Consider the following 133659-nt stretch of genomic DNA (forward strand, 5'->3'; position numbering starts at 1 on the left):
AAGATGAACCTGGGCATGTGCCCTCATCAAAAAGAAAAAAAAAACGCATATTACAATTTTGGTTGTCAATTATACAATAAAGCTGAAATAAATAAATACACACTCACAGTGAGAGAAAAAAAGATGTATGAGCAATTTGGTTTTCTTTTTTAATATTTTTTTTCTTTATTTATTTATGATAGTCACACAGAGAGAGAGAGAGAGGCAGAGACACAGGCAGAGGGAGAAGCAGGCTCCATGCACCAGGAGCCCGACATGGGATTCGATCCCGGGACTCCAGGATTGCGCCCCGGGCCAAAGGCAGGCGCCAAACCACTGCGCCACCCAGGGATCCCCAGCAATTTGGTTTTCTGAGTTCTCTTATTCCTCTTCTCCCCCACTCATGCTGCACTGACTGCAATGCCATGAAGAAAAAGTCCATTTCATTATATGTATTATTAGAGCTAAGTAAGACTGGCATGAACAATAAGCCATCAAGTATTTGCGTGTCATCCTTGCACAGGGGCCATGATAATCTTCTCTGTATCATTCCAATTTTACTATATGTGCTGCTGAAGCAAGCACAAGCCATCAAATATTTGATTAGGACCACGTTAGTTTTATTAAAGATACTGTGCCACACAGATTTAAGTAATTATATGTTTATGTGATCTGTGATCCTTTCGCCTCTCTCCATAATTCTCTCTGGTTGGGTATTATTGGCTATTGTAGACTATGGCTAAATATTATAATCTTTCCCCATCCTATTTTCCCTTAAACTGTCTGATTTTTAATGTCTGATTCATAGAATGTAAAGTATTTTAAGAACATGTTATATTATGGCAGAAATACCATTATTTGGGTTTAATTCTAGCCTGTTATTTTGTGCTTTCTATTCTATGCTATTTCTAGACTTTCTTCAATTGTAATATTTGCCTGAAGAATAAAACAAAACTTATTTACACTGGGTTTGGTCAAAACAATATTTCTCTGCATTTAAAATAGCTTTGCATGTAAAATATAGACTGGATTTCAAAGATTTAATATAAGAAAAATGTAAAACATCTTATTAATATTTTGTGTTCATTAAAAGTTGAAATAACCATTTGGACATATCAGGTTAAATAAGGGAATGTCAAGAGTAGATATTGGGTTGTACATTTAGTCAAGTATATGAGAAACGGGCAATCTGAAAAATTTATTAAGCTATCACATTAATCTGGTACAACTATAACTTGAGTTCTTCTAGTTATTTTAACTCTATATATAATGTTTAAAAATTAGCTTTTTGGAGGTACCTGGATGACTCAGTTGGTGGAGCTTGCAGCTCTTGATGTCATGGTTTTGAGTGTGAGCCCCATGTTGGGTATAGCAATTACTTAAAAGTAAAATCTTAAATGGGGTGCCTGGGTGGCTCAGGTCATGATCTCAGGGTTGTGGGATCAAGCCCAGCATTCAGGCTCCTTGCTCAGCTGGGAGTCTGCTTAAGATTCTTTCCTTCCCTCTCTCTCTAAAATAAATAAAATCTAAAAATAAACAAAATCTTTTTAAAATGTAGCTTTTTAACACTCAAATATTAATGTAACTATGTTTAAAAAATAACACAAACTTTATTGCTGAGCACTTTTTATATAGTACAACTGCCAAACTACTGTTTCTCCTGGATAATAAGTTTGCAGTGACTTCTATTTGTTCCTCATCTACAATTAACAGGCCAAACAATATCTCAGAAATGGAGTACCTTGTTGTAAACATTGACCATACATTTATTAAGTTCCTGGCATTGTATTCATGCATATGATATAGAGATCAGGAAAACTAAATAGCCTCTGCCTCCAAGAAGACAGATAGGTAATAATAACATAAGGAGAAATATCAATCGCTCAAAGGAAACACCAACCCTTTTTATACAATGAGCTACAAACTATTTTGCTGCAATATTATTCCTACCCATATACATATAAAGGGTATTGAATTACTGAATTTGGGGAACATTTCTACTGCCTTCGCATAAGATTTGAAGTTTCATGGTTTCAGAGAACAGTGACAGACTCAAATGATATTCAAACACTTAGGATTCTTTTTCCTTCTCTAAAAATATCAAGAATACTTTTTAATAGCTACCATCTGTCGGCAAATATTATGTGACAGGTATAATGCTAAAGATGCGTTGCTTCACACAATTCTATGCTTATTTTTCCCTTTACACAGTAAGGAAAGAGAATGTGAAAGGTTAATTAATTTGTCCAATCACTATGGTGCTTTAGGTTTGTTGGACTGTTCTGCTATGTGTGTGTGTGTGCCTTCTCCCTATTTAGACATCTGATACAAATGCCAAAAGGAACAAAGGTTGAAATTTGACCTTGATGAGGACACCAGAAAAAAAGATTCAAGCCTTGTTCTCAAAATGAAGATTTCCTTGCAAATAAAAACTCTCACTCACATAATATTCATTTTGTGCCAGACCTTCTTCTAGGAGCTGATTATTAAATTAAAATTAAAATGGATGCAGGGATGCCTGCGTGGCTCAGCAGTTGAGCATCTGCCTTTGGCTCAGGTCGTGATACCAGGGTCCGGATTGAGTCCAGCATCAGGCTCCTTGCAGGGGGCCTGTTTCTCCCTCTGCCTGTGTCTCTGCCTGTCTGTGTCTCTCATGAATAAATAAAACCTTAAAAAAAACAAAAAAAAAAGAAATGGATGCTACTCACTGGGTAACTTACCACTATATTAAAGAGGACAAAACTGAGGAGAAAATGTTATTTAGAATATTCTCCTTAAGTATAGCAGGTAACTCAGCTTCAATCTAAATTTTGTTCACCACAGATATCAGGTTAACTTAGGGGCTTAGACAGCAGAATAGAAAATCCTTGACCATTTATGGAAACATATTTTTCAAAGAAACTCATTCTAAGGGAAGAGAATCACAAGGAATAATTTGGGCACCAGAAGAGTGGACAAGATCAAAGAAAGAGACAGGTCTTCAGATCGTCTGGATTGATGATAGAGCCTCAGAATCTGGGGTCTGAAGCAAAAAAGCCAACAAAATTCTTAAGAACTGAACCACCAGGTGTCAACTGCGGCAGTTCCATTCATGGGCAACAGAACCCACTACCCATGGTTCTTGCAGCAAAAGGGACACTGTGCTTTGCAAGCAGACATCAGTGCCTTCAGCATGGGCCTTGCACACCTTCAGGACAACCATTAGCTCTGGCCTCATCTCTGGAAACCACCAATAGAGAACTAGCTGCCATCTTGGGCATTAGCAGTTTAAACAGATTTTCCTATAAAGGTCTGGAGCAGGGGAGAACATAAACATGGATGCCACATGGGGTGCCTGACTGGCTCAGTCAGTAGAGCATGTAACTCCTGATCTCAGGGTCATGAGTTCAAGCCCCATGTTGGGCACAGAAATTATATATATAAATAACTAACATGGGTGCCACAGGGCAACCAATGGAATTACTTTTTGGAATCTTCATGAGACTTCTTTGAGACTACCAAGACCATCTGGAAGGAATCTGAAAGACCAGAGTTCCAAAAGAGTGCTGGAGGTGGAAGCAGAGCCTAGGACCATAAATGTGTGCTCATTTTCTGCAAATTTGTATTACGTAGATTTGTAATGTTGCAGTGTGAAAAGATTAATGAGGACTAACTTTATGTATGAAATCTGAATAATTCGTCCATGATTTTAAGAATCTCATCATTCCAGGGCACGTGGGTGGCTCAGTGGTTGAGCGTCTGCCTTTGGCTCAGGTCGTGATCCCAGGGTTCTGGGATCAAGTCCTGCATCAGGCTCCCCACAGGGAGCCTGCTTCTCCCTCTGCCTATGTCTCTGCCTCTCTCTCTCTGTGGCTCTCATGAATAAATAACATCTTTTTTTTTTAATAACATCTTTAAAAAAAACAAAACAAAACCAATCTCATCATGCCAAAGCTACAGGACCAAGTAAATTTCATATTGAGTTGATCCTATTTGCACATGGCACAACCCCATTAGCTATTAAACAGAAATAATGTACCTATTTGAATATTCATCTGAATTACATGGGTTTTGAATTATACAAGGTGTATGAATTTTGTCACCGTTGCTTTGACCTACTCAAACTCCAGGCTTGTGTGGCTGGGATGCTTGGGTTATATAAACAGCAGAGACAAAGAGGCTGGCGAATCATACAGCCATTCTAATAGAAAATAGCACTTTTTCCTTTCATTCCAATAAATTAATACCTCCTTTCTTACAACATGGCATTTTCTCAGAAGACTCCTGAAAATGAATTAAGTAGGAGGTGCATTCTTAAGCTAGCTCCTGCAGAGACTTATCTCCTAAGTAACCATTATACTGATGTGGCTGTAATATTTTTATTTTTAAATTCATTTGTGATTACATCAATCTATTTCTCATCTCTGGGCTTAAATCTGTCTGCCCACTCAGAAGTCACCCATGGCCATAAGCAGTTCATAAGCTTTTTGTAAAGACAGTCTTCTGAAATAAAGAGACTGTGTTGGCTGTAATAGATTTTTGTTTTCGTTTTTATGGCAAAGGTAAATACAGTCGCCAAGATAAGCAGGCTCTTACAGCGAGTTTTTTTTTTTTTAAACAGCTTTGAAATTACTTTAATAATCATAAAGTATAAAGAATAGAACTGTACTGTCCACTATGGTGGCCATTAACCACATTAGGCTATTAAGCACTTTAAATAGGGTTAGTCTGGGTTGAGGTGTGCTTTAAATGTAAAATATAGACTGGATTTCAAAGATTTACTATAAGAAAAATGTAAAATGTCATTAATATTTTGTGTTCATTAAAAGTAGAAATAATTGTGTGGATATATCAGGTTAAATAAAATATAGTAAAAATGTTATTTCATCTGTTTCTTGTTACTTTTTCAAATGGGGCTAATAGAAGATGTAAAAATACATACGTAACTCACATGATATTTCTTTTTGACAGCACTGAGCTAGATGCTGCCATGATTCCTCCATCACCATATTCTTCCTCCATCTTTATATAGATGGTATGCTGGTGCTGGAGAATTTAGCACTCTTCCATCAGTAGAGGCCCAGATATTTCCAGAATATTTTTTTTTAAGATTTTATTTATTTATTCATGGGAGACACAGAGAGAGAGGCAGAGACACAGGCAGAGGGAGAAGCAGGCTCCATGCAGGGACCCTGACGTGGAACTCGACCCTGGGTCTCCAGGATCAGGCCCTGGGCTGAAGGCGGCGCCAAACCGCTGAGCCACTCGGGCTGCCCTTCCAGAATATTTCTGAATATTCTCAGGGAATGTGTGTATGTCCTGGCTATCACTCAGAACTACCTTCATACTTCTACCCCTCAGAACATAACATCTTTTCCCATCTCTCCTCACCCCTAGTTTCAGCCCCGTAAGGACTCATGTTTCACAAAAAAATTTTTAGACCAAAAAAAAAAAAAAATTGTTTTTCATGGACACATGTCTTTCCTTAATGAGACAGACTTCTAAGCAGTAATCTAGTTCCCCATTTCCACAACCTCTCTCACCAGATCCACCTCTAGGTCTTTGGTTTGCATAACCAAAAAGCCCCTCAAGATGTTTTCCCAAACAAGAATAGTCGTTCCCCAAGACAAGTCCTGCACCCCAGAGCACAGAATATGAATAAGGCTGCCTGCCAATGCTAACCCAGTTCCCATCATTCCTTGCATCTCTCACTATATAGACTTGGTAACACCTCACTGGGCAGGCTCTGCAGCCAGAGAGAAGTGTTACAGGAGCTGTGTGTGTACCATGATCGCTGACTGGGGTCTGTTCGTTCAAGCCTCTTTGTTCACTTAAATGCATTCATCCTCAAGCTTCACTCTGCAACATCTGGGTATTTTTGAATTGCTGGTCGTAAACTGTTAGCTTTGATTAGATACCTGTGCATTTAGCCCTATCTGTGGGCCAAGCACTGTGCTGGGTCAGAGGGATGCTGGGAACCTGGGGACAGGCTTCGTCCCTGTCTCCCATCCTGGGTACTCCTGCCCAACTGTGCCTTCGCTGAGCCTCACAGAGTATGCGTGCACCTGGGGGGAGGAGGACTGTTGAGGGAAAAACGCCAGAACTCCCTCAGCTGGTACCTAAATAGAGGGAGGGAGGGGTTTCCAAGCAGGTGGGTGATGGAGCACATTGCCCTGTGGCTAAAAGGAAGAGAGAACCAGGACTGTGCTGGGCTTCAATGATGGTTTCTTAAGAATTCAGTAACACATTGTAATGTATACTTTTTTCACTCGTTTAAACTTCATCAGAGAAATGGCTGTTCCAGGTCTGAACAAGGAAAGGGATAAGACATCATGTTAACTCAGAAAGTAGGGAAGTTCTCAAAGATTCATAGGTGGGGTCCACAGGACATGGAAGTTAGCTCCTACCGTCCAAAGTCATAACATTTTGAAAAATAAGAATGGACTCTGGTTCCACTCAAGATGAAGTAAGGACAGTCCCACACCATCTCTCCCTTTGATTATGACAGAAAAAACTTAGACATGATATATAAAGCAACTCCCAGAAGTCTCTGCAAGGTGGATATATTAGTTTGCCTTTGCTGCTGAAACAAATCATCACAAATTTAGTGGTTCAAAACAACACAAATACATTACCATATAGTCCTGGAAGTCAGAAACCTAAAATGGGTGGGCAAGGCTGTGTTCCTTCTAGAAGCTCTGGAGGGGAACCTTTTTCCTTCCCTTTCCAGCTTCTAGATGCTGCCCCAACTCCTTGGCTCCTGGTCCCTTCCTCCTCTATCAATCACTCTTTTACTTCTGTCCTCACATCTTCTCTGACTCTGACTCTCCTGCCTCCTTCTTACAAGGGCCTTGGTGATTAGATTACACCCACCCAGATAATCCAGAACAGTCTTCCCCATTGCAAGATCATTAACATAATCAGGTCGGCAAAATCCTTTTAGCCACGTGAGGTACCATATTCACAGGTTCCAGATCTTTGAACGTGGACCTCGGGGGGGGGGGGGGGGGGGGGGGGGGGGGGGGGGGGGGGGGGGGGGGGGGGGGGGGGGGGGGGGGGGGGGGGGAAGCAGAGGGCATTATTCCACCTAGCACAGTGGATAAAGAGCAAGAGGACTGAGTAAGGAACCCAGGTCTTAATGGATGACCTGGAAGTGAGTTCTCAGGTTTTTTTCTTTTTTTTCTCCTTCCATACATCCCAGCTCAAGCTCTGAGGACGGAGAGCACACAGATGGAGGGTGCTCCGAGGCAAGCCTGCTCTCTCCAGCCCTGGGGAGCGGAGGGGCGCACGGTCTGCGGGACGGAGCACGTAGGACAGAAAGGCTGTTTGTAGGAGTCCAGAATCGAATCAAACAGAGAGAATACAGCCGTCGCTCTTTATTCGCGGGGTATACGTGCCAAGGGGGTGCCCAACCCTAGGTGTACTATGTTTTGTCCTATGCATACATACCTATGACAGAGTCTAACGTCTCAGTGGGGCGCAATGAGGGCAGCCCGGGTGGCGCAGCGGTCAGCCCAGGGCGTGACCCCGGGGTCACGGGATCGAGTCCCGACGCGGGACTCCCCCATTTTTGTTTTAATATAACGTTTTCAAGGTTGAAGAGCTTGCAGGAAGATGTCATACATAACAGGGCAAGGACCTCTCCCGTGTCCCCACTCTCTTCCTCTCTCCCCTGTACACCCATGTGATTGTCTCTGCATCCTGAATGGATGACCTCCCCACTCCCCGAACCCAAATCTCAATGTATTCATGTAAGAGTCTCTCCCTCTCTCTTTCTGTCTCTCTCATATGTAGTAATCAAGAATACCTCAAAAAAAAAAAAAGAAGAAAAGAGAAAGAAAGAAAGAAAGAAAGAAGAAAGAAAGAAAGAAAGAAAGAAAGAGAAAGAAAGAAGAAAGAAAGAAAGAAAGAAAGAAAGAAGAAAGAAAGAAAGAAGAAAGAAAGAAAGAAAGAAAGAAAAGAATCGAGTCCCACGTCGGGCTCCCTGCATGGAGCCTGCTTCTCCCTCTGCCTGTGTCTCTGCCTCTCTCTGTGTCTCTCATGAATAAATAAATCTTTAAAAAAAAAAAAAAAAAAGTCCCAGCGACTACTACAAGCAAGCAAGACTTCCCAACAAGTATGGTGCTCTTGTGAAGAACTTTGGAGCCTCAAATTATCTCTCAGTCTATCCATCTAAGCAGGATCATTTCTGAACTTAGAGTAAATATTTCCTGCTACTGTTCTCACAATCTTCACTGAAATTTCTGAGACGGAATAAGTTACATAAAGCACCACCTGGTTTCTATATACTGAAGTCCAGTTTCTACCATGGATAGCTTTATGTCTTCTTCAGCTCTCTATTACTTTTCTTGCCTATGCCTCAGGTGGAGATCCCCCAGAAGCAAGCACTGAGACAGGAATTTGAATGCCCGTAGCTGATCTGGGAGGTGATCCTAGGAAGCTCTGGTAGGGGAGTGGGAAGATAAAAGAGAAAAGGGATGGAAGCCAATACAGAATGCGTTCATGAGCAGCTTGTTACTATGAGCAAAAGGGGCTTAATCCTACTGGGCATCTCAGGGAGATGATGTTGAACAGGCCTCTCAAGAGCTGGGGAAGCGGAGACATTTATCCATCAACCCTATTCATCCCTGGTTGAGGGTAGCTCCCAGGGGCCTTCGGTCCCCGCCACTTCTGGCCTGGCCTGCCCTGCAAAGGGCTAAAGCACAAACCCACTACTGCTAAGAAGCCATTGGCACTGATGAGTACCAGAATAGCAAGTGCCTGGAGGTGTAGGTGGCGCACCAACTTCATCTGCTATGATGAGTAACCAAGACCCCTTCGGCCTACGCTGTTCTGCACTAGCCCCTGGTGGCACTATTCCTATATAATAACCAACTGGCATAGGATAACTAACTTGCTCTCAAGTCACCCAACATGGTTGACTTGGCTTCTTCTGTTCTCTGGGAACGGTTTCAGAAGGATCCTTATAACCTAGTGAACATAAGCAAAGAAGGCAAAGAGTAAACATGTCCGTGAAATGCAAGTGTTACCGTCACTATTTACTGACATGGTGGATGACATTTAGTTCCAGTGCTTCTTCTCATCATTTTGACAGCTTACTTATCCCAGTGAACTGTATTGGTTTCAGTCTGAGCTAACAAATTCCCATTGATCAGCAGAAGCAAAGGAAAAATCCACTATCGGGAAAGGAAATGTCTGTGAAAGTGATGTTGGATTCAGATACCTTGGCTTCAAGCAAAATGATAGCCTCCAGTAATGCAGTATGATTTTTTTTTTTCCTCACAATATCTTGGTCTCAAAACATGATTTACTCTTATTTAAGTGTATATGCATGTTAGATTATGAAATGATGATTTCCTCCAAGTAAAACTAAGTGTGCAAATGTCTCTTTCAACGGGAGCCTGAAGTAGTGATATTTGTCTTTTTGCTCTTCCATCTCTTCCAATCCTCTTTGACATTCCCACCAGTGTCCTTATATTTCAGTAGAAACCAATGGTCTACACTGGAGTGGGGGGATGCTTAGGAGATATGGGTGAGTCTTTGTGGCCTCACCCAGGTCTTCCTGTCATGTTCCTAATTTATATCTCCCTTTCATCTCACCTCTCAAAATTCCTATTCCAGCTGGATCTCATGTATATAATGAACTAATTCATATTAAGGTATAAATAGCTAAAAAGAGCTCAATTCTTTATAATTCCCCCAAAATACTTTGTATTTTAGAAAGCAATGTGTTATTAATGGTGTGATCTTAGGTAATGTGTTGGAAAATCTGTGAGATTTTTTTTTTTTTTTGTAGAAAGGCTTTTAGTGACATTTCTCAGATCCCTCCATTTCAGTTACTACCTTTTCCATCTTGTGGTAGCAGTCCTAGAAAGATTCCAATAAAAATACTGTAAGGCAATGGAATAAATTGTCTTTGAGAAGAAGGAGCAGGTTAGAATGAAAACGTACACTTCTCTGCAATATGGTCCCTTTTTAAGTTTGATTTCTATGAGAAAAAAAAAAAGGTTGATTTCTATGGAGTTCTATTTGTTTATCCCACGGTGGTCCCACCGAAAAGCAGAGAGAGAAGAACTCCCGAAAAGTAATTGAATAGTAATGGTGTGTACAGAGGAGTCTCTGATAGAAAATAAAAGTTTGTGGAGAATTCAACCTCAGAAAATAATTTCCCAGAGACTATCCAATCCAACATATGCCACCAAAGGCACAGATTGTTGGTTCACCCCTAATGTCTCTGTATCCCTCTCATAACTCCTTATTTTCAGCTGGACACCTCATACCAGGTAAAGTCTACATTTCCCAGACTGCTGTTCAGTTAGGTTGGCCATATGACTAAGTTCTAGCTGATGAGCTATAAATGTGATCTCATCATGTAATCTTATCGGAAGATCTTTCCTAAGAGCAAGAGCTCAACTTTGTTCCTTCTTTGCCCTGCCCTGCCTCCTATGGCCTCTGCTTTCGTCCTGCTGCTAAACATGTTGATGGATGGGATGGCTCTAATTCCATCTTGAACTGTTAGGACAAGGGCCATACCCTGGGAAAGCAGAGAGGAGAGCTGGAGGTAGCCAGGGCCTCTGAAGACAGCCAGGGCTTCAAAGTGAGAAGCACAAAGCTCTATTGCTTCTGTTACAGTCAAACTAATCCCAACTGATGCATCATCCTTTTTTTTTCTTAAGATTTTATTTTTGGGATGCCTGGGTGGCTCAGCTGTTGAGCGTCTGCCTTCAGCTCAGGGCATGATCCCAGGATCTGGGATTGAGTCCCACATTGGGCTCCCTGCATGAAGCCTGCTTCTCCCTCTGCCTATGTCTCTGCCTCTCTCTCTCAATCTGTGTTTCTTATGAATAAATAAATAAAATCTTAAAAAAATATATTTTATGTTTAAGTAATCTCTACACCCAACATGGGGCTCAAATTTACAACCCCAAAATCAAGAGTTGCACCCCCCCATCCTTTTTTTTTTTACTCAACTTCTCATAGAAAAGAAGGATCTGTGACTCATGCAGACTCATTCCCAGGTTGGAAAGCTAGTTTTAACACATGTGTCAACAGCCTAGTGTTGTACAGATGATTTTTTAACATTCTCCTTTCTTGTTATTTCATTATGATCTTTGATGCCTAGATAATTGGAGCGTCAGAGGAAAGTGACAAGAATAAAGCCAATGTAATAACTTGTCAGTTAAAAAACAATAATAAAGAATAATCAGAAGCATGAGTTTAATCCTGGCTCTATCTGCACATTATTAAGCAGAACTGTTTGGAAGCTGGGGAAAATGAGAGGCCTAGCAGGCACTGAAAAACTCTGTAATCCTTGCACCCTAGGAATGAACAACTGAATAAATCCCAAGAGGTTTAATGACCTTTGTTTTCCAAAATGAATTATAACTTTAAGGCTGAAATAAGATCCAAAGATTTTTTCATGAAGCATGTTGCAGAAATCACCTTGTAACAGTAACAGGCATGTATGTATAGCTCCACAATCAAAAAGTTAATCATGCTATGTTGGGTCTTTCTAAACAGTTATATATTGGAAGGTCAAGATATTACTTCAAATAGTAACACATGTGAGATAATGGCACTCTTCTTCATTTAATGGAAATATTATTTAGGTATGAAAAGATCAATTTGAAAAAATAACCTCACAAACTTAACTTATTGGACACTGGTTGTTCCCTAACAAGATGAATTAAAATAAATGTCTCCTGGGACACCTGGGTGGCTCAGCAGTTAAAGTGCCTGCCTTCAGCCCAGGGCGTGATCCTGGAGTCCCGGGATCGAATCCCACATCGGGCTCCCTGCATGGAGCCTGCTTCTCCCTCTGCCTGTGTCTCTGCCTCTCTCTCTCTCTCTCTGTTCTCTCATGAATAAATAAATAAAATCTTCTTAAAAAAATAAAATAAATAAATGTCTCCTACTTTTTGTTGGCACATCATTTTGCAATCCCTTGGCAAATCTTGCGATTTTGTTTCCTGCATTGTTTAAAAAAACCTGATGCTCCTAGGCCCTTGGTAATTTCCCCAAACAGTGTTCACAGCTTTGGCCACACATTAGAATCACTAGGGAGCTTTTTAAAAGACCCAGGCCCAGGCCCAATCCCAGACCAATTGAGTAAGAACTTCTTGAAGTTTGGGCTGAAGCACTAGCATTTTCCTTATTACCCCAGGTGATTTTTTTTTTTTTTAAGATTTTATTTATTTATTCATGAGAGACACAAGCAGAGGGAGAAGCAGGCTCCATGCTGGGAGCCTGATGTGGGACTCGATCCCAGGACTCCAGGATCACACCCTGGGCCAAAGGCAGGAGCTAAACCGCTGAGCCACCCAGGGATCCCCTTACCTCAGGTGATTTTATTTTTTTATTTTTTTATTTTTTTTTAATTTTTATTTATTTATGATAGTCACAGAGAGAGAGAGAGAGGCAGAGACATAGGCAGAGGGAGAAGCAGGCTCCACGCACCGGGAGCCCGATGTGGGATTCGATCCCGGGTCTCCAGGATCGTGCCCTGGGCCAAAGGCAGGCGCCAAACCGCTGCGCCACCCAGGGATCCCCTCAGGTGATTTTAATATGTAGCTCGGGTTGACATGCATGGCCACAAAGGAGCCCCACTCTACCTGAGTGACTAGAGCCAACTCCCATCTTGTTTACATTAAAATATACTGAAAATTAATCCTGTCATCCCTTCCCCCAAACATACCACATTTAAACTTTCCCCTCACATTCTCATATCTGCTTCATTTTAGATAAAGGTATTGAGAAAAATAATTCCCCCAAATACTTACCTTTCACAGTTATGCAGTTTCTGGTTTGGCTGCTGTCTTCTCTAAATAAAACCAGATTCATCCCTGGCAAGAGAGAGGAGAGGTTAAAACAGAGGAGTAGTTGGTTGTTGACCCAGACTGGAGACAGAAAACCAATCAATCTCTCTTTCCCTGTCTCTCACCGGCAAGATTCATCTCCAAACATCTGTCTCAGGTAAGGGTGCAAACCTGTTGGTGTTTCCAGAACCATTTCTGGGGCAAACCCAAGTAATAAATAAGAGCTACATCTGTCATCTTACTCCACTAGACTATAATTTGAGTAAAACATAAAAAAAAATAATAATGTCAACATTTTTTGATCATTCTTACTCATTAGGAGTCTTACTATTTAAAAGTAGTCTTTTTCTGGGGATCCCTGGGTGGCGCAGCGGTTTGGCGCCTGCCTTTGGCCCAGGGCGCGATCCTGGAGACCCGGGATCGAATCCCACATCGGGCTCCCGGTGCATGGAGCCTGCTTCTCCCTCTGCCTGTGTCTCTGCCTCTCTCTCTCTCACTGTGTGCCTATCATAAATTAAAAAAAAAAAAATTTAATTAAAAAAAAAAAGTAGTCTTTTTCCTCTCTAAGCATTGAGGTAGTGTTTGTGGCGAGGGTGTGGGGGGTGTTGGAAGATATTAGATACCCAAGCAGCTTCATTACGAACTGAACATCTAATCCTGACTCACCCAGAAATTATGAAGATAATTTGATTCAAATCCCAAACCTGTCCCCCCATGTCTTTGCTACATGATGAAATCAAACTTTGGAAGGGAGCATCTGTAAAAGAGATAATGGTGCATAACAAATTCAAATGTTACACAAGTGTCTGTTATATGTTATATATGAAATTGATTAGTCTAATTTTAATACTTTTCCTTCTTTTCAACCTAATCATGAATAAGAGGTTTTCAGTAATTTTCAGAGCAGAAGAATTTCCATAGTCAAAATGACACACTTGAAATGTTGGAAATATTTAGCCTACTAAGTGATTAACTAAATGAGCACTATTTGCTTCTTAAATTACATAATATAATGAATATTACTTTCAGATATTCAAATAAAAGGCATAAAATACTAAACATAACTGCAATCAACTTTTCATTATCTATACTTATGGAAAAGAAAAGGTGTCTTGAATAAATGGAAAGTTAGGATATGTTTCCAGAATGGAAGACAAGTGTGAATTTTTCTAAAAATAATATTCCAATCAGCATGAAACGCTTTTAAAGTTCATATAGAAGAATACATGTAAGAAAATAAAGCTAGAAAAAATTTAAAATAGTGAGGGGAGTAATTTACCTTTCTAGGTATTAAAACTTACTACAAAAGCTATTATATAGTATTTGCATAGAAAGAGACAAATAGATGGTAGAACAAAGAATGGAAAACTCAGAAATAGACTCAAGTAAATATGGAAACCTAATATGCAAGGGTATTTCACAAACCTATTTTTGAGTGAGTTGTATTAATATAAATAGTTCTCCCTCAGGGATCCCTGGGTGGCGCAGCGGTTTAGCGCCTGCCTTTGGCCTAGGGTGTGATCCTGGAGACCGGAGATCGAATCCCACGTCTGGCTCCCGGTGCATGGAGCCTGCTTCTCCCTCTGCCTGTGTCTCTGCCTCTCTCTCTCTCTCTCTCTCTCTCTCTCTCTCTGTGTGTGACTATCATAAATAAATAAAAATTAAAAAAAAATAGTTCTCCCTCTGAGAAAAAAGACATAGCATTACTTCATGCTATATTTTTTAAAGATTCCAGGGCTTTTTGTTTTTTCTTTTTAAGATTTTATTTATTTATTCATGAAAGACACAGAGAGAGAGAGGCAGAGACACCGGCAGAGGGAGAAGCAGGCTCCGTGCAGGGAGCCCGATGCAGGACTCCATCCCAGGACCCCGGGATCACGCGCTGGGCGGAAGGGAGATGCTTAACCACTGAGCCACATAGGCGTCCCAAGATTACAGTTTCAAGGGGTGCCTGGGTGGCTTAGTTGGTTAAGTGTGGTCTGCCTTCAGCTCAGGTCATGATCCCAGGGTCCTGGGATCAAAGCCCCTACTCAGCAGGGAGCCTGTTTCTCCCTCTGCCTCTGCTCCTGCTCATGCTTTCTCTCTCTCTCTCTCAAATAAATAAAATCTGTTTTAAAATTACAGTTTTGAGAATAAAAATCAAACAATAAAAATATTGTAAGAAAAGTTAAGAGAGTAAATAGGTAACTTCACAATGCAAGCATCCTGGGCAGCCCCGGTGGTGCAGCAGTTTAGCACCGCCTGCAGCCCGGGGTATGATCCTGGGGAACTGGGATCGAGTCCCGCATTGGGCTCCCTGTGTGGAGCCTGCTTCTCCCTCTGCCTGTGTCTCTATGAATAAATAAATAAAATCTTAAAAAAAATTATAAAACAAACAAAAAAACAATGCAAGCATCCTATCTGAGAAGACACTATTCCCAATAAAAGCTACCATTATTTCTCATCTGGATTACAGTGATGACCTCTTTTTTTTTTTTTTTTTTTTTTTTTTTGAGAGAAAGAGGAGAGGCAGAAGGACAAGCAGGCTCCCCGCTGAGCAGGAACCTGATGCAGGGCTTGATCCCAGAACCCAGGATCATGACCTGAAGGCAGAGGCTTAACTGACTGAGCCACTCCACAGCAGTGATCTCTTAACTAGTCTGCTTGCATCCACTCGAGTTCCTCTGTAATACATTCCCCAAGTAGGGCCATCTTTAGATCTTTAAAAAACAAAAACCAGGGGCATCTAACTGGCTCAGTTGGTAGAGCCTGCAACTCTTGATATTGGGGTTGTGGGTTCAGGCCCTACACTGGGCATAGAGATTAAAATATTTAAAAAGAAAAAAAAATATTTAAAAAGAAAGAAAAGAACCAAAACTGTACTACTGGATATGGTCGGACTCCCTGTAGTTATGGAACTACAATTCCTTTTTCACCCTTAAAAGTTGTTTGTGCCTTTCTCTCTCTCTCCCTTTTGCTTTCCCTGAACCAACTTTTAGACTTTGTTGATTTTTTAAATTGTATATTTTCTATTTCATTTCTTTTTATTGTTGCTTTTTTATGCTTTAAAAAGTTTTAGTGCTATACTTGGACACTTGGCTCATTTTCATTTATTTATTCATGAGAGACACAGAGAGAGAGGCAGAGACATAAGTAGAGGGAGAAGCAGGCTCCCCATGGGGAGCCCAATGCAGAACTCGATTCCAGGACCCCGGGATCACACCCTGAGCCAAAGGTGGATGCTTAACCACTGAGCCACCCAGGTGCCCCATATTTTTAAGCTTCTCTTCTTTTCCAATGTAAACATTTAAGACTATAAATTTCCCTTACAGTACCACTTAACTTGTTTTAATATGCAGTATTGTTCTTAAGTTACATTTCCATCATGATTTCTTTTTTACTCGTGATTATTTATTTAGATGCGTTTTTGTTGATTTCCAAACACATGGCATTTTCAAGATAGCTCTTACTGAAGTGTTACATAAATACCAAAAAGTACAGAAATCATAAGGACACACCTCAATGAATTTCCACAAATGAATTTACCCATGTACTCACTCTCAGAAAAAGATAAAGAATGTTTTTAGTCCCAGATGCTCCCAGTATATTCACTCCAAGTCATTAGCTTCCTTGAAGGTATCTATTCTTACTTCTATTACCATCAATTAGTTTTGTCAGTTTTGGGGGTTTATATAAACAGAATCATATAGCATGCTTTCATTTGTATATAGTATCTTTCATTCTTTCCTATAGTTGTAAGATTCATCCAATTTTTTGCATAGATAAACAATTCTTCATGAACGTTTAGACCTTTTTCAGTGTTTGATTCTGATGAATATTGCTATTATTAACATATGTAGGAATTTCTGTTGGGTATATATGTAGGAATGGAGCTGTATATTATAGTTATGCCTAGGTCCAACTTTAGTATATAGTATCAGACTACTAGAAACTAGATACTGTTTTCCAATGCAATTGAACCAAGATACATGACCACCATAGAATAAAAGTTTTTGATACTCCACATTATTGCATTATTGCACTAGTGCTAAGATTTGAAGAGTACAGAGGGGCTTCTCATTGTGTCTTAAATTTACATTTCACTGAAGAACTAATGAGCTGAGCACCTTCTCCTACGTTTATGGGCAACTCAGAAGTCATCTTTTATGAAGTACCTGTTCAAAGCTTTGTCCATGTTTAAAAATCAAGATGTCTGTATTTCTCTCACTGACCTAAAGGAGTTTTCAGTAAACTGAATATCAGTCCTTTGTTCAATATATGTATTGAAATTTTTTCTCATATTATATGTCTTGACTTTTCACTCTCTTAATGTTATGTTTTCATGATCACAAGTGTTTAGTATTGGGACGCCTGGGTGGCTCAGCGGTTGAGCGTCTGCCTTTGGCTCGGGGCGTGATCCTGGAGTCTTGGGATCGAGTCCTGCATCGGGCTTCCTGTAGGGAGCCTGCTTCTCCCTCTGCCTGTGTCTCTGCCTCTCTCATGAATAAATTTTTTAAAAAGTGTTTAGTATTGATGAAGTCTAATTTGCAGTGTTTGCAATGTTACTGACAAAAGATGGATGTTTGGAATATACAAAGAACTTATACAAATCAACAAGGAAGAAATAGATGACTTAAATATGAGCAAAAGACATGAACAGTTACTTCCATTTTACACCTGTCAGATTGGCAAAAATGGTTTGGGGAGTATATGAAGCCATAAAATTAATACATTAGCAGTGGGGGGTGAAAATTGGAAGAAAATTTTTGGACGAAAATGTTGTATTACCTTGTAAACTTGAAGATAATCTCCACCCAGATTTTTTTCTCCTAGGTATTGATCCTGGAGAATTCATACACATATGTGCCCAGAAATCCTATAGCAATACCATATAAAAGGTAGAAATAGGGGTGCCTGGGTGGCTCAGTTGGTTAAATGTCTGCCTTTGGCTCAAGTCTTGATCTCAGGCTCCTGGGATCAAGCCCCACATTAGGCTTCTCACTTCAGTGAGAAGTCTGCTTCTCACTCTCCCCCTGCTTGTGCTCTCTCTGTCTCTCTCTCAAATGAATAAATAAAATATATTTTTTTAAAAAAAGGTAGAAATAACTAATGCCTGTTGATGGTAACACAAATTATAGCACACACACACAATGGAACAATATATAGCAGAAAAAATTAAAATAATGTGCATCAACTTGGATGAATCTCAAAATTACATCAAGGATAAAAACTGATTCTCAGAGATCTACATGCAGGTTGAAACTACATAAATATCAAAACCATACAAAGTTTGACAATATATTGTTTGAGGATACACATATATTCAGAAATATGATAATGCAATTATTTTCACAAATTATCCATCGTGGGAAGGAATATAATTGGGATGGTGCCCACAGTGGTCTTGAGAAGTTTTGGTAGAATTCTAGTTCTTTTTTTTTTTTTTTTTTATTTATGATAGTCACACAGAGAGAGAGAGAGAGGCAGAGACACAGGCAGAGGGAGAAGCAGGCTCCATGCACCGGGAGCCCGACGTGGGATTCGTTCCTGGGTCTCCAAGATCGCGCCCTGGGCCAAAGGCAGGCGCCAAACCGCTGTGCCACCCAGGGATCCAGAATTCTAGTTCTTAAGCAACATCAAGGATACACTGGAATTTCATTCATTATATATATTGTATAAATGTTATATCTAGTCTATGTAACACTATTTCGTAATAAAAGGCTTGCTAATACCATGTAGCCATCGAAATGATATTTTTGGAAGAATTTGAAATATCAGGAAAATTACCAAGATCCCATATATGCTTTTGTATGCATAGCACATCTCCGGGAGGATATCAAGAATATGGTAACAATAGTTGTAATAGAAACTTATCTGGAAAAGCTCCACCTGCCCCTATAGACTCACTATTCACCCTCCATCCTGCTCTCTATCTCAGACTTGTTGAAGACTGAATCAATGGTTCCCTTGCTCTATAACAACCAGGTGAGTTCAACCAATTGGAGGCACCAGGGAGAAAGGCGAGATTTTAGGTATTTATTTCCCCAGCTCCCACCACCACCTGGTGGTTAGGATTATCTATGTGTCCAAGAAAGGCCACAGCACCTATTGCCTTGCCCTCTGTATTAGTCAGGGTTTTCCAGAGTGTGTGTGTGTGTGTGTGTGTGTGTGTGTGTGTGTGTGTGTGTATAAGAGAGAGAGGACACTTTATTATTGGTTCATATGACTATGGAGAATAAGCCCCAAGATTTGCAGGATGAGTCAGCAAGCCGGAGAAGCTGGAGACCCAGAAAAGTTAATGTATAGTTCTAGGCTGAGTCTGAAGACCTGAGAACCAGGAGAGCTGATGAGGTAAGTTCCAGTACAAAAGCCAATAGGCACAAAAAAAAAAAAAAAAAAAAAAAAAAGCCAATAGGCTCTTGACCCAAGAAGAGCCAATGTTCTAGTCTGAAGTTGAGACCAGAACAGACTGTTGTTACTTCACTGTACCTTGTTTTCCTTAACCCATACTATTGTAAAGAGTCCCTTAAGTAACCATTCTTCAATGATCCCATTTGAGTATATCATCTGTTTCCTGCTAGGTCCCTGACTTGTATTCTTATTTTAAAATATTAGTTGCTATACTTAAAATTCCTAACATAATAAATTTTGTGAGCTTATTGGTAAAAAGCCTTTTCAAACACAATGCAATTATGGGGCAGCAGAGTGATTCAGAAGGCCTTTGATACGGTCTCTCTCTCCCCCTTGGCCTTCCAGTCTGAATTTCCAAGGGCAGAGGAGCCAGAGGAAACCTCAAATGCTAATACCTTAGCAGCACTTACTGTCCCTGGTATCTGGCCTGGGATCTTTGGACTATGGTTTGGCCTCATATCTCCTCCAGGACACAGCTGGCCACTGACAGGCAGTTTGACACAACATTTAAAATTCAAAATGTGAAACACAGAATAATGAAGCCATCTGGTCCATATTATGTTGTCCAACAATTATAAGTAATGTGAGCTATAAATACAACAAGCAAAAGGAAGCAAACAAGAGACCATTAATCAATACAGACAATTTGCACAAGATATGATGACTCAAGTGTATTTACACAAGCACAGAAAATTCTTTTTTTTTTTTTTTTTTTTTTTTTTTTTTTTTTTTTGAAAATTCTTTTTCAGAAGAATCTTTACAAATAGTGGACTAAAGTAATTCTAGATTGAAAAACATTACTCGTTAATGCCCTTAAGTCATAAAATTTCTCTGAAGTAGGGCAGCCCTGGTGGCGCAGCGGTTTGGCGCCGCCTGCAGCCTGGGGTGTGATCCTGGAGATCCAGGATCGAGTCCCGCGTCGGGCTCCCTGTGTTGAACCTGCTTCTCCCTCTGCCTGTGTCTCTGCCTCTCTCTCTCTGTGTCTATGAATAAATAAATAAGATCTTTAAAAAAAAAATTCTCGGGATCCCTGGGTGACGCAGCGTTTTGGCGCCTGCCTTTGGCCCAGGGCGCGATCCTGGAGACCCGGGAACGAATCCCACGTCGGGCTCGCGGTGCATGGAGCCTGCTTCTCCCTCTGCCTGTGTCTCTGCCTCTCTCTCTCTCTCTCTCTCTCTCTGTGACTATCATAAATAAATAAAAAAAATTTTTTTAAAAATTCTCTGTAGTAATAAAAATCTGGGGATCCCTGGGTGGCGCAGTGGTTTGGCGCCTGCCTTTGGCCCAGGGCGCGATCCTGGAGACCCGGGATCGAATCCCACATCGGGCTCCCGGTGCATGGAGCCTGCTTCTCCTTCTGCCTGTGTCTCTGCCTCTCTCTCTCTCTCTGTGTGACTATCATAAATAAATAAAAAATTAAAAAATAATAAAAATCTGCATGGGAACCTTGATGTTGACATTTAGTAATTCACAGAGTTATATATGAGAGGCAACAGGACCAGTCTTGCTGCAAAATCCAGAATAACTTCATGAGAGTTACATTATAAGGACACCTTAGTGGAGAGGACTCTAAGAAACTAGTACCACTCATCAGTAGCCCCACTTCTAATATCTGTAGGAGCTTGAGTAGGAACATAAACAACCAGAATGGTTTGGCTCTGGATCTATATCCAACCGTCTTGTCATCTCTCTGTCCCATAGTCACCTTAAACTCATACTTAAACAAATACTCCTCCCTTCCCAATCTGGACCCTCTCTTATAGGCTTCTAACATGAGCAAATGAGGGATAATACTGTAATCGGCTGAGAGAAAGCACATTTAAACCACAGGGTTGATTTCTTAGAAGAAGAGGGAGTGTGATAGAATGAATTATTTATTCTCAACTCTTCCTTCCTTCCCCTCCTCTACTGGGATTTATTGTGGGCAGAGAATAAATCTCAATCCTCAATGATTTAGCTGATGGAATTGAAGCAGAGGCTTTATTTGTGCTCACAGAGTTTGGTTTGGCCTCTTTTGTACTTCTGCCATTTGCAATGAGAAGAACGAGCCTTGAGTAGCCACTAGTCATAGATAGAGCAGACCGGAAACCAACCTGCAGCTAGAAGCCGAGTACTGCAAAGCCACAACCACTTGTAGACCCATGAGTAAGAAATAAGTGCCTGTATTTGTAAGCCATTAAGATGGCAGGGGGCAGGGGTGGGGGAGTTAGTTGTTATGTAGCATTATCACAGCAGAAACCTGACTAATACAGTCTTCTTCTCTGCTCTGAGAAGACAAAATAATAAATGTATATCACGGTCTATCTTTGGTAGTTTAGGTGCATACACACACACGTGTGCACGTGCACCTTTATTCCTACACACACATTTTTTAAATATTACCACCTAACAATACAGTTACTCCCCATACAACCAAAAATGGGCTGAACCCCTCCACCCCTCCCCCATTAGGAGACAATTAAAAATTACAGCTAGTCTCCCCATTGCGCTACCAAGTCAAGTAGCTCTTGGTGATGCCCATGACTCAGGCAGGGTGAGATGTGGCATCTCATAGTCTTGCAATCTGTGGCCTAAATGATACCTGATATACTTACTGCATGAGGAGAGAGAGACCAAAAATGTTTAATAAGAAGGAAAAAAAGGAAAGCAACATCTCAAATATGAACATGATCCTCTTGGACCATCTTTTGCAAATGTCCACTTGTCAATCACTTCTCTGGCAGTGAAAGGACGTCCTTGATTAACTGAATTGTGTCCATTGGATTTCCTTCACCCAGTGTCATCCAAAGTCCCACCTGAGAAAGGTGGTAAGAGGATTCCCCTGCTGAGCATCGTACTATCCTAGCAGCCCACTTCCTAAGGGTGGCGTGACAAACAGAGCTTTGATAGATCACTGGCCCGGGTGTATGCTTTCTTAATGAAGCTGTGCACCAGGCTTGTTCTCTTCTTTCAGCTGGATCATCTTGAACTAAAGCTTAGCTCTCTCTCTGTCTCTTTCAAAGCTCCTCAAGAAAGTCAGAAAAGTAGCTCACCCTGGGAAACATCCATATATTTTATAGGTAGGTACATGGTCCCAGGAGGAAACGAACCATAATCTGATCAACAGTTTTGCTGCCCTTTATTATAGAAGAGATGGAGGGCTCTGCTATCCACTACGGCTCCATGAACTCCACACTCTGGGGTCTGTTGCTTGCAAAATCCTCCATCTAGTTAAAAAATTCTTAGTTTAGATTCTTTTGATTGGAAGCAAACAGAAACCAGTGCTGGCAACAAGCACTAAGTGAGGACATGTGCTGTGGAAGAACTTGTGGGAAGGACATTGAGGACGCTCACACACTCCAAGGGAAGCCAAAGCATGCTGTGGAAAGCAGAAGCCAGGGCGACAGCAACCGGAGTTCACAGACCTTTTGTCCAGGCCTATGCAACCAGCAAGGTCACAGGCAGTGTCCAGCCTAAATATGTTTCCTTGAGCTAAAGGCACGGTCACTTTTTGGGCTGATGAAAAAGTTCCAAAATAGGTGGCCCCTGGGTGGCTCAGGGGTTGAGCGTCTGCCTTTGGCTCAGGTCACGATCCAGGAGTCCTGGGATCGAGTCCCACATCGGGCTCCCTGCGTGGAGCCTGCTTCTCCCTCTGCCTGTGTCTCTGCCTCTCTCTCTCTCTCATGAATGAATAAATAAAATCTTTGAAAAAGAAAAAGTTCTAAAATGGATTGTGGTGAATATACTAAAAACCAATGAATGCTTTTTAAGTGGCTAAATCCTATGGCATACAAATAAAGCTATTATATATGTATATAATATATAATATATTTTTAAAGATTTTTATTTATTTATTCATGAGAGACACACACAGAGAGAGAGAGAGAGAGGCAGAGACACAGGCAGAGGGAGAAGCAGGCTCCAGGCAGGGAGCCTGACGTGGGACTCGATCCCAGGTCTCCAGGATCACACCCTGGGCTGAAGGTGGCGCTAAACCACTGAGCCACTGGGCTGCCCAATGTATAATATTTTAAGTCAGTAATTCAAAGAGAAAAAAACCCCACAGATTAAAAAGAGGCAATCCACAAAAAAGGAAACCAGAATGGTTACCATCACCAGCAACCAGAGAAACATCAAAACAACATTGGGATACCACTTTGCACCCATCGGATGGGCAAAAATTAAAAAGGTGAATAAGGCTTGACAAGTACGATGGGAACTGGTACATTCCTCACCTACTGATGGAAATGTGGACAGGCCGCTAGGGCCACTGTCCAGAAGAGCAACCCAGTCAATCTTGGCTACATTAAGTGTGCCTATTTCCTATGGCCCAGCAATTCCACTCCCGGATATGTGTGTTCCAGAAAAACTCACATATGGTTCCATTAGGGTGCATGTTCAAGGTTATTCTGTGCAGCATTGTTGGCAGCAGTAGGAAGGTGGGTGCAACTCAAGAAATACCTAAGTAAATGTAATGGATGCAGATGGAAGATTACTACCCAACAGCCCAAAGCAATGAACTAAATGTACATACAGCAGTGGGGATAGACTTTCAAAACATGGTGTTGATGGGCGCCTGGGTGGCTCAGTGGTTGAGCATCTGCCTTCAGCTCTGGGAGTGATCCCGGGGTCCTGGGATCGAGTCCTGCATCAGGCTGTCTCCAGGGAGCCTGCTTCTCCCTCTGTCTGTGTCTCTGCCTCTCTCTGTGTGTCTCTCATGAATAAATAAAGAAAAAAAATTAAAGTAATAAATAAAATTAAAATAAAAACATGGTGTTGAACAATAGCAGTATAGAATAAGAATTGTAGCACAATGCCATTTGTATAAATTTGACACAAACACATGCACAAAACAGTACTGCCAATGTTTCAGGGATTTATTATACCTTTTTAAGAACATATTTGGGGCAGCCCGGGTGGCTCAGCGGTTTAGCGCTGCCTTCAGCCCAGGGTGTGATCCTGGAGACCTGGGATCGAGTCCCACGTCAGGCTCCCTGCCTGGAGCCTGCTTCTCCCTCTGATGTGTCTCTGCCTCTCTCTCTCTCTCTCTCTCTCTGTCTTTCATGAATAAATAAGTAAATAATCTTTAAAAAAAAAAAAAAAAGAACATATTTGGGGTGTGATGAAAAAAAATCAGGCACCTTGGACTGACCGTGGGAGGTACTGAGCCATGAATGGAGACACATGGTGAACTGAGATCTGTGTGTCAGAAACTTTTTTTAATTAAATAAGTAATGAAAGTTAAATGTTTCACGGACTCTTTCTGGATGACTCCTAAAAAAGAAATTAGAACAAGAAAAAAATATTCACCCATATTCCCCACCACCTGAAGAGAACCATTTTTTAAAAATTTTATTTATTAATGAGAGACACAGGCAGAGGGAGAAGCAGGCTCCATGCAGGGAGCCCAACGTGGGACTCGATCCCAGGTCTCCAGGATCAGGCCCTGGGCTGAAGGTGGCGCTAAACCGCTGAGCCACCCGGGTTGCCCTGAAGGGAACCATTTCTGTTCCCAATGTTTCCTCAAGGAATTACTTTTTTTTTAAACGAGGCTCCACACCCAACATTGGCCTTGAACTCACGACCCCAAGATCAAGAGTCACATGCATGACTGACTGAGCCAGCCAGGCGCCCCTTGCTAAGTTACTTTTTAATGTAATTTCATACAGCTATTTTGCACATAAATGATTTATACTTTTACTGGTTTTCAGATAGCTATATCACAGGTAAGTGATTTATAATTTTACCACTTTGTCTTTGATTGCTATAATAAAATAGGATTTCTTAAGTTTAAGATTTTATTTATTTGAGAGAGAGAGAAAGCAAGAGATAGAGCACGAGCAGAGGGGGAGCGAGCGACAGAGGAAAAGGGAGAAGCAGGCTCCCCACGGAGCAGGGAGCCTACCTGGGGCTTGATCCTGGCACCCAGGATCATAACCTGAGCTAAAGGGCAGATGCTTAACCAACTGAGCCACCTAGGTGCCCCTAGGATTTCTTAAGCTAAATAAAGTATGGCAAAAGGGCTTAAAAAGCTTTTGGCAACACATCTGCTCCCTTGCATAATAAGGTCACTGCCAGGTGTGTCTCTGGGTGAAAAAAAGAGATGCCTTATTTTTACAAAGACATTTTCAGTTATGTGATGAGTATATGCCACCTTATTTACCTGCTTCTTTGCTGAAGAAAACCTCCAGTGTGGGCAAAAAAATGCATTACCTTAATTGGGTCGCCTGCATTTTCTCACAGCTGTGGAATCCCACCAAAGGCAGGCCTCCACAATAAGTTTTACTTGGAAGATGTAAATTCTAAGTAGCTTAATCCCTGAAGCACTATCATGGTTGTCTTCCTGAGTTTCTATGAGTGGCCTAAGAATGAAGTTGCAATTGAGAAATCAAAGAAAACAAGATAAAACAAAAACAAAAACAAAACAACAAAAAAAACAAAATAAAAATACCGCAAGCATTTACCTGAGCTGTGCTGGATATCTATGTGATATTCTAGGTTATATGTTATTTTTCCTCTGATGCTCTTTCTGAAGTTGGTTTTTGTTTTTTGTTTTTTTTTCTTTTTTTGCCTGAGTTGAATTAGGTTAAACTGGCCTGTTTCTACAAGCCCTGAAAGCAAATAACTGCTATTCCAAAACTAGCCGATCCATATTGTCTGGCTCCAGATTAAATACAGAGAAAATGGATGCAGAAAAACACTACCATACTGTGATCAAGAGGATGCTGTTATATCCGAGGCTGCCTTCTATCTAATTCCATTCACTAGTTTTCCAGGGAGGCCACACCTGACCAGGCAGTTTGCTCTGAGAATTCAGCCCCATTTTCTCCATGAAGAGGGCTTGGCTTTGGTGAGTCCCAGCTTTGCAAGATACAAACCGTAAGTTAATGTTAGTCTTGCCCTCGTATTTCCCTAATCACTAAGGACATCAGTAACATTTTTTAAAGGATTTTATTTATTTATTTGAGAGAAAGAGAGAGAAAGCATGAGCAGGGCGAGGGGCAGAGGGTGAAGCAGACTCCACTGAGCTGGGAGTCAATGCGGGGCTCGATCCTAGGACCCTGGGATCATGACCTGAGCTGAAGTCAGACGTTCAAGTGACTGAGCCACCCACGTGCCCCCAGAAGTAACAGTATATATAAACTTTTACTAAGGATGTATTCTGGACACCAAGCATCCTATTTCTGTGCCCCTAGCCACAGAGTCTGATATGCCAGAGAGAACCACGATTGAGCACTTAAAAATGGGGTTAGTCCAAATCAAAATATGCTGTTGAGATCAACAGGCTAGACGACATGCTAAATTTAAAACAAATGTCCAATAAACATTAAACCTCACTTCTAAATTAAGGAAAATATCATTTACATAGTCATGATATCATTACATAGTCATTAGAAAGGCATCCTTTACTAGCTACTTAAAGGATTTTCTGCTCCAACATTACATAACAAAGGCATAACATTTGCCTTTGTTAACTGACATTTTTTTTTAAAGATTTTATTTATTTGTTCATGAGAGATACACAGAGAGAGAGGCAGAGACAGAAGCAGAGGGAGAAGCAGAGGGAGAAGCAGGCTCCAGGCAAGGAGCCTGATGTGGGACTCATTCCCATTCCTCGGTCTCCAGGATCACGCCCTGGGCCAAAGGCAGGAGCTAAACCGCTGAGCCACCCAGGGATCTGTGCTAACTGACATTTTAAAGCAGCTTTGATTGGGTCATTACCATTAGGGGCTCCCCACCTGCTACAGGCCATTATTCTCTTTTAGATTAGAAAAGAACTATACTAATCTACAATTATTTATCATCAAGCCGGAAATGGCCAGGAATCAGGAGAGCTGTGGAAAGGGAGTCTAGTGCAATTTACGAATTTAATAAATTCCCATTTGCATAGCATTTCCTATGGTTCACGCAACAGCTGAAAATCCCATTATTACTATTATAGAATCCCTTCATAAAACATGTCACAATTCCAGAACTCAACCCAACTCTATTCTAGGTTGGAGCAAATCGTTCTTGTGCACATCCACATGTGTGGGCAGCTTCTCTTGGTAACATAGAAAGCATCGCATCCATGTCACCACCTCCCCAGTAATATGTCATGACATTATTTTATCTGGTCTCTGAAACACTCCAAAGAATCAGATGTTACTTGGCTATGAATCTCTTCCTTAACTGCCCCTAACATCAGACTGAATTCTCTGAATACAGGACTCCAAGTCACTGTCTAGCACCCCACTGGCAAAGTTGACTCAAAAAAATGTTTGATGAATGGAATTCTCCCTATGTCTCAACATTTCTCTAAAAGTCCCATCTTCTTTCATCCTACTGATAAGGGCCAAATTTGCTGATTACCAGTAGCTTCCACCTGGAGTTTGCCAGGGGATCTGCTATTTCATAAGCTATATCCCTATCAAGAACAGCGTGTTTGAATCACTGTGTTGAACATGGGAAACTAACGTAACACTGTGTGACATCTATACTCAGATAACTTTTTAAAAAGACAGAATGTAGAACTACAACCCTGGCAATTAGTAGACTTTAACTGTCAATGTTATTCTCCTTTGAATGCAAAAAATGCTCATTACTTGCAAATGTTCTTAAGGAGAATCTGAAAGGACTTGACAAGTAAATTTCCCCTACAAATGGTCCTGGGTAGAGAGTGATAAATGCTAGAAAGGCAACTAATTCACGTCTTTTCTCTCTTTGAGAATGCTATGTGGCATCTGGAGAATTCTAAGGAAGAGAATAGGAAGTACTTTCTCAAAATCCAGAGGCAAAGGTAGGGCTAGAGCACCTGGGGAGCCACCAGAAAACAAAAACAAAAACAAAAAAAACAGCAAGAAGGCCGACTACCAAATCCAATAGCAAGCCTCATATGTGACTGCACTATACTAGTTTCTCCTTGTCAAGGAGCCAGAACTCCTGTCCCCTCAAAAGTCCTTTTAGCTGGAATAAGAATCATATTGACATGAGGCAGGTTAACAGGAGAAAATCAAATTTAGCAGGCGTGCATACGGGGAATCCACATCCACATGGAAATTTCAAAGGCAGTCAGGCAAAGTGAGGTCTGTATGTCACTCTGAACTATGGAGAGGGGGGTAGGTGTCTGGGACTTCTCAGGAGAGAAATGCACTTCACAGGGTGATAAGAAGAGCAGATGTGTGGTATTTAGATGCTTGCCCTACTATACACATGGGTCACTTGGATAAAATTATTGTAAAATTATCTGTTAATAATCCTTATTCTGGGAAAGGCCCCCAATTTAGATTCTTCTGTGTGGTTAAGGGAGGGACAAAAGTTTTTCTTGAGCCTACAGGGTCTCAAGTGCCTCCAGCACAAAATAACCCACATGCCAGAGTGGCACATTCTGAGGAGGTTTGTCCTGAACCCCCTCACACCTCAAACACAAAAATATGCATAACCCAATATGAGATTACTTGAGATATTAATATATATACTTAATATATATACCCAGGGATACATATATATACCCAGGGATTTTGCCATGAGCAAGTGGTAGGTCTGTACATCCTCTTTTTCCCAGGATCCCAGGATCATGACCCAAGCCGAAGGCAGACGCTCAACCACTCAGCCACCCAGGCGCCCCTGTACGTCCTCTTTATACAGAATCTAGAGCTGTGCTGTATAATTAATATGATATTTAGTAGTGTAATGTAACATCATACTACTAAAGGTAATATATATACTATTATAGTACTACAATTGATTTCACCTGTTTCTTTCTACTTTTTAACATGCTACCAGAAAATTTCAAATAATACATGTGGCTCACATTTTGTTTTATTTTACATTTTATTTTTTGGCTAGCACTAGTGTAGAGAGCAGCTGGGGTAGAGAAAGGAAAAGAAAAAAGATAGTGGAATTCTTCTAAAGTCTGGAGTGGGAAGCTGGGTTTCTCACCACCAAAATCTCTCTGCTTGTTAGTGAGAATGCAGATAGCCCTTATAATGACTCCTCATTTTCAGGATGCTCCAAATCTGGGCAGTGTCATTTGAGAAAGCAGGCTCATTATGTCTCAGGAGCATCCTTGGGAAATGTTCGTGCACAATATCTATCAAAAGCTGAACTAAGGGGACATCTGGGTGGCTCAGGGGTTGAGCATCTGCCTTCGGCCCAGGACGTGATCCTGGAGTCCCGGGATCGAGTCCCACATCGGGCTCCCTGCGTGGAGCCTGCTTCTCCCTCTGCCTGTGTCTCTGCCTCTCTATCTGTGTCTCTTGTGAATAAGTAAATAAAAATCTTAAAAAAAAAAAAAAGCTGAACTAAGAACTCACCTTTCCTCTGTACATTTTTTACAAAAAGATTTTATTTACTTATTTGAGAGAGACAGAGAGCAAGCATGAGCAAGGGGGAGAGGCAGAGGGAGAATCAGACTCCACTGAGCCGGGAGCCTGACATGGGGCTCAATCCCAGGACCCTGAGCCGAAGGCAGGTGCTTAACTGGCTGAGCCACTGGGGCACCCAGGTACCGTTCCCTGTACATTTTTTTCTCAGTATTTCATAATTATTCTTTTCTCACTAAAAAGAGAAATATAATTTCACCTGAAATAAGAATGCTGCTCAAACATTATGGTGAAACAATCACCTTTGCATGGTATGAAGCAGGAAGGATCCAGAACAATCTGATAAAACAGCCACCAGGAAAGGGAACAAGGTGGCTGAAGAGAGAGATTTCTGTGGTCTTTCAATGTGGAACCTCATGTAAGGAATCCCTTTAAAACCTTTTAAAGAGCATAGCTTCACTCTATAGAAAAAAAGATTTTGAAAATTAAGATCCCATCAGAGACCTGTAAAGTTTCCTTGCAGCTCCTTTAGCTAACCGTCAACAAACTTACTCTGTGAAGCACCAGATAGTAAATGTTTTAGACTTTGTGGGTCTCCAAGAACTACTCACCTCTGCCCTTATAGCAGGAAAGCAGCTGCAGACAACAGTAAAAAATAAAAATAAAAAGTGTGCAGCTGAGTGCAATTGAAACTGCTGACAAGGGGATCCCTGGGTGGCTCAGCGGTTTGGTGCCTGCCTTTGGCCCGGGGCGTGATCCTGGGGACCCGGGATCGAGTCCCACGTCGGGCTCCCTGCATGGAGCCTGCTTCTCCCTCTGCCTGTGTCTCTGCCTCTGTGTGTGTGTGTGTGTGTGTGTGTGTGTGTGTCTCATGAGTAAATAAATAAAATATTAAAAAAAAAAAACTGCTGACAAAAATAGGTGGGATCTAGCCAATGGCTATAGTTTGCCAGCCCCCTCTTTCTTTCTTTCTTTTTCTTTCTTTCTTTCAGATTTATTTACTTATTTATGAGACAGAGAGAGGTAGAGACACAAGCAGGCTCCCCCCAAGGAGCCCAATGTGGGACTCGATCCCAGATCCTGGGATCATGTTCTGAACCAAAGGCAGACATCCAACCGCTGAGCCACCGAGGTGCCCCAGCCTCCTGCTTCAGATAGTGCCTCCTCCAACCAGTAAAGAAAATGCAATCATGCTTTTAACTTCTTCATTCTGACACAGGTTAACACAGATCTCCCTTCAACCCAAGTTAGAGTTAAGCTTGGGAAGGTTGGAATAAAGGAAAGATAACAGAGAACAGAAGAAAAACATCGAGTTTATGGGATAAAACCATGGAGTTGTGATATTCACTCAGAAAAGCAAAAGTGTTGGGGTGCCCGGGTGGTTCAGTAGGTTAAGGGTCCCACTCTTGGTTTCAGGTCAGGTCATGGTCTCAAGGTCTTGGGATCAATCCCTAGTTGGACTCTGTGCTCGGCAGGGAGTCGGCTTCTCTCCCTCTCCCTCTGCCCCTCCCTCGGCTTGTGCTCAAGTGCATGCTCACTCTCTCTCTCTAATAAATTAGTAAATCTAAAAAAAAAAAAAAAAAGGAAAAGAGAAAGTGTATCAAAAGCCAGGAAAAACTCTTATCCTATCAGAAATCTCCCTGGCTCAAATCAATGGTGGCAAAAAAGAAGTCACATTCTAGGTGGTAAATTACTTCTGAGGTGTCATACTTCTCAAATTTGACATTTAAATAATATAGTCTTGTGCAGGGGCACCTGGGTGGCACAGTTGGTAAAGTATCTGACTCTTGGTTTCAGCCCAGGTCATGATCTCAGGGTCCTGAGATCCAGCCCCACGTCGGTCTCCGCTCAGCATGGAGTCTGCTTGAGATTCTCTCTCCCTCTCCCTCTGCCCCTCCTGCTCATGCTCTTGAAAAATAAAAAATAAATCTTAAATAAATTCAGAAGTTGCTACTCCAGAAATTTAGATAGCTTGAAATAATATTCATCTCTTGCCATTAAATTCTCTACAGAGGTGACCTAAATTACAACAAGTAGTCTCATCATCCTGGCCTGTGGCAAGCGATGAGGTTTCTCTACTTCACAGAAACCCCTTGAGAGGGTAATTCAGCATAGAAAAGTGTAGTTTCCTGGCTTTTATCTTACTATCAATCTCAAATACTCCCAGCATATTAACTGAACACACAGTCTCCCCCAGGAAAAAACCAATCAAAGCAATACATCTATTTTCAAAACAATTTCTTGTTCAAGAGAAAGATGAAACGTTTAAAATCTGACAGTGAGGCTTCAAAATGAACTATGTAATCCCATGGGACGACCTGGATTCCCCAGCTTTTCACCGGTATCCTTCTCAGAAGAGAAAGTGGTACCAAGGAAAGTGCTACGATGGAAAATGAGCCCCATTTCAGAGAGAAAACTGAATGGCATCTATACATTTGCCACCGTGTTTTAGAGATCTCCCTGGACATGAACCTTAAAGACTAAAGCTGCATGGCAAAAAGCAGCTCACAAGTTCAAGTTCTATCTCCATCAAAGCCTGGGATGGAAGACACCCCCTGGTATAAAAGACAGAATAATGGGAGAAAACCAAATGGCAGTTAATAACATGTCCACGATGGTAACTTCGACTCAGTTTTCAGAGTTTTTCCTCCGTCTGCTATTTCCTTAAAATCAGTCTAAAATAATTCTTATACCAAAGCGACTTATTTTGAGGGTGTTGGGGAGGAAGACCTTCCTTTCTGCCCTCCAGGGTCTTTCTAGCCGGACTAAGAATCGAATTGACCTGAAACAGAGGAACGAGAGAACATCACATTTAATAGCACACTTAAGAGGAACGCACGCAGACGTGGAAATTCCAAAGACGATGAAGCAAGATCCAAGCTTATATGGACTCAGGAGAGGGGCGAGGACGGAAAGGGGAAAAAGCTCATCAGCAGGAAGGTGAAGGTTGTTTGGAAAAACAAGGTTGCCCTGTTAGGCAGAGAAGGTTCTTGGGTAAAGAGGAGCTTCTGGAATGGCCAGGCTCTCTGCTCCAACGTAAGTGTAGGTGGCCCAGGGCCGGAAGAGAGCTTCTCCTGGGGCTGTCAGGTTTTGATTACTTTGAACTCCTCTTTATGCCCAGAGGCCCATATGGGGACAGCCTGCCCTGGGCCCTATAAGGGCAAATTCTGCTCCCGTCTTTGCCCCAGCGCCTTATACCATGCGTGGCTCCTGCTGAGAGCTCAAGATACATTTCTTTTTTTAAAAAAAAGATTTTATTTATTTATTCATTAGACACACACACACACACACACAGAGGCAGAGACACAGGCAGAGGGAGAAGCAGGCTCCATGCAGGGAGCCCGACGTGGGACTCGATCCTGGGTCTCCAGGATCAGGCCCTGGGCCGAAGGCAGGCACCAACCGCTGAGCCACCCAGGGATCCCCTCAAGATACATTTCTGGAATGAATGATTTATACTGACTTTCTCCGTAGTCATGTGCGACGCCGCTGCACTATTCTGAGCAGCCGTGCTCCTACCATTGTGCTCCTACCATTAAGCCTTTGGTGGATTCCAAGTTCAAGGGTGTCTCCAAAAGAGGAAAACCTCCCCTAGTAACAACAAAAGGGCTGGTTTATAGTTTTTAAGAGCCCTTCTTCTAGTCCTATTTACATGCATCATTACCCCACAGTGAAAGCACTTTGGTACAAGTGATTAGAAATCATAATAATCACCATTGAAAACTGCCATTTAAGCCGGAGTACCCACGCGTGTTGTTTCCGCCTACATCCCTCTCTCCCTGAGGCCTATTCCAGCTTTCAACCACCTTGTGGGCTTTTCATTCCGAGCCTCTTGTGATCTTCAAGTTGTAATTTTCACAAGTGGAGCCTGAAAGCTCTTTAATATTTTTGTGTCGGGTAGATGAATTTTCTGTAGCGTCTTACAAAATAATGCTGTAACACCTGACAGCACTAAGTGAGAAAAGTTAAAAGGCCAAAGACAATCACACACACACAAAATTAACTGAGCAGTTAAAATATTTGAGTGTCGGGAAGCACAGGTGTGAGCCACAACTGCCTCTCAAGCTCATTCAACAGGGGCATTGGGAAGCCTACTGGACACCGTCCTGGTCGCACAATGTTGCAAATGTACCTGATGCTCCTTAGCTGTTCACTTTATTATTTTTTTATTTTTTAGATTTTATTTATTCATGAGAGATACAGAGAGAGGCAGAGACACAGGCAGAGGGAGAAGCAGGCTCCACGCAGGAAGCCCGATGTGGGACTCGATCCCGGGACCCCAGGATCACGCCCTGAGCCAAAGGCAGGCGATAAACCGCTGAGCCACCCAGGGATCCCCTAGCTGTTCACTTTAAAATGGTCAATCCTAGGGTCACCTAGACCCAGGGTTGAGAGTCAGCCTTTGGCCCAGGGCGTGATTCCCGGGTCCCGGGATCGAGTCCCACATGGGGCTCCCTGCATGGAGCCTGCTTCTCCCTCTGCCTGTGTCTCTGCCCCTCTCTGTGTGTCTCTCCTGAATAAGAAATAAAATCTTTTTAAAAAGGAAAAAATAAAAATAAAACGATCAATTCTAAAACAAAATAAAATAGGGGTGCCCGGGTGGCTCCGTCTGTTAAGAGCCTGCCTTGGGCTCAGGTCATGATCCTGCTCTGGGATTGAGCACTGTGTCAGGCTCCCTGCTGAGGGAATTCTGCTTCGCCCTCTCCTCCTCTCCTCGTTGTGCTCTCTCACACTCTCACTCTCTCAAATCAATCAAAATTAAAAAAAATAAATAAAATGCTTATTAATTCCATGTTATGTGAATTCTGCCCCAATTAATATACATATATAATATATATTTTTATCCCCCCTTACATTCTGCCCGCCTGCGGCGAGGGCCTTACTTGCCACCCCCCACTCTTGGACTTGTTTAATTTTAACTAAAAATAAAGAGAGTGACAAACTGAAAGAAGCTTGGGCCACACAAAAATCTGGGATTGAGTTCCAGGTCACAGAATAACTCTTTTGACTCAAAATTCCCTATCATGTGTGCACAGGGAAGGTTCTGGAACCCGGATCCTCGCTCACCACCTGGACATCACCACACACCGGACAAAACACAAATACACTTTCTCCCCCACGAGGTTGTTGGGAAAAGTTTAATTGGCTACAGAAATTTGTGAGAACCAAAGGCCACCTCTAGAGTAAAAAGGGTGGTGGCCTTTTGGTTCTGGTTTCTCTATTATTAGATCTCCTTCGAAGGTCTACATCCATGTTTAGTGGAAAATAAAGGGATTCTTTAAGAGTGTGATTTCCTCAGTTCCTTCATCCTGGCTTCAATTACTTCAGAGCCTTAAAAAAAGAAGAAGAAAAAGAATGTAAGTATTAGCAACATTGGAAACTAAGACTGTAAAGTGCCTCCAGCTAGCCTTTGCACCATCTTGGTTTGCTCCTAAAGGACTTTATGTTTGAGGCAAACATAAATAGAGAGATGCTTTCTCTGGTGAACATGAATATCCTATCCCTAAGTGATATGAAGAGAGCTCATAATGGAGCGATTAACTCTTTACAGTTTCCAGAAGCTGCTGTCTATGAAAGAGAGCTGCTCATCCATTTCACGGCAGCCGTAACGCTGGAGTTATCCCAGGCACTATCAGCCTCAGAACTTGAATCTAATAAAGCTCTCCAGGCTGCTATCCTCCCTCATAAAGCCTAAAAGAGCCGTGGGAAAAATAAGCGGCCCTCAGAAGCCAAGCCAGTCTCAGGCATCTCCCTTCAAAGAAATAAAAGACCATTTTATTTCATACAAACCCAAGGAAATCTGTTTTTCCATGAATGACCTAAACCGGGGGTCACCAAACTGCTTTTGTAAATAAAGTTTTATTGGGACACAGCCATGCCCATTCATTCTTTTTTTATTGGTGTTCAATTTGCCAACATATAGCATAACACCCAGTGCTCATCCCATCAAGTGCCCCCCTCAGTGCCCGCCACCCAGTCACCCCCACCCCCCACCCGCCATGCCCATTCCTTTATGCTTTTCCCCTGTAATGGCAAAGCAGAATAGTTGCAACGGAGACCGCACGGCCCACAAATCCTAAAATATTTACTCTCCAGCCCTTTATGGAACACATTTGCTGACTTATTACAACTCTAACCACTATAGCCTCCATTTACAGGTGCTCTTACATATTTCTCCCCAGCCTCAGGTGCATTCCAGTTTCTCAAAAGTATGACTGGCCGTCAGGTCTGTCCTAACTATGACCTGGGATACTCCTATTTGACCGCTACCTATGCTGATCAAATAGGAGCATCCCGAGAGAGCAAAATCCTGCAAGGCAAGTCATAAGATGCTCCCTTCTCCACCAGGACAACAGCTTGTCTCTAAGACAGATAGAGAATACTTGAAGATTCCATCTTACCCTCTCAGGCAGTCCTGATTATTCCGAGTCATTAGTTTCAGCTTATTTCCAACTCAGCTATTCTTGGCTCTGAAAAGCTGTCATCACTGGCATCGCTGTATCTATCACTAGATCAAAAGAGGAGCTAATTTAGCAAGTTGTAAAAAACCCTGGACACTTACTGCATTTACAATTCCAAACACTTTTCATACTTAATATCCACTCAGAGAAAATGCCAAGGGATAGTCTACTAGCACTGTCTAGTCACTACAGAAAGAGGTGAGTCCAAACACACACCATGGTCTTTTTTCAGAGGAGCTGATTATTCGCTTGCATCTTAAGTTGGAAGTAAAATTTATAAAATCAGAAAATTTATAAAATCATTTCAATTTACATTAAAATTTATAATCTTCTGAAGACCACTAGTAGAGACCAGCAGCATTAAATTTTCCATTCCAACAAACATTCTCATACATCCAAAGCTTTGAGAACTAATTTGGGGGATTCCCTGGGTGCTCAGTGGTTGAGAGCCTGCCTTCGGCCCAGGGTGTGATCCTGGAGACCCGGGATCGAGTCTGGCGACAGGCTCCCTTGCATGGAGTCTGCTTCTCCCTCTGCCTGGGTCTCTGCCTTTCTCTGTGTGTCTCTCATGAATAAATAAATAAAAATCTTTTAAAATAAAAAAAATTTCAAAAAAGAAATAATTTGTATGCTATTTTCACATTAGAAGCTCTATAAGGGGCACCTGGGTGGCTCAGCAGTTGAGCGTCTGCCTTTGGCTCAGGTCGTGATCCCTGGGTCCTGGGATCGAGTCCCACGTTGGGCTCCCTGCATGGAGCCTGCTTCTCCCTCTGCCTGAGTCTCTGCCTCTCTCTCTGTCTCTCATGAATAAATAAGTAAAATATTTTTGAAAAGAAGCAGCAGCTTTATGGGATGCTCTGACTACGTCGAGCCACATATAGTATTCAATACGGGACCAATTACTGATATAGATACTGCCACGTTGGGTTCTGTCAGAGGTACACCTTCTCCATGACATAACCTTGCAATTATAGTTTTGCTTCGAGCCATAGGCTTAGGCTGGGGTTCCTCTTGCTCAGTTCCAAATAAATCAGCTAGTAGATCAACTCTACAGGAGTGCTACCAATCTGTAGAGGCGACGTTGCCAAGAAGTGTTTTCTGCCTGAACCATTCCTAGCCTTGACCAACTTTTTGCTGACCTATAGCAAATAAGTCTGAATTCCATAACATGTGAAAATCCATTTTTTAAAAAGATTTTATTTATTTATTCATGAGAGACACACAGGCAGAGGGAGAAGTAGGCTCCCTGAGGGGAGCTCAACATGGGACTCAATCCCCAGGCCCCAGGATCATGCTGAGCCAAAGGTAGACGCCCAACCATTGAGCCACCCAGACACCTCCCCATTCTTTTTTTTTTTTTTTTTTTTTCCTTTTTTTAAAGGAGGAAAGGGAACAACTGAAGAAATCCTATGCTGACAGGTTAGGAGACGAAGATTTACTCTACACATATGGAGCGAGTATCAATAAATACATAAACAGCAATGTAAAAGACAACCTCACTCTCCTCCCTGACTTTTGAACAAAATACTGGAAAGGCTGTGGGGGTGGGGCTGAAGTATGGAGAGGAGATAGAAGATTAAGGATTGGCAGAAAAGTCAAGATATGTTAGATAAACATAGAAATCAACAGAGTCTCAAAACAAGCAGAAGATACCTCTTACTTAGATTTTAGAGCAGGAAAATCACTTCTACTGTTACAAAAGGGTTTCCAATAAAGAAAACACAGGAATAACTAAAGAATGCTTTTTTAAAAAACTGCCCCCAAAAGTTGATTATGTCCTTCCTTATCCATGCACTCTCATTACACAAATGTCGAGTCCTTCCTGGTTCTGTGCAACAAAGAGGGAACTGGAAGTTGCGCTCAACTTCCTCTGGGAGAAGAAATGAAGGTTAGGGTGTTCAGTTGATTAACCCAGCACACAGCTCATTCGAGGTGGGACCAGAAGGCCCATCACACCAACCAAGGCCACAAGCTCAAGTCTTAGCTGTGCTGCAATGTACCCGCAGCACCTCGGGCCATGTCCACTGACTCCACAAGCAAGAAGGCCAAAGAGCCAAGGAAATTCCATTTTCTCAGGCATCAGATTTTATACTTGCTTTCTTCCCTACTTCTGAGCCCAGGGAAGAGTAAGGTGGACGCACATCTTCCCCCTCACACTCCTGGTTGTACTATTTATGAACCATGTACATTTGGACTGGTCACTTGACTCCTGAGAGTCTATCTAGAAAAAAAGAAGTAACAATACCCACAACCACATAAGGGCCAAAAGAGAATGTATATAAATGTGCTCTGAAGACTATATACAATTATAGGCTGTTGCTGTTTTTGAGAATTATGTATTTATAACATGAGGGCAGCCTGGGTGGCTCAGCGGTTTAGCACCACCTTCAGCCCAGGGCCTGATCCTGGAGACCAGGGATGGAGTCCCGCGTCAGGCTCCCTGCAGGGAGCCTGCTTCTCCCTCTGCCTGTGTCTCTGCCTTTCTCTCTCTCTCTCTGTGTCTCTCATGAATAAATAAATAAAATCTTTAAAAAATATATTTATAACATGGTATCTCTCAAAAAGTCATGGAAATAGAAAGAAGTCATAAAAACTGCCAATTGCGTGATTTTCAGAATTGTTTCTTGTACCAAATACTTCCCTGCCCACATTAGCCAGCAGACTTGGGTGGGTCTGTTTCCAACCTAACAGCTCTCATTTCTGTCTGATGGCTGGCTGCCCCAAACTCTGACAACACATCAAAATGACATAGGGAGACTCTGCTTGAGTTTACTCATTTCTAAGGCAAATGAGTGGGTTCACTGATTTTCTTTCATATGTGTCAGGAACCAGAAGTAGGACAATGAAATAAATCACGGCACTCAAGAACAGAATCATCAAAATAGGCCTTGCTGCTCAACGTGCTCATTTTAGGGCACCCAGGTGCCAACAAAAAACAAGTGCTAGAAATAAAATCTGGATCATCACCACACACAGAATAGCAGTGGCTCCCGCACGTTCAATAAAATGTGAGTACTCTGTGCTGCATATGACTTAGGGGTTCATTTTTGTTTCACACAGAACAAACTTAAAGAAGTCATAAGATATACTTGTCTGGGTATATTTTCACTTAATTCGCAACATCTCAGCTCTATCTTAAGACTAACCCATCTTTTTAAATAATCTTCTCTGTACACACACATGGGCACACACGCATTTCTCAGTAGAGAAAATTATTCGATATGAAGGTCTTACATGTTAAACTTTATGAAATGCCACAGAATACAGATCCACATGTGTGTGTCTTGATATATTTGAGGAGGGGAAGTTTTTTTTTTTTTTTTTTTTTATAAAGATTTTCTTTATTTATTCATGACAGACATAGAGAGAGAGAGGCAGAGACACAGGCAGAGGGGGAAGCAGGCTCCATGCACTGGGAGCCCGACGTGGGATTCGATCCAGGGTCTCCAGGATCGCGCCCTGGGCCAAAGGCAGGCGCCAAACCGCTGCGCCACCCAGGGATCCCGAGGAGGGGAAGTTTTAAACCTGCACTACCCAATATGGGAGCCACAAGCCACATGATGCTATCTGCAAATTTAATCCATTAAAAAATGGATTACAAATATCTACAAATTTAAATCCATTAAAACCGAATTGAATTGAAAATCTCACTCCTCACTCACACATATTAAGCTGCACTTCGAGTGCTCAGTATGTTACCAGGTCGCTCGGTTCTTGTCCCAGATACACCAAAGCATTGGAGACCCAAGACCAGAATGGGAACATAGGGTTGATTAAGTGGAGAAGTAGAGTACACTTTTTTTTTTAATGTTTATTTATTTATGATAGTCACAGAGAGAGAGAAATAGGCAGAGACACAGGCAGAAGGAGGAGCAGGCTCCATGCAGGGAGCCCGATGTGGGATTCGATCCCGGGTCTCCAGGGTCGCGCCCTGGGCCAAAGGCAGGCGCTAAACCGCTGCGCCACCCAGAGTACACTTTCAAGAGAGAAAGCAGGCCACTGCTAGAGCAAGAGGGGCAAGGGCCCCAAGAAGCTCTAGCTGCAACCTCTTAAACCTGCTTTCTGCATATGTAAATTTGGCTTTGATTGACATGTTTGATTGACAGCTGATGGTTACATAACATTTTTGTCTTCTGCGCATGCACCTACCCATGATGCATTCTGTTATGATCGTATTTGTTTATGTATTGTATATTTATGAGTTTCTAATGAGCTTTTGCTGTGACCTTAAGGACAAATTGTGCCTTTTGGGCGCATGCTCAGCTCTCAGAAGTCCCTTTGTGGCTTCTGAGCTGGCTCTGTGGCTAGGCCTTTCTGCTTCCGTTAGCCCTTAGAGGTGGCTCTGAAGGTGTGTGGCTGTTAACTCTCAGGGGTGGCTCTGAGGGTATTGGTAGCATCTGTTTTATCCCTCCTCCCTCATACCTAACTGCCCAACAAATAGTCATGTTGGGCTGGTGACTGTCACCTTGGGCAGTGTAGCTTATAGAACATTTCCATCATTGCAGAAAGTTCTATTGGATAGCACCAATTTTAAAACAAATGAATAGGGGGATCCCTGGGTGGCTCAGCAGTTTAGCACCTGCCTTCGACCCAGGGCGTGATCCTGGGGTCCCGGGATCGAGTCCCACGTTGGGCTCCCTGCATGGGGCCTGCTTCTCCCTCTGCCTGTGACTCTGCCTCTCTCTCTGTGTCTCTCATGAATGAATAAATAAAATCTTTTTAAAAATGTTAAAAAAAATGAATAATGATTTAAAAAACAACAAACTATAATCACCATCCAATGATTCTCCTTGTCACTCCTTAAAAAAATTTTTTTTAAGGTCTGGCTATCCACAGTTAATTAAAATCATGGCAAATGTCTCTCATGCATGCATGCACTCCCCAAATAATGGAAGTACTCTTTCCAAAAAGGTTTATATAATCTTTTTAAGCAGGCTCCAAGCCCAATATGGGGCCGGAACCCACAACCCAGAGGACAAGAATCACATGCTTTACCAACTGAGCCAGCCAGATGCCCCCTATATTATTTTTTACAAGATAAAATCAAAATCACCAACAGTGACTCATGGGAATCTCTATCCTTACAAAACCAGCTTGATTTATGAGACTTGTCTGCAACAATTTACATGCGGTTCTTTGACAAAAAAAAAAAAAGGTTTATCATAGTCATTTGTTTGTCAAAGATTCCTGGTTCCTAATAAATTCCCAATATAAGAAAACATATATATTCCAAGGCGCTAGGACAAGATATGGTAATGCCTCATATAGCCCACCTTTTATGCCACCCCAGGGGCAGCCATTAAACCACTTCTACTCCATTAACAGAAAGAGGTGATTGGAATTTTTAAAAATTTTGATGGCATACTTCGGATTCCCAGCATGCATGAGTTCCTGCAATACTTTGTATCAAAATCCATTTCATGTAGAAAAAGCATGTTTTAAAACAGGTTGCCATGCACACAGTTTTCTCCAAAGCATTGTTACTGCTACACTTACTTCCTTTTCAAAGAGCCCCTGGAAGCCATAAAATGTAAGAGCATTGGAATAAAAACTTACTATGCTTTGATGAGTTTTGCATTGAATAATAAATGGTAGACTACAACCCCAGCAGGGCATTAAAAGCACAGTAGTCTCTATCACTATTAACTCCATTCCTGGCTGGCACCATATCATCAGCACTGCAGTGGACCACCATCAATAAAGAGCACCTTTTAATCAACATTTAATCCCTAATGGAAAATGTACTTAAATGTGGTTTATTAGCAGCACTTTACCAAAAAAAAGTCTCAAGGTATGGAGTTGGTGACAAACAACAGTGCTGGTTTTGTTTTGTTTTTTTTTTTGTTTTTTGTTTTTTGTTTTTTTTTTAAATGGTGCTGTTTTAAAGGGTGTTTAAAAAACTGGTAAAAAAGAATCATTTTTTTCCAGTTCACTTTTGCTGGAAATGTAACAAAGGGGAAAATGTCATATTTTTATGTGAATTTAAAATTTACTAAGCACCAGGACGCCTGGGTGGCTCAGTGGTTGAGGATCTGCCTTCAGCTCAGGGCATAATCACTGGGTCCAGGGATTGAGTAACATATTGGGCTCCCCCATGGGGAACCTGCTTCTCCCTCTGTCTGTGTCTCTGCCTCTCTCTGTCTCTCACAAATAAAAAACTAAAAATATTTTTTAAAAATTTACAAAGCACCATCTCAACTATTCTTTATAGCAGCCCACAAGGATGAAGATCCTGAGGTTTAGAAGTAGAGACTTAGAAAAAAGTGCCTAGTAAGTAGCAAATCCAGAAATCAAATCCATAGCACCTGCTCTACTCATCCACCCTGTCCCCAAAGAAACAAACTATTTGCACCTGTTGGGGAGCAAGAATTTCCTGTTCTCTTTAAGATACTCCACCCTGGACTAGGCATAAAGGGAATGCGACAGATGAACAGAAGAAACCTGGAGGGACAGAAGTTTCTCTTAAGCCTTCAGGGTCTTTTTTTTTTTTTTTTTTTAAAGATTTTATTTATTCATAGAGACACAGAGAGAGAATGAGAGGCAGAGACACAGGCAGAAGGAGAAGCAGGCTCCATGCAGAGAGCCTGACGTGGGACTTGATCCAGGGTCTCCAGGATCACGCCCTGGGCTGCAGGCGGCGCTAAACCGCTGTGCCACCGGGGCTGCCCGCCTTCAGGGTCTTGATTGCCTTCAGCTCCAAACAGTCCACGTGCCAAAGCGGCATATTTTGACATCTGTCCCAAACCCCTTCAAACCTGGAATAATCTTTATGCCAAAGTGGCCCATCTTGGGGCTGCTTGCCTTTGGCCCCTGCACACCACACATTGCAAGAATGGTCCTTGACAACATCAACCATGCACCCTAAAGTTTAAGAAAAAAACAGGCAAGGTGATTCCAAGTTTAAAATAGCGCTGGGAAATACACATCAGATTCTTGCAGGGGGAAAGAGTATCTTACCCTCCTAGTCAAAGGAAAGAGGTACCCAAGGGGGAGATAAGTATGCCTTAGAGGGAGAAAGGCAGATGCTACAATCAATAGAGAGGCCTCCCCATGCCCAGGGTCAGGAATGATTCGGGGAACTAGCATCCTAACAAGAGATTGGTGTTCGCCTCTCACTAAGTAGTTCAGGAATGTATGTATATACACTGATAAATCAAGGGCCACAAAAGCAGTGTTAGCTGAGGCAAAGGCATTAAAAGCTTCTAGGGAGATCAAGGGACTGCAAGCTGTTCCCTATGGATTGGTGTGCATTTTGTTCTCTAAGTCAAGGGAAGCCACTGAGAGTTTTAAATTCCAAAATAATGTAGGAAGATGGATTGAGAAGAGGAAAGCTGAAGGGATAGAGACCAGATAGGAAGCTTTGTGGAAGGCAAGAGATGAAGAAGACCAGAACTAAGGTAAAATTAATGACAATCATTCCTACTCAGGGGCACCTCACTGGCTCAGTCAGTAGAGTGTGACTCTTGATCTCAGGGTTGTGAGTTCAGTCCCCATGTTACTGGCAGAGCTTACTTAAAAAATAATAATAATAATTTCCATTTAATTTCGCACCATAGACCAGACACTGTGCTAAGTGCTTTATACTTAGTATGAAACTTCATCTTCATTAAGTGGGTACCATGTCAAGTGGGTACCATTACCATGCCCTTTTTATAAAGAAACTGATGCAGAGAAGAGTGAAGTCACAGAACAGTGATTATAATCATGGAATGAACCATGTATGGATATAGAATAAAGATTGGAAGGAAATCCTAAAAATGAACACAGTGTGTTAGGCTGGTGGGTTTACAGGTCCTTTCTTTCTATTTTCAAAATCTTCTGCAATGCTACATCTAGAAGTCAACCAGAAAATATTTCCAAGCTGGAAGCCAGCATGTCACTTAGATGGAAAATCCAAAGAGAGTCACAGAAGAGAAACTAGAGACAATGGTGAATGAAAATGGTCACCTTCTCTCCCTGATTGCTGCCAGGACCCAAAGATAAAAACGGAGAGATAAGGATAAGCATGAAGGAGAGAATGGACTCAAATCCTAGGAGTACACAAGGTATCGGGAAATGGAAAGATCTGGCTCTGGGTATGTAGTTCCTTTAAGGGCCTTTTGATTATAAAGTAGTTTCAACTTTTGAGTTCGGCCTGAAAAAAGTCAAGCAAATATAGAGAATCACTGAGTAATTTCCCTTCTCGTTTCTGTACCAGACTGCTTCCTGTTTTGCCACAAAAAGTCGATTTCTCTGTACAAAAGGTAGTATATGTCAGGTGGAGGCATGGAATCCAGGGTCCTAAAACCTAGGATAAAATGCTGCTCAAATGTCTTGAAATCCTGGCTTTATACTTTAAAAATACATTACCTCAAAGAGCTGCATGTCTGTGAACTGCTGACTGCGCCCCATCTAAGTTCTTGCTTTCCAACATGGAACAAGCACTCTGCAAGCAGGAGAGTTTTACTCTGACCTGACATGTGGGCATGACAAATGGGCATGAGAAATGATAGCATCATCCAAACTGAAAGGTGTTTCTCAACTTGGTATGTAGGTGAGTGAGCCTAAGAGCCCTGCAGGGCAGCCCCAGAGAACCACGTGCTGGAAAAAAACCTCGGAATAACTTTGGACTCTGATCCCTCTTCTGTTTCCAGTTGCTTAAAAATGGAATTCTGAACAGAGATGATATATTCTGTTTCTAGATACTAAAGAACTCAAAATTACAAGCACCTTTGTATAGTCTATTTAGTATAAGCCTCTAATAATAGTCTTCTTATAATCACATGAAACAGTCTCATTCTATTAGATGATATGCCAGCAAAACCATGCAAATGTGCGGTCACCTTTTGTACGTGGGACAGATTATGTTTACATACCAGAGGAGAGAGCTCAGCAAAGAATTACAACAATCTCCCACTGGATTTGTTTTTTCTAAAACTGGCTTATTAGACTTGTGCATAAAAAGAGTTAACACAGCGGGCCTGAGGCTGCTATGTTTAGAAGGTCCTGCTTAAGGAGGGACTCAGGAACTTGACTTTCAGATTGTGTTCTCCATTAGCAACTGATAAGGTCATTTCACTGGGTGTAGGCTGATGTGATTTATGGTGAATGCTTGCTTTCCTTCTGAGAGTCTGGAATCTGAGTGGTTACTAGGTAGAGAATGCCTATGAAACCAGCCCCAATAAAAACCCTAAACTCTGAGTCTCAGATGGGCTTCTCTGGCCATAAACATCAAGCACATGTTGCTGCATGTTCACTGCTGAAGGGGAGGTGAGCTCTGCAGGACCTCTCATGGGAGGGAGGGAGCATAGGAAACCTGCAAATAGGTTTCTCCAGACCCCACTTACACCTTTTTTTCTTACTGAGCCAGCTGGGTATGCTTACTCTGTCACCGAAGTGAATTTTAACCATGAGTACAACTATATTCTGATTTCCTTCTAGTGAATCATCAAATGTGTGGGTCGTCTCGGGGAACCCCCAAAACAAAGCCTTTCAATTTGATTTGGCATGTACTTTTGAGTAGCTTATAAAAACCTAAAAAATACTATCCTAAAACTGTCATGCCTCTTGAACAGAAAACTACAAGTTGAAAACCGGGTGGAACTGGTCCTCATAACTGCTGCCACTCTATGGACAGCAGAGTAGCCAAGACTTCAGCTCTAGATCCCAAGACAATCATCTTACCGCAACTTCCCAGGCACTAAAAGAGAACTGTTCTCCACAGGCAGACCGCAGAGGTTATAGTTCAGGTGGACCTGCTCAAAGCCAAAGATTTTTGCATTCTGGGCTTTAAAGATGTCAGCTGCACATGTGCCATATAATTACATACCGTCAGCCAATTTCTGGGAAAGGAAGTCATTATGCTAGTGTTCATATTCCTTAGTACATTTGTTTATGGTTGATTACAGACAGTCATCTTGTTTGACAGAAATACAGTACCAAGCCCGCTCACATTAGAGACCGGCCATCAAAGCAGTTGTTTGCTTTTTTGACGTTTACTAATGCCACAGAGCTGGGCAGAGAGGGGTTGCAGTGCAAGCTTCCTCCAGAACCTGGGTATCTGTCACTGGGTTAACTCACGGTCACCATTCTTAGCTGGAAAACTCTCTTCGAGGTGTCAAAATTAGACTAGACCATATCCATCCTCCCCTGCTACCTACAGTTATTACTTTAACGGGTACTAAACAACCTCGAGTGCTGGGGAGCCAGGGACACCAAGATATATAAGGTGCTGGCTGCCCTCAAGAAATGCACCGGATCATAGCGGATATGTAGGAATTCTCTACCACGGAAGCCTGCTATTCTGCTATAATTCCAATAGCAGTAGCTGAGTTATATTAAGAAGTCTTTCCTTCTCCTCGAGACACACTGAGTCTTGCTCAGGAGTTGCTAGCAAGCAACAATTTTTCTCTGCAACTGCTGGTAAGCTGCACCCAGAGACCACCATCCCCCCTCCACGGGAATCAAGGGGCCATCTAACACACAGGTGGCCAGTCCACACAGACTAGGTAACACTTGTTCTTAGCTGTTGCTTGCAAACAACCAACCAGTCTGGTGTGACTTATTTCTCCCAGCCATCTAACTTCCTCCACTGTCACTCTCCTTTTACATGCCAGCACCTGAAATGATGGAGACTACGAAGTGGCTGAGCAGGGTCACAGCACACATGCGACATGAGACCACACTGGTATTCCCAATCTGCTGCATAGGCCACGCAGTGTCAGAGCACAGGGAGCTCTCTCTTCGCATGCAATCTCATGCACAACCATGCCACACGAGCCTGATAAAGTGCAGCTGCTCGGCTGAAGCAGGGAAGAGCCCGGGGTCCCCTCACCTGCTCCTCCTCACGGCAGCCCAGACTGCAGCTCCGCTGGGCACCGTTTGAAAACCAAAGCCCTGGTTCAAGGGTGCAAGGAGTGAGCATTCATTCAGTAAGACACCCAACACGGAAGTATGTAAAGCTGTTCCCATTTGAAAACATGGGTAGGGGCAGCCCCAGTAGCTCAGTGGTTTAGTACCTGCCTTCGGCCCAGGGCATGATCCTGGAGACCCGGGATCAAGTCCCACATCGGGCTCCCTGCACGGAGCCTGCTTCTCTCTCTCCCTCTGCCTGTGTCTCTGCCTCTCTCTCTCTCTGTGTCTCTCATGAATAAATAAATAAAATCTTAAAAAAAAAGAAAGAAAGAAAAAAAGAAAACATGTGTAAAAGAAATGAGAGACAGCTGTGAGCTTCTCCTAGCAAAGTAATGTCACAAAGAAGCGAGCTTGTGTAACACAAGCACACGCATACACACCAGACACCTCTCCTGGAAGCTCTCTACTGCAACATCACAAGGGTTATTTGCTAGGATGAGTGTCAGCAAAGGTAATCTTCTAAACGATATATATCCAGTTACTGTGGTAATAACCCTTCCTAACCCTTCTCTGATTCTGGCTAGCTCCACCCACTTTGCAAGTTATTGCATCCAATATTCTCGAATGAGAAGTAAAGATACACATTCTCCCCAAACTAATATTTAAATGTAAGGAAATTTTAACGAAAATCCCTAAGGGATTTTTAAAATTTGAACCTAATTTTAAAAATCATTGTATAATTCATCTGGAAAAATAGCAAAATATATATTTTTAAAAGTTTAATAATGGGGGATCCCTGGGTGGTGCCTGCCTTTGGCCCAGGGCACGATCCTGGAGACCCGGGATCGAGTCCCATGTCAGGCTCCCTGCATGGAACCTGCTTCTCCCTCTGCCTGTGTCTCTGCCTCTCTCTCTCTCTCTATGTCTATCATAAATAAATAAATCTTTAAAATAAATAAATAAAAATAAAAAGTTTAATAATGGGCGTAGGGTAGATAAAGTCTTGATTTACAGTAATGCTATGATAATGAAAAGGGTGATAAGGGTTCGAAATAAGAGAAAAATCATCAGTGGAACAAAACAGAAATCCTTCCAACTTATTAACCATGGGGATAGCGGGCGGGAGTGTGTGTGTGTACAGATCGTACCTTACACACTATGCCAATTATCAAGTACATATAGATTACAGATTTTTTTTTTTAAGATTTTATTTATTTGAGGGATGCCTGGGTGGCTCAGCGGTTGAGCCTCTTGCCTTCAGTCCAGGGCGTGATCCTGGAGTCCTGGGATCGAGTCCAGCATCAGGCTCCCTGCATGGAGCCTGCTTCTCTCTCTGCCTCTCTCTGAATCTCTCATGAATAAATAAACAAAATATTAAAAAAAAAGATTTATTTGAAAGAGAGAGGAGAGAGAGAGAGAGAGAGAGAGAGGAGAGAGAGAACACACAAGCCAGGGCAAGGGGAGGGACAGAAGGAGAGGGAGAACCAGACTCCTTGCTGAGCAGGGAGCCTGATATGGGGCTCGATCCCAGGACCCCGAGATCATGACCTGAGCTGAAGGCAGATGCTTAACGGCCTGAGCCACCCAGGCACCCCAGATTACAGATTTAAATTGTAAAATTGAAACCATGAGAGTGCTAGTGAAAAACAAATGGGCTAAAACAAAACAAAACAAAACAAAAAAACAAATGGGCTGCTTTTATATGATATTTTTGAAAGGGAAAGAAAGATTTTAGGTATTATACTAAAGGAAAAATCCATAAAAGTTAAAGATCTAACTGCATAAACTTTAAAAAAACATAAATAGGGGTGCCTGGCTGGCTCAACCAGTGGAGCATGCAACTCTTGACTTCAGGGTTGTTAAGCCCCACATTGGGTGTAGAGATTACTGAAAAATAAAATCTTTTACAAAAAAACATAAAGACTATATAAAGTCCTTCTTTATAACTTTTTTTTTAATTAATTTTTCTCTTCCCTTTTTTTTTAAATTTTTATTTTTTTTAATTTTTATTTATTTATGATAGTCACAGAGAGAGAGAGAGAGAGGCAGAGACATAGGCAGAGGGAGAAGCAGGCTCCATGCACCAGGAGCCCGATGTGGGATTCGATCCCGGGTCTCCAGGATCGCGCCCTAGGCCAAAGGCAGGCGCTAAACTGCTGCGCCACCCAGGGATCCCCCTTCTTTATAACTTTTAAAAAAGATTTTATTTTATTATTTTTTTTTTTTTTAAATTTTTTTTTAATTTTATTTATTTATGATAGTCACATAGAGAGAGAGAGAGAGAGAGAGGCAGAGACATAGGCAGAGGGAGAAGCAGGCTCCATGCACCGGGAGCCTGACGTGGGATTCGATCCGGGGTCTCCAGGATCGCACCCTGGGCCAAAGGCAGGCGCCAAACCGCTGCGCCACCCAGGGATCCCCTAAAAAAGATTTTATTTATTTATTCATGAGAGACAGAGAGAGAGAGAGAGATAGAGAGAGAGAGGCAGAGACACAGGCAGAGTGAGAAGCAGGCTCCATGCAGGGAGCCCGATGTGGGACTCGATCCCGGGATTCCAGGATCACGCCCTGGGCTGAAGGCAGACGCCCAACCGCTGAGCCACCCAGGGATCCCCAAGTCCTTCTTTATAACTCCTTATGGAAAATGAAAACTATCATTAATAACTTCAAAGGCAAACAAACCCAGTTTGAAAAAGTATTTGCAACCTAACAAAGGATTAATGTCCTTTATATATAAAGAGCTTACCAATCAGTAAGAAAAAGGATATAATAGCAAAAGGAAAAATAGAGCAGAGGGTATGAACAGGCTATTCCTAAAAAAGCAAATAAACGTATAAAATATTTATATATATTCATTAATCAGAGAGTCAACAAAAGTAAAGCCCATTTTTCACCTATCAAAATGACAAAATTTCTAAAATAATACCCAGCATCAGCATGATTCCCAAAGTCGACATGTTACTGATGTTAGATATGAAGAAATTATTTTCATTCGGAGAAAAAATCAGGATCATTAAGAAAGAAAAAACCCTACTCTTCGCTTTACAAAAATCCTGTCATGATGTTTGATTTCAAGAGAAACCTAAAATGTCAAGAGAAACCTAAAATGTTGCTAAGGGCAGCTCGGGTCGGTGCTGAGAGCAGTAAGCTGGTTACCTAGAAGACAGCTTGCATCCCTGTTGCAAGTAGCCATGCAGGTTCCCGGTTGCCGCAAGTAATAGGCCCAGGTACGGAGGAGAAGGCTTCAACGGCCTAGAAGAAAACTCAGGATGGAATTGGACACCAACAAAATAGGGATGATCTGAAATGAGAATAATCATGATGTGACTGAAGCAGACAAACAGAGAGCTGCTTTCAAGGTCTTATCTTTGAATAAGAAAACACATCAAATGGTAAGATAATGAACCCGTTACCATCACCAACAGCTCCCCTCATGAACCGTGTTCACAGCAGAATTTCAAGCTGCAAAACACATCTCGCTTAATAAGAGATCTGGCATTTTATCTGTGCAAGGTGTTAGAGTGAGCAAAATTAAGCAACATTTTTGAAAGGCGAGACGAATTCTGCTTGCCCAAAGTTTTTTGAAGGCCCTTGGTAGATGTATGTTGACTCCATTCCCATGGTATCCCTCACACTGTAGGGCGAACTGTAGGTCGTTCTGTCTCTTAGCTGGCCTCTGGCCGTCCCCTCCAAGGTTGTTTCCGGTCTCAAGGGAAGAGTCCCCTGAGAATGCAGCAAGCACAACTACTTTTCCAGTCACAGCTTTAGGTTGGATATTTATCAGGGGTGGCTCCATGAAACGGAACTGGCACCCCTATTTCACCCTATGCCAACTTATCACCTGTGATTTAGAGTCTCAGAGTGATAAAAGGATGGCCTTTCAACATGTTAGTGGTGGTTATGGCTTGAGGTGGTAAGAGATCAAGATATTTTTATTTTCTTTCTTACACTTTTCCTTATTGCGTGAAACTTTTCCATGACTATATGTTATTTACATTATGGGGGAGAAATTAAGTGATTTTCATACTGAGGTTGTAAAAAACTCCTGTGTGAGCCATTCAAGTTCTCCTAAATGGAATAGGAACAGAAAAGTAGCTTTACCCAGCTGCTTTTAAACACACGAATCCCCTTTGGGATTGGAAAAAATTAAATGGGCAACATTTCGAAATCTGGGTAGAATTTTTACAGGATTACAAATTCCTTCCCCCAATCAGATCTCTCAAAAACTATGTTTTGGATTTTTGCCCCCCAGATTAGGAAGCAACTTCTAATTAGAAATCAGACAACTTGGCAGCCCGGGTGGCTCAGCGGTTTAGCGCCGCATTCAGCTCAGGGCATGATCCTAGAGTCCCTGGATCAAGTCCCACGTCAGGCTCCCTGCATGGAGCCTGCTTCTCCCTCTGCCTCTCTCTCTCTCTCTCTCTCTCTCTCTTTCTGTCTCTCATGAATAAATAAATAAAAAATCTTAAAAAAAAAAAAGAAATCGGACAACTCTCTAATCTCATAATTACTATAGTACAGAGCATGGTCAGGGCTGTATTTCCTACTTCAAAAATCATTTTAATTGCTATGTATATCAAACCAACGATGACAGAATGTAAGTTTTATGGGGAGGGGAGTAAATATAACTTTGTAACTTTCAACAAGATGCTTTATAAAATGATCTGAAAATCTAGCATGGAATTCAAAGTCACAAATTCCCCTCACTTACAATTGGAGACCCAAAGCTCCTACTACAATAGTAAGGAAATGACGACTGAATGGAAATGCCCACTATCGTGAAGTTCTCATTTAAAGCTCTGCTATACAAAATGGTAGCTCTTAGCCACATGTGGCTATTTAAATTCATTCAAATTAGCTGAGCACACATCCAGTATTCAGTAGCCACACATGGCTAGTGGCTACCACACTGAACAGGGCAGAGTAGTCCATCATTGCAGCAAGTTTCACTGGACAGCTCTATGTCCAGAAAGATCCAGCGTGGAAATCCTGTACATCACATCTAGGAAGAAGCCTCCTTAAATGAGAGGGACACTCAGGTATGAAAGCCTGGTGAGGAGAATGCCACCTTCTTCCAGGAATGTGTCCTCTCAAGTAAAAGAAGAAAAGAAATGAAGCAAGTAGCTTTCAATTTAAGATGCAATGGCTCTTACAGCACAGCATCTAGGGATGTCTTTGAAAGACAGACAGTAATTGTGCTTTTGTACAACTGCAGACAGAAGCTACGCAGTGAATAATGTCATGGCTAGGGACAAAATATTTGAATGAATGGACCACTGTTCTGAATCACTTTCTCCAAAAGAGTCCCGTAGGTCAATATGAGGAAAGAAAGAAAAAGTTTCTATTTTGATGGTGTTCTATCAGTCAGATAAAGTATCTTTTAGATAGTGCTCTTAATTGCTTTGAATCACATTCTGACACTATAGTAATCTCAAACTTTATTGTTCCTTTTAGAATTCCTTTAGGAATGTAGAGATTCACGGATATGCTTCTAGGGGTAGCTAAGATCAGAATCTCCTGGGGAATTTGCCTTAATAAACTGAATTTCCTTGCAATCAGCTTTTAAAAAATGGCAGGATTTTACGGCGTCTCTCATTTCCTTTCCAACACCCGTGAAATTTGGAAGTGTCAATGGGAAACTAAATCCATGCAATGAAAGAGGCATCTAAGGATTTGCTGACAATAAGGAGGGCCAGGAGAATTAAAAGAAAGTAAGTACTTGAATGAAGTAAACAAACAGTAATCTGCTTAAGAAATTCTCTGCCCTCTCCCATGCCAGAAAGCTTTAAGAGACTTCAACCCTGACCAGGGATCTGCACTATAAAAATTCTAAATGATGGGCATTTCCATTAGAAAGACTATAGGAGGGATGCCTGGGTGGCTCAGGGCTGATCCCGAATCTGGGATGGGGTCCCACATGGGGCTCCTTGTGGGGAGCCTGCTTCTCCCTCTGCCTATGTCTCTGCCTCTCATAAATAAATTTTAAAAATCCTTAAAAAAAAAAAAAAGACTATAGGAAATACATCCTTATCTTCTAATTCAAAACTTCAGGCATGGATTGATAATCTTAGGTGGAATGTCTGGTGAAAAGAAGAAAAACAACATCCACCAAGGCAGTGGCAGGACCTGGTTTGGCTCCAGGCCCACCTGTGACTAGCTGGACAGCAAAGACAACATCTTTGCACCACAGCCTCCTTCTCTGTAAAGTGAGAATAACGTCACCCATCTTGTAAGTTACATAAGCCCCGCAGGGCATCTAGTGAGAAGCATCTAGTGAGCGTGCTCTTAATGTCCACTGCTTTCCCTCTTTGAGGGTCCAAGTAACACGTTACTGCATTCAAAGAAGCCTTTGCCGACTTTAATTCTGCTCCCTGCCTGGGACCCCCTGAAGAACCTAAACAGATTCCAGACAGAAAAGGAAAGGGACAGAGAAAAGGAATTTTAAGTAGAGGATGGTGACAGGGGCTAAGATGGTAAAAGAAGTAGGAAATTTAGAAGAGTAAGGCCAGAATATCTGGAGCCTAAAGAAGATAGGTTGAAAGGTAGGTTCTAGGAAATCATGCTACCATTTTTATAGTATCCTGTACAAACTAAGCATTCGATAAATGAGAGTGGTTTATCCACCAAATTCGTGTCACATGCACTGCACAGAGCCCCATCCTCCTTGGGAGGTGCTGTGGAGGGAAGGGCCTGGAGGCAGAAAGGAGCTTTGGTACCGCTCTGGGTCTGAGTCGCCATGCGTTGGGATGACGGGGAGAGGGATGGAAATGCAACCCCAACTCAATCTTTCTAGAGACAGAATCTACACAACTTGACAACTGATCACAAGTTGTGGGTATAAAGGGGAAGAGGAACTAAGTAAGTCTAATTTTAAGCCTGATGGTCTAGGACAGTGGTTCCCAACCAGAGGCGAATGTGCCCCTCAGAGACACTTGGCAATGTGTGGAGATGGTTTTGGGTGTGCGACTTTGGGCAAGGAGGGACAATGCTACTGGCATCCGGTGGGTAGAGGCCAGGGACGCTGCCAAATATCATATGGTGCACAGAACCACCCCCACTGCAAAGAATGATCCCCCTCCCCATGCCAGTGGTGCCCCCTCTCCTGAACAGGGAGACTGAGGATGACTTAGCAGAAATAGTCAGGAGGAACAACTAATTTGGAAAGCATGCAAACTTAGTTTTAAGTAAATGGAATTGGAAGCACTAGAACATCCAGATGGACAAACCGGTCAAGCAGGCACCTGAACATGTTAGGTTCAAGTTAAATGAAGTGTGTATGTGTGGATCTACAACAGGGGTTGGCAAACATTTCTGTAACAGGGGCCAGGCAATAAGTAATGTTCAAGACAGAGCTGGGGTCAGCAGTAAGCATGGGCTTACTATGTATTTGCAGCTCTGAATGAGAAAACTGTCCTCTGTGTCATCAGTGATGGTGGATGGTTTGCACCTAGGCTCTTGAGGGAGTCCCAGCCCACACATAAACAACTTCTTCGGCGGTCTTCCTCAACAGAAGTCACCATCCCCTTGTGCCATGTTTGGTCTTACTAAGAACTTCCCTGGGTGCAGTGACTAGTGTTCACAAGTCAAACAACTGGCCCACACTTGACCATGGAGCATAAGCGGTATGGAAAGGCAGATTCCAGGTAGAATGAGGGGCCAGGCTCTACATACAACAGACATCAAAACCAGTCACCAGTAGTGGGGTGGGCACCGGGCCATTCTTCCTCAAAAGAGAGAGAAAGGAGAGTGCTACTCAATGGTGGGCCACCTGCCTTGCCCAGAGCAAGTAACCTAGAGGCTAGCAAGAGGAGGAGGCCCAGAAATGGGGCAAGGATGGTAAGGAAGCATACTGCTAGGAGAACTGGTAGGCTCGGAGCAATGTGTCATTTTATGGTAGAGTCAGACTAGTGGGCCCCAAAGTGATTGGGATTATAAGTGGCTTGTTTTTTTCATGTACTTTATATTTAGTCATATTGTTTAAATTGAGTTGCGTATTTATTTCAAAGGAGAGAAGAAAAGGAGAGCAAACAAAATGAGTCTCAACGTAGATCTTCACATATGACGACAAATGATATTTTCATATATAACAACAATGAGACGTTAGTTTACCAGGAAAATTTTCAAAAACAAAGAGCCCCACTTACTTGCCAGTTCAATGATTTCCATCCTCTCTCCATCAACATCCTGACCTACAAAACTTAAGTCGTTCTGCTCCAACTGACTGATCAGGCTTGGGTTCACCTAAAAAAACAAGAAATTAAATTAAGACTTTGGGCAGCAGAGCCATACAGACATATCAGCTTATGAAAATGTCCTCTGTCAACTTGAATACAATTTTCTTAAAAAATAAATAAAAGAAAATAAAAATAAAAAAGAAAATGTCCTCCCATCAATTGGGTGGGGATTCCATTTCAGTGATGCTCTTTACTAGTAGTTAATTTCTATATCCCACCCCCAAAGCCTATTTTTAAACTCATGATGAACCTGAGAAACAGTCTAATCACAGCCCCTAAACCTGAGAGGCCCACCTTCTGTTGCTCAAAGATGAGATTCAAAAAGTAAGACTGTGACACAGATATTCTGACTTGGAACCTTGAGATTAGCTATTTATAGCCATCACCATATTTGCTTCTTCCCTTGAGTTATGTGTAATTAACTGTTTCTCCCCAAATCACAAATCTCCTTGAGGATTGAAACTGTCTTATTTCCCTTGTGACTAACCTCAATGCTTCCTTCACACATAGTTACATAAAAGCTCTAAGGTGATGCTTGGAGCAATTTTTCTGCGTAGAATATTGGTAATAGACGACAACTCTATGGCCTGGTGCACAGCTCCTTCCCTCACTCATTGCATCCCTAGTCCTTTCCCAAACTTTTTAGCTTCTCCTTCACAGAAAGTACTAACTCATCTAAAATCAAAGTGGGGTCCTGCCTGTCCTCCTCAATCTTAACCCCATATGTTTTTATTTTTTAACATTAGGCTAATTCTCACAATTTATAATTATTTTTCCTTTTTTCAACAGTTTTATTGAGATATAATTCACATACCATCCAATTCACCCACTAACAGTGTACAAACTCAATGGTTTTTAGCACATTCATAGAGGATTTCAGCCGTTGCCACAATCAGTCCAGGAATATGCCCTATCTCCTCTAACCATCATCCCCTAATCCCCTCATCACCTCCCCATCAGCCCTAGGCAACCACTAATCTACATTCTGTCTCTTCAGATTTGTCTGTTCTGAGCATTTCATGGTAATGGAACCATACAGTATGTAATCTTTTATGACTGGCTTCTTTCACTTAGCTAATGTGCTTTAGCTTCGTCTCTATAGTAGCATGTATCAATATTTCATTTCCTTTTATTATCAAATAATTTCACTGCATGGATAAACCACACTTCATTTACCCATTCATCAGTTGATGGACATTTGGGGTGTTTCTGCCTTTTTTTTTTTTTTTTTTTTTAGCTATTATGGCTAATGTTGCTTTGACCATTTGTATATAAGTTGTGTGCATGCACGTTTTCATTTCTCTTGGGTTATATATCTAAGTATGGAATTACTGGGTCATATGGTAACTCTAGCTTTAACTTTTTGAGGAGCTGCTAAATGATATTCCATTTTACATTTTACATTCCTACCAAGAGCATGTCTTTACCAACACTTGTTATTGTCCGTCTTTTTTTTTTTAATTGTCCGTCTTTTGATTGTAGCCATCCTAGTAGGTATGAGGTGGTATTAGTGGCTTTGACTTGCATTTCCGTGATGATGAGTGACGTTGAACATCTTTTTATTTGCTTATTGGCCATTAGTATATCTTCTTTGGAGAGATGTCTATTCAGAATCTTTGCCATTATTTATTATTCAGTGGTAAGAATTCTTTATATATTCTATATAGAAGTACCCTATCTGATATGTGATTTCACCTGTACTTATTTTATCTGTTATCTTATTTTTTGTCCTGTCCATTAGAATGCAAGCTCCTGAACAGGAGAGAGGCTGTGTGTGCCTTTCCCCCTTCCATCTCCAGTGCATATCAGATACAAAATAAATATGAAGGAATGGATGGCCACACAACCATGTGCACAGTAGTTCTTGGACCTTCTGGCTACCACCTGGGCAAAGCACCAGTTGGGCCAGTTCCCAATGGAAATAGGACCAAAAATGGCCTATACTCAGCAAATTGGTCTCTAATAGTAGTACCTACCCAGAATCAATTCCCATTGATCCTCCCTCAAAATAGAACCCTGGACTTTTTCTAGCATCTACTCCACCTCCACATGGCCCATGGGACACCATCTCCCCCATTCTCTTTTTTTAAGATTTTACTTATTTATTCATGAGAAACACAGAGAGAGAGGCAGAGACACAGGCAGAGGGAGAAGCAGACTCCATGCAGGGAGCCCGATGCGGGACTCAATCCTGTGACTACATGCCCTAAGCGGAAGGCAGACACTCAACCACTGAGCCACCAAGCATCCCATCTCCCCCATTCTAGAAGTTGGTCCTGCTAGTCTAAACCAAACATCATAAACCTATTCCTCTTGGTTGATGAATGATACAAGAACCCAGGTTTAATCCTGGTTTAGCTTTGCCCTTGCTATGGTTACCAGTTCATAGGAGGGCAGATAATTGTACTGATCCAATCAGACTGAAGAAAAACTTCCATGTCTAGGAGAGATAGATGCATGTTGCCTCAGCTGCTGCTGGTAACCAACTTGCAACTAGGAGGGAGACCAGCCAAAGGGCAAGGCAAACACACAGAGAAAAGGTAGGGCCAAGAGAATCCCACAGAAAGTAGAAGCCCTGATCATACCATGCCTAGAGCCTGCCCAGCCTCTGAACTACCTATTACCTAATATAACAAATTTCCTTATTGTTGAGGCTGGTTTGAGTGAATAATGAGCAGGGATTTTGTTTCTTCCTAGCTGAGAGCATCATAATTGATACTCCAATAATCCTGGTATAGACAGTCTGCATTTTAGGGAACCTGTTTCTCATGTGACAATCTCAACAATAACTCTTATTAATCATACAACACTAAGCCTCAAGCTCAATGTAGACTTCCAAAGAGGTTCCTAAACCAAGAATCCATTATGTGATAGCCCGAGATGCATCCCTATCCCGAGAGGCATATGGTTTAGAAGAGGCAAGTTCCCTTTTCCCAAACCTGCCAAAAAAAGGGCGGGAGTTTAAAAATAAGGACAATGACCCTATCTTAGTCTAGGAGACAACAGTTAGGGTAACCTAAACCCTGATATGTCCTGTGTGCGGATACTTAGAGATTTTGCCTTTGAAAAGCCAAAAAGGACAGAGGGTCCCTGCCTCCACTTGCCCCCTCTGGTTTTTTTGGCCTGACTCTGACTCCCGAGCCCGATGGATACCACTGAGCTGGACACTTTTTCCAGAGGTCTATTTGTAATCACTGGAGTTCCTCGAACTAAGCATCTACATTCCACAGTAATTCAGTGTGTAGGCCATACCTCATACCGATGTCTGTGTCTTTCTTCTATAAAAGGAACATCACCATAAAGTTTCCCTGTAAAGATACAAGAGTGAAATTAATATCAAGGTAATCAGCTTTGGAACCACATCCAGAACATATGTGTGGAGGATGTCTCTTTGATCTCTATCCATATGTCAGAGGCCTAAAAATTACCTGGACTCCAGACAGTAATCTAGATTTTCTTCTAGAAAAGCAATAGCTTCTCTGAAACCCTGAAGCAATTCTCAAGTAAGCCATCACGACTGCATAAAGGGAAGCCCTCTGCTACACAAGTCCACCATGGAGTCCAACAGACATGCCCTCCTTTCCTACACCTGCCTGCAGTACTGAGAGACGGAGTAACGTTGGCACCACCGCTCCTATGCAGATTCCTTTTTTTTTTTTAAAAGATTTTATTTATTTATTCATAGAGACACAGAGAGAGAATGAGAGGCAGAGACACAGGCAGAGGGAGAAGCAGGCTCCATGCAGAGAGCCCGACGTGGGACTTGATCCAGGGTCTCCAGGATCACACCCCGGGCTGCAGGCAGCACTAAACCGCTGCGCCACTGGGGCTGCCCTCCTATGCAGATTCCTAACAGGGCTCACGTTACAAAAGAAGAAAATGAAACCAAAGGAATGGAAATGAAACAGAAGGACTTGCCCAAAGCCCCACCCCACTAGCTGCACAGTTTGATCTTGAGCCCAGGCCCCCTCACACCTGGTCCATGCTTTCTCCACCACCCCAGCTGCCTCTGTGTATTGGCCAAATTGGTTTACACCCTGCCTTTAAAATATGCCTGTCCTTTGACTCTAAAAATTCGACCTCTATGAATTTACCCCAGAAAATAGAAACAAAGACAGTTTACCACAAAGATGTGCACTACTACATTACTTAACAGCGAACAATTGGAAACAGACTGAGCAGCAGGACTAGAGGACTGCTAGGTTAAATGAGAGGATTCTTTTTTTTTTTTTAACACCAATGATTCGTTCTTTTTTTTTTTTTTTTTAAGATTTTCTTTTATTTATTCATGAGAGACACACAGAGAGAGAGGCAGAGACACAGGCAGAGGGAGAAGCAGGCTCCATGCAGGGAGCCCGACTTGAGACTCAATCCAGGGTCTCCAGGATCACGCCCTGAGCCAAAGGCAGGCCTTCAACCGCTGAGCCACCCAGGGATCCCAGACACCAAGGATTCTTAACCAGGAGTGCGTGGCTGATGATCGTGTGTTGCTAAAACATGCCCGTGTCACTGTGGGTGTTGCAGCCCAGAGTGAGGCACGTTGGGCACGACCTCTTTGGCAACAGGCACGGCAATGACTGGGCTGTCCAGTGACTGCAGTGTCAGGTGGATAGGAATGGCTGCCGTCACAGGACCCTTCTCAAGAATAGGCCCCACCGGATCACGTGGGGAAGCAGGATGGCACTACCATCACATGGGTGATGGCACTGGAGCAATGGGAGGGACCAACAGCCATTCCCTCGGCACCAGCCCTCATGATGCAGACCCCTGGCACACACCCAAGGGAGGAGAAGACCTGCCAACGGCGCTGGAACTCATCGTCCAACTCCAACAGAATCAGCAGCCGTGCTTGGATCAGTAGGCAGGGGATTATCAGACTATAAGATGTCACAAGGCTGAGGAGCAGGATGTTTCAACCAAGAGAGACCAAATGCTTCATGTCTCCTTTGAGCTTTTGACTTGGATAAAGAAAGCGCACCCCGGTTATGCTCTCATATGACCCCATATGATCATTGATCACGACTGAACTTCTATTTTGCAATTTTGTCCATATAGACACAGCTCTTTCGGGATAATGTTAATAACAGTGAATATTTACCACATGCATTTGAGGAAAATTGGAAATATTGGGGATAGGGAGCTACTCTGGGAGAGCTCCAACACGCCACTGAAAGGGGGGTCATTCAAGACTGAGCCTTTGTTCTCAAACTATTGGTTCATAAAAATGAAAGGAAAAATGGAAACTAAAAGCACAATAATGTCCCATTGGAAAAAACAGAAGCATATGTATCATTGTGAAGCTACAAGAAAAATCATTTGAAAGCTCTGGACCAGGGACGCCTGGGTGTCTCAGCGGCTGAATATCTGCCTTTGGCCCAGGGCATGATCCTGGGGTCCCTGGATCGAGTCCCACATCAGGCTCCCTGCAGGGAGCCTGCTTCTCCCTCTGCCTGTGTCTCTGCCTCTCTCTCCCTCTCTCTCTCTCTCTGTGTCTCTCTCATGAATAAATAAATAAAATCTTAAAAAAAAAAAAAAAAAAGCTCTGGACCTAACTTTGAGAGGATACTGATTCCCTTATGACCTCTGACTTCGTGACTGAGCTTTTCTTCCTATGGTCCAAAACTTCTCTGCTTTCTCCATTACAATGGATGAGTAAGAAATCCAACAGTAGCCTGCCAATATTAACAGATGGTGAAAAATATAACAAACATCTCCAAATTAGGATATAAGGAATTCTATCTTTGAGTCATCAGGACTAGCAGGATATGGTACAACATTTTGAAACTGTATGGCCTGTGCATACTGCCTGACTTAAGGCAAATTTGGGGTTTGCTAAGATATCTCAAAGGTGACAGGAAGATAGGGGTGGTGTAGTGACTCTGGAACCAGACTACCTGGCTCTAAATTGCACTACACCATTTAAAGGATGTGTGGCTTGGGCAAATTATTTCACCTCTCTGCCTCAGCTTTTTCATCTGTAAGATGGGCATTATGATAGTCTTATTTCGTAGAGTTGTTGTAAGGATTAAACAAAGCACTTGGGACACCTGGGAGGCTCAGTTGGTTGGCCATTTGCCTTCGGCTCAGGTCATGATCCCAAAGTCCTGGGATCGAATCCCACATCGGGCTCCCTGCTGAGCAGGGAGCCTGCATCTCCCTCTCCCTCTGCTGCTCCCCCTACTTGTGCGCTCTCTCTCTCTCTCTCTCTCTCGGTCAAATAAATAAATAAAATCTTGAAAGAAAGAACGAACTTAGAACAGTAAGTAAACCATGTGATTGCTATTGTTATCTCTAGACTATGAAACCTAAGTGGAAAGAATGGAAGCCAGAACATAAGCTCTACAAGATAATGGACAAGATAAGGACCCAAGCCCTCAATTCTTGCAACCAGTGTAAACTACTTGCTACATAAGCAAGTAGATGAAAAAAATATATATTTCTCTAATGAATGGAGGAGCATTCTCTCTCTCTCTCCCATATATATATATGATATATAATGAAACATGTTTTCAGAACTTTGGAAATATTGTTTTGTGCACTCAAATTCTTACCTGATCACATATATGTATCTGTCAAGAATGAATTTACAAAACTAATCTATTGCCATATCCATGAAAAAAAATTTAAATTTCCTTTATAACTATATGTTGAGAATCAGCTCAGAATGTGACTAGTCCAATTTTATTTGAAAACACCTTAAAAACAAAATAAAACCAAGAATGCTCATTCCAGGGCCCTGGCCCCAGGAATTCTGATTTGGTTACTCTCAGGAGAGTACCTGGGCATGTGGTTTTTTACAAAGCACCACCAGTGACTCCCTGTGGATTCTGAATTAGGAGCCATGGATCCACACTGTGGCTGAAAGTGCTTTAGGTGGACAATCAGTGACAAGTCAAGACACGAGCTGCTACTGAACGTAGGGCATCTCTAGGTGTGGAGTGAGAGGACTGAGGGATAGATCCACCATGTTGTGAGGAGTGGTTCTTTGTTTTTTTTTTTTTTTTTTTTTTTTTAGGAGTGGTTCTTTGGATGGATTTATCAAGCACACGTGCCATGCGATGATCTTAGGCACGGGCAAAATCCTGAACAAAATGACACAGTCTTCTTTCTATCCTAGTCTTTCTCGAGACAAAATCAAATGCAACAAAGATTAACTGCGCACAAGCTTAATGTTCACTTAAGAATCAAGTGGTGGAAAAAAAAAAAAGAATCAAGTGGGGGAAACTTCAAAAAAAGAAAGAAAAAGAAAGAAAAAGAAAGAAAGAAGAAAAGAAAAGAAAGAAAAGAAAAAGAAAGAAAAGAAAGAAAAGAAAAGAAAAGAAAAGAAAAGAAAAGAAAAGAAAAGAAAAGAAAAGAAAAGAAAGGAAAAGAAAAGAAAAGAAAGGAAAAGAAAAGAAGTAAGGGGTGGGGGGTGCCACCTGGGTGGCTCAGTCAGTTAAGTGGCTGCCTTTGGCTCGGGTCAGGATCCCAGGGTCCTGGGATCGAGTCCCTTGTAGGGTTCCCTGCTCAGCAGGGGATCTGCTTCTCCCTCTCCCCCTGCTATTTCCCCTGCTCGTGCTCTCTCTCTCTCTCTCAAATAAGTAAAATATTTTGAAAAATGAAAAATAAAAAATAAAAATAAAAGAAGCGAGTGTCAGCAAAGCTTTAAAGAAAGGCAACTGATAGAAGTCTCGGGATCCATAAAATGCCCCCAATGTAAGCATCAAGACACCAATACTGTGTACAATAGGGTTCTGAGAAATAAAAACAATGCAAATTCCCTCCATCTCCTTCTCTAATTTGCTTATTCTGTCTCATACATGATATATTTTGAACCCACGCACATGATGTATTTTTAACCCACGCACGGTCCTGTCCACCCCCACCCACCTATTAGTAATGCTAGCAACTGAATATGATTTACTTTTCTCTCCTTTTCAGAGCCAAAATCTCCCCTTCAAAAAGCTATAGAAAGCTAACAGGCAGAAGCAACCCAAATGTCCAGGGACAGAAACTGGATGAACAAAAATGGTCCATCCACACAATGGAATATTATTCAGCCTTCAATAGGAAGGAAATCCTGACCATACTACAACATGGATAAACCTTCAGGGCATTATACTAAGTGAAATACGCCAGTCACAAAAAGACAAATACTGGATGATTCCATTTATACAGGGTCCTTAAAGTAGTCAAATTCATAGAGACAGAGAGCAGAATGCTGGTTGCCAAGGGCTGCAGCGCGGGGAATAGAAAGTTGTTAAATGGTTGCAGAGTTTCAGTTTTGCAAGATGAAAAAGTTCTGGAGATTGGTTGCACAGCAACGTAAATATGCTTAACACTACTGAATTGTATGCTTAAACATGGTTAGGACAGTAAATTTGATGGGGTTTTTTGTTTAAAGATTTTTATTTATTTATTCATAAGAGACACAGAGAGAGAGAGAGAGAGAGAGAGAGAGAGGCAGAGACACAGGCAGAGGGAGAAGCAGGCTCCATGCAGGGAGCCCGATGTAGGACTCGATCCCGGGTCCCCAGAACCACGCCCTGGGCCCAAGGCAGGCGCTCAACCACTGAGCCACCCAGGGATCCCCACAATTAAAATTTTTAAAAGTAGGGGCACTTGGGTGGCTCAGTGGTTGAACGTCTGCCTTCAACTCAGAGCCTGATCCCAGGGTCCCAGGATCCAGTCCCGCATCAGGCTCCCTGCATGGAGCCTACTTCTCCCTCTGCCTGTGTCTCTGCCTCTTTCTCTCTCTCTCTCTGTCTCAAGAATAAAAGAATAAAATCTTTTTTACAAAATTTAAAAAGTAAAAGTTAAAAAAACCCCTTCCTGCCCCCACCACTCCCTCTTCCCTGACTTACCCTTCATGCAAACCTCCCATCCACATCCTTTGCAACTTGGCTTTTGCTCCTGTTATTTTACAGAACTGCTCTCAAAACCCCAGCAGAGGGGTCTTCAGTTGGGACCTGAGTAACTCCTCCTTTCCCCATCAATGACCTCTGTTCCTCTGTGCGTCCTCCCTGCCCCATGTACTAGCTCTTCATCCTCAACTGGGACACTTGCTCAGAATTGTACCCTCCCTTCTTCCCCCACTTTCACTCCTGAAAGCCATCACCCACATGCTGTTGACTCCCATTTTGTATCTTCTGATCCTTATCTTTCACCTGGGCTCCACATTTCCTACTTCCAGGGGACTAGAAGAAATCATCCAGGGCAGGTACAAAAGGTAAGATCATTCACTACCTGATGGGCTCTGTTCCCTCTTTCCCCTCGGCAGAAGTGCCTTGCCTTTGCCCAAACATCTTTTAACTGCTGCACCAATGTCTTCATTTGACCCACTTTTAAGACTCCCCTGAACCGTGCCCTGTGCTAATTAAGCACTACAAGGGCACTACAAGGGCTAGAGTTCTCTCCATTATGTGCAAGGGTTTGCCGGTATTTGTCCATCTCAGAGATAGGCTGCCCAGGGTACGGATATTTGGTGTATTTGGCTCGCATGGTGTTGGCAAACACACTGTTTTAAAGCTTTGAGTAAGTTGCCAACATTTAGAAACCAGGAGATTTCTTATAAAACTCCAGGTTTCGGGCAGCCCGGGTAGCTCAGCGGTTTAGCACCACCTTCAGCCCAGGGCCTGATCCTGGAGACCCGGAATCGAGTCCCACATCGGGCTCCCTGCATGGAGCCTGCTTCTCCTTCTGCCTGTGTCTCCTTCTGCCTGTGTCTCTGCCTCTCTCTCTGTGTCTCTCGTGAATAAATAAATAAAATCTTAAAAAAAAAAACAAACCCTCCAAGTTTCCAGAATCTCCTGAAACTTTAGAAGACTGATGATAGTGAATCCACAGTTCTTCATGCAACTATCAGTTTTAGCAGTTAGTTGCTACTTTGATGGGTCAAGTGCTGGTCAATTTGCCCCAGTCCCCACCACTCCCTATCACCCGGGTAACTCTAAGGCCTGATGTAGCTGCCACTGAGTGTTGAGCTTAAGCTGTGGCATTTCTTACATCTGCCTGTTCAACTCGTTTACATTCCCAAGCCCAGTCCCACTGGCCCAGCTGCTCAGTCTGATGTTGATTCAGTGCATGCGTCCCTCCTCAAGCCAAGCATGTGGTTGCAGATTGGCTTTCAGAAGCCAGAGGTGGGGTGTTCACTTTCTGCACTCCCTGCTCTTCTCCCCCGAAACCCCCCTCCTGAAATCTGTGGAGCTCTGTCTTGGGGATCTCAGCACAAGGCAGCTTTGAGCTCTGAGAGTTGTTTGGGTCTTTCTATTCCCTCTTTAATTAAGGTCCAGCTATTTGGTATAGGGAGGGGGTTAAGAGTTCAGGCTCAGATATCAGCTGAGTGAGTTTCTAACAAATGACTTGAGCTGGCTAAGATGCCTCTCTCTGTCTCATGCAAAATGTGACCGGGTCCTGGGGGTGTTGAAAGGAATAACTGAAACAATGTGCAGAACATCCTCATCACTGATGCTTAGAAAGTGCACAGTCGGGACCAACCATTATCTTTCTCCTTATTTATTACTTTTGGATTTTGGTATACTGTTTCTTCAGTTTTTTTGTTTTTTGGGTTTTAAAGATTTTATTTATTTATTCCTGAGAGACACAAGAGAGGCAGAGACATAGGCAGAGGGAGAAGCAGGCTCCACGCAGGGAGCCCGATGTGGGACTCGATCCCAGGACGCCGGGATCACGCCCTGAGCCAAAGGCAGACACTCAACCACTGAGCCACCCAGATGCCCCCATTTCTTCAATTTTTATAAAACATCTCATTTCTTTTAAGCCTCTAGACTCCTCCTCTTCCCCTAATTTTATTTTTCATGATCTGCTTTTATCTCAATTTGCTATATAAAAATGCTAATTTTCTATTTTTAAAATGTGAATCCTTGCCTTTAACTCTACATTACAGTGCTACATTCTTTTCATTGCTTGTATCTCTTTCCCCCACCCTGACTTAGTATTCTTATCCCATTTTTAGCATCTCTTTTCTTAGATTTTTTTGTATGCTTCTCCTAGTCCATATCAGCAGGTAGGGAACAAGGAGACTGGACTAGAGGGACTGGAGAGAACCTGTAAGGCAGGGGGATGTCTTTTCCTTGGGCTCACCTTTTCTCCCCTCTTGCTGCCCTACTGGACCCCATTCTCTTTTTTATAGTATATTCTTTTAAAAAATTGTTTTTATTTGAGTATAGCTGACATACAATGTTACATTCATTTCAAGTGTACGACATAGTGATTCAGTATCTCTGTAAGTTATGCCGTGCTCACCGCAGGCGAAGCTCCCATCTGTCACTATATGACACCATTACAATACCCCGACTATATTCCCAATATCTTTTATTCCCATGACTTAACTGGAAGCCTCGATCCCCCACTCCCCTTCACTCATGTTGCCCATCCCCCATGTCCTCCTCCCCTCTGACAATCATCAGTTTGTGTTTTTTGTATTTATAGATACGATTCTGCTTCTCATTTATTTATTCATTTGTTTTGTTTTTTAGATTCCACATATGAGTCAAATCATATGGTATCTGTCTTTCTCAGTCCGACTTACATCACTTAGCATGATACCCTCTAGGCCCATCCTTGTTGTTGTAAACGGCAAGATCTCGTCTTTTTTTTTTTTTTTACGGCTGAGTAATATTCCAATGTGTGTGTGTGTGTGTGTGTGTGTGTGTGTGTATGTGTGTGTACACCACAGCTTCTTTATGCATTCATCTATCAATGCACACTTGAGTTGCTTCCATATCTTGGCTATTGTAAATAATGCTAAATAAAGATAGAGGTGCATATTATTATTATTATTATTATTTGAGCTCGTGTTTTCATTTTCTTTGGGTAAATTCCCAGTAGTGGAATTGCTGGATCATATGGTATTTCTATTTTTTACTTTTTGAGGAACCTCCATACTGTTTTCCACAGCGGCTGTGCCAATAGTGGGACCCCATTCTTAATACTAACTCATACCCAGAGCTTTGAGAGACTTATGGGTCTTATTGTAATTGTATTGACAATACACCCTTCACATTAACGATCCTAACAGCCACATTTGAATAGTGCTTTTTTTCTGTACCAGACACTGAAGGACCCACATGTATAACTGATTTCACCCTCACAAGAACCCCATGAGGCAGGAGCCATCCTGCTGTCCGTTTTACAGATGCGGAAACTGCAGTGTAGTTGCAGCTCAATAAGTAGCTCCACAGCCAGGAACTGAGAGCTGGGGCTGGAAGGGACTCCAGGGGGGCACTGTGGCTGGGTTGTTAACCACCCCACTAGTTTCCACGGGTGAAGTGCTCAGCAAACAGCCAGTCCAGTAACGGACATAGAAATGCCTCCTGTCGTTATGATTGAAGGAGCTGTTTTTTGTTTTTTGTTTTTTATTTTTATTTTTTTAAGATTTTATTTATTTATTCATGAGAGAGACAGAGACACAGGCAGAGGGAGAAGCAGGCTCCATGCAGGGAGCCCGATGTGGGACTTGATCCCGGGTCTCCAGGATCATGCCCTGGGCCAAAGGCAGCGCTAAACCACTGGGCCACCTAGGCTGCCCTTGAAGGAGCTGTTTTATGTCCCAGATCTGGGAGCCCCCATATCCACAAATACACCTTAGTGAGTGGTTTCCCCAGCAAAAGGCAAGAAGGAAAGGGAAGAGAGCTACCCTGCAGTGCGGACCATCAGCAGGGAGGCGGGGAGGCTCTCCAGCTGGCACATTCCACTCAGGAGACGCACCACACCCCCTTCCCCTTGGTCTCAGCACTTTCAGCGTCCCTAAATCCCTGGTGACCTCTTTTAAATTGTTTTGTAAATCACCTCATTAACCGAGCCAAGGCTTTTTTGTATGGCATAATTATTTTCTTATACTTCCTAACAATCTCATCACACCAGGAACTAGAATCTGTTTTTCTCTACCAATGCTTTGATAAGAGATAAGAAAGCAAAAGCAATTTTTCTAGCCCGTGAAAATTTGTTCCACTGTACCCCCTTTCCCTTCAGTTCTTTCAAATTTGAGATTGACCACGCCGCCTTCCAAGCCATGAATTTGTCCCAGACCCTTAACACTGGGACTCACTCAATACCTTCCTAGTTGGCCTGTTGCCTGTTCTCTCAGAACAAAAACCCTTTTCACTTACAATACAGCAGAACCAAGTGTTTTAGCCAAGTCCTCCTCCTTATAATGAGGAAGTGCAGAGACGATTCCCAAAAGGCATCGAGCCTTTTCCTAAAGCATTCCCCTTCCACTTGCCATGGCCTCCCCCAGGCCCAAGGCTGGCACACTCCCTGCCAGCAGCGTCCTGAACGGCTCTCCCCAGCCTCCACTGCCCGCTGACATCTGCCTTTGTCAAGTTTCACTGTCCCCTTGTCTGCTCTAAGGATGAGGGTCTTCTCAGAACTCTGATGGGAAGTCACCATGGCCTCGTCTCCCCTTGGACGCACTCCACTGAAGAGGGCTTCTAATTCCTTCCAAAATGTTATGCCACATTCTCCACTGGACTGGACACCCTTAACAGGCAAAATGGCATCCACCTGCTTTTAATGACCCCACAAGCCAGCGCGTGGGGTGGCCCTTTCCCTCTTCCACCAAGCCCCACCCCTAACCCCTACCCCAAGCACTCAGGTCTGCTCTGCACCCTTCAACCTTTGCAGCATTCCTGTTTCTAAAGGCAAGAGCTCCCTAACCATTTGGGTGTTGGTTTAGAGGACAGAGTTTCTCAAACTGCATATCAAATATGGGATTGCTTTTAATTGAGTTTACCCTAGCATTCCTGCCATTGCATATACACACCGGATTATACAATATTAAAACATGCTACTTGCATGGTCTGAAAAACATATTCTTTCTCGTCAGTGGCAGTTAGGTTTGAAAATCACATTTACTTAGCACAGACAAAGACATGCTTCCTTTCCTGGATCTCTCAGCGACACGTCTGGGATCTGACCAAAAATATTAAGCCTGGGGCTGTAATATTTGGGAACCAATAACCATCAAACAAGTTGTCAGCCATCCCCTTAATGAGCTCTGAATCTTGTCTGAATTGCTTTGTACTTTACTACGTTCCCATCTCTCACACTCAGTTGAGAGCCACGAGCAAAACGATAAAGTCTATTTTTGGAGTCTCAAAACCTTCTCATAACAAAGTTCTCTGGCGTTTTCCCTGGCTCCTCTCTCATCTGAGCCCGACCTGCTCCATCTCTAACCAGACCTCTTTCTAGATTTTTCACTCTTCAAAGCATCCCATTTAATATTTACCTGCTCTGCACCATTTCTCCCTGCTTTTCAGATGTCATCTAATGAGTTAATCAACCAAGTAATGATCTCACTCTGAGACAAGTCCTGCCATCTATGTATCTGGATAAAATGGGGTTTTTTGAAAATTGAGGTGTAATTTACATGCAATGAAATATACTTATCTGAAGGGTAGAGCTGTTTAATGAGTTTAACAATAGTGAAACGTGTGGCCCTGTGGAGCCGGGGCCATCTGTTCCAGCAGAAGACTAGAAACTATGCAAGAAGAGTGGTCTGGGCCTGTTCTGACCTCCCACTGACCACGAGCTACTTCCCCTCTGTGTGCTCTGCTTCCTTGCTGAAAAATATTGATTCGGTCAAATGGCTTCTGAAAACCCTCCTGACCTTATTCTGTCACTAAATAGGATATTTAAGCAGGCAAGTGGACAGGTGAGGAGATGTCCCTGAACACTCCCCAGGAGGGTAACAGCCTCACTGCCTGGGCCTTACGCTTCATTCAGCCTGTGCTTCTTTGGTGTAGACCAGGGTTTGGCAAGCCATGGCAACTCTGAGGCAAAACAGAGTTCCCCTGGGGCAGCCCGGGTGGCTCAGCGGTTTAGCGCCGCCTTCGGCCCAGGGCCTAATCCTGGGGACCCGGGATCAAGTCCCACGTCAGGCTCCCTGCATGGAGCCTGCTTCTCCCTCTGCCTGTGTCTCTGCCTCCCTCTCTCTCTCTGTGTCTCTCATGAATAAATAAATAAAATCTTAAAAAAAAAAAAAAAAAAAAAAAACAGGGTTCCCCTGACTGTTTTTGTTCAGCCCTCAAACTTAGAATGGCTTTTATACTTTCAAATGGTTGGGAAAAAAAACAGAAGAAGATTACTATTTCATGATGTACGAAAATTACATCAAATTCACAGTGCGGCGCTCGTAAATAAAAGTTAATTGGAACATTGCCACACTCATTCATTTACATATTTGCCTATGATTGCTTTTACACTACAATGGCAGAGTTGAGCTATTGCATCAAAGACCATGTGGCCCCAGAGCTGAACATATTTACTATATGGGCTTTTACAGAAAAAGTTTATTAAGCCCTGGTTAAGGCCATTTAGGTTATAGACTTTGAGCTGGAACATCTCTCCCCTCCCATGTTTAACTGTTAGTGGGAACCTGAGCAAGTATATACACAAGAAAATCAACATTTTGAGGTGTGTGTGGGAGACTTTTCACTGTGTAGTAACGAAGAGAAATGCAAAATAAGGTACACAAATAAAAGGGCCCTTTTTGTTCTTGCTAGTAGAGCAAAAAGAAAAGTAATAAAAAAGACCAGCAAAAAGACTAGAGAAAGCAAGAACAGTACAGTAGAGCTGATGTCACTATGAACTGGTTCACCTCTTCCTTCAAACAATCCAGCAGAATTATCAGTCATAAAAGTGTTCATACCCTTTGACCTAATAGTCTGACTCCTGGAAATCTATCCTAAGGAAACAATCAAAAGAACATATACTCTGTGTCAAGACATTCGCATCAGCATTTTTCTAACAAAATGCTGGAAACAACCTGGAATGTTTAGCAATAAGAAATGAACCACTAGATTACAGTACCTAATTTAAAATATTATATGCCTAAATAATAAACACAAAGGCTAGGTACATGAAAACGTTATTCTATAACAAAAGACTACATAAAAACTAAATATGATAAAGTTTCAAAAAGATCACGAATATGCAATTAATACTAAGGTGAAGTGTTAGAGAAATGCAGTTTAGAAAGATATCTTATTTGGGAAGACCTGTGAATCAGCTTTGACAATTCCCCACACACTGTCCTTAGTCCTTTAATAAGAAAGAGCCTTTGTAGGTGAGGACAGCACACACATCCAGAACAACGAACAGGAATGAGCCTCTGAAAACATGTTTCTTTTTTTTTTTTTTTAATTTATTTATGATAGTCACAGAGAGAGAGAGGGGGGCAAAGACACAGGCAGAGGGAGAAGCAGGCTCCATGCACCAGGAGCCCGACGTGGGATTCGATCCCGGGTCTCCAGGATCGCGCCCTGGGCCAAAGGCAGGTGCCAAACCGCTGCGCCACCCAGGGATCCCAAACATGTTTCTTACAAACAGAGCAAATGATGATTACTACTTTTGTCCAAATCAATTTATGCCTGTAATCTTCACTTTAGAAAACTCAAATTCAACTAATTTCATTGCATAAGTGAAATATGCATAGCTGTCTGTATGTCAATTATGCCTCAATAAAGTGGTTAAAAAAAAAGAAAGAAGTGGGCGCCTGGGTGGCTCAGTGGTTGAGCGTCTGTCTGCCTTTGGCTCAGGGCATGATCCCAAGGTCCTGGGATCGAGTCCTGTATCAGGCTCCCTCCCATAGGCTTCTCCCTCTGCCTATGTCTCTGCCTCTCTCTGTGTGTCCCTCATGAATAAGTGGATAAAATCTTTATTTTTATTTTTATTTTTTTTTAGTGAATGATAGATTATTTATTTATTTATTTATTTATTTATTTATTTATTTATTTATTTAGGAGTCATTGAAATTTATTTATTTATTTATTTATTTATTTATTTTTAATTTATTTTTTATTGGTGTTCAATTTACTAACATACAGAATAACCCCCAGTGCCCGTCACCCATTCACTCCCACCCCCCGCCTGATAAAATCTTTAAAAAAAGAAAAAACAGTTCTAGTTTTCATGAACTTTAAGGAATTAACAGGTGACCAAGAAAAAAAATCTGTTCCTTATGAATATAAAAATTACAATCACTTTATTAATCCAGCAATTGTCTACCAATATCTTAAGGCTTTGTTTGGTCCTATTTCAAAGTATTCTCTTTTTCTAAAAAAAAAAAAAAAAAAAAAAAAACCTTTTACTTTCCTTTATATGTATATAAAAACCTTTTACTTTCCTTTATATGTATATATATATAGCACAGGGTTCTATTTATATGAAATGTTTGAAATAGACAAACCTGTAGAGACAGATTAATGGTTGTTTAGGATGGGGTGGGGCAGGGGCAGTGATAGCTAAAGGAAACGGATTCTTTTTGAAGTGACAAAAATGTTCAAAAAGTGAGTGCAGTGGTAGTTGCACAACTCTAGGTTCAATAAAAAACAGTGAATTATATACTTCTAATAGATGAATTGTATGGTATTTAAATTATATCTCAATAAAGCTATTTAAAAAAAATTTTTTTCAGGGCACCTGGGTGGCTCAGGGGTTGTCTGCCTTTGGCTCAAGTCGTGATCCTGGGGTCCTGGGATCGAGTGCCACATCAGGCTCCCCACAAGGTGTCTGCTTCTCCCTCTGCCTATGTGTCTGCCTCTCTATGTCTTGATGAATAAATAAATAAAATCTTTAAAAAAATTTTTTCAAAGCAGCAGGCCAAAAATATTAATTAAGCAACAAGCTCTGGTAGTATGTTTAAGATTCATAAAAATCATTGACATTACTTTTATGTCTACTGTAAAGAAAAACAAACCCTAAATCAGTCTCATTTCTATCAAGACAGACCAACATTTTCAATATTTTGAACACAATGCCCTTCTTAAAAGCTTAGTACATACAATTAGCACTGAATCTTTTACAGCAGATACAATTTTAAAACATTACACTTTTCACTAACCATTTTTTGTCTCTTAGGAAATTATTTGAACAAAGTTTCAAAGTACTTGAAAACATCTGAAAGCTGAAGAACCGCTACTAATGTCCAAGAAGAGAAAAAAAATTCTTACATTCTTGAAGAAAAAAAGTCACTCGGAGAACAATAGTTTCTTATCCAGAGAAAGTAGGGAAATGTGTGTACCTTGAAACTTTTCCTTTTTAAATTTCATTCTTACTAGGAAGATTTATATTCCTTAGAAGCTGTGTATCATCCATAAAGAAGAAATTCATATTCCTGGTCTTATTCTTCTTCAAGAAGGCATTTTTCTAAGATGTACTTATCACTTCACAGGAAGGATGCTGGACACCCCAGAAACCTGGGTTCCCTTTCTGTACTTCCAGGCTTTTTGGCACCTTGCGTGTTCCCTTTCATCACACTCTTTCCACCTTTTTGGAGGCCAGCCAGGGCTGTCCTCTCTCCTGGGCACTACTGTCTCTGCAGCATCTAGCACAGTGCCTATGGCACAGAGTAGGCACTTGAGATATATTTATTAAATTGAATTCAGGGCTTTGGGACTTTTCTTACTTTAAGTTAATGCCATATAATATGTTGATCTATGAAAAAAAAGTTCCCCAAAACTTCAAATAACCTTATCGGAAGTAGAAGATGAGCAAATATCAGATGGCAAGCCATGTCATATTTTCCTCTCCCTGTGCCGAAGCTACTGAGGGAACAGAGAAATATACTTCTCAGACATAACTGCTCTCCTTCTCAGGATGTTTGTAAGTTAGTGGCTAAAACCAGTCTGATGTGAAATAATTAAACAGGGAACTGGTTTCAGTGTAATGGAGACAACAGTGGATTGGAAAGAATGGAATCGGGGCACCTGGTGCAGGGTCATCTCCAGCAGCATCAGTCAATCACAAAGCAGCCTGTTGGGCACTGGGTCGTGGAGATCAAATGAGAAGGGGCACTCCTAGGTGTTCTAAAGACCCTTCCAGGGAGAAGATTCGGGAAGCAGGAGGACCAGCCAGGGCACGAGGGTTGGTGGGGTGGGGATGTGTGGGAGGAAGCGTCACAGCACCTACAGCTACTGGAAGGGAAGCTAGAGAGGTGGAAGGGGCAGGGTGAACTCCAGAGGGCTCGGGATGTGCAGAGCCATGCCACCCATGCCCGCTGTCGTCAAACAAGCAATCAGAGAAACTTACTTAATATTGAATTTTCCGTTTTGAAAACCGTTCTTCTGATGCCCAGCCTCATGGTTCCTCCCAAATTGCCGGGGTTGTGTTCGGGCATATCGATCACCTAAGAAAACAAAACAAGGCCGGTTGTGTCATCTTATACAAATGTAATTTCCCACATTTCAAACTTTACTTTGAGAGTAATGATCATTGGGTCAGGATATTCCCTAAACAGTAAAATCTGATCATTCCCTCCAATTTTCTTATTCAAATACAGCCATGCTTTACACATCCCTCACGATATGCTTCCTTTTTGTCTCTGCTTCTCATCTTTCATTCAAATCACTTGTAAAAAATTTATCAGGAGGCTCTTTATGACCTTCCTCCTGTCATTACTCAAGCTGTCACTTCCAGGCAATGTTCACACATCAAGTCCTGGACTTCTGGGACCTCTCACTTTGGTATTCATATCCCTCCCTCAGTGCCCACTTCACTCCCTAAAGATTCTCCATAAGCAAATCTGCCAATCCTTGTGGAATAATACACCAAAAATACTTTTTTTTTTTTTTTTTTAGAAAACCTTAGAAGGATTCCTTAAAAAGAAAGAAAGAAAGAAAGAAAGAAAGAAAGAAAGAAAGAAAGAAAGAAAGAAAGAAAGAAGAAAGTAATGTCACCCATTCTAGCACATTCTGTATGTCATAAACTTAAGGGCCACCCTGGATCTCTCCCTCTTCATCCCCCACCTCCAATTTGTCCAATCCCATCAGTTTACTCCCTCCAGACTTCCAGCATCCATCCACGGCTCCAACCACCACCCAAACCACAGCCCCTCACCCATGCTACAGCCAGAGCTTACTAAATGGCTGCCCCACGTTCACATGGTCCCAGTCCACCCTGCACACTGTAGGCAAAGTAGTTGTGGTATTTCTCCTGCTTGAATTCCTTGACTGCATGGTATCAGCCCAGCCTAGCCCTCCACTCTCACGTCCCATGACCAACCCTTGAGCTCTGGTCACTGGCCTTCCTTCCATTCCTCCAGTGCATCCACTTTCCTCCTCCCTTGGGGACTTTGCATATGTTATTTCCTCTGCCCAGAACATCTCCCATTCCCCTACCTTCTTTTCCTAAATTAAACCATCGGCAACCTTGAGATCTTAGCTCAACTATCCAAAATGAACTCCTCTGGGAGCTGATATTCGCAGGTGCCATAGTCTAGTCAGGACCCCCTATCTATGCCCTCCCCCCCCCCCTCCACCCCCCCCCCACCCCCCCACCCCCCCGGCCTACTGCACTTCCCTCAGCTCATGTCTGGAGCATGCTCTGTGTGTTAGACTGCACTCCTTGAGAGGTGGGGCAATGCTGTTTCTCTTTGCATTCCCAGTCCCTCACACCCATGGAACTGGGTATACACTGAATGAATGCATGAAGGAAGGAAGGAACTCAAGCCAAATGATTTCAGATTTTTCTTTATGATTACTTCACAGAAATTAAGAAACACGTAATTTTTATGAAAAACTCGTTCTCGTAAGTCCTTGCTGTTTTCCCAGTTCTAGTTGCCATGATCTTGTGATTTTGTTTCATCTATTGGGTTTTTTTTTTTTTTTTTTGGGTTTTTTTTTTTGTTTTTTTTCAGATCTTATTTTTTATTTATTCATGAGAGACACAGAGGTTAAGGTAGAGACATAGGCAGAGGGAGAAGCAGGGTCCCTGTGGGGAGCCTGATGTGGGACTGGATCCCAGGACCCCAGGATCACAACCTGAGCCAAAGGCAGATGCTCAACCACTGAGCCACCCAGGCATCCCTCATCTATCAGTTTTTTAAGCTGTTACAACAGACTACAGTTGAGTAAGTCAATCTGTTCTAATGGAACTGGTTCGGTTTCCTTCTCATAAAACCTTTTTTTTTTTTTAATTTTTATTTATTCATGATAGTCACACAGAGAGAGAGAGAGAGAGAGAGAGAGGCAGAAACACAGGCAGAGGGAGAAGCAGGCTCCATGCACCGGGAGCCCGATGTGGGACTCGATCCCGGGTCTCCAGGATCGCGCCCTGGGCCAAAGGCAGGCGCTAAACCGCTGTGCCACCCAGGGTTCCCCATAAAACCTTTTGTTTGGTATTTTCCCCCATCCCTTAACTGTCATGTATTACTCTATGGGAAGCCTGCACAACTGGAACTTCCCAAGGTAAAAATTTTCCCAGAACTTTTATGATCTTATCAGCGCCCCAGAACTTTCTGAGCCATCTGAACCCTGCGTCTCAAGGACACTCTAAGAGTCAATGAGGAGAAGGGGTGGAGAAAAAACTCTATCACTCCCCTTGTTGGATGGAGTGCTTGGTCCTGAAGTGCTCTTGGCCTTGGCGTCTCTTTCCTATCTTCTTTGGTTGGCTAATTATGGCTAGATTAAGTATTACTGGAGTGAGGTGAGAGAGGGCATTGGCTTCCAGTTCTCAAAGCTGAGCTGCTTATAAATGCCCAGCCCCTTATGTATTTTCTAGGAAAGGGCAGATAAGACTGCACTGCCCACCACAGCCTCAATTTTCGCTTACGTTTACAACAAGCTGAACCATGTAGGAAGGACACAGCGGTAAACTCCCCCTGGCTTCTTAGAAGTGTTCTGAGATCATTCAATCCACCCTTACTTCCTGTGTTGGGTTCTTCTGCCCAAGAAGAGTCTTTTTAATGTAGTTTGCGCAGTTATTGGTGTGCTCGGTCTTCAAGGAATGTTCTGCCTTGAACCACTAAGAAAAGTCAAATGACCCCCCTGAGGACAGGCAACTTGCCTTACTGCTTACTTGGGATGAACTTGAGGAACACAAGACCAGAACGTATTTCTAAAAAAAAAATGCAGTGGGGCACAGGGGCTGCCCGAGGGCACTAAATACTTCTCCCACATAAATGGAAATCTGGCAATCTCTGAAAGAGCAATACGAGAATATTACTCAAAAACATGGAGGCAGGGCCTGGCTCAGTTGGTAGAACACGTGACTCTCGATCTTGGGGTCGTGAGTTTAAGCCCCACGTCGGGGGCAGAGTTCATACACATACATAAAAATGATAAAAAGATGGAGGTAAATATCAGGAGAAACAGCTGGAAGACTTGAGGGTGGTGGAGAGGGTGTGAAGATTACTGAATATTTTCATTATAGGCCTTTTGGAACATGTTGGCTCTGTAAACTTTGTACATAGTGTTATTTTAAAGACAATACAAATTTAAAGCCCAAATAGTGAAATGTATTACTTAGACCTTCTGTTAGGGTATGAGTTCACATTATCCCTGCTGTTTTCATAAGTAATAACTATAACCTTTTCCTGAAATGGTAACACAGAAAGAAATCCCAAGGAATAGCAGCCACAGTGATCCTTTGATTAAAACATGCTAAAAAAAAAAAAAAAATGTGCTAGAACAGAAACCAGTGGAGAAGGCCAAGAAGACGTTAGAGAAAAGATGGGGGAGCAGAGGGAAATACCTTCCCAATGCCGAATGATGCCCCAAATCTCAGCAGAAGGAGAAAAGCAGAGCAAGAACTGGCAGGAGAGTTGCTCTTCTCTCTGGTCTGGCTCCGGAGGCCTCACCTGGGGATGCTCATCAGACCCTCAGTCAAAGGACCTCCAGGCCAGACACAAACTGGTGGATTCCAAGCCCACGGGGAAGGGAAGCTCGGGGAAGGTAGAGAACACAGTGCCTTTCTGGCCAAGCCGGGCCCAAGGTACCTCCCGAGACCTCTGAAGTTGGCAGTATAACTGCCTCTTGGGTTATAAGCAACCGGATTCAGCAAAAAAATTAGGGAAAAAGCCTTTGTGTCTGGTATTCCTTCCATGAAAAGTCTGAGAGACATCAGTTTCAAAACATCCTTTATCATTTCTGGGATAGTTTAAAACAAAAAAAACAAAAAACCTGGAATGTGCTTTCATCTTAATCCCAACATTTCCAAAATACCCTACATTTGCATCTAGGAGGAAAATGTCTCTTCCATTGCAAAACGATTACCTTGGCCTGCTCTGATTTTGCCTAAATACTGGCTGTTTTCTGATTCCCACTATGGATCTGTCCTTTCTTGGAACAGAGCCAGTCATATAGCATAAGAAAAATAAAAAAGGATCAATAAGTAACGAATACTGGTGGTGATAAAGCTTTAGATGTGAAAGTACCACATAAGGATAAATACAGCACTAATTAACCTTTACTGAAGTTTCTGTAGCCCACGATAAAAGTGTAATGGGTTCAAGACGGGGTTCATGCATCCCTCATGCCTTAACCACAAATTCTAGGGAAGTTATGTTCTCTTATCAAAGATGAAATTCCAATGTGTGAGGTACCATGACACAGCCCTGGGTAGGTCAGCTTCCCTCATGTCCCTTACTTTTGGACAGTTCATCTGGAGACACTGAAGGAGCCTACTCCCCAGCAGGCTGTTTCCAGGCTCTTAGACAACACACAGTGATTTTTCTCAGACTTCCTAATATATTCCTCAAGTATTCTTTATGAGGATTTCCCCGACCCATTCCTTGCCTCCCGTCCATTAGTCTTTTCTGCTTTTTTTCAAGCCTGCTTCTGATTTCCATTCTTGATGAGTTGCATTCAAGTTGTGCACAAAGTATGAACCAACTGATATTCATAAAGTATGAACTCATTCTTTGTTCCACTGCTAACTACAGTAGCCTCCATCACTGCAGATCAAATCGACACTCTTCCGTTCATGGCATTCAGGTTCTACCTCATTCAGGAACCCAGTCCGGCTATGCTCCTCTCACATGGTCTAACCTGAGGTTTCGACCTTGGCAGACAGGTACATTGCCGATGGCTCTTCTGTCCCCTTCCCCACATCCCCACATATATTGCCTCTTCACTACTTTTCCTAAAATGCCTTCTCCCCATCATTCCACATGGGTCCATGTTTTGGGGGCACCCTCTTGCTCTCCTTATTGACCCATAATTAACACCATGCTATTATGCTCACCCTACCAAATAATACACTAATTCATTTTGAATTAGCCCTTGCGGTAGGCTGAATAATGGACCCCACATAGAGGGCAATGCCCTAGTCCTTGGAACCTGTGAATATGTTACCTAACCTGGCAAAAGAGACTTTGCAGACATGAGAAAATTAAGGCTCTTGAGATGGGAAAGCTGTCCTAGGTTATCTGAGTGGGCCCAAAGTAACCACAGAATCTTTAAATTTTTAGGGAAGATTTATTTATTTATTTGAGAGAGCGAGAAAGAGAGAGAGAGAGAGGGAGAGAATGCATAAGCATGGGGATGGGCAGAGGGAGAGGAGAGAGTCTCAAGCAGACTCCTTACTGAGCACAGTGCCCAACTTGGAGCTCCATCTCATAACCCTAAGATCATGACCTGAGCTGAAATCAAGAGTCTGACGCTTAACCAACTGGGCCATCCAGACTTAAGTCTGTCCAAAGATCAAGCAATTGAATGGAGAGGTGATAAAAAAACCTTTGCCTCTTCATTTTTCCATCACCAATCTTGTGCCTGTCATTCTCCCCCTTCCCTGGTATCAACATGCACTCTTTTGAACACACCCTGTGTTTATCGCCTATCTCCATATATTTTTAGTTAATGTTTCATGAGAATATCTATTGGCGGATTTCGTGTTTCCCACTGCAGGTTTATCCTTACAGTTGAGCTCAGAGGTAAAGAGAAACATAAGAGATGAGAGATGTGCCTGGCACAGGTGAGCAAGTGAAATTTTAAAACCCACAGGTTGTTTTTCAAGTTCTGTTAGCATTTACTACAAGCATAAGTTCTGACAAAAAATAGCATTGGGCCTTTTAAATTTTTTTTAAGATTTTCTTTTTAAGTAATCTCTACACCCAACATGGGGCTCAAACTTACAACCCCGAGATCAAAAGTTGCTTGCTCTACCGACCAAGTTAGCCAGGTGCCCCAGCACTGGGCCTCTTTTAATCAAAGGTGTTCCTTGAAACTATACATGTGTAGGCTTAAAGACTGTTAAACAAAACTGTCCCGAATGTTTCTCTTAGACTTACTATCACACACACACATACACCATATATACATGCCATGTGTTACACATAACACATATCTATCCTATAATATACCGTTATTAAAATTATACAGTTATACATTATATAGTTATTAAAAACATCTCTTCAATATAGACTCAAGAAATATAACAACTGCCATGTTACCACAGGTGGTAATTTGAGAGAACAGATGATTTAAGATGCTATTTCCACATTTGGAGAGATTTTAATTTGGTCTGTGATAATGGTGTTGTGGTTGGATAGAAGAATGACCTTGTCCTTAGCAGATAAGATGCTAAGGTATTTAGGGGGTAAATCAGCCTGCCAACTGATTCTCCAATGAATCTGGGCAAAAGGTAGGTTGGTATTCGCTGATTATTCTTGCAATTTTTCTGTAGATTGGAAAATTTTTAAAAAGGTATTAGAAGAAAAAGATATTTTTTTCTATGATTGTTCAACAAAGCTGACTTCCTCCCAAGTAAAACAGAGCATAAGTATAAAACACCAGAAATTCTCTAAAATCTTGATTAAAATGCATTGCCAAAATCAGAATCTTTTTGCATAAGATCTTACAACTAGGGCAGCCCGAGTGGCTCAGCGGTTTAGTGCTGCCTTCAGCCCGGGGCATGATCCTGGAGACCCAGGATCCAGTCCCACATCGGGCTCCCTGCATAGAGCCTGCTTCTCCCTCTGCCTGTGTCTCTGCCTCTCTGTGTGTGTGTGTGTGTGTGTGTGTGTGTGTGTGTGTGTGTCTCGCATGAATAAATAAATAAAATATTTTTAAAAAAAAGATCTTACAACTAAACCCAAAATGCTTATCTTTACTCCAAGAAGTGAGTTCATATATATTCAATACTGGTGAATACCAAAGTCAACAAACCTGTAATAAAAGCAAGAATAACATATACAAGGACAATGAAGTTATATAGAATGACAAATGCTCAGGATAGGTGGGAAGTGGTTTTTTTGTTTGTTCTATTTTGTTTTTTAAAGATTTCATTTATTTGAGACAGAGAGAGGGAAAGAGAGACAGCACAAGTGGTGGGGAGAGGCAGAGGGAGAGGGAGAAGCAGACTCCCCACTGAGCAGGGAGCCTGATGCTGATGCTGCCATGATGCAGGTCTATGATACAAGGCTCGATCCCAGGACCCTTGGGATCACGAGCTGAGCAGAAGGCAGACACTTAACAGACAGAGCCACTCAGGTGCCCCTCGTGGGAAGTTTTTTTTTTTTTTTTAAGATTTTATTTATTCTTTCATGAGAGAGAGAGAGAGAGAGAGAGAGAAAGGCAGAGACATAGGCAGAGGGAGAAGCAGGCTCCATGCAGGGAGCCCAACATGGGACTCGATCCCAGGTCTCCAAGGATCACACCCTGAGCTGAAGGCGGCACTAAACCGCTAAGCCACTGGGGCTGCCCAGGGGAAGTTTTTAAGAAGCTATTAGATTTCACATTTGTTCTCCAAGGTAAATAAGGCCCTAGAAGTTAAGAACTGAAAAGTGTCAGATAAAAGTACTGTCCAATGGTACAATCCTCAATATATACATGATACAACGAAGGGTCAGAGAAAATTGTACAAGTGTGGAAGCGTGCAAGTGTTTAAAAGCTGATAAGAGCTCTTAAAGTCAATCTGGAAACCTTTATTGTGAGTTACAATCCGTATTAGATTAATGTCCTCTGGAAATGTCCTTGTTCTTTCATGGAACTCATTCCAATAGAAATAAATATAGTCTCCAATTTTAAATCCTGGCAGTTCCACAAGTCTGAGATATTTCCAACTGAATAAAAGTAAGTCAAATGTTTTCACAAGTTTTAAGAATGATCAACAAAATATATTTGGGGGGAAAAGTTGTACACCTGAAACTAATGTAAAATTGTGTGTCAACTATACTTCAATAAAAACAATTTATATATACATATGTGGTAAGGAAAGGGGTAATGAGAAATAAAAAGCAGATATGGAAACAACAAATAATGAAAAAGCTGAAAAATCCCCGTGCTAGTTGGTAATCTTGCTTTGCTAAATAAAACCACCGATTATTGTGTATCTTCTCCCTACTTCTTAAGCCGGCATCTCAGTGATACTTCTGCTTGTTCATTCTTTCAGGTATTCTAATATTTAAGCAGCTAATCTGTACAAAACATCAGAGGGACTTCAATGGCCATACTGCAATTTCTTAAACCATAGGGTATTGACCATCCATTAAAACATTTTTTTCCTGGATGCAAAGAAAGTTTTTTTCTTTCAAGCCTAAATCTGCACCTATACTGAAAAATATCCAACCCTCCACAGTTAAGCTTTCTGACAGTGAGCAAATATCATAAAGCCACATTGGAGGGAAAATACAATATAAGGAGGAAAAAAAAATCCAAGTTTACTCTTGGGACTCTGAACCATTAAGCAACTGTTGAGGTGGCCATTTATTGGCTCTTGCCCTTAATTATAAGGTTCATGCAGTCTTAAGCTTGAGTTTCAAAAACCATTAATAATTACCCCTAAATAGCAAACAAAAGGAAAATTTCATAATCAGGGTGGCATGTCTGTGAAGACTATAAAAGTCACGATCCTGCTCAACTCTTCACACTCCTACTTGATTCTTCTAGCTGCCTTGCTGCCAGGCAACCAGGTAAGTGTGATTTAGTACTACCTGGTGCTTCTTCTGCTTCTGCTCAGAATGGTGTGAAAGATAATGATCAGGAGAAAAGAGTAGGTCTGTGCCATCTAAAGATATTACTAGTAGTTTAGAAGCTAAAAGCTGTGCTCAGCTTTCTTCAAGACCACAGCCTAGGGATGCAGACCAGGGCCAGAAGAAGTGCAGAATGCCACAATTACTAATAAAAGTATTGAGCTCCAGGGACTATCTCCTAACAGGTGTACTCCAAGTACAGACATTTAACATACTAAGATGATTCTTTTTACTACACCAAGGAAAGAGCGCAAGGGCACTAAACCGTGGGCAATCATCAGTGTAAAACTTCACTACGGCTTTTTGGTGAGTTCCTCTCTTTCCCAATTTACAGGACACCAAAATGAGTGTAAAAAAGTCTCCCGAAGAACTGAAGAGCATTTTTGAAAAATACGCAGCCAAAGAAGGTGACCCAGACCAGCTGTCAAAGGCGGAGCTGAAGCTACTGATTGAGGCAGAATTTCCTACTTTACTGAAAGTGAGTATTCCTTGTTGCAGGGTCCGGGCCTCCGAGGGCCAGGAGGGAGGGAGGGAGGAGAGAGGAGTGGAAAGGACGCAGGAGAGGAGGAGGAAGGCAGGACTGATCAGAGGGAGCTCAGGCCCGTCCAGGGCAGAGAGCACAGCAGCCAAGGCCAACAAGGCGCGGGCACCCCTTGACTCAGGCCACTTCAACATGTGCTTTCCTTCTTGGTGGCAGGCCATGTCTCAGATGGCATGCACCTAGAAAGCAGGAGCTAAGCCTTCTATGCCCCACAGCCCGGGCACAGAACTCTCCCCACCAGCCAGAGTAAAAGGAAGCCATGATCACACTCTTATGAAGCTAGGCCTAGAAGACCCGCAGGTCACCAAGCAAACACAGCCTGGATTCAGCATCTCGGGGCCAGGCTTTTAGGAAAACAAAGAGGTGTGCAAAAGAACATTAGTTGGTCCTGAACGTGCTTCATCTTTAGAGGTAGGATCTGTCAAGAAGACCAGCACTTACTAGGCAATCTGTAGAGAAAACCCACTTTGTGCTGACAAATTGCCATCTGGCGACATCCATTTATATTTCAAAAGCATTTAAAAGCATTTGAATTTGTGTTAATTTGTGTTAAGCACCTAAATCTGTGTTAATGAGGCAGCCATGCATTTCTAAACAACTTCCAGGAAGGGATTAAAATCTCTTTAGCCTGACAGTTTCTTGTCAAAACCGTCCCAGAATTGTCCAAAGTGCATCTTGAGGCAATAGTTCGAGGAAGAGAGGTGGGCTGATCCTCCCTGCTCTAATACCCTTTCTCTCCTCCGCAACTAGAAACCATCTTCAAAATGGAAGCAACTGTGCAACTGTCTCACCCGACTTGTTCACCATCTAGCTGTAACTTCAGAAGAGAGCATTTGCTGCCCAGATTTTAACCAGAAATCTCCCTTCTATCAGTATGATGTGTGAGGAGTTTTCTGGTTGTAGATGTTGAGGTTTCTGGTTTTAGTACTAAAAAGAAAACTAGCCGAATTCAATGACTTTTTAATCCAATCTCTTCTCATTTGCTTACAGTGAAAATATAAAATAACTTTTAAAAATGGTTAAAGGCGCTAGCAGAAAAGGAGACTTTAAAAAAAAAAAAAACTTTCCTGATTTTTATTTTATTTACTTACTTTGAAGTAAGTCCTATGCCCAGCATGGGACTTGAACTCACAACCCTGAGATCGAGAGTCCAGCGCTCTACCGACTGAGCCAGCTGGGTGTCCCAGATGAAGAGACTTTTTAATTTTATTTATTTATTTATTTATTTATTTGTTTGTTTGTTTCTAAAGATTTTATTTATTTATTCATGAGAGACACAGACAGAGACAGAGAGACACAAGCAAAGGGAGAAGCAGGCTCCATGCAGGTAGACCAATGTGGGACTCGATCTCTGGTCTCCCGGATCAGGCCCTGGGCTGAAGGCAGGCACTAAACCGCTGAGCCACCCTGGCTGCCCGAAGAGACTTTTTTTTAATTAAATTAAATTAAATTAAAAATTACAACAAAGATTTCTGAGAAAGATTAAATTCTAAAAAACACTCTGAAATTTTTTCAAAAGGAAGAAAAATAATAATAGGAAGTAATAATAATAATAAAAGAAAGACAAATAATAATCTGATAGGAAAGCCGAGGCAGTCTACTCAAACAAGTTGTTTTAAAAGTTAAGACTGGGGAATTTTTCTATATTTTCCCATGGCTTATGTATTTCCTACAAAAAGCATGTATGACTTATAATTTGAATAAAGGTAGGAAGACTAATGGTAAGTTTTTAAAAATCTGCTTACAAAATCATGTACCTGATTATATTTCCATAAGGATTACTAAGGTTTTCCAAGCTCTACTCTTTCCATCATTGCCTTGTATGGTTTAGAATCTTGTAAATGCTTCAGGACAAGTGTTTGGTATTTATACAACAAATGCTGAGTAACTAACTTAGTTCGGTCTTCTGATCACACCAAAGTATCAAATGTCTTTACAGGAATCTTAATGGTTAAAAGATATCTTGTTGTGGAGATCAGTTGTAAAACAATGTCAACACACTTAACAGTACCGAACTGTACTAAAACAGTTAAAAAGGTAAATGCTACCACAATTTTAAAAAAATTTTGAAGCTGACTTAAAATCTAAATTGCTATTTCAGTGAATTTCCTAGGTACTGTTTGGCCGCAGAAAAATTCCTACCTGAAAGGCAGAGCTCTAATGGCTTTAGGATTTGAGTTTTAGGCCAGAGACAAAAATTAAGTCTGCTCAAGATACTACAGGACTATCGTAGTAAAAAGGGAGTCAAGCTTCACATGATCTCTTGTAACATTTCAAGCAGTGGTTCTCCAAGGGTGATCAGTCCTGGATCACCAGCATCAACATCACCTGGGAACCTGTTGGAAATACAGATTCTCGGGCCCCACCCTGAGCCTAGTGAATCAGAAACTCTGGGAGTAGGACCTGTCAATCTGTATTTACTAAGGTCAGCAAGCCGATCTGGTGGCTCTGATGCATGCCAATGTGTGAGAACCACTGATCCAGTCATCCTGCACAGAGCATAGGTGGGTGGCAACCCAGGGATTTGGGAAAAACTGGTGTGGATCCTAGGTAAGAGCTTGAGCTCTAGAGTCCATGTTGGAGCCTCGAGCCCTCTGGGCCCTGTCTCAGAGCAGAGCTCCCTCATCTGGAAAGTGGATCTCCCTCAGGAGGTAGTTGGGAGCAATGAATGCACAGGCTACAGAAAGCCCATGGCACCCTGCTGCCTCGAGTTACATGCTGGCTCAGCCCTGGAGCCCAACATAGAGCCAGCTCCCAGGAAAAACTTTGGGGCAAGAAGCCTCAACTGTCTTGGGTCATGGGCTCCTCAGCAGTCCAGCGAAGCCCTCAGATTACTTCCCAAAAGAATGTTTTTAGAGGCATAAAGAAAAATACTTAAGATTGCACAAATAACCAATTACAGTTTACCCTTATACAACATGGGTTTGTACTGCATGGGTCCTCTTATACACAGATTTTTTACAGTACAGTCTAGAAGTGTATTTTTTCTTCCTTTGATCTCTGTAATAACACTTTTCTCTAGCTTACTTTATTGTAAGATACAGTATTCAATACATATAACATACATAATATGTGTTAATTAAATGTATATGTTATCAGGAAGGCTTCTGGTCAACAGTAGGCTCTTAATCATTAAGATTGAGGGGGGGGCAAAAGTCATCCTCAGATTTTTGACTGTGTAGGGGGTTGGTGCCTGTAACCCTTGCATTGTTCAACGGTCAACTGTATATTAAAATACACATTATCAATATTAAAATAATAAATGTGTGGGGCACCTAGATGGCTCAGTCGATTGAGCCTCTGACTCTTGATTTCGGCTCAGGTCATGATCTCAGGGTCATGGGATCAAACCCGGAGTAGGACTCCATTCTCAGTGAGGAGTCTGAGATTCTCTCTCTCTCTCTCTCTCTCTCTCTCTCTCTCTCCCTCTGCCCCTCCCTGCTAGCACGTGCTCGCTCTCTTTCTCGCTTTCTCTCTCTCTCTCTCGAAATAAATAAAATCTTTTTTTTTCAAAGAATTCATTTATTTATTCATGGGAGACAGAGAGAGAGAGAGAGAGAGAGAGGCAGAGACAAAGGCAGAGGGAGAAGCAGGCTCCATGCAGGGAGCCCGACGTGGGACTCGATCCCGGGACTCCAGGATCGGGCCCTGGGCCGAAGGCAGGCGGTAATCCGCTGAGCCACCCAGGGATCCCGTAAAATCTCTCTCTTTTTTTTTTTTTTAAAAGATAAATGTGTGATATAGGAAAAACCAGGTGGCCAGTTCGGTGACATGGAGATAAAGTTGGTTTTTCTACCTCCAACCATCAGCGGCAAGTAATCAAAACCTCAGAGCTGCCTTATTGGAACACAGACTCAGTGTCTCTAACTTCAGAAAATGGGTAGTAGTAACTGATTCATTTTCTCTCCTCTTCCCTTTCCCATCCTTCTCACCTAAAACCAGGGTCCCAGCACCCTAGATGACCTCTTTCAAGAACTGGACAAGAATGGAGATGGAGAAGTTAGTTTCGAAGAATTCCAGGTGTTAGTGAAGAAGATATCCCAGTGAAGGGAAAAAACCAAAACAATATATCATTCCTAGCACCAAAAGAAGAGCACCTGGGATGTGGCCCCATTCTATACACAATAGCTAATGTCTGTTTAATTCTTGCAATTATAATGATCTGGTGGTGAGGTCCAAACACTGTTAATAAAGAAATTCTTAGACATGTCTCTCCTTGTCAAATACTGACCCCCATTGCTTAATAGATTTGAAAGTAACCTTAGTCTAATGCATCTAATTTTATATCTTTTTTTTTTTTTTTTTAAGAAAGGCTGAGAATAGTTCATGATCTTCACTAAGACTGCAAAGATAGTGTCAGGCTTAGAAAGAATTCTGACATGCCAAACTAACGCCCTTACTCCAGCCTTCCACCAGAATAGCCCTGTTCCCACTCTCCCTCCCCAGCCACTCAGTGCTCACATCATTTCCGATTCCAACTCTAGTGAACAGCTAGTAAGGAGCAGCCTTCAAAAAACCAACACTTGTCTTTAAAGTCACCTCCAGGACTCACCATGTTTTTTGAATCATTGACCTTCTCATAGAGTAGAAGCATTACAGGACCAAGAGTCACTTCTGTTCCATCACTGAGGGGTGGCCTTGGTTGTGGCATGTGATGTGTAAAACAAAAGGGACAGGAAGACATAGGGCCCTCCCGGCTCCCACAGCCTGTGGTGCTGGGACTGTTAGGAGCTGAGAAACAGTGAACCCTCAAATTCCACTTGCTGAGTCTAGCTTGGAGGAAGGAGGGAGGTGGAGTGTCGGAGAGGAATTTAACCAAAAAAAAAAAAAAAAGAAAAATGACTTCTAACCCTACTACCGAGAAACAAGGGAGATTTTTATACACAGCGAAGAAATGTTTAAATACAATCTATCATTCTAATTCAATACAAGAGCATTGTCATTGCATCAAAAGCCTTAAACATTTCTAATGACTAATTATATTCCACTGCAGGGATACCCATAATAGTCTTAACTATTTCCCCATTGTGGGACATTTTGATTGTTGCCATTTCCTATTCTTCTAAATAATGCTATAATGAGTACCTGTTCATATCTCCATCAATACACCACATTTCCTTAGGAGAATTTCTGAGAAGTAAATGTCTGAGTCAGAGGTTAGGAATATTTTTATGGTTTGTGAAACAGACCATCTAATTGATTCTCTGAAAGGTTGTATTGATTCAAAAAATCTACAAAAAGGCAGGAGAATGCCAGGAGGAGAATGCCATTCTCCAAAGAGCATTAGTTGGTCTCATTTAAAAAACTTGATTACTAAAACAACAACAACAACAACAAAACAACAACAACAAAAAACTTTATTACTCACAATACTGTGCATCTTTTATTCATTCCTAGTTTTAATAGGAATCCCCACTATTTTCCCATTGAGTTTACTGCCTGATATTGGTTTGTAAAAGGTAGTCTTTCTTTGGTTTAAGAAGTCCCTTTCTCCAGGTGCCTGGGTGGCTCAGTCTGGTAAGCATCCAACTCTTGATTTTGTCTCAGGTTATGATCTCAGGGTCATGAGATCGAGCCCTAGATCAAGCTCTGTCCTCAGTGCGGAGTCGGCTTGTCACTCTCCCTCTGACCCTCCCTGAACTCATGTACTCTTTCTCAAATACATAAATAAAAGCTTAAAAAAAATAAGAACTCATCTTCTCTTCCTAGTTTGTTATGAGATTGTGAGAACAAGAGCTTGGGTTCTGTAGACTGCCTGCCAAGCAACTACGCTGATATGGGGGTTCTTTCTTTTGTCTGATCAATAAAATGTGTCAATCAATTCAATCTCCAGGACAAACACGCTGTCTAGTCATGATCAATTATTGTTTAATACTGTTAAATTAGGCATTCTAATATTTTTTTAAAGATTTTATTTACTTATTTATTCATGAGAGACTCAGAGAGAGGCAGAGACACAGGCAGAGGGAAGAGAAGCAGGCTCAATGCAGGAGTCCGCTGTGGGGATCAATCCTAGTATTTCAGGATCATGTATTGAGCCAAAGGCAGAGGCTCAACTGCTGAGTCATCCAGGTGTCCTGGCATTCTAATAATTTATTTAAGATTTTCACATCTCAGGGCACCTAAGTGGCTTGGTCTGTTAAGCATCTGCCTTTGGCTCAGGTCATGATCCCAGAATCCTGGGATTGAGCCCCACATCGAGCTCCCTGCTCAGGGGGTAGTCTGCTTCTCCCTCTCTCTCTGCCTACTGCTCCCCCTGCTTGTGCTCTCTCTCTCTGTCAAATAAATTAATTAAAATATTTTTACATCTTTATTAATAACCAACATTAGTCTATGGTTTGGGGTTTTATTTTTTGTTGCAGGTGCTTTGTTAAGTTCTAATATCTAGATCATGCTAGCTTCCCATTTCAGCCTGTGTTCTGGCTCTCAATCAGCCCCTCACAGAGTAAATATATGTTAACTCTTTCAACTCCAAAATATATAAAGCAACTACTATGGGCAAGGTATTACAGAGGATGCCATAAGAGATATAAATTTCTAGACCTCTGAGATCCTCCTAAGTTGGCAAGTCTGGGATCAGGTCAGGGAAAGGCTTAATCAAAAAAGTAGTATTTCCAACTGGGATTTGTAGGAAGAGCCTTGAGGGGAACCTACAGGGAAGAGGCAGCACTGGGCTATCCAAAAGAGAGAAAACACAGGGCACCCAGCTGGCTCAGTCGGAAGAGCATGCGACTCTTGATCTCTGGGACATGAGTTCAAGCCCCGCATTGGGTGAAGAGATCACTTAAATAAATAAATATTTCTTAAAAAGAGAGAGAGAAAAAACCCCCCAAGTAAACACACATGTAAGTACAAGGTAGTTCAGAAATACACATACTACATTTAGTGTGGAAAGTCAGCTATAAGAAGTAAAGAGTACACACTGGTTTCAGATCATGAAAGCCCTTGGTTGCCATGATAAACCAAGGTCAGAAAGGGAGTAGAAAGGTATAGGAGTCATAAGGTGATGTGAATGTGGTAGATGAGGTGGTACCCACAATGAGGCTGCCAAGGATGGGGAGTGGTCCCAGAGTGGAGATTGGGGCTGGGCAGAGGGCCCCCAGGGCAAGTGGGGCAAACTAGCAAGGCCTCAAAGGAAGGGATGGGGAGCAACACACAGGAAACACAGGGGAGAGATATCTTCACCTGGCCGAGGTTTACTGACTTGGACAAATTATCATTTGAGGATGAGGGTGAAAATATATGGAGTGTCATATGTAGTACGGGTGTATGTACATCTACTTCGTTGGCTTTCTTGGCCTAGTTTCCAACACCGATCTCATCTCCCACATCAAACAGGATTCGCTCGAATTTCCTCTTGAATACATAGTACCAGCATTTGTCAGCCATGAAACTTCAATCCTCACTAGACTACAGGCTCCACCAGGACAAGGATTTTTACCTGTTCTTGCACTGATATATCCCCAAGTCTAGCTCAGAACCTGGCACCTGGGTTGGGTTCAATAGATATTGCTGAACGAATGATTCTGGACTATCCAGTCACTAATTCTTGTTGATCCATTCCATAAAGCTGCTATAGCAGCCAGATCTTTCTACTCTAACTCCTGCTCCGATCCAGCTCCTTAGATTGCAGGCTGCCTCAAGACTCAACAAAGTGCCATGCCTGGAGTCTTCTCTCCCGTCTCATCTCTCTCAATCCCATGCCAGCTGAATTCTCCTAAAGCACTCATTCTATTGGAAAGTCTTCAGCAATGAGTATGGTATTTGCATAATATGTCACAGTTGACTGGTATTATCTTATTGGTTCCCTAGGGCCTTCAGGATTAATTTTGACTCTGATACTCAAGAATGCCCACAAATCCATACCAATCTCTCTTATTTCTCTCTACTTCCCTACAGGAGCCACATGCTTCAACCAAGCTACGTGGTATTTTATGAGCAAATCTTAGACATTCTGGCCTCGCCTATGTCTCCCCTCCACTCTATGAAGTCTCCGAGCCTTTGACAACCTTCCCTTCTTAATCTAACCCACAGTATTTTTTCTAAACTCTGGATTCTTAAGTATTAATCAAATCAATTAAAATTAATAAAATTTAGCGATGCCTGGGTGGCTCAGTGGCTAAGTGTCTGCCTTCGGCTCAGGGCGTGATCCTGGGGTCCCGGGATTGAGTCCCACATCAGGCTCCTGCATGCAGCCTGCTTCTCCTCCCTCTGCCTATGTCTCTGCCTCTCTCTCTCTGTGTCTCTCATGAATGAATAAATAAAATCTTTAAAAATAAAATAAAATAGGGCAGCCCGGGTGGCTCAATGGTTTAGTGCCACCTTCAGCCCAGGGCATGATCCTGGAGACCCGGGATCGAGTCCCACATTGCACTCCCTCCATGGAGCCTGGTTCTCCCTCTGCCTGTGTCTCTGCCTCTCTCTCTCTCTGTCTGTCATGAATAAATAAATAAAATCTTTAAAAATAAATAAATAAATAAAATTTAAAGTTCAGTTCCTTGGCCACACTAGCAACATTTCAAGTGCTCCATAGCCCCACGTGGCTAGTGGCTATCATATTGGATGGCACAAATACAGAACATTCTATCACAGCAGAAAGTTCCAGCTGCCAACTCTGCTAGCATTAATGTGCATATAATGCACATACCGCCCATATATTTGGTTATATGTTTCACCAGTGTATGTCTCGAATCCCCGACTAAACTTAAAGCAGGGTTGTGGCAGCACTTCATTTGTAATGCACAATATTTGGGACTGCACTTAAGTGGACAAGCTCTAAATGTACAGTGACTTTTTTCTTTTTAATCATCTCTTTCCACTAGCATCCAGTTATTTCTACTGCAGAAAAATCTTTCAAGTGGTTGAAATACCTATTCCTAAGGCATTTCCCATTGAGCTCAAGGTACAAAAGCCTTTGAATACATTAGCTTTGAAGTACTCATTTAGTCATTTATTGTTAAAATTATAGACTACCCTTGTGATTCACTAATGGGGGCTCATTTCAAGCACCGTGCGCTATCTCCTTTTAAAAAGTAGGCCCACTTGGGTGGAGAAGATACCCTCGCCATTAGATGCCAGCCATCATGCCTGGAAGAATTTTTCTTTCTCCAGGTACAAAGCAATTTCTATGGTTAACAGCCAATATCAACTCTGAACCTACCGCCCCCCACAGAGACAGGATTAAATGACTATTAGGCTCCCAAACTGGTCCATAAAAGGCTATTTTACCCATAGTATAGCTATCTTCTTCACAGCTGCTTTGATGGGAAGAAAAGTTCTTTAGCCTAAATGAAGCTACAAATGACTTCTATGAGATCGTTTTGTTTGTTAGTTGGGAGATGCTCAATGTTCTAAATGCCAAGCAGTCTCAAAGTAATAAAAAGTCACCTGAAAGGTTACTCTAAGTGGCTGTCTGGTTTGTTTTAATGCCTCTTAATTTGCTTTCCATATAAAGTTGCTGAAAAATAACATGGAAGAAAAAATATTTCAAACAGAGCTTCAACTAGAGGTAGGAAAATGTTATGCATTAATTATGCTTAATATACAACAGAAATTACTCTTCACCTGAATCGACTTTTAATTATATGTAACTATTCCACAAATCCACTGTCGGATGTGAAATTAATTTTCACTTTGAAAATCCCTGGATCAAAAAGGGGTAAAAAAGAAGTCATATCTAGAATAACTAAAATTGAAATAGTATCAAATATCACAACTTCCAAGACCCATTTGCATCTGCTTAAAGTGCTTCAAATTTCTCACTTTTCTTTACCAATACTATGATCCAAGTGTACACGTGTGTACTGATGTGTATGAAGGTGGAACACGGATTTTGCTTTCCTTGAGTGTTATATCTTACACAAATACAGGGTTTTTTAGTTACTATTTTCTTTCTTTTTTTTTTTTAATTTTTATTTATTTATGATAGTCAGAGAGAGAGAGAGGCAGAGACACAGGCAGAGGGAGAAGCAGGCTCCATGCACCGGGAGCCCGACGTGGGATTCGATCCCGGGTCTCCAGGACCTTGCCCTGGGCCAAAGGCAGGCGCCAAACCGCTGCGCCACCCAGGGATCCCTCTTTCTTTTTTTTTTTTTTTTAAGATTTCATTTATTTATCCATGAGAGAGAGAGAGAGGGGGGCGGGGCAGAGACACAGGCAGAGGGAGAAGCAGGCTCCACGCAGGAAACCCAATGTGGGACTCGATCCCGGGATTCCAGAATCATGCCCTGGGCAGAAGGCAGGCGCTAAACGGCTGAGCCACCCAGGGATCCCCTGTTACTATTTTCAATAAAGAGAAAAACAATGCTAAAAATGAAGCATAGCCACATACCTAAATATTGGATTGAGATAATTCTTCCTATATATGTCCCAAAACCCCAAAATATTCTACATATAAAGTATACAATGCGGGGAACTATCCTTCACATGAACTGGAGATCTGAAGCCAAATTCAAGGTCAAGGGTGTCGTCAGCAGCCATGTGATTGATACAGAGTCAGAATGCAAGTCACCTACAGCTGTGTTCCTGGCAAGCCTTGTCCGGAAAGCAGGTAAACCACTCTGAAGCAAGCCAAAAAATCAGACTCGCTAATAGAACCCTAAATATTCGGGGACGCCTGGGTGACTCAGCAGTTGAGTGCCTGCCTTCAGCTCAGGGCATGGTCCCAGAGTCCTGGGATCGAGTCCCACATGGGGCTCCCTGCATGGAGCCTGCTTCCCTCTCTACCTGTGTCTCTGCCTCTCTGTGTCTCTCATGAATAAATAAATAAAATCTTAAAAAAAAAAAAAAAAAAAACCTTTAAAGAACCCTAAATATCCTGCAAATTCCCAGAGCCTTCTGTTTCACCTTATGGATTAAGCAGAGAAATGGCACAATAAAATAAATTCTATTCACGCTCTCCGAGTACTCTCAGAGTACCTTCACTCTTAGAGAAAAATCTTTTTCTTTTTTTTTAAGATTTATTCATAAGATTTATTCATAGAGACACAGGCAGAGGGAGAAGCAGGCCCCATGCAGGGAGCCTGATGTGGGACTCGATCTCAGGTCTCCAGGATCACACCCTGGGCTGCAGGCGGCGCTAAACCACTGCGCCACCGGGGCTGCCCTATTTCTCCTTTTATGTGGATAAGAGATACCTCCTCTTAGATATCTCTCCCGGATGCCCCAGTCTTTACCGTTGGAAGAACATTTATATGTAAAAGACAAATCTCCATCTGGAAGGGTGTCTCCTACTCTGTACCAGGAAGAGGATGACTAAATCTCTAGAAATTCATATGAATGGAGAAAGCGTGGATTTAAATCTGCATAACAATCATACCTTTGTTGACTGTGTTTTGCCAGCTAACCTCACCCCACTCCCAACATCTTCTTTTGTTTTTAGCTGGAGAGGTTATTTAACATGATGGCATAAGCCGTTTGTAAGAGTCACTCAGTTTTCCTGGGTTTCTCCCCTGTACACAGGAGGTATACAGGTTATTAAGCATTCTTTGTTTTTGTTCTGTTAATCTTTTGGGAAAGAGGGGTCTCAGCCAAGAACCTAGAAGGGAGGAGTAAAAATTATTTTTCATCCTCCACACCTATGAAACAGATTTTAACACCAAATATACCTTAGAGTAGGCTCCCGGTTTCCAAATTATTTACTTTTTTAGCTGGAAGGGCCAGAATGACCACTACCCACTATAAGTCATTGTTATTTGCTCAAGTTTAAGCAATTTCCCCAGGCTGCTTGGTATCTGCTGCCTGGTGATTCTATTCCCTTAGCCTTTTTCCTTAATAGGACTTCTCACCATCAGCACAAATGCTGCCTCTCAAGGCTATTTTTCTCTAACAAACTGATCGCAGGCCATAAAGATGTTCAGTAGCAATTAGGTTTTATTGTTCCCATCTCACTTATGAGTATAGAAGCTATCAAAATGCAAAATGCACAGATCCTCAGACTTAGTAATTCCCCTTCTAGGAACTCATCCCATAGAAGTGTGCATGCAGGGGCACAAGGACATATGTACACGGATACTAATTTGCAACATGATTTAAAGTAGCAAAATAATGTACACAACCTAAATATTCATCAGTATGAGACTGGTAAAATAAATGATGGGAGGCACGGGGAAGTTCCCTGTGCCCTGACAGGGAGTGATCAGTACAAAAAGCAAGGAGGCACAGTGTCTCAAGCATGCTAGCCAATGTATTTGTTTAAAAGGAAATAAATACATGTGTGAGTAGAAGGGTTCTCTCTCTCTCTCTCTCTCTCTCTCACACACACACACACACACACACACACACATACACACACACAGTGCAAAGAATAGTCAGCCAAGAATTAACCCTGCCAAAGCTATCTAACAGTGGCACCTAGTGGTAAAATTCCTTCCTAGCACCCCCCCCACCCTCCCCACAAAAAATCACTTCCTATCCCAAAGTATTATCTTAGGAAAGAAAAGCCATGATTTGCCTGCACAGCCATTTCAGCCATTAGTCAGGAAATATGTTTATAATAAAGCCTCATAAGGAACTCTTCACTAGTATCAGGTCTTCTGAACATAGGGCTTAGAAGTACCATCTGGCTGGGAAGTTATGGTTCATTATGGTCCGAATTGCAAGCTATAAAAAGGAGTGAAGAATATCTCTATATCCTTCCATGGAGTGATCTCCAGCATATAATGTTAAGTAAAAAAAGCAAGACAGAAAAAAATGTGCAGAGCATGCTACCATTTATCTAGGAGGAGAGGGGGGTTACAAGTAGATATTTTACTTAGATTTTTAAAATGGTAACCTATCTAAAAAAGAAAGATAACCTATGAAAAATAAAATTAATGACTACTATAAAGGAAGGGAGGGAATAGGACAGAGGAGAGAGGAACAAAAATGGATTTCTAAAAATCAGGGGTTCTCAGTGAGGGCTTTTTTGCTTGTGCCCCCAGGGGATGTTTGGGAGAAATTTTTAGTGTCACAATTAGGGGTTGGGAGGAGTGTACTACTGACATCTAGTGGGTCGAGGGCAAGGATGCTCCTGAATATTCTAAAGTAAGTACACAGGATAGTGCCCCACCACAAAGAATAATCCAGCCCCAAAATGTCAATAGTGCAAATTATATATCTAATAAGGAACTTGTATTTAGAATACGTAAGGAACTCTTACAACCTAATAATACAAAGACAAATAACCCAACTTAAAAACAGGCAAAGGACCTGAATAGACATTTCTCCAAAGATGATATACAAGTGGCCAATAAGCACATGAAAAGATGCTCAATATCCTCAGCTATCAGGGAAATGCAAATCAAAGCCACAAGGAGGGACACCTGGCTGGCTCAGCGGTTGAGCATCTGCCTTTGGCTCAGGGTGTGATCCCAAGGTCCCGGTCCTGGGATTGAGTCCCACATTGGGCTCCCTGCATGGAGCCTGCTTCTCCCTCTGCCTATGTCTCTGCTTCTCTCTCTGTGTTGCTCATGAATAAATAAATAAAATCTTAAAAAAAAAAAAAGCCACAAAGAAATACAACTTCACACCCATGGGGATGGCTATAATCAAAAAGACAGAGAACAATGGGGCATCTGGGTAGCTCAGTCAGTAGAGCACGTAACTCTTGATTCCAGGGTTGTGAGTTTGAGTCCCACGTTGGGTATAGATTCCTTAAAAAGGAAATCTTAAAAAAAAAAGACAGACAATAACAAGTGTTGAGGATACGAAGAAACTGGAACCCTAGTGGGAATATAAGTTGTTGAAAACAGTGGGACAAAAAAAAAAAAAAGAAACTGGAACCCTAGTGGGAATATAAGTTGTAGAAAACAGTGGGACAAAAAAAAAAAAAAAAGAAAGAAAAAAAAAAGAAAACAGTGGGACAGTTCCTCAAAAGCTTAAACAGTCACCATATGGCCTACAATTCCACTCCTAGGTGTATATACCCAAATGAAATGAAAACATGTCCACATCACAACTTATATACCAATGGCCATAGCAGCATTATTCATAACAGTCAAAAAGTGGAAAGAACCTAAATGTCCATCAATGGATGAACAGATTAATAAAATCTGTTATAATATAATGGAATATTATTCAGCAATAAGAAGAAACAAAGTACTGATAGATGCTATAACATACACAGACCTTGACAACATTATAGTAAGTGAAAGAAGTCAGTCAGGAAAGGCCACATATTGTATGAGGCCATTTATGCGAAATGTCCAGAATAGGCAAATCTATAGAGACACAAAACAGATTAATGGTTGCCTAGGGCTATGGGTGAGAGTACGTTGGCAGTGTCAGCTAAGGGGTGTGAGGTTCCTTTTGAGGTAAGGAGAATGGTCTCAAATTGATTGGGATTACAGTCACACAGATCTGTGAATATACTAAAAGCCATTGAATTATGCATTTCGATTGGCTAAATTTTATGGTATATAAATTATATCTCAATAAAACTGTTTTAAAAAGCGATCAAGGGGAGAGCCTGGGTGGCTGAGTCTGTTAAGCATCTGCCTTCGGCTCAGGTCATGATCCCGAAGTCCTGGGATCGAGCCCCTTGTAGGGCTCCCTGCTCAATGGGGAGCCTGCTTCTCCCTCTCCCTGTGCCCCTCCCCCTGCTCACATGCTTACCAGCTCTCTCTCTCTCAAATAAATAAATAAAATCTTTAAAAAAAAAAAAAGGTGACCACAGGGTGCCTAGCTGGCTCAGTAGGAAGAGCATGCAACTCTTGATCAGGGTCGTGAGTTCTAGTCCCACGTTGAGTGTAGAAATTAGTAAAATAAATAATAAATAAACTTTTAAAAAAGCGATCACAATGGTGAGGCAGGCACTCTGACAGAGTGGGTAGTTATGAAGCACAGAAGGTAGAGGCAAGGAAAGAACGGAGGTCAGGATAAGCTTCCAAGGAAGTTGTTAATCATCAGGTTTGGTATACTTTTTTAATTAAATTCTTCACTGGTTTCATTGAAATTCCATGGAAAGGAAGGTTGCAGGAAGGTGGGACATCTCAGGTATAGGAAATCTCAGGATACATCTAAAAACATCATTCAGATTGTCCAAACATAGACCCCAAGCGTGGGAGGGATGGGGACACCTCCACTTGAATTATATAGAGTATATATTGGGCTGGGTACCATCCACAGTTTCAGGCATATACTGAGAGTCTTGGCACGTATTCCCCATGGATATGGGGGACTGATGTAGCAAAGCCACAGGTGACAGAGCACAGTGGCCTTCAGTCCCAGCCAAGAACCTTGTACTGAATATTTTATAGGAAAAAAAATAAGTGGAAGATGAGGAGCAGTGCAAGGAAGGTCATCACCTTCATTTTAGAAAGGCAGATGACTGCCACTGTGGAGAACAGGTGGACACGGGATGAGTCTAGAGACAGGACAGCCCGTTTATTTGTATTAGCTGTTATAAATTGTTGTCACAGTGGATTTCATCCTTTCCTAAACACTATGCTTGAAAACTGCTACAAAGAGAGATCAGACCTGGACTGTGTGTTTCTTCAAGGCACAGCTGACAAGAGGGACTATTGAGAGCACAGCAGTTTGACATAAAAGTAAAAGTAGCAGTAGGAATAATAATAATAAAATCATATCTAATTCAAAATGTCCCGATGGGGTTTTTGTTGAAAGATTTTATCTATTTATTCATGAGAGACACACAGAGACAGGCAGAGACACAGGCAGAGGGAGAAGCAGGCTCCCTGTGGGGAGCCCGATGCAGGACTCGATCCCAGGACCCAAGGATAACGACCTGAGCCAAAGGCAGATGCTCAATCACTGAGCCATCCAGGCGCCCCAAATGTCCTGATGTTGTAAGGACAGAGCCAGAAACAAAATGACAATGACCCAGCCCAGACAGGTAAACAAACCACTTACCACAGGAACACGGGCATTTGGCTCAAATTCCGTGGAATCAGCATCTGAAGATTAAGAAATGAGGTCAATCATTTACCAGTATTGCTGAAAAATATTTGAAGTAATGAGAATTTGTTTAATAAAAGGGTATTAGCAAACAGCAGGCCTACCTTTCAAGTTAAGGCAGTTTCTTGCAAACTCTATCACTGCCAGTTGCATCCCGAGGCAAACTCCTATTGGAAAAAACATATATATAAAGCAAATGAACATACTTTGTATTACTTCGTAACACTCCGAGAGGGCAAGACTGCCTGCCGGGTTAACAGCTGGACCCTCCGCACTCCGAACCTCTGTGGCAGAGGCAGGTGAGGGGATTCGACTCTCCCCCATTCTCGGGACTTGAGGAAGAAGGAATTTGAGGGCAGGAAAGGGCAAGAGAAGACAGAGCAAGGTCCAAAATTGCAGTGTATGTGTGGGTTGTGGGGCTATCCCAGAGCATCTGGTGCCTTCCAAAACTATCTAACAACATCCCGACTCAAGAGGTGGACTTCACATGCCCTCTCCTCAGAGGGCAACCTCAGGCTGGCCAGCAGACTGGGATCTAAAGAGCCAGAAGTGTGTGCCAGGCTGCTGGGGGGCAGCAGCGGTGTGGGGGTGGGGGGCGGGCCTCTCCATGCAGGCCTGAGCACCGTGGACAGCATAGAAGGGAGGGGCAGGATGGAACTGAACCAGAAAGCAAACACCTGCATAGCCCCAAGCCCACTGCCACAGGGATGGGCCCTCCCCGCACCTCCACATCCACCGATTCTCTCCGCGAAACAAAGGCCAAGGAGCATTCCAGATGCTTTTATAGACATATCTAAGCTATACGAGGAACTCCTCAGAGAAGAGCAACCATATCCTTGGCACACTAGAGCAAAAGTTGGTGAGCGTGAAAGAGCTGAGTGCTTTGCAGGGGTGCAGGGAGACACTTCTGAAAGTTCCATATGGCTAAGGCAGAAAGGGATGTGGTGTTAAAAGAGAAAGCTGAAGAGCTGCAAACCATTCTATACGGTGGAAACTATCTGAAGAACACTAAGCGCGTTTAGACAAAAACCAAACAAGATGACCTCAGAAGAAGATAGTGGCCAGATGAGGGCTACAACAAAGCAAGGGAGCAAGGCATCGAACTACTCCTGGCTTCTCTTTTGAAAATGGATCCCAAGTGGAGACCATGAAGGAAGCCATTCAAAGGACAGGAGGCAGTGGGGAAAATGAATATAGTGTGCAGATACTGTAAAAGGCACGGAAGCCAGTCCCCTCACTCATAAGCCCACCAGTACAGCCACGCAGAGGGCAAAACACAGCCTCTCCCCACTTCCCTTCCCATACCCCTTCCCACACCCCTGCCCCTGCCCCAATCCCCACCTGCAGAGTTGCCTTTATCCCATTGAGGGGCCCTCTCATGTGGTTTCACTCATCCACAACCCATGCTTTGCAATTTGAACAAACACATTGGGGCACCTGGGTGGCTCGGTGGTTAAGTGTCTGCCTCTGGCTTGGGTCATGATCTCGGGGTCTTGGAATTGAGTCCTGCATCAGGATCCCCACAGGGAGCCTGCTTCTCCCTCTGCCTTTGTCTCTGCCTCTCTCTCTCTCATGAATAAATAAATAAATAAAATCTTTAACTCAATCAATCAATCAATCAATAAAATATGAACAAAGGCATTAAAAAGACCTGGCTCTACCAAATTTTAGCAGAGCTCTTCTGTGACACAGGATGGTCTTTTCTAGCTCAAAGTGGTGAAAAGATGGATCTGAGTGAAAACAGGGGAAGGCAAGGGCAGGTGTACACAGTGACTTCTCCCAGCCTCTTGCTACCCAACCAGAACAGTGGTAAGTTCTCCCAGGTCAACAACCTTCGCTATATAGGGCCAGACAGTAAAGATTTTAGGCTTTCCAGCCTGCTAGTCTCAAACTCTGCCATTGCACTATAAAAGCAGCCGCAGACGGTATGTAAACACATTGATGTGCTTTACTCCAATAAAATCTTATTTACAAAAACAGGCCATGAACCAGGATGGCCTGCAGAACATAGTTTGCTGACCCCTATGGCAGACTATTTGGCACCTAAATATTCAAATCCAACTTCACACCCTTCATGTTAGGAAACCCTAAGAAATGTTACCCCTACTAGATATCAACAGTCTAATAAACTCATAGTTAGGATGCATAAACATGAGTTTTACCCAGGAAAGGTATCTTCTTTGCCCGGGCCCAAGAAATGGCCTGGAGTTTCCCCAATGTTCCTCGGATTCCGAAGCCTCCTGGCACAAGAACGCCACTGCAATCAACACAAGACAAGGGTGAATTTGACATTGTTTTTGCTTTTAAAACTCTCATTTTCAGCCCCTCATGCTTACTGATCCCGAGTCCAATGCTTGGCATCACTGCTAGAGAATATGCTTGAGGTCTAGTTTCAGAATCGATCACGTGATTTTACATCCTGAACTCCTCCCAATGTCATGAAGAAGAGGCAATAATTTTTCACAACTGACTTTGATAAATATATTTTTTGATAGGTCTCTGTGGTATGTGAGCATAGTGACTGAGAAACTAAGTGAATTAAAAATACCACTGAGAAGGATGCTGGGGTGGCTCAGCAGTTGAGCGTCTGCCTTTAGCTCAGGTCGTGATCCAGGGTCCTGGGATCGAGTCCCACATCGGGCTCCCCACAGGGAGCCTGCTTCTCCCTCTGCCTGTGTCCCTGCCTCTCTCTGTGTGTTTCTCATGAATAAATAAATAAAATCTTTTTTAAAAATGCCACTGAGAGAATTATCTGAATAAAAAAAGATTAAGGTTCTTTTAAAAACACTATTAGAAAGATGTTAAGACCTCTTGCATAATCAGAAAGAGTTAAACTGGTAAAATCAGCCTAAGATTTCAATTGCTAATTAAATAGCGACACATGAAAGTCTCTTGGCTAGGAGACACTCAAAAGACCTGGCAAACACTCATTGGACAAGACAAAAATTCAAGAGCTAACCGGGAGGGTCATGCTACCCTCACAGTACAGTGTTGCTCCCAAAAGTTCTGTCGATTACTTATAAAATAAAACCTAGAATCAAATGATGTAAAAAAGAAAATATAACCAAGAGAGAAGAGTTGTCGTCCTTGTATTTTAATTTTGCATATGTAAGATCTATTTCTGCATATTTCAGAATCAACACACTTTCTCCCCAATACAGGATCTCCATCCTCCCCTGAAATAAAACCCATTTCCAATGCACATTCCACGAACATGAATGTGGCACATTTCAAAGAAAGTGAGGTAAGGCTACAGTGTGATCCCCCTTAATGACCAAGAGTACAACAGACAACCAACCTTTCAAAACACACACATAAATTAGGAATTGGGGTAAATCAAATTGTTACAGAAAAAGCACAGTGGTATTCTCATAACTGGTATGGACAGTCCTCAGCACTCACTCAGCTTTGCAGAGCTTCTGCCAAGCTTCATGGAATTTCACAGGGTCCTCAGTTTCGGTGGTCTGCTCCAGATCAATGGAGTCTATATACTAAAAAAAAAATCCAGTAGATTAAAGGAACATTCAAGAAAAGTAGATACTCAAAAATACTCGAGGCATCTAACACTATGCCCCAACTATTCAGTGACTACTTATTATGCAAACATTGCACCGGTCACTTAGGATAGGAAACCACAATCTCTGTCTTGGGGTTCTTATAATTTTCCAGGAAGACTACAGACTCAAATAAACAGGCACTCACACCATAGAGTGATAGTGGCTATGATGGGCAAAGAGAATGCTGTGGAAATAAGTAGGAGCCACACGTAAGCTAGATCTAGACACTGCAGGAAAGATGGGAAGGAGCACCATCGGGGAAGGTCTTTAGGGAGGCGATGTCCGAGAAGCTCAGCCCTCGAGGATGAGCATGTGCGTGCAAGTTGGGAGGCTGGAGGGGGAGCTGTGTCAGAGTCACAGCGGGGAGGGGAGGCAAAGGAACAGCTTGCATGAAACCTCAGAGGGAAGAGACAAAGCGGTGGTCACTCTGGAGCCCTCAAAATAGACTCCACCCACAGAGAGTTTACATTTGAAGCCATTGGAAAGTCTTTAGGAACAGAGAGAACAGGGATGTCTGGGTAGCTCAGCGGTTGAGCATCTGCCTTTAGCTCGGGACATGATCCCAGGGTCGCAGGATCGAGTCCCACATCAGGCTCCCTTCATGGAGCCTGCTCCTCCCTCTGCCTGTGTCTCTGCCTCTCTCTCTGCGTCTCTCATGAATAAATGGATAAAGTCTTTAAAAAAAATTTTTTTTAAATGGGCAGCCCCGGTGGCGCAGCGGTTTAGCGCCACCTACAGTCTGGGGTGTGATCCTGGAGACCCGGGATCGAGTCCCACAAGGGGCTCCCTGCATGGAGCCTGCTTCTCCCTCTGCCTGTGTCTCTGCCTCTCTCTCTCTCTCTCTCTCTCTCTCTCTTTCTCTCTGTGCCACTCATGAATAAATAAATAAAATCTTTAAAAAATTTTTTAAAAAAGGAACAGAGAGAACAAAGAGGGATTTTAATTTTAGAAGGATCACGGCACTATGATGTACAAATGGAGGGAAGAGGGCAAACCGGTCAGGAAGCTGCTCCACTTAGCCAGGCGAGGTAAACACAGAAAAAAAGCCGTCTAAAAAGAATATGACAAGACCATGATTCAAATAGTACTTTGTGGAAGCCAACGTCAACAAATTCTGTCTACTGAAAAATCATGTACAATGACTCCTATGTAGGTAACAGTCTCCATAGACCTATATTATTTTAGTATTTATTTTGTAAAAATTACTATCTGAGGGATCCCTGGGTGGCTCAGTAGTTTAGCACCTGCCTTCAGCCCAGGGCGTGGTCCTGGAGACCTGGGATTGAGTCCCACATTGGGCTCCCTGCATGGAGCCTGCCTCTCTCTCTGCCTATGTCTCTGCCTCTCTCTCTCTCTTTGTCTCTCATGAATAAATAAAATCTTTTTTAAAAATTACTATCTGAATATATAACATAAAAAATTTTAAAGGCTTTATAAAATTTGTAATCTAATAATTTACTATTGCTGTTTTCTTTTTTCTACAAGGGGTGGGGGCCGTGAAAGAGTGGGAAGAGCAAGAAGTGAAGTGTTCCTTGGAAAGCCACAAATAAAAAGTAATTACAGGGGCGCCTGGGTGGCTCAGTAGGTTAAGTGCTGGGCTCTTGATTTCAGCTCAGATATGATCTCGTGGTCATGAGATCAAGCCCCATGTCCAGCTCCATGCTCAACAGGGAGTCTGCTGGAGATTCTCTTTCTTTCCCTCTACCTCTTCCCCCATACTCTCTATCTCTCAAAAATAAATAAATAAATAAATAAATAAATAAATAAATAAATAAATAAATAAATAAAATGAAGCAAATCTTTTTTTAAAAAGTGATTACTGGGATCCCTGGGTGGCGCAGCGGTTTGGCGCCTGCCTTTGGCCCAGGGCGCAATCCTGGAGACCTGGGATCGAATCCCACGTCGGGCTCCCGGTGCATGGAGCCTGCTTCTCCCTCTGCCTGTGTCTCTGCCTCTCTCTCTCTCCCTGTGTGACTATCATAAATAAATAAAAATTAAAAAAAAAAGTGATTACAGTAGGAGGAGGCTAGAAAGGTGAGAGAAAAGTCAGATAGGTCCTAAGTCGGAAGTTAGTAAATTTCTTAGACATATACATGAGTATCTTTTTGCTCATTACATAAAAATTTCACCATTTAAATCAAGATAATAAGGCTTGCTGGACTGGACGCCTGGGTGGCTCAGCAGTTGAGCATCTGCCTTTGGCTCAGGGCATGATCCCGGGGTCCTGGGATCGAGTCCCACAATGGGCTCTCTGCAGGAAGCCTGCTTCTCTCTGCCTATGTCTCTGCCTCTCTCTCTGCATCTCTCATGAATAAATAAATAAAATATTTTTTAAAAATATAATAAGGCTTCTTTAAATCATGGTATACCTGTATAGAATATCATTAAATATAACATATGTGTCTAGAAAGATATGTATCAAACTGGGAAGGACAGGTGCAACAGAGAAATAGGATTTCAGGGAGGAGGTATCTTCCGCTTTCTGTATTTTACATGATGCTTTGTTTCAATTTCCCACGTTGAGCATGTACTATTTCTATATCTAACAAAGACAAAGAATATACTCAAAGTATATATATGAAGTCCTCCAGACTTCATCCCATACACCTTTTTCCTTTGCTGACTTTGCTCTGTAACCTTTCACTGTACTAAATCTTAGCCACAAATCCTGCTGTATACTAAGTACTATAAGTCCTCCTGGTGACATCAATCCTGGCAGCAGTCTCGGGCTCCTTCAACACAACCTGTCTCTGAAACATGAGATATCACAGTGAATAACTGAAATATGAGGAAGACCAGCCGGGGCTCACCATCAGATTCAACTTGTGGTTGATGGCCAAGGCTGAATGTTCCAGGGCTTTGAACACGGAGGCATAGCAGTCGCTGAGCTTGGTGTATTTGCCAACCAAGGCTATGGAGCACATTTTCTGCAACCTTTCGTACCTGAGATGAAAGGCATGCTTAAAGGTTATATGCATGTAATATAACATCACAAATATAATGACAGCCATTGTTCTTATCCCAAGGCACTTTTTAAAACCTTAAGAGCAGATGAGCCTCGAACTTGATGTGCTTGACTCAAATACCCACCCCACCCCCAGTGAATGAAAATCTGTGTGTCAATAGATTGCAAACTCATAAGCAACCTCAACGTTGGCTTACTAAGCAGGCATGGATATAAATCCAAGTAAAGTGTATCAAAGAAACAGTTAAAAGCATTAAAAATAAAAAACTCTCCTTATCTCATAAACATGAGCTGTCCTTAAATTCGTTGATAAGGTGACATTGTATAAGAAAATTCATTCTGAATGTCAACAGGAAACATTTCAATATTAAGTTTGTAAGGTGACATTATATAAGAAAATGCATTCAAACTGTCTACATTAAACATGGTTACAGTCCCAGCTGGCCCACAAAGGCAGGTTATTCATGGCATGCCCAAAGAATGTCACTCAGAGACATTTAGATCATTTTTACGAGAAAATTCCAATCTGAATAAGATGCTCAATCACAGTTTACCACTTAAGACACCATGTTTACTGTTGCTTTGGCTAGAAATTCTGTATAACGAACACAAAAATGGTCTGGTCTGGTACTAACTATGTAGAAACATCATTTTGGGGCTGAAGATGTTTTAGGGCCTGGAAGCAAACCATCCCCCAAACACCTTACTGTGAGCAGGAATCTCTTTCATACCAACATCTGCAAAATGTGCCAGACAAATATAATTGCAAATAGGCTGGAAGGAGAAGAATGCATAAGAAGCTAAGAAGTTAAAAGTGACAGTAAAGGTGACTTTCTAGGAAGGTGACTGAAGCCCCTCAGAGAAGGCTGCTAAACCTTTAGCTTGTTACTGAATTTTATGTTGCTCTGGAGATTGTGTGGCTGCCCATGCTTCACCCCATCTCTACATAAAAGACACAGATGACAAAGCAAGTTGGTATCAAGGCAAGATTCTGATACATTGTCAGAGGGAAGCACTCCCCGTGCCAGGTTTGACCCTGGAGAACTGGCGGTCACAACCACATCTGAGCACACCAGCTGGGCTGAGTTCTAACCCCTATTCTCACTCCTCCACTGAAGGAGGAATGTCAGTTCTGCTCCCGGGAAGGAAGCAGGACTGGGGTCCTCACCATCACTCCCTCCTACTCACCTAGTCTGGTCTATCAGGGGAGGAGGAGTCACTTGGCAGCCAGGTGAAACAGGTGAGTCTATTGGCCCACATGTCCCAGGGAAACAGGTCCCTGCACGCTCTCTTTCCCTCTCGGGCCTACAGGCTAGGCTCACCGGGCCCTGTCCACACCAGCCAAGCTCTCACATGCTCTCCACCTGGCCATCAGCTGGGTGTGAGGGGCCAGCCGCTTTGCTGCTTCGCAGGCCCACCCCATAGGCAGGTCCCCAGTGAGTTGAGCTGTCCCCACTTTGGCCTGGGGTCCCAGGTGAGCTCTGCCATCCAATTCCACCAGGGACCCCTGGCTTCTGAACAGCACTGGACCTCCACGAACAAGGCAGCCCTTTGACCTCTGCCTTCCTGTATCTCTCTACAGGCTGTAGTGAGAGCACAGTACATACTGTCATTACCAATAAATCAATATCATCATGAAGGACCGATGCTCAATTTCCTTTTGCTTGAAGACTGCAGTGAGCTGAATAGCAACCCCCCAAAACATATGTCCCCCAGAATCTGTGGATGTAACGATATTTGGAAGAAGGGTCTTTGTGGACACAATTAAGGATCTCGAGATGAGATCATCTTGGATTAGGTTGAGCCCTATGTCCAAAGACAAGCATCCTTATACAAGAAAAGAAGAGGAGGGGAAAAAAAGAGAGAGAGAGAGAGAGAGAAGGAGAGACATAGAGAAGGCCATGCAATGACAGAGGCAGAAGACAGGACACCAAGGATTGCCAGCAGTTCCAGAAGCTGGACCGGTTTCTCCCCTCATAGCCTCCGGAAGAAACCAATCCTGCTGATGCCTTCATTTTGAACTTCCGACCTCCACAACTGGGAGAGAATACATTTCTGCTATTTGATGCCACCCAGTTTGTGGTCATTTGTTACAGCAGCCAAAGAAACGAACATGAAAACCAAACACTGGCTTTAAGAAGCACAGAAGCATAGAGTATAATTTAGAGCTACTTCCAATCAAAGGAATGAAATATCAAAATTTCTAGATCAGCCCCAAGCTACTCAGAAAATTCCTCCAAAGCAACTGATTCCTTAAGCATTCTGGAGGGCAGGAACTTAACTATAACATCATGCAGGACACTACCTAAATTCAGAAACTGCCACTTTGCTCCTGATATTACTTGCCATAGAAAATTCTTAAACACTTTCTAAATCTTGAAGTGACAGGGCAAGAGCACTTCAGTCTTATTGATCGTCTACCAAGGTCAGTGATTTTGTCAACATCAAACCATTTTAATTATTTTTACCATCTTCAGTAACCAATATTCAGCGCCCCATGGAGATTAAGGTCTCATGTTTCTCTCATACTTATCACAATGTATCCCTGTTATATATGGATGGGAGAACAGGTCCAGAGAGGTTGGGTAATCCACCCAACACTCACACAGCTAGTGAGAGGCGAAGCTGAGATCTCAGTCCAGCGTGTCTGATGCAGAGCTTACTTTTTTTTTTTTCATTGAGATACACGTGACATAAAATATTATCAGTTCCGGTATATGACATAATGATTCAATATTTGTATGTATATGAATGATCACCACAATCAAGTCTAATTAACATCCATCCATTAACATCTATAGTTTTTTTTCTTATGATGAGAACTTGTGCTTGAGATCTATTCTTTAGCAACAACGGAGCCCATGTTTGTAACTGCTGCCCGTACCTAAGCTGCACAAAAAGCCAGGAAGTTGGGACTTTATGGAGTTATGCCTTTGTCTACATTTAGTAAGAGAAAATAGGTGACAAGAATTTAATTTCCACATGACTTCAAATAAGACAAACCTTGCTAAAATTAATATCATGGTCTTAAAGCTAAAACCTGTCTGAGGTTTTAATAACAATGCTGACAGTTAATAACTGCAGGATGAAGCAATAATGTCAGAGCCTAAACCTTTCATTCAAGGGAATTTCCTTTAGGAAATGTTAGCCAATCTTAAAAAACAAGTACTAACTACAAGGGCACGTGGCTGGCTTAGTCAGAAGAGCATGCAGCTCTTGATCTCAGGGTCGTGAGTTCAAGCCCCACATTGGGTTAGACACTACTAAAAAATACATAAACTTAAAGGGACGCCTGGGTGGCTCAGTGGTTGAGCATCTGCCTTCGGCTCTGGGCGTGATCCCATGATCCCAGGATCGAGTCCCACATTGGGCTCCCTGCATGGAGCCTGCTTCTCCCTCTGCCTGTGTCTCTGCCCTAACATTGTCTAATGAATATATTATATTCCACTGCGCAGGGGATACATAATGTAAATTTTCCCCGTTTTTGGGGACATTTTGATTTGTGGCCATTTCTATTTTCGAAATAAATAGCCTATAATGAGTACATGTTCATACTCCATCAATTACACACATTCCTTAGGAGAATTTCTGAGAAGTAAATGGTCGAAGTCAGAGGTTAGGAATATTTTTATGGGTTGTGGATGAAACAGACCATCTAATGATTCTCTGAAAGGTTGTATTGATCAAAATCTACAAAAAAGGCAGGAGGAAGCCAGGAGGATGAATGCAATTCTACAAAGAGCTAGTTGGTCATCATTTAAAAAACTTGATTACAAAACAAACAACATACAACAACAAAACCACAACAACAAAAAACTTTATTACTCACAATACTGTGCATCTTTTATTCATTCCTAGTTTTAATAGGAATCCCCACTATTTCTACCATTGAGTTGACTGCTGATATTGGTTTGTAAAAGGTAGTTTCTTTGGTTTTAAGAAGCCCTTTCTCAGGTGCCTGGGGCTGTGGCTCAGTCTGGGTAAGCATCCAACTCTGATTTGTCTCAGGTTATGATCTCAGGGTCATGAGATCGAGCCCTAGATTCAAGACTGTCCTCAGTGCGGAGTCGGCTTTCACTCTCCCTCTGACCCTCCTGAACTCATGTACTCTTTCTCAAATACATAAATAAAGCTTAAAAAAAAATAAGAACCATCATAGTCTCTTCCTAGTTGTTATGAGATTGTGAGAACAAGAGCGTTGGGTTTCTGTAGACGCCTGCCAAGAAACTACGCTGATATGGGGGTCTTTCTTTTGTCTGATCATATAAATGTGTCAATCATTCAATCTCCAGGACAAAACACGCTGTCTAGTATGATCATTATTGTTAATACGTTAAATTAGGCATCTTAATATTTTTTTAAAGATTTTATTACTTATTGATTCATGCGAGGACCTAGAGAGATGGGCGTAGAGACAGGCAGAGGGAAGAGAAGCAGGTCAATGCGGAGGTCCGCTGTGGGGAGCAATCCTAGTATCAGGATCGTGTATTGAGCACAAGGCAGAGGCTCAACGCTGGTATCCAGGTGTCTGGCATTCTAATCATATGTAAGATTTCACATCTCAGGGCACAAGGTGGCTTGGCTCGTAAGCATCGCCGGTTGCTCAGGTCATGATCCCAGAATCCTGGGATTGAGCCCAATCGGCTCCTCGTCAGGGGGAGTCTGCTTATCCCTCTCTCTCGCCCCTACGGTCTCCCCCTGCTGTGCAGTCTCGCTCGTGTCAAATAACAGTGAATTAAAATATTTACATCGTTTATACATAAACCAACATAGTCTATGGTATTTGGGGTTTTATTTTTTGGTGAGTGCTGTGTAAAGTTCTAAGATCTAGATCATGCTAGCTTTCCCATTTCGCCTGTTCTGGCTCTCAATCAGCCCTCACAAGAGTTAAAATATACTGTTAACTCTTTCAACTCCAAATATTAACGCCATAGACTATGGGCAAGGTATGAAGAGGAGGCATAAGAGATATAATTCAGTAGACATATGAGATCTCCTAAGTGGACAAGTTCTGGGTCAGGCAGGGAAAAGGTCTTAATCAAAAAGAATAGTATTTCCAAACGGGATTTGTAGGAAGAGCTTAGGGGACCCTGACAGGGAAGAGTGCAGCACTGGGCTATCCAAAAGAGAGAAAACACAGGGCACCCAGCGCTCAGTCGGGAAGAGCATGCGACTCTGGATCTGGGACATGAGTTCAAGCCCCGAATTGGGTGAACGAGAATACCTTAAAGAAATAAATATTTCTTAAAAAAGAGAGAGAGAAAAAACCCACCAAGAAAACACACATGTAAGTACAAGGTGTCAGAATACAATACTAATTAGTGCCCTCGCCCCTTTTGCCTCTTTTGGAAAGTCAGCTATAAGAAGAAGAGTACACACTGGTTTCAGATCATGAAAGCCTGGTGCAGATTAAACCAAGGTCAGAGAAGGGAAGTGAAAGGTATAGGAGGTCATTAAGGTGATGTGAATGTGGTAGATGGGTGCGTACCCACAATGAGGCTGCCAAGGATGGGAGGTGGTCCCGAGAGTGGAGATGGCGGCTGGGCAGAGGGCCCCAGGGCAAGTGGGGCAAACTAGCAAGTCCTCAACGGAAGGATGGGAGGCACACACAGGAAACAAGGGGAGAGATATCTCACTGGCCGGGTTTACGTGACTTGGAAAATTATCATTTTGAGGATGAGGGTGTTGAAAATTATGGAGTGTCATATGTAGAGGTGATGACATATACTTCGTTGTGCTTGTCTTGGCCTAGTTCCAACACGATACTCATCTCCCACCACAAAACAGGATTCGCTCGAATTTCCTCTTGAATCATAGTACAGCATTGTCCGCCAGAAACTTCAATCTCACTAGACTACAGGCATCCCACCAGGACAAGGGATTTTACCTGTTTGAATGAATATTCCCCAAGTCTAGCGCAGAACTGGCACCTGGGTGGGTTCAATGATTTGACTGAACGAATGAGTCCTGAGATCTTATCCAAGTGCGATAGCAGAGAACTATATCTTCCGCTCGACCATCCTACAGCTTAGCTCCAATCATATGGAGGTTTCTCTCCGTTACCTTATATCATGATTCGAAAGCCATTCATTGGAGAAAGTCTTCGCAAATGATGTATTTGCTATTACGTGCTTATATCTAGTTTTTTCCCTTTTTGGGCCCAGATTATATTACTCAAAAGCAAATCAATATCCCGTTTCTATTCTAAACAGGCTCACAGCAGGCGTTCTGCATCTACATTATCTCGAGTCTCCCTCACTCTGAATCCCAAGTGCCTTACAACAATTTGCAACTCTGACTTAGTATAGAAATCATAAATAATTAGCGATGCCTGCGTGCTATCTGCTATCATCCTCGATCAGGCTGAATCCTGGGAGTACTCTCGATTGGAGTCCGCAATGAGTAGTGCATCATATGACAAGTGATGGTATCTGATGGTTCCCTAGCTAGTATGTATTGCCGTTATCTCGACTGCATTCTCTAAAATGAATAAAAAATCTCTCTAAAATAATAATGGCAGCCGGTGACTGTTGTCAATTCCCGGGCATGATCTGAGCCGGGGGGAGAGTCCACCTTGACTACCTCAAGTTCCTCCCTGTGTCCTAGCTTTCTCCTGTGTCAAATAAAATTAAAATAAATAATGAGGAAATAACTTAAGACATTACTGGCCACACTGCAACTGCATAGTGTTCCAGCCTCCACTGGCTAGTGGTCAATTCCGAGCTTTGACAACGACATTCCCTTATCAACCACAGAAATTGTTCCACTGCAAAACTCTGGAGAATTTCAGGTATAATAAATGCAATTACATAATAATTTGCGAGGTCTAGGGTGATCGTGTCACAGTGTTGCTTCTGTCCCAGGCGTACTAAACTTCAGAAGCGGGTATTGGCAGCACTATCAGGATCGCAATGCGACTGCACTTAACTGGACAGCTCCTCTCTAAGTACAGTGACTTCTTTATCATCTCTGTCCATGCACATATTATGCAGATAAAATCTTTAGTAAATACACATAAATTAATGAGGCAGCACAAGAAGGAAGGAGTGGCCGAAGCAGCAGCGCATCCTTAGCCACGCTGGACATACCTGACGGAGGACCCGGGACGACCGCACATCCAAATCCCCCTTGACAGTTCTCTGCTCAGTGAGACTGCATCCCTCTCTCCTGCCTGCTCTTAGGAATAAGAAATAGGAAACCTACTGCATACATACATCAAATGCAAAACTTCTAAAGCTCAGTTCATGCACCCTGCACATTCAAGTCAATCACGGGGCAGATGGACTAACAACCCCCATTGGATGGCAAACAGAACAATGCTTGACACAGAAGACCACAGTCCAGCGCCCAGCTCGTGTATGATAGGCAATAATGCCAATCATACCGCATATACTGACGATGGTCACCATGTGGACCTCGTCCGATCGCGACCCGCTCAACCCTCACACCGAGCAAGACTTGCAGCATTCATATAAAAAGTAATAGCCCACATAATCGTTAGAACGAACATAAGGGAACTAACGAAAATGAACAAGGACTTCGTATATCATCTTCCCAGCTCAGCTCCGTATAACTGCAGAACTAATCGTGGTTCAGGCTGAGAAGCCACCAGCAGTCTTAAGGCACTTTCCCCATTGAGTTCTACAGCGTTAAAAGTGTTGAATCATGGTAAGTTAAGTACTCAATTTAGTCATTTATGTTTAAAAATATAGACTAACCTTGTGGTACACTAATGGGGGCATTGCAAGCCACCTGTGCGCTTATCCTTTAAAAGTAGGCCCACTTGGGTGGAGAAGTATACCTAGCATTTTTTAGAGCCAGCCATCATGCCTGGACAGAATTTCTTTCGCCAGGTACCAACAGCAATTCTATGAGTTAAACAGCAATATCAACTCTCGTAACTACCGCCCCCACAGAGACAGGATGTAAATGACTATTAGACTTCCCAAATGGTCATAAAAGTGCAATTTACACATAGTATAGCTATCTTCTTCACAGCTGCTTTGATGGGAAGAAAGTTCTTTAGCCTAAATGAAGCTACAAAGACTTCTATGAGAGTTTGTTTGTAGTCTGGGAGACTGCTCAATGTTCTAAATGCCAAGCGTCTCAAAGTAATAAAAAGTCACTGAAGGTTACTCTAGTGGCTGTCTGGTGTTGTTGTAAGGCCTCTTAATTTGTGTTACATATAAAGTGCTGAAAGAAATAATGGAAAGAAAAGACTTTTCAAACAGAGCTTCAACTAGAGGAGGTAGGGAAACATGTTTGCATTAATTACTGCTTAATACAACGAAATTACTCTTTCACCTGAATCGACTTTTAATGATATGTAACTATTCACAAATACACTGTGCGGATGTGTGAAATAAATTTGCACTTTGAAAACCCTGGATCAAAAAGGGGTTAAAAAAAGTCAATCAGAGACTAACTAAAATTGAAATAGTTCAAAATACACAACTTCAAAGACCATTGCACTGGCTTAAGTGCTTCAAATTTCTCACTTTTCTTAAATACTATGATCCAAGTTGTAGACTGTGTTGTACTGATTGTGATGAAGGTGGACACGATTTGCTTTCTGAGGTTATATCTACACAAAAACAGGTTTGTATACTATTTTCTTTCTTTTTTTTTTTAATTTTTATGTGTATTTTGATAGCAGAGAAGAGAGAGAGGCAGAGCAAGGCAGAGGGATTGTAAGCAGGTACATGCAAGCGGGAGCCCGACGTGGGATTCGATCCCGGGTCTCCCAGGCTTGCCCTGCGGCGCAAAGGCAGGCGCCAAACCGCTGCGCCACAGGGATCCCTCTTTCTTTTTTTTTTTTTTTAAGATTCAATGTATTTACCAGAGTAGAGAGATGAGCAGGAGGGGGGGGGGGGGGCGGCAGAGACACAGGCAGAGGGAGAAGCAGGCTCCACGCAGGAAACCAATGTGGGACTCGATCCGGGATTCCGAATATGCCCTGGCAGAAGGCAGGGCGGCCTAAACCGGCTGAGCCAACCCAGAGGATCCCCTGTTATATTTCATAAAAGGAAAAAACAATGCTAAAAATGAAGCCATAGCCACATACCTAAATATTGGATTGTGATGATAATTCTCCTTATTGTCCCAAAACCCACAAAATATCTACATATCAAGTATTACAATGCGGGGAACACTATCTTCACATGAAATGGAATCATGAAGCAAATTCAAGGTTACAAGGGGTGTCGTCAGCAGCCAGTGATTGCATTTACAGAGTCAGAATGCAAGTTAACCTACAGCTGGTTCCTGGATAGCCTTGTCCGAGAGGAGAAAGCAGGAAAACCACTCTGAAGCAGCCAAAAAATAAGCCGCTAAGAGAACCTTGGTGCTAAATTATCGGGGACGCCTGGGTGACTCAGCCAGTTGAGTGCCTGACTTTCAGCCTCAGGGCATGGTCCCAGAGTCGGGAGTCGCCCACAATGGGGCTCCTGCATGGAGTCCTGCTTCCTCCTACCTGTGTCTCGCCTCTCTGTTGTTCTCATGAATAAATAAATAAACTCTTAAACAAAAAAAAAAAAAAACCTTTAAAGAACCCTCTAATATCTGCAAATTACAGAGCCTCTGTTTCACACTATGGCTAGAAGAAGAGAAATGGGCACACTATAAATAAATTTCTATTCACGCTCTCCGAGTACTCTCAGAGTACCTTTAACGCTTAGAGAAAACATCATTTTTCTTTTTTTTTAAGATTGATCATTTAAGATTTATTCAGAAGACACGCAGGGGAGGGGGGAGAAGCAGGCCCCATGCAGGGCTATGTGGACGAATCGATCAGGTTCCCAGGATCACAACCCTGGCTGAGGCGGCGCTAAAACACTGCGCCACACGGGGTGCCTTACTTTCTCCTGTTATGTGGATAAGAGATACCTCTCATTAGATATCTCCCGGATGCCCCAGTTTTACCGTTGGAGAAATTTATATGTACAAGACAAAATCTCCATCTAGGAAGGTTGTCTCCTACTCTGCAGGAAGAGGAGACTAAATCTCTAGAAATTATATGAATGGAGAGGAAAGCGTGGATTTAAATCTGCATACAATCATCCTTGTTGACGTGTTTTGACAGCAACTCACCCCAACCCAACAGTCTTTTGTTTTAGCTTGGAGAGGTTATTTAACATGATGGCGAAAGCCGTTTTAAGAGTCACTCAGTTTTCCTGTGTTCTCCCCTGACACCATGAGGTTAAAGGTAATAAGCATTCTTTGGTTTTTGTTTCGGTTAATCTTTTGATGGAAACAAAGAGGGGGTCTCAGCAGAACCTAGAACGGGAGAGTAAAAATATTTTCATCCTCCACACCTATGAACAGATTTAACACCAAATATACCTTAGAGTAGGTCCCGGTTTCAAAATTATTTTATTTTTTAGCTGGAAGGCGTCAGAATGACAACTACCCCATAAAGTATATGTTATTTGCTCAGTTTAAGCAATTTCCCCAGGCATGCTTGGTATTGCTGCGGTGATCTATTCCCTTAAGCCTTTTTCCTTAATAGGGACTTCTCACATCAGCACAAATGCTGCCTTCAAGGATTTTTTCTCTAACAAAATGATCGAGGCCATAAAGATTGTCAGTTAGCAATTTAGGTTTGTATTGTTCCCATCTCACTTATGAGTATAGAAGGCTATCTAAAAGCAAATAGCACAGATCATCAGACTGTAGATGTAATTCCCTTTAGGAACTCATCCCATAGAAGTCGGCATGCAGGGGCACATTAGGACATATGTCACGGATACTAATTGCAACATGATTTAAAGTAGAAAATAATGTACAACAACCTAAAATATTCTTCAGGTGAGATGGTAAAATAATGACTGGGAGGCACGGGGAAGTTACCGCGGCCTGACACGGGGAAGTGACTCGTACAAAAAGCAAGGCGGGGACACAGTGTCCAAGCATGTAGCCAATGATGTGTTTAAAGGATAATAAATACATGCGTGAGTTAGAAGGGTTCCTCTCTCGCTCTCTCCTCTCTCGCTCTCACACACACACACACACACACACACACACAACATACACACAACAGTGGCAAAATAAATAGTCAGCCAAGAATTAACCCTAGCCAAAGCTATCTACAGTGGCACCTGTGGTAAAATTCCTTCCATAGCACCCCCCCCACCCTCCCACAAAAAACACTTACTATCCCAAAGATATTCTTAGGAAAGAAAAGCCATGATTTGCCTGCCACAGCCATTTCAGCCAATTGAAGGGAAATAGTATAATAAAGCTCATCAGGAAATCTCCTAGTATCAGGTCTTCTGAACATAGGGCTTAGAAGTACCATCTGGCTGGAGAAGTTATGGTTCAGTATTGGTCCGACATTGCAAGTCTATAAAAAGGAGAGGTGAAGAATCATCTCGAATATCCTTCCTGAGGAGTGATCTACCGCATATATGTTAAGTAAAAAAAAAGCACACAGAAAAAAAATGTGCAGAGCATGCTCACCATTGTATCTAGGAGGAGAGGGGGGTTACAAGTAGATATTTTACTTAGATTTTTAAAATGGTAACCTATCTAAAAAGAAAGATTAACTATTTGCAAACTAAATTAATGATACATAAAAGGAAGGGAGGGCAATAGGACAGAGGAGAGAGAACAAAAATGGATTTCTCAAAATCAGGGGTTCCAGTGAGGGCTTTTTGCTTGTGCCCCCAGGGGATGTTTGGGAGAAATTGTAGTGTCACATATAGGGGTGGTGAGGAGGGAGTGTTACTACTGACATTCAGGGGTCGAGGCAAGGATGCTCTGATATTGCAAGTAAGTACACAGGATAGTGCCCAACCACAAAGATAATCCAGCCCCAACAATGCAATAGTGCAAATATAGTATCTAATAGAGGAAACTGTGATGTAGAAATACGTAAGGAACTCTTACAACTAATAAGACAAAGACAAATAACCCAAACTTAAAAAACAGGGCAGAAGAGACCTGAATAGACAATTTCTCCAAAGATGATAAAAGGTGGCCAATAAGCACATGACACAGATGCTCAATATCCGCTATCAGGAAATGAAATCAAAGCACAAGGAGGGAACACTGGTGGTCAGGGGATGCATCTGCCTTTGCTCAGGGTTTTTGTGATACCAGTCAGGCTCTGGGATTGAGTCCCAACATGGGCCCCTGCATGGGCCTGCTTTCTCTGCCATATAAGAGGTCTCTGATGGCTATCTCTGTGGTGCCTCATGATAAAATAAATAAAATCTTAAAAAAAAAAAAGCCACAAAAGAACTACAAACTTCCACACCATGGGGAGGCTTAATCAAAAAGGACAGAGAACAATGGGGCCATCTGGGTAGCAGTCAGTAGAGGCAGTAAAACTCTTGATTCCCGGGTTGTGGTTTGAGTCCCACGTTGGGTTATAGATTCCTTAAAAACAGGATAATCTTTCAAACAACAAAAGAACAGACAATACCAAACGTGTTGAGGATACAGAAGAAAGAAACTGGAAACCCTAGTGGGACATATAAGTTGTTGAAAACAGTGGGACAAAAAAAAAAGAAAGCCAATAACTAGAACCCTAGTGGGGATACGATAGTGGTAGAAAAACAGGGGGACAAATAAAAAAAAAACAAGAAGAAAAAAAAAGAAGAAAACAGTGGGGACAGTTCCTCAAAAGCTTAAACCGTCCCATATGGCCTACAATTCACTCACGAGGTGTTATATACCAAATCGAAATGAAAACATGTCCACATCACAAACTTATATACCAATGGCATAGCAGCATTATTCAGAACAGTCAAACAAGTGGAAAGAAATCCTAAACGTGTCATCAGGATGACCAGATTAATAAAATCGATGTTATAATATAATGAATATTATTCAGCAATAAGGAGAGAAAACAAAGTACTGATATGCATAACTACACAGACCTTGACAATATGAGTAAGTGAAAGAAGTCGGTCAGGAAAGCACATATTGTATGAGGCAAATTATGCTGAATGGTCCAGAATAGGGCAAAATCTATAGAGACTACAAAACAGATTAATGGTTTGCCTAGGGGCATAGGTGAGACGTCGTTGGCAGTTGTAGATAAGGGGTTGTGAGGTCCTTTGAGGGGTATAGGAGAAGATGGTCTCAATTGTATTGGGATACAGGTCATCACAGTCTGTGAATTTACTAAAAGCATTGAATTATGCATTTCTATTGGCAAATTTTATGTATATAATTATATCTCATAAACGTTTTAAAAGGATTACAAGGGGAGAGCTGGGTGGCGAGTCGTTTAGCATCTGCCTCGGCCAGGCATGATACCCGAGTCCGGGACGAGCACCTTGTGGGCTCCCTGCAATGGGGAGTGTTCCTCTCCTTGCCCTCCCCGCTGCTTCACATGTCTACCGCTCTCCTCTCTCTAAAAATAAATACAATCTTTAAAAACAAAAAAAAAAAGGTGACCACAGGGGCACCATACGCTGGCCTCGTAGAAGAGATGAACTCTTGATCAGGGTCTTGAGTTCTAGTCCAACGTTGGAGTGTAGAAATTAGAAAATAAAAAAAAAAACTTTAAAAAAGCGATCAACAATGGTGAGGCAGGCACTGACAAGGGAGTGGTAGTATGAAGCACAGAAGGTAGAGGCAAAGGAAAGAACGGAGGGCAGGATAAGCTTCCAAGGAATTTTGTTATCATCAGTTTGGTATACTTTTTAATTAATTCTTCATCTGGTTTCATGGAAATTCCATGGAAGGAAGGTTGCAGGAAGTGGGACATCGACGGTATAGAAATCAGGATTACATCTAAAACATCATTAGATGTCTGTCCAAACATGACCCAAGCGGGGGAGGGAGGGGGACACTCCACTTGATTATATAGAGTATATATTGGGCGGGTCCCATCCACAGTTTAGGGCCATTACTGAGAGTCTTGCACGGATTCCCATGGATATGGGGGACTGATGTAGCAAAAAAGGCCCCCCACCACAAGAGGTGACAGAGCACAGTGGCCTTCAGTCCCAGCCAAGAACCTTGTACTGACATATTTTAAGGAAATAAACAATAAGTGGAAGATGAGGAGCGTGCACGGAAGGTCATCACCTGCATTTTAGAAAGGCAGTGACTGCCAATGTGGAGAACAGTGGGACACGGGATGAGTCTAGAGACAGGACAGCCACTTATTGTATTAGTGTTATAAACTGTTGCACAGTGGATTTCATCCTTTCCTAAAACGAATCTGCTTGAAAACGGCTCCCAAGAGAGATCGACCTGGACTGTGTGTTTCTTCAAGGCCACAGGAGCCAGAGGGACTAGGGAGAGCACAGCAGTTGACACGTAAAAGTAAAAGTAGCAGTACGGAATAATAATAATAAAATCAATTCAACAAATGTACCCGATGGGTTTTGTTGAAAGATTTTATCTATTTATTCATGAGAGACACACAGGAGACAGGCAGAGACACAGGCGCAGAGGAGAAGCAGCAGGCTCCCTGTGGGGTAGCCCGATGAGGACATCGATAGGACCCAAGGTAAACGACCTGAGCAGCAAGAAGGAGAGATGCTCAATCAATGAGCATCAGGCGGCCCCAAATGCTCTGATGTTGTAAGGACAGAGCCAGAACAAAATGACAAGGACCCAGCCCAGACCAGGTTAAACAAACCACTTACCACAGGAACACGGGATTTGGCCAAATTCAGTGGAATCAGCATCTGAAGATACGAAATGAGGTGCAACATTACCAGTTATTGCTGAAAAATATTGAGTAATGAGATTGTTTAATAAAAGGGTTAGCAAACAGCAGGCCTACCTTTCAAGTAGCAAGTTATTTGCACAAACTCTTAGTCATGCCAGTTGCATCCCAGCAAACTCCTATTGGAAAAAAACATATATATAAAGCAAATGAACCATAACTTGTATCTACTTGTAACACTCCGAGAGGGCAAGGACTGCTGCCGGGTTAAAAGCGGACCCTCGCACTCCGAACCTCTGTGGGCAGAGCAGGGAGGGATTCGATCTCCCCCATTCTCGGGACTTGAGAAGAAGGAAGTTGAGGGCAGGAAAGGGCAAGAGAAGACAGAGCACGGTCCAAAATTGCAGTGGTTGATGGTGGGGCTGTGGGTATCCCAGAGCATCGTGAGCCTTTCCACAAACTATTAACAACATCCGATCTAAGAGGTGGACTTCAATGCCCTCTCCTCAGAGGGCAACCTCAGGTGGCAGCAGATGGATCTAAGAGCAGAAGTGTGGCCAGGTGCTGGGGGGCTGGCAGCAGCGGGTGTGGGGGGGGGGCGGCCTTCCATGCAGGCCGAGCAAGTGGACAGCATAGAAGGGAAGGGCAGGATGGAATGAACCAGGAAAGGCAAAACACCTGCATAGCCCCAAACCCACTGACACGAGGAGGGCCTCCCGCAGCCTCCACATCCACCGATTCTCTCGCGAAACAAAGGCACAAGGAGCATCTCAGATGCTTTATAGACAACTATAAGCTCATACGATGAACATCCTCAGAGAAGGCAACCATATCCTTGGCACACAGCGCAAAAGTTGGTGAGCGTGTGAAAAGAGCTGAGTGGCTTTGCAGGGGGGACGGGGAGACACTTCTGAAGTTCACATAGGACTAGCAGAAAGGGATGTGGGGTTTAAAAGAGAAAGCGGAAGAGCTGCACAACCATTATTCTAGGTGGAAACTATCTGAAGAACACTAAGCGCGTTTTAGACAAACACCAAAACAAGATGACCCAGAAGAAGATAGCGGCCGAGGGGGTACAACCAAAGCATGGGAGCAAGGCCATCGAACCACTCCATGCGCTCCTGGTTGAAAATGGATCCAGTGGAGACCATGAGGAAGATTCAAAGGGCAGGAGGCAGTGGGGGAAAGAATATATGTTCAGTATGTAAAGAGCAGTCTATCAATCATACCGAGCAAACACGTTCCCCTCCCTACTTCAACAGCCCGCTCACGCAGTTGACCTATATAGGCCCAGGTTTATTCACCCCATGTTCAGTGAACAAACATGGCATTGGTGCCGGTGTTAATCCTCGGCTGGCATATGGGCTGATGAGCCCATAGGATCCACGGAGTCTTCTCCCGCCTTGTTTGCCCTTCCAGATAATAAAATACCAAATCCACAAATATGAACAAACCATTAAAAGCTGGCTTCCAAATCCTTCATACACCCAATACCTTCCTGCCCTGACCCAACCCAGCAGGGTCCTTTTAGCTCAAAGTGTGAAAAAGTTCATGTGTTCACAGCAAACAGTTGGAAAAACACAGGGGAGTGGCAACGGTCGGTTACAGTGATCTCCCGCGCTTTGCGTCCCATGATCAGGGTTGGTATAGTCCTCCACAGGTCAACAACGCTATAGGCCGAAGACCGATTTCTGCTTTCCATCTGGCAGTCTCAACTTCTCAGCACTAAATAAGCAGTAAACGTAGTAAAAGATTCTGTCACTCATCAATAAATTATTAATAAATATGGAACAAAGGAATGTAACAGGAATGGCGCCAGTGAACAATTTTGCTGACCGCTACTGTGAAACAGGATGGTGTTCGAGCTAAATGGTGAAAGCACTAACTCCTTGCATGTTAGGAAACCCTACAGAAGTTGATACAACAGCTGGAAGGTAATCATAGTTGATCATATACTCAGCTCTTTGGAAGGTATCTTGCCCGCCCAGAAGGCGGAGTTTCCATTCTCGCCGAGCCTGGCTCAAAAACCATCGTCATAGGCACAGGACAAGGGTAAGATTTGACCATGTTTGTGCTTTTCAAACTCATTGCCATATGCTACTATGATCCCAATGCTTGGCACGACGGAGTAACAATGTGATTGTTTGAATCATAGTATTTTTACACTGAACCAGGCCATGAACAGGATGGGGAGAAAGTTTGCTGACAATGCAGATTGGCCATAAACAATCTTACCTTCTGTATAGGAACCTTGGTATGTGACCCACTAGGAATGAATACAGGATTAAAATACCACTGAGTAGGATGAAATTGAAGGTTCAGCAGGAGGTCTGCTTTGCTCACGGCTGAAATGGTCCTGGGTCTTCCCCAATCGTCCCGGATCCAGCCGCACAGAGAAGCCTGCAATCCCCAAGACATGTGCCTGACTATTCGACATGTTGTTTCTATAATAAATAACTAACATTTTTACCCTAACAATGCCGAGCTGAAGAAATCGATAAAATTAGGGTAACATCGAATTGTTAGACCGAAATAGCGTTAAGGATCGCTAGTTTCAGAATTAGATGCGACTGAATCTCTTGGCTAGCCTAGACATACACCCGACAAGACAATCAAGGAAGTAACGATGGCCAGGGTCATGTTTCCCAATACTGATTGCAATATAATTTATAGTCTCTTGTCTGTAGCTGTATGTAACAATAAAACTAAAAAACATGAGAAAGAATTCAAGAGAGAGGAGTGGTCGAGTTGAGCTTGTTTGTTTCCTTTGCTAGGTCGTGATCCCATGGTCCTGCGGATCAGAGTCCAAACAGCATCCCCAAACAGTGACTCGCTCGCCCCGCCTGTGTGAATAAAACCCATCCAATGCAATTTCCACGAAATAAGGGATCAAGTAAATGAGAAAGTGGTTTAAGGAACTAGCATTGTAGATCCCGCTTAATGACAGATAAAACAAGCATAACTTCTTTCAAAACACAACTATTAAATAGAATTGGGGTGTGCTGGTAATCAAAAGATGTTTACTGGAAAAAGCAGCAGAGATTCCAAACTGCTCTGTGGACAAGTACGAACATGAAGCTCTTGCTCAGCGGCAGCTTGCAAAGCTTCAGAATTTAAGGAGCCTGTTTCGCATTTCCCAAAATTGGATCAAGACAAAAAAAAAATCCAGAGTACGCTGAAAAACCAGCCCGAAGTAGAGCTAAAAATACTCGAGCTACCTATTGCCCCAACTCATCAGATACTAGGGTATGACTCACGCACAGGATAGAAACATCTCTGTCGGGATACTTATAATATACCAGAAGATAATGACTCGTAAAAACAGATAATCATGAGTACATAGGGTAGATGGAAGAGATCTGTGGCCTGTGATATAGGACCACGTATTGCTAGATGTAGAACTCAGAAATGTTCTGCATCGGACCACCATTCCGAAGTCTAGGGAGCTCCATGCTCAGAAGCTCACCCATCAGACTGACATGTGACGAATGCAATGGGGGGGGGGTGGAGGCTGAGAAAGGGGGAGTGGGCTAGCTGTGTCCCGTCAAGCCGAGGAGGGAGCCAAAGAAACAACTTGCATAACTCAGAGAAGATGACAATAGGGTGGGATGGTCACGGAAGCCTAAAATAATCCACCCCAAGAGTTACTTTGAAGCCATGGAAAGTTAGAAACGAGAGAACAGTGTCGGTTCTAGTAGACGGTATGGAGCATGCGTCGACAGATCCCAGCTTGCGAGACGAGCACATTCAGGCCACTCTGAGCAATTCCACCGGTCGCCTGCAGTCTTCGGTCTCGGTCTGCGTCTCTGATCAATGGAGTAATATCTTAAAAAAATTTATGTTTTAAAAGGACCACGTGGCACGAAGTTAGGCATACCTCTACAGAAAATCTGGGCGTAGGCATCTGAACCACGACGGTCCCACAAGCTCCTCATAGGAGCCTCTTATATCACCTTGCCGGCCTGTGATCCGCTAAACTCGCTCATCTCTTCTTCGGTCTTATAATTCTTCACGACACTCGACAATAACGCATACATAGAGTGATAGTGCTATGCTAAAGTAGAACTGCTGGATAAGAGAAATATTAATAGCAAAGATGAAGGAGCAAAGGTTAGGAGAGCGAATGTCAGGGATTCTTATTCTACGGAGGTCTGAGCATGTGAGTGGCAAGTTGGAGGGGAGGACTTGTACAACCGGCGGAGCTGCCTGGGCCAGGCAGGAACAGCTCATGAAAAAGCCGTCTAAAGAGGAAATGAAGAGACCCCATGATTAAAGCTGGGAATGCCAACGTCAACAATCTTGTTAGAAAACATGCCTAAAATCACATGTAGGTAAAACAGTCTCAAGAGAGTTACATTGATTGAGATCCTTGAAAAACACTGAGGACGAACAGGGTTGGAAGCTCACGTGTTAGCATCCTGCCTACCGCGTAGGTCTGGAATGATCCAGGTCGATTGAGTCCCACATTGCGGCCTCCATGCATGGAGCGCGCTCCTCTCTGCAACTAGGTGCTCTGCCTCTCTCTCTCTTTGTGTCTATCTGACATAATAAAATCTTTTTTAAAAATTACACTGAATAATAACTAAAAAATTTTAAAGGCTTTTAGAAAATTGTAATTATATAATTTACTCTTGCTGTTTTCTTTTTTTTTACAAGGCGGTGGGGGCCGTGTATGAAATGGAGGTGGGAGAGCAAAGAAGTGAGTGTTCCTTGGAAAGCCACACAAATAATAAAAGTAATTACAGGGGCGCACGGGTGGCATCAGTAGGTAGGCTGGGTCTTGATTTCAGATCGATATGATCCGCGTCATGAGATCAAGCCCCATGTCAGCGCCATGCTCAACAGGGAGTATGCTGAGATGTCTCGTTTCTTTCCCTCTACCTCTTCCCCGTACTCTCAATCTCAAATAAATAAATAATAAATAAATAAAATAAATAAAAGTAAAAGAATAAATAAGAAAAAGAAAATGAAGCAAATCTTTTTTTAAAAGTGGATACTGGGATCCCTGGGTGGCGCAAGACGGTTTGGCGCCTGAATTGCCAGGCGGATGTCTGGAGGGACCTGGGATCGAATCCCACGTCGGGCTCCACGGTGCATGGAGCCTGCTTCTCCTCTGCCTGTGTTCTGACTACCTCTCTCTCTCCCTGTGTGACATCATAAATAAATAAAAATTAAAAAAAAAAAAGTGATACGTAGGACGGAGGCTAGAAAGGGAGAGAAGAAAAGCAGATAGGTCCTAGTCGGAGTTAGTAAATTTCTAGAATATACATGGAGTTCTTTTGCCTCATTACATAAAAAATTTCACCATTATAATCAAGATAATAAGGCTTGCTGGCGACCTGGACGCCTGGGCTGGGCTACGCAGTGTGAGCATCTGCCCTTGCTAGGGCATGATCCGGGGTCATGGGACGCAGTCCCACAATGCGGCTATTGCAGGAAGCCTGCTTCTCTCTGCCTAATGTCTCTGCCTCTCATCTGCACTTCTCATGAATAAATAAATAAAATATTTTTAAAAAAAATATAATAAGGCTTCTTTAAATCATGGTATACCTGTATAGGAATTCATTAAATAACAATATGTGTTAGAAAGCATATGTTATCAACTGGGAAGGACGGTGCAAAGAGAAATAGGATTCAGAGGAGGGGGTATTTCCGCTTTTCTGTATTTTACATGAGCTTTGTGTCAATGTTCCCACGTTGAGCATGTACTATTTCATGATCTAACAAAGACAAAGAATATACTCAAAGAAGTAATATGAAGTCCTCCAGACTTATCCCCAACACCTTTTTCCTTGCGGATTTGTCTGTTAACCTTTACATGTACTAAACATCTAGCCACAAATCCTGCTGCGATTACTAAGTATATAAGTCCTCCTGGTGACATCACTCTGGCAGCAGTTCGGGTCTTCACCAACTGTCTCTGAAAACATGGATATCACAGTGAATAACGAATATTGAGGAGACCCAGCAGGGCTCACCATCAGATTCAACGTGTGGTTGCTGGGCAAGGCGAAGTTCCAGGGATTTGAAAACGGAGGCCATACAGTCGCTGAGCGTGGTTTATTGCAACCAAGGTATGGAGCAATTGTTCTGAAACCTTTCATACCAGAGATGAAAGGCATGCTTAAGGGTTATATGCATGTAATCTAAATCACAAGATAATTGACAGATTGTTCTTTATCCAAGGCACTTTTTAAAACTTAGAGAGCAGATGAGCCTCGAACTCTATGTGCGTGACTAAAATACCACCACCCACCACCAGCAGTGAACTGAAATATCTGTGTGTCAATAGATGCAAACTTAGAGCAACCTCAACGTTGGCTTACGTAAGCAGGCAGGATTAAATCCAAGTAAGTGATCAAAGAAACAGTTAAAAGCATTAAAAATAAAAAAACTCATCCTTATCTCCTAAACATGAGCTGTCCTTAAATATAGTGAAAGGGTGACATTGGATAAGAAAATCATTCGAATGTCAACAGAGACAGAATAATTAATATTAAGTTGTAAGGTGACATTATATAAGAAAAGCATTCACTGGCTGGGGGGGTCTACTATTAAACATGGTTAACAGTCCAGCGACACAAAGGCAGGTCTATTCATTGGCAGCCCAAAGAAAGCACTCAGCAGAGACATTTAGATCTTTTTACGAGAAAATCCATCTGAATAAGATGCTCAATCACAAGTTTACCACTTAAGGACACAGTGTTACTGTTGCTTGGCTAGAGAAATTACTGTATAACGAACACCAAAAATGGTGGTCTGGTACAACTAGTTAGAACACATTTGGGGCTGAAGAGTGTTTAGGGCCTGGAAGGCAAACCATCCGCCAAACACCTTACTGTGAGCAGGAATCTCGTTCATACCAACATCTGCAAAATGGTGCCAGCAATATATGAAATAGGATGGAAGGACGAAGAACTGCATAAGAAGCTAAGAAGGTTAAAGTGACAGTAAGGGGTGAGCTTATAGGAAGGTGACTGAAGCCAGAAGGAGGCTGCTAAACCTTTAGCTTGTTACTGAATTTTATGTGCTCTGGAGATGTGTGGATCCAGTCATCTGCACAGAGCATAGGTGGGTGGCAACCCAGGGATTTGGGAAAAACTGGTGTGGATCCTAGGTAAGAGCTTGAGCTCTAGAGTCCATGTTGGAGCCTCGAGCCCTCTGGGCCCTGTCTCAGAGCAGAGCTCCCTCATCTGGAAAGTGGATCTCCCTCAGGAGGTAGTTGGGAGCAATGAATGCACAGGCTACAGAAAGCCCATGGCACCCTGCTGCCTCGAGTTACATGCTGGCTCAGCCCTGGAGCCCAACATAGAGCCAGCTCCCAGGAAAAACTTTGGGGCAAGAAGCCTCAACTGTCTTGGGTCATGGGCTCCTCAGCAGTCCAGCGAAGCCCTCAGATTACTTCCCAAAAGAATGTTTTTAGAGGCATAAAGAAAAATACTTAAGATTGCACAAATAACCAATTACAGTTTACCCTTATACAACATGGGTTTGTACTGCATGGGTCCTCTTATACACAGATTTTTTACAGTACAGTCTAGAAGTGTATTTTTTCTTCCTTTGATCTCTGTAATAACACTTTCTCTAGCTTACTTTATTGTAAGATACAGTATTCAATACATATAACATACATAATATGTGTTAATTAAATGTATATGTTATCAGGAAGGCTTCTGGTCAACAGTAGGCTCTTAATCATTAAGATTGAGGGGGGGCAAAAGTCATCCTCAGATTTTTGACTGTGTAGGGGGTTGGTGCCTGTAACCCTTGCATTGTTCAACGGTCAACTGTATATAAAATACACATTATCAATATTAAAATAATAAATGTGTGGGGCACCTAGATGGCTCAGTCGATTGAGCCTCTGACTCTTGATTTCGGCTCAGGTCATGATCTCAGGGTCATGGGATCAAACCCGGAGTAGGACTCCATTCTCAGTGAGGAGTCTGAGATTCTCTCTCTCTCTCTCTCTCTCTCTCTCTCTCTCTCTCCCTCTGCCCCTCCCTGCTAGCACGTGCTCGCTCTCTTTCTCGCTTTCTCTCTCTCTCTCTCGAAATAAATAAAATCTTTTTTTTTCAAAGAATTCATTTATTTATTCATGGGAGACAGAGAGAGAGAGAGAGAGAGAGAGAGAGAGGCAGAGACAAAGGCAGAGGAGAAGCAGGCTCCATGCAGGGAGCCCGACGTGGGACTCGATCCCGGGACTCCAGGATCGGGCCCTGGGCCGAAGGCAGGCGGTAATCCGCTGAGCCACCCAGGGATCCCGTAAAATCTCTCTCTTTTTTTTTTTTTTAAAAGATAAATGTGTGATATAGGAAAAACCAGGTGGCCAGTTCGGTGACATGGAGATAAAGTTGGTTTTTCTACCTCCAACCATCAGCGGCAAGTAATCAAAACCTCAGAGCTGCCTTATTGGAACACAGACTCAGTGTCTCTAACTTCAGAAAATGGGTAGTAGTAACTGATTCATTTTCTCTCCTCTTCCCTTTCCCATCCTTCTCACCTAAAACCAGGGTCCCAGCACCCTAGATGACCTCTTTCAAGAACTGGACAAGAATGGAGATGGAGAAGTTAGTTTCGAAGAATTCCAGGTGTTAGTGAAGAAGATATCCCAGTGAAGGGAAAAAACCAAAACAATATATCATTCCTAGCACCAAAAGAAGAGCACCTGGGATGTGGCCCCATTCTATACACAATAGCTAATGTCTGTTTAATTCTTGCAATTATAATGATCTGGTGGTGAGGTCCAAACACTGTTAATAAAGAAATTCTTAGACATGTCTCTCCTTGTCAAATACTGACCCCCATTGCTTAATAGATTTGAAAGTAACCTTAGTCTAATGCATCTAATTTTATATCTTTTTTTTTTTTTTTTTAAGAAAGGCTGAGAATAGTTCATGATCTTCACTAAGACTGCAAAGATAGTGTCAGGCTTAGAAAGAATTCTGACATGCCAAACTAACGCCCTTACTCCAGCCTTCCACCAGAATAGCCCTGTTCCCACTCTCCCTCCCCAGCCACTCAGTGCTCACATCATTTCCGATTCCAACTCTAGTGAACAGCTAGTAAGGAGCAGCCTTCAAAAAAACCAACACTTGTCTTTAAAGTCACCTCCAGGACTCACCATTGTTTTTGAATCATTGACCTTCTCATAGAGTAGAAGCATTACAGGACCAAGAGTCACTTCTGTTCCATCACTGAGGGGTGGCCTTGGTTGTGGCATGTGATGTGTAAAACAAAAGGACAGGAAGACATAGGGCCCTCCCGGCTCCCACAGCCTGTGGTGCTGGGACTGTTAGGAGCTGAGAAACAGTGAACCCTCAAATTCCACTTGCTGAGTCTAGCTTGGAGGAAGGAGGGAGGTGGAGTGTCGGGAGAGGAATTTAACCAAAAAAAAAAAAAAAAAGAAAAATGACTTCTAACCTACTACCGAGAAACAAGGGAGATTTTTATACACAGCGAAGAAATGTTAAATACAATCTATCATTCTAATTCAATACAAGAGCATTGTCATTGCATCAAAAGCCTTAAACATTTCTAATGACTAATTATATTCCACTGCAGGGATACCCATAATAGTCTTAACTATTTCCCCATTGTGGGACATTTTGATTGTTGCCATTTCCTATTCTTCTAAATAATGCTATAATGAGTACCTGTTCATATCTCCATCAATACACCACATTTCCTTAGGAGAATTTCTGAGAAGTAAATGTCTGAGTCAGAGGTTAGGAATATTTTTATGGTTTGTGAAACAGACCATCTAATTGATTCTCTGAAAGGTTGTATTGATTCAAAAAATCTACAAAAAGGCAGGAGAATGCCAGGAGGAGAATGCCATTCTCCAAAGAGCATTAGTTGGTCTCATTTAAAAAACTTGATTACTAAAACAACAACAACAACAACAAAACAACAACAACAAAAAACTTTATTACTCACAATACTGTGCATCTTTTATTCATTCCTAGTTTTAATAGGAATCCCCACTATTTTCCCATTGAGTTTACTGCCTGATATTGGTTTGTAAAAGGTAGTCTTTCTTTGGTTTAAGAAGTCCCTTTCTCCAGGTGCCTGGGTGGCTCAGTCTGGTAAGCATCCAACTCTTGATTTTGTCTCAGGTTATGATCTCAGGGTCATGAGATCGAGCCCTAGATCAAGCTCTGTCCTCAGTGCGGAGTCGGCTTGTCACTCTCCCTCTGACCCTCCCTGAACTCATGTACTCTTTCTCAAATACATAAATAAAAGCTTAAAAAAAATAAGAACTCATCTTCTCTTCCTAGTTTGTTATGAGATTGTGAGAACAAGAGCTTGGGTTCTGTAGACTGCCTGCCAAGCAACTACGCTGATATGGGGGTTCTTTCTTTTGTCTGATCAATAAAATGTGTCAATCAATTCAATCTCCAGGACAAACACGCTGTCTAGTCATGATCAATTATTGTTTAATACTGTTAAATTAGGCATTCTAATATTTTTTTAAAGATTTTATTTACTTATTTATTCATGAGAGACTCAGAGAGAGGCAGAGACACAGGCAGAGGGAAGAGAAGCAGGCTCAATGCAGGAGTCCGCTGTGGGGATCAATCCTAGTATTTCAGGATCATGTATTGAGCCAAAGGCAGAGGCTCAACTGCTGAGTCATCCAGGTGTCCTGGCATTCTAATAATTTATTTAAGATTTTCACATCTCAGGGCACCTAAGTGGCTTGGTCTGTTAAGCATCTGCCTTTGGCTCAGGTCATGATCCCAGAATCCTGGGATTGAGCCCCACATCGAGCTCCCTGCTCAGGGGGTAGTCTGCTTCTCCCTCTCTCTCTGCCTACTGCTCCCCCTGCTTGTGCTCTCTCTCTCTGTCAAATAAATTAATTAAAATATTTTTACATCTTTATTAATAACCAACATTAGTCTATGGTTTGGGGTTTTATTTTTTGTTGCAGGTGCTTTGTTAAGTTCTAATATCTAGATCATGCTAGCTTCCCATTTCAGCCTGTGTTCTGGCTCTCAATCAGCCCCTCACAGAGTAAATATATGTTAACTCTTTCAACTCCAAAATATATAAAGCAACTACTATGGGCAAGGTATTACAGAGGATGCCATAAGAGATATAAATTTCTAGACCTCTGAGATCCTCCTAAGTTGGCAAGTCTGGGATCAGGTCAGGGAAAGGCTTAATCAAAAAAGTAGTATTTCCAACTGGGATTTGTAGGAAGAGCCTTGAGGGGAACCTACAGGGAAGAGGCAGCACTGGGCTATCCAAAAGAGAGAAAACACAGGGCACCCAGCTGGCTCAGTCGGAAGAGCATGCGACTCTTGATCTCTGGGACATGAGTTCAAGCCCCGCATTGGGTGAAGAGATCACTTAAATAAATAAATATTTCTTAAAAAGAGAGAGAGAAAAAACCCCCCAAGTAAACACACATGTAAGTACAAGGTAGTTCAGAAATACACATACTACATTTAGTGTGGAAAGTCAGCTATAAGAAGTAAAGAGTACACACTGGTTTCAGATCATGAAAGCCCTTGGTTGCCATGATAAACCAAGGTCAGAAAGGGAGTAGAAAGGTATAGGAGTCATAAGGTGATGTGAATGTGGTAGATGAGGTGGTACCCACAATGAGGCTGCCAAGGATGGGGAGTGGTCCCAGAGTGGAGATTGGGGCTGGGCAGAGGGCCCCCAGGGCAAGTGGGGCAAACTAGCAAGGCCTCAAAGGAAGGGATGGGGAGCAACACACAGGAAACACAGGGGAGAGATATCTTCACCTGGCCGAGGTTTACTGACTTGGACAAATTATCATTTGAGGATGAGGGTGAAAATATATGGAGTGTCATATGTAGTACGGGTGTATGTACATCTACTTCGTTGGCTTTCTTGGCCTAGTTTCCAACACCGATCTCATCTCCCACATCAAACAGGATTCGCTCGAATTTCCTCTTGAATACATAGTACCAGCATTTGTCAGCCATGAAACTTCAATCCTCACTAGACTACAGGCTCCACCAGGACAAGGATTTTTACCTGTTCTTGCACTGATATATCCCCAAGTCTAGCTCAGAACCTGGCACCTGGGTTGGGTTCAATAGATATTGCTGAACGAATGATTCTGGACTATCCAGTCACTAATTCTTGTTGATCCATTCCATAAAGCTGCTATAGCAGCCAGATCTTTCTACTCTAACTCCTGCTCCGATCCAGCTCCTTAGATTGCAGGCTGCCTCAAGACTCAACAAAGTGCCATGCCTGGAGTCTTCTCTCCCGTCTCATCTCTCTCAATCCCATGCCAGCTGAATTCTCCTAAAGCACTCATTCTATTGGAAAGTCTTCAGCAATGAGTATGGTATTTGCATAATATGTCACAGTTGACTGGTATTATCTTATTGGTTCCCTAGGGCCTTCAGGATTAATTTTGACTCTGATACTCAAGAATGCCCACAAATCCATACCAATCTCTCTTATTTCTCTCTACTTCCCTACAGGAGCCACATGCTTCAACCAAGCTACGTGGTATTTTATGAGCAAATCTTAGACATTCTGGCCTCGCCTATGTCTCCCCTCCACTCTATGAAGTCTCCGAGCCTTTGACAACCTTCCCTTCTTAATCTAACCCACAGTATTTTTTCTAAACTCTGGATTCTTAAGTATTAATCAAATCAATTAAAATTAATAAAATTTAGCGATGCCTGGGTGGCTCAGTGGCTAAGTGTCTGCCTTCGGCTCAGGGCGTGATCCTGGGGTCCCGGGATTGAGTCCCACATCAGGCTCCTGCATGCAGCCTGCTTCTCCTCCCTCTGCCTATGTCTCTGCCTCTCTCTCTCTGTGTCTCTCATGAATGAATAAATAAAATCTTTAAAAATAAAATAAAATAGGGCAGCCCGGGTGGCTCAATGGTTTAGTGCCACCTTCAGCCCAGGGCATGATCCTGGAGACCCGGGATCGAGTCCCACATTGCACTCCCTCCATGGAGCCTGGTTCTCCCTCTGCCTGTGTCTCTGCCTCTCTCTCTCTCTGTCTGTCATGAATAAATAAATAAAATCTTTAAAAATAAATAAATAAATAAAATTTAAAGTTCAGTTCCTTGGCCACACTAGCAACATTTCAAGTGCTCCATAGCCCCACGTGGCTAGTGGCTATCATATTGGATGGCACAAATACAGAACATTCTATCACAGCAGAAAGTTCCAGCTGCCAACTCTGCTAGCATTAATGTGCATATAATGCACATACCGCCCATATATTTGGTTATATGTTTCACCAGTGTATGTCTCGAATCCCCGACTAAACTTAAAGCAGGGTTGTGGCAGCACTTCATTTGTAATGCACAATATTTGGGACTGCACTTAAGTGGACAAGCTCTAAATGTACAGTGACTTTTTTCTTTTTAATCATCTCTTTCCACTAGCATCCAGTTATTTCTACT

General features: G+C 42.4%; 2 protein-coding genes and 3 non-coding genes across 5 annotated transcripts; 2 read left to right on the plus strand and 3 right to left on the minus strand.

The window, feature by feature from the left end:
* Positions 1 to 461: 461 nt before the first annotated feature.
* LOC119868583 lies at positions 462 to 564 on the minus strand. The gene has a single exon (XR_005386578.1). It is a non-coding gene; the product is annotated as a U6 spliceosomal RNA (small nuclear RNA).
* A 2747-nt stretch (positions 565 to 3311) lies between these two features.
* On the plus strand, positions 3312 to 3384 carry TRNAR-CCU. Its single transcript has one exon. It is a non-coding gene; the product is annotated as a tRNA-Arg (tRNA).
* A 31182-nt stretch (positions 3385 to 34566) lies between these two features.
* LOC119878056 (CTP synthase 2-like) lies at positions 34567 to 105619 on the minus strand. The gene is made up of 11 exons (XM_038586895.1): positions 105465 to 105619; positions 102500 to 102588; positions 101260 to 101354; positions 99202 to 99264; positions 99053 to 99096; positions 74004 to 74100; positions 58227 to 58282; positions 54885 to 54981; positions 49897 to 50041; positions 35848 to 35954; positions 34567 to 34777 (listed from the first exon to the last, which is right to left on the minus strand). Exons 1-10 carry the CDS (start codon positions 105576 to 105578, stop codon positions 35885 to 35887), a joined length of 870 nt encoding a protein of 289 aa, XP_038442823.1. The 5' UTR covers positions 105579 to 105619; the 3' UTR covers positions 34567 to 34777; positions 35848 to 35884.
* Positions 83006 to 87308, plus strand: S100G (S100 calcium binding protein G). Its single transcript, XM_038586897.1, has 2 exons — positions 83006 to 83140; positions 87146 to 87308. Exons 1-2 carry the CDS (start codon positions 83006 to 83008, stop codon positions 87248 to 87250), a joined length of 240 nt encoding a protein of 79 aa, XP_038442825.1. The 3' UTR covers positions 87251 to 87308.
* On the minus strand, positions 84311 to 84383 carry TRNAE-CUC. Its single transcript has one exon. It is a non-coding gene; the product is annotated as a tRNA-Glu (tRNA).
* Positions 105620 to 133659: the final 28040 nt, after the last annotated feature.

This window comes from Canis lupus, chromosome X (assembly GCF_011100685.1).
Source record: "Canis lupus familiaris isolate Mischka breed German Shepherd chromosome X, alternate assembly UU_Cfam_GSD_1.0, whole genome shotgun sequence".
NCBI lineage: Eukaryota > Metazoa > Chordata > Mammalia > Carnivora > Canidae > Canis > Canis lupus.

What these genes read in the sequence shown, in the direction of transcription:
- S100G (XM_038586897.1), top strand. Translation starts at nt 83,006, where the DNA reads ATGAGTGTAAAAAAGTCTCCCGAAGAACTGAAGAGCATTTTTGAAAAA. An exon ending in AATTTCCTACTTTACTGAAA is followed by an intron (nt 83,141 to 87,145) that starts GTGAGTATTCCT and finishes ACCTAAAACCAG; the next exon opens with GGTCCCAGCACCCTAGATGA.
- LOC119878056 (XM_038586895.1), bottom strand. Translation starts at nt 105,578, where the DNA reads ATGTGCTCCATAGCCTTGGTTGGCAAATACACCAAGCTCAGCGACTGC. An exon ending in AAACTGCCTTAACTTGAAAG is followed by an intron (nt 99,097 to 99,201) that starts GTAGGCCTGCTG and finishes CTTAATCTTCAG; the next exon opens with ATGCTGATTCCACGGAATTT. An exon ending in GACACAGACATCGGTATGAG is followed by an intron (nt 54,982 to 58,226) that starts GTATGGCCTACA and finishes TTGTTTTTTTAG; the next exon opens with GTGAACCCAAGCCTGATCAG.